Below are 143170 nucleotides of genomic sequence, written 5' to 3'. Positions count from 1 at the left end.
TAAAATATTTAAACTATTTATACATGCCATTATGAGTTTGTGTGTATCAGTTACAACTGCATGCTGAAACTATTTAATACTACAAAAGATTTCAAAGCTATGTTTTTAATGCCAAGGCTACATATCAGCCAACCAAGTCCAGGCGTAACTTTTCCAGAAAAAAGGTTTACAGGTGACCAACTATGTCTAAAATAGTTTTTGGACCTTGGCCAACTCAACTTGGAGCTCTCTAGAGTGTTTCCAGTAAGTAGGAAAGATTTGCCAAAGGGCTGCATTATACAGCTGTAACTATTTCCCTGCAACCTTGGCAGCAGCCTAGATTTTCTTGGGATATCCCACTACTCCAGAACTCAATTTCAATACACACCATTGAGGCAGCTTCATTCCTAATTTGCACTGTAATGAGACGGCTTTTTCTTGCAACCAGCAAGCTAAACAATGGGAATACTCCAGACAGTATTCCTAAACAACTAATCTAGTTTTTATAAAGCCACTTGCTTCCTGGTTATGCAATGAAGTTCACTGTCTCAGATTTCAAATACTGCCCCCCAAGAGCCAGCAATAGTCATTATCCTTGTGACATGAAGATACTGAATACTGTATCTATCAGTACTTGTATACTATCCTACTGCTATTACTAGAAATTCATTTTTCCAGTCTATGTTTTTCAATACCATTCTCTACATTTTTTCCCAAATGCTTTCCTGCTCCTTCCAGGTACAACCTGTATCACAGTCTTCTGAATCATCTCCCTTCTACACATCTCTACATTCTTAATTCAAACCTCAAAATCCATCTTAGCCTTGTCTACTGCTATTTCTAAACAGATTCTTTATCCTTTTATTTGTTTGCATTCAAAACAAATTGCAAACAAATGCTGTTAAAGCATTCAGTTTCTCAGTGTCTCCTGTTTGCCCTATCTCTCCAACAGATTGCCTGTGCTCATATAAACCAGAAATTACTGTGGACCATAGGAGTGTAATGACAACCATCTTGCATACAAAACAGAAAGACTTCCATCTGCTTAACTAGAAGCAGGATATAATCAGCAAGCTAGTGTAATTCATATATGAAGATAATTCCATCTGTAGCAAAGCATCTATGACTTCTTGACTGCTGCCTTTGAGAATGAGAAGCAGTGATTTGTCACATTTTTGACAGTATATCCAACAAACTACCCTAGAAACATTTATTTTTTAAGACATGCCACTTGTGAAGAGAAGCCATACAAAAACCAAACGTTATCTGAATGGCTCTCAAATTGTGTGCATGTTCATAGTAACTTTTCTACAAATTTGACTCTTCTCCAAACCAACTGCTTAATATTACATTAGCAAGCACCTTTGCCAGTTTTTCAGGGATAAGTTCTTCTTTCGGTCCTCCAATTTCTTCATCATCATCATCTTTCTTCTTTTTCTGATTCCTCTGTTGCTTCTCTTTCTCAGCATTCTTCTTCTCCTCCTCCAGCTGTGCTTTCTTCTGAGCTCTTCTCTGCTTATTTCGTAGCTTTTTTAGCTCCTTGTCAGACATATTTGCTGTAAACAAGCAAAGGACAAAACACAGACTATATTGACTTCTAATATTATCCCGTCTCAATCAGTTGTCAGTTACTGTATTTATTTTAAAATCATATTTACTAACTAGTAAGGCTGCCATTGCATTTGTAAGAGTTTGTTTACTAGCAATACAAAAATTTGACAGTCTATGCTACTGCTTCACAATTCACAAATTCCTTTGTGAAATCAGGGCAATAGAAATTAGAACAATAGTATAGCAAGCTGAAGGCAGGACCAAGTAATTACTGCATGACTTCACAAATGTAGTGTCAGGAGTAAAAATATACACCAATACACACTGATTTACTCCTTAGGCATTATACAACAGGAAAGATATGTTTAATGTAGTGGTTAAATGGTTTAACAAAAATAAGGTGAAACAGTCATTTTGAGCATAGGCAGTTCCAGTTTTGCTTTTAATGCCCAGTTTTGCTTTTAACACCCTACAGATGTTTTACATTTGATTCACATTCAGATCATCCCTCTCTTAAAGTATGGAGAATTAATTTAAAAAGCATCAAAAATCAGCCATGAGAAATTCTATTACATTTCCACTTTTCTTAATTTGAACCTGAAGCTACACAAATGGACTGAGATGGTAAATCTTAAAACTTGACAAATTCCTCTTGGGGGATTCAGCCGCCTCTATTCATACCACTTGAGGTGCCCCAGTCCATAACCACTTAAATTGTTCTTCAATCAGAAAATGGACATAGAAAAGAAAATAAAGGATTTAAACATTATTTTTGCATCAATAGCAAAAGATGACACGATTTATGTGGCAATTAGTCAAACTTCTGCATACTGATAAAATGCTTAGAAAGAGTCACTCCAAGCACACCTGCTTTGGTCTGTTTCTTCATGGATCAATCACCATGAGAATTCCATGTTTTCTCAGGTATTTTCATAAAAACAACATGATTTTACCCAAGAAATTCTGTAATTGCTAGAAATATGTTTATGACCACCAACACAAAAATACAGCTGTTTAATACCTAGATAAACAAAAATATGTATTAGTTTAACTTTCACTACACTAATCTTGCAGGCCAAGTTAAAATTTGCCCACTTTTAGTTGCAAAAAAAACCTTTACTTTGGGGATCTGTCAACTGTAAGACTACTAGATCTTCGTAAAATATTCACTAACTAGAGAAACTGCATATACAATAAATCCTGAGGGTGAAATACCTGTATCAGCCTCGTGTTCTTTATTTTCATCTGTTAGGGGATTATCATGAAGCTTCAAATATATCTCTATGGCAATTTGTGCGGCCTTGAAGTAAAACGGATGCTGTCGAAGTACATCTTCTAGTTTTAACAAGTCCACATAAGACCTAAGCGTAATCTTCCTCATACAGTAAGTGTGGAAGTCAAACTGGTCATCTGTGATTTCTACAAAATGCTAACACAACAGGACATTATTTAGCAAGCATCCGCAATTGGAAATAAACCTTCATTTATTTATATGCATTTTCCAAAAAATGTATGGAATAATTTACTAAAAGACTGCTGTTTGACAAGTAACTCATGTTTCAAAAAATTAATGTGCAACTGAAACAAAATAAAATTAAGTCATAGTAAAAAGCACAGAAGTTATCTTAGGTCAGAACCAAGATTCACCCAATCCACAACCTCTTTAATAGTAACCACCCTCTGACAATTTGCAGTTTAGGGGAAAAGATTCTGCCCTTGTTGTTATATTTAAATAGTACTTGAAACTTTTTCTTCTATGAACTTGTCTAGCTTTTTAGTTTATACCTTTAACTTCCATAAAATACTGTGGAAACAAATTCCACCCTTTAATCACATGTGGTGTGAGAAAGTACTTCCTTTTGTTTAAGATCTGCTGCCTCATTGTCACCTGATGTCCCTTTGTTTTTGTTTGTGAAACAGTGTAAAGTCCTTCCCCTCTTCAACTTCTCCATGTGTTTATTACCACATACAACTTTTTCCTAACCTTAACTCAGTTGTTGCTTGTCAAAGCTGAGGATAAAATAGTGCGATAAGCTAATTGCACCCTCTTAATGGGGGAGTTATTCCATAGCTCATGTTTTACTAGCTCATTTTTTAAGGAGGTGACAGGAACCAAGTATGATATTCAAATGTAAACATTACCATGAATTTACACAGTGGCAGGAAAATATTTTGTTTTATTCTCTAGTCTCTTCATAATTCCCAGCATGGTTTGCTTTTTTGACTGCTACATTAACATGATGGCTTTTGCAGCACTGTCTAAAATAATTCCAAGACTTCTTTCCTGAGCGGCAATAATTCATGCGGGGCCTGTTACTACTTATGCATATGCAAAGGGTTCTTGTCCTTTCCTCCCCAACTAAGTTGTTGAACATTACGTTTCACGTGTCATTTTATCACTCAGTATTGTGAGAACCTTCTCTGCAGCCACTTTTTTTAAAATCACTTTACATTATCAGTAAATGTCCTCACTCTATTCACCCGCTTTCTCTGATCAATATATTAAACAATGGATACCATATAGAGACGGCCATGCAATCTCTGTGGTAAACACCTTTTCATGTAAAAACTGATTTTTTTGCTCCTACTCTGTTTCCCTGGCACCAATCAGCTCTTAAATCCATGAGATCACATCTTAAAGGGACTAAGCTATCTTGGAAAAAGAAAGGAAATTGAAGGATCACATCTGAAGCGTTTCTGAAATCCAGAACAGATTTTAATCAACTAGACTGCCTTAAGCATATCTGGCATCTCTAAAACATATTTAAGAGGCAATGCTGCTTCTTACAAAAGCCTTGTTGATGTTTTCGGAATACAACATATTTGTCTATCTTTACTATACCTTCGATTAATCCAATAAATAAATTAAATGTAGTGACTTAATTCCTTAGATGCCATTCTCAAAATTGTTTCTAAGTCAGCACTACATTTGCTACCCTCTTCTGGTACCCAGGGTGATTTACATTACAAGAGTAGCACTTAAGCAGTTTCCTAACCAAGTTCCTTTACAGGATTGGGGTGAACAGAATGTTTTAAATCTCCTTAAGTCCCTCCATTTGCAAAAAGGCATAGCTTTTCTAAGTACTCCCCTTTGAGCACTTCCTTTACACCTCAACTATCTTGTCCTGTTTCTGGCTCCTAGTGTGTTTGGAAAAAATTGTTTTTTTTATTTTTATTTTTTAGGAAGTTGTAAATCCAAACTTTTTTTTAGCTTACCTTATTATGGATCTGCATTTAATGTGCAAATGTTCTCTTTTCCCCTTTCTGGATAAAATTTCTACTTTAAGACATCTTTATATTTCTAATAGCTCATTTTAATCTATAGCTTTTTCTTTTTTCTAAAGGAAGAGGATCTTTTCCAGTTTTTTAAATAGGTTTTTACATTTATTCTATTAAGACACTATACTTAAAGAGACAATACCTTTTTTTTTTTTTTTTTTTTTTTTTTTAAGGCAAGGCTTGTGAGTTCAGCGATCTTCTGTTTTGGACTTGAAGTACATATACTTTTGGTTTGTACCCAAATACATGTTTTCACATACCCTGCCTAAAATAAGGACTCTTTTTGCAAATATTCTCTTCTTTCCTGCATCTTCAAAATACTTAACACAATCTCTCTTTCCAATACATATTTTACAAAGTTATTTATTATGAGAAAATATGGTGTAATCAATCCCCCAGTATTCAATAGGAAGCAAAATCTCTGCAGGAGCTGCAGGAAGAATACTTATGAGCATACTGTTCAAAAAGGAAATATATCAGCACAGTAAACTTAAGCAAGCATTTCCAGCCTAGGCAGTTTAACTAGATACATACTCTCTCAATTTCATGGCATTTCTTAAGTGCTTCTCCAAATTTATTCATTGTCTTGTAAGCTTGCGCACATTCCGTCTGAAACCACATGCACTGCATTTCATTCAAGTTCTCTACCGCTGAGGTTCCCTCCTGAAAGGAAAAACAGTGTTATCAAAAATGTATCTCACTCAGCTTGTTAACTGCTATTTCTTGCATCTCTCTCTAGTTAAAAGCACACATAAAAAGGCCATCAAAAATATTAAATTTCAAAATTGGATTCCTGCATGTTAGAAATTGCCATAATTAAGGTTATCCCTTAATATGGCCTTTTTGTGTGTTTGTACTCTGACATAATCTTTATTTATGTAGTCCCACATTTCCGCTGAAGTTTCTATTTCCTCCACCCAAACACTACCTCAAGCAAAGAACAAGATGGAATTGCTTGGTTCATTAATCGGGGTTCCAAAGTGAAGAAAATCATTCCTCTATGTTCAACTTTTTGGGAGTCAGAAATGCACAATGAATAGCCAGATGGTGACCATTTACCTGTGACATTTCCTCATCTTTAAGATAGAAAAGGCATTCATTCAATGTTTTTTTAAATTATGTACAAGTATATAATGCTGTGCAGCAAGAAGACAAATGGCAGAAAAGTTCTAACATGTGGCATGACACTGACACCTACAGGCATTTTTACTGAAACTGCCACTTGTTTCTGCCAGAAACTTGCTGATTGAGCTAAGCCTGAAAGCAACTGACAGTAGTAATAGGTTATTTCCTATGTGATCAGCACTACAGAGCAGGGGACACTGAAGCTGGTTTGCTGGCTGTAAAGGAATAGTGAGAGCAGGTAACTTCTGTTTCCACTTCAGGTTCTGGAAATCACATGGCCGAGGAGGTTTTGTGCTGTCCTCTCACCCCCACTAGAAGATCCTTTGATTCTTCCTTAACCAAGACAAAGGTGCAGACAGGTCCAAAATTCATTAGGTGTCCTTTTTAAAAATGATCCTTTTAAAGAAGGCAAGTCACAGACAAAAACCGATGCATCAAATGAAAAAGTTTGCATAACGCAAACTTTTTATGCTAGTTAACTGGTCATGGGTAAGCAGCCACAGGAGAGAGAAAAAAAAAAAAGATAAAATGTGAAGCTTCTCTTTATCACTATTAAATATGGCTTTGAGGGTTAGGTCTTGTTCATGAAAAGATGATGTCTTAGGAAATCTTTCAGCCACCAGCCGCACAAAAATTCCATTATAAGAGAAGTCTGAATATTCTAACTTAACATCATTTTGAACAAAATACGAGATATGGGCAACTTTATCAGATGTTTTAAGGGTCCTAGAGAATCAATATTGAATCCAAAGAATTATTTTTTCCAAAGTACTTATTTCTAGGAAGGGCTGTATTTTTCCTACCTAGCAAAGAGATCAAATCCAAGTTTTAATGTTGAGTTTCCACTTAAGACTATGGAATTCTGCTTAGCAAGGAGTAACTCTAACCACCTATTGTCTACTGTTAGTGAAGCAAGCAACCATAGCTGCCCTGAAAGGGAACTTAAAGATCATAAAAGTTAGATGATAGTTAACAAGAACAAAATATTCCATGGGGGATTAGGCCTACATATTATTCAAAAGAGCTATAAATTAAACACAACCAACCCTCGTAAACTTAGAACACATTTCTTCTGCTTCTTTAATGAAGTTTGCTTTCAACATATATTTTGCACATTTGGAGTTGATAAATCTGTCTGCTGTGTCCAAAGCCTGAGCCTCATCCATCCACCTTGCAGCTTCTTTAATATTCCCAGCATGCTTAAAGAGAAAAATTTAAATTTAAGCTCAATAATTATAAACACACATATTTTATCCACTGACTGTTCAATACCATAAGTAAAATTTTTAGACTTTTCTTTTTTATAAATAGCTCTCTTTAGGAAAAGAAAAGATCTTTAAAGAAAAAAGCAAAATAATTACTTTCCCCTATTATGGAGTTACAGGTCTTTTAGCACTATAAAAATTTTCTGAAAATGCCTAACAGACACTTCGGTTAATCCCACTCTGATAAAATATGGTAGTGGATTTGAGAAATTGTTTTTGAATCTTAAAAAAAAAATTAAAAAGGGGGAGGGCATTTAAAAATATTAACTCAATTCATTAGTGTGATTATTAATGCTTAAATAAATTGTGAATTGATGATGATGCACATTTTGCAGTATACTTTTCCTTTATTCACTTAAAAATCTTCATGTGGGCTTATTCATACATAGTACAAACAAACAAACAAAAAACTCCAAATCCCACTTATCTGGAAACTCACTAAAATTCACAAAACTTTTCCATAGATTCTACATGTGTCTTGCTCAAGAAAAACTTAACACTATAATATTCATGACAAAATCATAACTGGAAAGCACAAGCAGCGGTAAAGATCTTCTGGCATAAATAAATAATAAATCTTCTGGCATAAAATAATAACTTCTGATCACTAAGAACAAGCCAAACAAACTTACCTTATAGATTTTTGCCTTCACAAGGAAGAGCTCTATCAAAGTGGGAGTACTTTCTATAGCAGCATTTATATATTCTAGAGCCAGGGATGGCTGTCCAATTTTATCATAATGTTGAGCCAAGTAGTACTGGACCCAGAGTAAAGTGGTTGGAGGTTCTTCTTTACCATCATCTGGAGGGAGAAAAATAGTGGACTTTTTTCCTCCCTGTCTGGTTTATTCAAGTAACATGGCACAAGGAAAATCCTATAAATACAGTCACTGAAGTTAACTCTGTCTCTACACTAGGCTACAGCACAAATCCTGAAGTGCTTCCAAACCCCCAGGTCCAGGTAAGCACCAAGCCCATGTTTTGCAAGACCTGAGCACCTACTGTACTCCTCCCATATCCTGATTTTAAGGGAAAGAAAATATGGGTTGATGGGTCACAGCAGGGAGTTGCGACATGTCCCAACTAGTGCCAACTAATCTGGGCAGTCAAAGGTGCAGGACTTCAGTGCATGACGTAGAGCACACATGCCCTATAGTACAGATATATCCTGATACATCTGACATCTACAAAACATTTATTCCACGAAAGTCTTGGCAGCTTTTTATTCAATATTGTTTTGGGTCAAGGGTATAGCAGGGAGTCCTGCTAAATGCAAGTAATGTACAATAACAAGGCAAACATTCCAGCACATTCAGCATTTATATGTTTTCAACCAAGAGATTTGAATATTTTTCAAACAAAACAGTCCCTTTCTATTCCAAACCTTTAAAAAGATTTTTCATCTCTACCTTTGACAAATTGTCATTTTTCACCTAAACGTATCTTTATGATACGTCTACAGGAAACACTCCTATATGCACGTCAGTGTGGAAAGTTAGAGTGCTTTGCTTGAAATCCAAAGTTCTGAAGTCTTAGAAGTTAAGTCCACTGCTTAATTATGACTATGATGCACAGCATCTTGCAGGAAAAAGGAAAAGAAAAGTGGTGTGTGGGGGGTGTGTGTGTGGCAGTCCTTCCGAAAGGTTCTGGTTTTTCAGCTTACGATATAAATTAACTTTGCAATTACATGCATTTGGCTGTTTATTTTAAGGTAGTGGAAAATTGCTTATTTGAATAGAAATTACTATCATCAAAGCAAATATTGAATTAAACTGAAATCACAGCAACCCATTTCCTTAAATCAGAAAAGCATGAATGCGTTTGAATGGCTTGGAAAAATTTAAACAGGTATTGCATAGTTATATTGTAAATTACAGCATTAAATTCAAGGGAAGAAGTTAACAGGCAACTTAGATGACAGTTTCATAAGGAAGCATCACATTAATGTTTCTGCAAAGAAGGGAAATAGCTGTTTACAATTTCAGTGAAAATGTGCTTAATAATTAGGATCAGCATAAATGACTTCATACATTAAAGTTTTTCAGGTTATCTTAACTATTACACTATTATAATCACCTTACAAAATTTTATGATCATCTTTTATTGAGATTTTATGAAGTTTTTTTTTTTTTAAAAAGAGAATTTCTGTTACAAAACAGTTGGGTAAATGACTAAAAGAAACATCATAAAACCCCCAGAGAAGAAACTATGAAGGCTAGATTCAATATACATAGAACCATACCACAGAACAAAATAGTTGTCAGCCAAAAACATGGAAAAAGGCATTTTTTAATTCTCAAAAATGAGCAAAAAAATCCCCCCAAAAAATCAAAACCAAGAAAACCTGAATATTGTACTATCATACCAAACCAGTATTAATTCCTTTTCGTTTCATATTGCGGCAAATAAACATTATTACATAAATCTCAAATTTTGTAGTTTCCTGGAGAATGATAAACTTAGGTCTTGAAATAGAACTCTTGGACTCAAACATGCAAAGAGATGATTACTCTTCTGGATCCAGCAAAACATTTAAAACAAGCGAGTGGATTTTGAGTATACATGTCGAATGGATTACAGCTGTCCAATTTTAAGCAACTGTGGTTTGGTTCTGTGTTTTCAAAAAAGAGATACAAGGGGTATCGCCATTTCTTCATTGCCCTCCAATTCCTGCCTCTGAATGGTCACATATTGCTCATACCAGGCAGTATATCCATAAAATATTGCATTCTTAGCACTCACCATTTGGGTTAAATAACCTGCAGCTTCTTAGAGAGGTTTCATAACCTACCACAAGCTCTTCTATAATTGCCACCTATATGTGCAAGACAAGACAAAAAAAAAATAAGATGGTATTTCACTTTAACTTGAACTATTTGGTGTAATCCAAACTAGCTGTTCTTGGCAAAAGACCTTTGCTATATTCTAAATTACAACACACATCTGGGAATGCACTCAATCTCACCTCTCTTTTTAACTAATTTAGAGAAAGCCTCTCTGTGTTAACACTTAAGCAGCTTATAATTAGCAAATTTTGTTTTTTTACACTTACTAACTTGGCACAAGGCTATGTCTGCTTGCATTTGATTTTTCTAGAAATACTAGGTCATAATAGACAACAGCGCTGACAGAGTAAGCACTGAAGAAAAAGGTTAGTTTCACCTTTTCAAAGCATAACAGCTATGAGAGAGCTCATGTAAAAAGCTGAACAGTTTTCCTACCTTCTCCTTGTCTTTGTATAATGACCTCAAAGTATTGAAGACTGGTGGACAACCTTTGCTGAAATTCATCCTTAGAAACTTGTCCAGACATTCCTTAAACTTTTCACCTTGAGAGGAAAAAGACCTGTTGATTTTGTTTTACCACGCATTACTTATTAATTCTAAACTGTTTATGCTGTCAAAACAATATCTAAGAAAAGAACATAAGTGTTGAACACTACCTGCTTGTCAAAAATGCACTTACCTGATAAAAAGTTTAATGGCAATCTTCTTGGAACTAGTCCTCTTGGGTATTTAGTCCAGGCCTCTTCGTAGATCTTTAGCCTCTCTAACATATTGGCTGGAATAGAAATGTACAGTTTACTTTTTCCTTCTTTTTTGGCAGAAAGTGGAGGGCGGGGGGGAAGGATATGTGAAATAATTATATCTAGCTAAAAAAAGTCAGAATATATAGCAACTAACTGCTGTGTACTTCCTAAAGAACATTAATTTGCATTTCATTTTTTGAAGTTGCACTAATAAATGATTTCAGATATTTGATGTCTGCAAGTTCTTTCAACAAGTGGTTATGACTGCATTTTTCTTATATAAAGAAAGGGGATGGATGGATGGACGGACTTCTGTCTCAATGCTGTGCTAAACTCTTGAACAAAGAGCCATTCAGGAGAACTGAACTTTTGTCCAAAAACTTGTGTTACCTACAACACAAGATTAAGATGAAAAAAAGCAAAAGAAAAATTCTAAATTAAAACTGTCTTCTAAGAAATCTTCTTCTCTAAGCCATGCACAATGAGATTACCGCATTTTTGTTGTTCTGGTTTTAAGTAAGAGACGGTAAGAACAATACATGAAATAGTTCAAGCCTTCCTTAAAAAAAGAAATACACATTGTAACTAAAACTCAGAACTTAAATGGAAACTTCTTTAAGTAGCTTTCAGTAAGTTCACCACATTTCAATACATATAAAGTTCCCTTTGTGCAGAAATGGCTTGCTTACTACAATATATCAAATCATTACCTGGTTTAAGTGCCTTTTCCAGGCCTTTGTAGTAGGCCCAGTTTTCAGGATTCCTTTCTTGCAATCCTTTGTAGACTTCAGCTGCTTCTTCAAGCCTGCCAAGCTGGAGCAGAAGTTCTCCTGTGTAAAGTCCAAGAAGTTTTAAATTAAAGAAACAAGAGAATAAAACTGTGTAATATTAATCACTCTACAGTAAAAATTAGATAATCCTCAACTTCACACAGATTCTAATTTCTTAGAAACAAATCATCACTGTGGCATCACAAACTAGCTGACAGATACGCTTTTACTTTGACAATAGATGCATCTACAATAGGTTTTCATAACTCAGCCAGCAACTCTGTAAAACTTACTTGAATATTTAATGTTAAAAGCAAGATGCACACGTTTATTCTCACTAACTGCAGTGACTGGTTACTTTAAGTGCAGTTTTTAATACAGAAGGCAATTAAAAGCAGTACATGGTATTTCATGTATATAGCATCTTGAAAATCAAATTGAAATTGCTGAGCTGCAAATAAAAGAATGGTTCTTCAGTCTGGTATTTCATAAAACTAACTTAATGTTTTAAATCAAGCTATCAATCCAATTAATGAACTCTCAAGACTGTGCAAGCACATTTGCTTTTAATCATACTTTGTTATAAGATACGATGGTTAAAAGTAAAATTCGGATCTAACGACTGTATACAGCATCTACTGCTGTTAGCAATAGAAGTAGACTATACACAAGAGGTCCTACAGTATCATTCTAGATTAAAATAGGACTTTCTTGTCCTGTTTCAATAGCAAAACGCAAAAGTCAGTGTTACCTCTCTTCCTCTCCATGCCACATAATTGCCATATATAATTTTGTAAAAAGACGTTGCTACCTACAGAGAGGCTAACTTGGGAACTACAAGCAGTATCAAATGCCAGGGAAAACATCAATAGCTCCCTCCATAATAATGACAGAAATCTGGAATATAATCCTAAATTCCTCCCCTGAGGTGGAAGTTAGCTTTGTTAATTTAAATCTAATGGTGACAAATACCAATACTATTTCCAGTGTTACTCAGTCATATTTCATTCACAATGGCTTTTGTTTGTGCATTTAAAATTCATAGACAACAGTCATTCAGTAGCAGGCTTTTCTGTAGTATGCACAATAGCTAAGCACTAACAACATCAAAAGAGCTGCGCCGAAAAAAAATTAATCCGTAGTACCCTGTTGAAAGTAACCAGACTGTGAAAAGAATACTTCTTTTCCAGTAATTTCCTCCAGCGTGTGCCAAAAAAGACCTACTATGTCTGAAAAAACAGCATCCCTACACCCATTACTATTTACATGCAAACCAAGTTATCAGTGAGTGACAGTGGTGAGTTGCCTGCAGTAATTTTCCTTGAGGAAGCACCTGCATCCACACACCTGCCACACTGTTGAAGTGGCTCAGTTCCTTGGTTCTTCTTGCAAGACCACAAGATTACTGTTAAGAGGACTAACAAGCAGGCTACAAATCTACGTGGATAATACTGTAGAGTTAAAAACCTTCTCTTTGCTTCAAGCAATCATCCAAATAGATTCTAGTGTGGGCCACTAACAGTACCTTCAATAGGTAGGAAGTTTCACAAACAGTGACAGGACAGTGCAAACATCAAGCAGGAGAGGAACATGGCACACTACTGAACAAGTGCATCTGTTAATGGAGATCCAAGAGCGAGCCTCTACCATTCTGCAGTTCTAGCTATGAAATATAATTTATATTGTTCTAATACTATAATGTTATAATATTAGTAACACATGCTTCTACTGGGTTGCCCAGCTGAAGAATCCATTTTCATGCATTTCAAAAGCGAGTATAGTTAAAAGCTTCCTACTTTGCAGAAGATGATTCTGCCCCTTCAACAAGTGGTCTCTTTGTCAGAACCACTATCAAGCCTGGAATGGGATGGGTCTGGATACACCACCCAAACAGAATTTTCAGGCAGCAACTCAGGATCTTCTGTCTGAAACGGTCAAAAGTATCAGCAGAGCACATCTGTGCTCATGCCTTATCTACCTGGGAGAGGAGTATGATAGACATAAAAGAGCTGCAAGACAGGCAGTCTTTTACCACTGAGGAATTAAATAAATCTTAAACCAAAGCAAAGATGAAATTGCAAAAGAAGGAAAAAGCCGACAGTACAGGCATTCCATTGTATACCATGCATTTAGCTGATTTGAAAAAAAATTATTAGTTTTATTTGGAGTGTCTTAGCTTATGCAAAGAACCGGTATTTCCATTATCTTTGTTATTTCTGAACCTGCACAACAGGAAAGGACTACTTTGTTTTGCTTTTCGATACACATACTTACTTGATTGTGCAAGATACAGACAGAAAGCACTACAAAGAATGCTTAAAATTCAGAAGCCTCCAAGCTCTTTTAAACAAAGTTTAGCTTCTTAAAGATAAATGATCTTGATAGTAAGGTATAAATTGACATTAAGTAACTCAGTGAACAAATACTGTATTTCTAAAATTATTTTATCTATGATATTCATTATACAGAAACATGCATGTATACAAAATAATACTACCTTCCAGAAGTAATTACCTTTAGTTTCTTCAACAGCCAATTTATCACAGATCTGCTTTTCATAGGTACAAAGATGCTCCAAAGCTTCTTTATATAGTCCTGCCTCCCGGAGGACTTGATTTTGATACAGAAGCAGTTCACTGTACTCATAGTCCACTTTATCAGGTGATGTCTGTGTAGGAAAGTAAGACACATGAGAAAGTTCATCCTTCTAGAACACACTTGGAATTTAATTAATTTGATTAAAGAAACTGCATAAAGTCTTCACATCACAAAAGAAAATAGTGTTTTCTTTTTGGCTTAAGCAGTAGTCCATACAGGAATTCCATGTTTTCCTCTTACCTGCTGCGTCTTCCTAAATTCCTCTAAGATTTTTGCTGCCATTTCATAATCTTCCAGCAGATGGTAAGCAATAGCATAACCAATCCATGATGCTCGCTGTGCAGGTCGGAGCTGAAGCAACTGGTACCTTGTTTCCTGCAAAAGAGTAGCTACTAATTTTCCTGATTCAATTCTGATGCTCTGTAGAATTCATTATGCAATACTCTGCCCTCTGTATTCAAATATTTAAAGAATGTCACTAATAGTTTCATGTATGTAGCTATATTATATATAACCAAAAGAAAGAACAAACTTTTTCTTGTACTTTCTGATTAAAAATAAATAAACCCCCACACACAATTTCCAAATGAAAAGCTTGAGGAGTCAGACTAATTTATTAAAGTACCGCATACATGCTGCTTTTCCTGTCCTACTGCTCATGAACAGAATGCCATTAAGGATTTTTGGTCTGAGCTGCAGGAACATTTACTATATACTGGTGCTTCAAATTCACTTTGGAAGTGTATTAAATCATTGCAAGTGTTTTTGGGCAAATTAAGTCATGTAAGTGCATCCCTGTTCTTTGGCCAGAGAATAATTACAACTCTAAGATGCAACAGGTTTGCTTGGAATCATGCTGTTTGAATCTGAGGGGAAAGTTGTGACTTGTTTTGCTACAGACTCTGGAAAGCATCTCCAAGTAATTTAGAATTAAGGAAAAAATACCTACTAAAAGGCTTGAACAATCAGAAACAACAACTAACAAAGAACTAAATAAAGTAAGATAGAGCAGTTTGGTCAGAATGCAGGATGATCTCAAATTTTTGTAAAATGGGAGAGGGCAGAAGGTAAAGCTAAGAAAAAGCTTACTCCAGGGCTTGAGAGTAAATATGCACTCTTCAAACTAGCGTATGAACAATCATGAATTACTGGCTTTTAAGCATGTTAACACTGAATACGTAACGTATTCTATAACCATGTGTTACTTGTATGCTTAATAATTACCTATTGGTATTCAAATTTATCCAGAAGCCATTACAACAAAAAGAACATGGAGTTTGCAAGTGAACTTTAGAATCTATGCTAAATTTTGGCATACTATATCTCAGCAAGAGATGAGTCAAACATGGAAGTGACTAAGATGAAAAAGAGTGATTACAAAATATCCTAAACCAGCAGTAAATTCACCGGGGACCTGTTTTAGCTGGTGATTCCACACTGCTCCAAGAGCAAAAATTGTTCTTGGCATACTAACATTACCCCAGGTTGAAGAGGAAATAATTGATGAAGAAACCAACTAACATGTTTTAAAAAATGCAACTTTAATGGACCAAGAAAAAAATGAAAAGATGGAAACCTGACAATAAATATTATCCAAAGTCTCTTGGATAAAATCTCAAATTTAGCAAATTTTTTTTGCAGAGAAAGGGAATACCTGCTTACATCAGCCCACATAAACTGAAAAACAGACAAGCTCTTAGGCATACAAATCTAAGTAAAGAAAAATTAATCTTGTTTTAAATAAGTCAGTGTTTGAATTATAAATCCGTAGGGTGACCACTGTCATCTTTCCCTGCATGGTTGGGCAAGAAACACAAAAAGATCATCTATCATAATTGTTTGGTCTACTCTTAAGTGAGCTGCACAGTGACCACCACAGATTCAAGATAAGGAGCGGTCTTGAGCATGAGGACAGAAGAAATATAAAAGGATATTTAGAAATTACAAACATGTGCAGCAACTAAGACAGCCTTAACCACACAAACAACTCGGCAATATGCACAGTAAACAGAAGTTGCTACTTTTTAAGAAATAAAGGTAGCAGCAAGCTAGACATCAGTTTGCAATTCAAGGAAATACAAAAAAGTTAAATACACTGAGTAGCACAGAAAGCAGCAGAAAGGTTGTATTCTTTACAGAAGCACCACAGCCATGACACTACTGCTTCATAATGGCTAGTCCATATTAAACACCTGACAGTGCAAATATGGACAAACTGACATGAATTCAAATGAAAGCAAATATAACTGGGCACTGCAGAAGCAAGCATAAAAAGAAAGAGGGTTTCAATCTAAATGACCAAACTGTGTTCAGCTTTCCTCTGAAATAAAGAGAAGAAAACAAGGTAGTAATCTAAACATTTTGAGAGTATTAAATCAAGAAAGAAGGGGAACATTCAAGAGTTCTGAACCACAGTCTTACAGCTCACAGGAAACGTAAGGAAATACTTGGAGCCAGTGGAAGCTACTGTCACTAACATCCGGGTCGGCTGGGAAGCAAAATGTGTTATCACACAGCATACTGCTTACTTTGTATTGTTACCCGCTGCTAAGAGAAGAGTGGCAGCTACTGAGTTAGAGGTTTCCATGGGTAACCAGGAGGAGGAATATATGGTAGGAAGTGGTTAAACAAAACAAAAACAAACAAACAAAAAAACCCCCAAACCACACAACACACAACTCCTTTGCCTGAATATCAGTCTTCTTCAGAACACAAGCTGGTAGCTACAGAAGCCTTTCAAAGAGTGTAATAAAAAGAGCAGGGATTATCTATAGCTGGATTTTACAGCATTAAAAGCGTCCTGTAGCAAACAATTCTGCACTGAAAAAATAAAGCCATTTAATACGCCATTAAATCTTTATATCTTACAAAAATTGGTCAGTAGTATGTCTGCCTTTACTCTCATACACTGTTGAGTAGTACATAGTTTTAATGCTTTGGGTTTCCTGATCTAACTCTGTATATTTTTTTTTTAAAGTTGTATGTAACAATTTGCAACCTTTGCTGTGATGTGAGAAACTGATAATAAATGTAGTATGTATACTTACCCTGTAACCTTCAAGATCCCTCATTTGAATCTGTAGCAGAGAAAGATCTCTCAAAATTTGAAGATTGTCTTTATCCCATTTCAGTGCATTTCTATAACATTTGATAGCTTCATCATACTTCTTGTCTGACCTCTGAAGAAGGCCATACACATGCCAACCTGGAAAACTCTGTTAAGGATACTACTGAATTTGATTAGGGAGAAAGCAGATCCAATGTAGCAGTGACACAACAGTTGGTAAAACCTCTTAAGCAGCTTATAAGCAGACAGTAACATTACAATCGTTACACTTCTTTTGTTCAGCCAAACAAAGAAACAGATTGCTAACTGAAGATATAGATCTATTCACCAGTTAGGTGCACAGGATGCATAAAATGAACTATAAATTTTACTTTTCTGTATGGGGAGGGGGATGAGAAATCAAGTAGTAGCATCTCTGAAAAGACTATCAGGCTTGCATAACACATTTTTGAATAAGGGCTTATATTCGACAGCTGAAGTGCCTGCATTTCCTGCATTTTAAGTATATGACAAGTTCTTATGAATGCCATTGCAACTACTAACATTTTTAAAGCAAACCACATGCATTTATTCTTATTTGGGCCCACCATAAATCCTGAAATTTAGAGTTACAGTTTAATGATAAAAAAATATAATGCAAGCCAGAATGATATCTGAATCAATGGTGACTGCAAGGATAGCTGCAAAACATCTGTCCTTTAGATAGTTTAGACAAAATATTCCTGTATACTAGATGTAAAATTTACAATTCTGAACTCCCAGTTTGAAGCCTACTGCTACAGAGTCTTGTTGTTATTCTATAAATCAAGTAGTTACAGAAAGAAAAAAAACAACGAATAAAAAACCAAAACATACCTCCCCACCCACACCCACAAAAAAACCCCCAAACCTTTCCCATTCATAAATGAATGCCATATTTCAAAAAGGATACAGACATGACTCTTTAAGTCATTCCTTAAGCCTCTACGCACGAGTTCATACGCTTCCTCTTTCTTCCCTAGACAGTTTAATGTTAGTCCTTTCATTGCCAAAGTTTCTAAATAACATTAGGATTAAACAAATATAAGTTATTCATTTTTATAACAGCTTTTAAGCCTAATATAACAACTTTAAATATCTGTAACTGCAATTTTAGACTCAGTACTAAGCAACATCAGGATCTGGCATTCTTCTTTTATAAAGGAAAGCTATACTTGAAGATTATTCACTTGTGTATCATACTCCACAATAAGTTCAATGTAGTATTTATATCAAAAGTACAGCAGAATTTTATTTTAAAGGTAGTAAAAATTATCTCATCTCCTCTACAGACTTTTGGAGAGAAAGAATGTTTACTATAAAAGAACATTATAACCAAACAAGCATTTATTCACAACACACTTTGAGACCGCTACACATCTATTCACACCAAACTAGCTGACAAAGAAAAAAGTTTTTTGGACAGTGGAAAGAAAGTCTCAACTCCATAGTAAAAGCAGGCTGTGAGGGACAAGCACCTTTTTCTTTTCTGCCCAAAAGCTATCCCTTCAGAAAAAGTAACAAGACCACAAAGTTAATACACACATATTGCTCAGTGCTGTTCAACCTCTCTTTTGTCTTGCGCTTTCTCCTCCACATGAGCTGAGAGCCATTTCCCCTTAATACATGTATGGATTGCTTAAATCACTTTTAAGAAACTTGCACCATGCTAAAATGAATGCATGCAGCATCATGATAAAGAATGGCAATCTATCACTATCAAATGCTGGTAAGATCTGTCTTTAAAACTGCAAATTTTATCAGCAATGAGTGTTTACCATGGTGTAGGTTTCTGGAAGCTCTTATTACTTTACCTTAAGAAAATGTATTTTAAGGGCAAATGGTTAACAAAGTGCTACAAGTATTCATAAAATTTAAAAATTATTACTCTATCCTAAAGCATATTGTAGGAAAAGACAGCGAGCAGGTGCCATTTGAAAACTCACCTCCATGTTCTGCAAACTTTGGGTTAGAAAGGATCTGTTTACAGAACTTCAGCCCATTTCTATACTGCTTATGTTCATAACACCTCTGTTGAAGAAGAACAAAATAAGTTCATTCAAAAAATGCAGAATGAAACTCTTTCCCCTGCATCCCCATGTTAAGCATTGGTGAATCTTTAAAAAATGCATTAACATTTTAACAAGTCTCTTTACTTTCCTGTAATTAAAATTCTTTCTATCATCAGATTAAACAATATATGTTAATGAGAACACAAATTTAAATGTATATCTGAAGACACATTACAACACAGCAATTTCTCAGGTAAAACATCATGGGAAGTGTAAGTGCCTAAATAGATTCAAGTTTCCTTTAACAAAAAAAAAAAAAACTTTTTAATACTGTATCTTGGTAAGCATTCAACTCACTTGAGCTCAGTTATCTTCTGCAAAAAGACCATGAGAATCTCCAAAAAACATACAGGCAAAAAAGATCAGAACTGAGTTTATACCATCTCTGAAAGCAACTTCTTATATCAGCTTGAACACCACATGCACCCTGTATGCATCCGCACTTTCAAAATTGGTATGCACTACCATTATCTTGCCACATATATACACATTTATGACGTAAAAAACCTCAAATACTACAATAACTCTACAATGCAATCCCCCCATATGAATTACTATGCAGTATACCCTGACATTTCAAAGCTTGAATCCCAGTGGTACATTCAAAAGATCACAAGTGCCAGAATCACCCATTCCTTTACGAGGCTAGAAGTGTTCACTACAGCAGGTCTGCCCATAAGCAGTGCTAACTTAAACATTTGAACCACATGAACTGAAACTGAGCTTAATTACAGACACAGCTTCAAGATCAGGATGTATATATTAAAAAAAAAAAAAAAAAAAAGCACAGAAAGATTAATTACTCTCCCATTTACAGGTGAAGTGTTTGGTAAGCAGGAGCCTGTGCACCCTCAGAAGAGTTAACCTCCTCTCTGGCAACGCAGAAAGAGCTCTCTGCAAGACAATACTCAAGTCTTGCAGGGTCAATGCTTGTAATTGCCTTTGTAATTGCCTTACAAGCCAACATGAGCAAGCGTATATTAGGTCTATAAAACTTACAATAAATTACTTCTGCAGAAAGTTTTCAGGACAACAGGTATCCACAGAATGAGAGCTAAAATGAGAAATTCAGGGTTGGCAAGTTCTGCAGGTATTCCACCATCTTCTGAACAAAATTAGCATCTAACAATTTTGTGAAACAGAATTTTGTTCAGACCAAGAACTGTTTTGATGTTATTCACCTGATTTTCCATAACATTTTGTTATGTTTGTTGCTTTTCTGGAAGTGATTTGATGACTCCTACCCAATGCTGTTTGAAATTTCTTAAGACTGAATGAACAGTGAACGAGTGAGAAACATGGCAGTGATTTTGTGACAATAATCACTCTGGCAGCATCTCCTGAACTAAGTCATCCAGGTCTGCCTAACTGAACAACTTACTGAAAATCTGCTGGAGACAGAACTGATGGTGCTCTCTGCACTTCTCTCCAGAACTGCATCACTACATTTCATTATTCGCACCCACTACTATACTTCACTTCTAGCCGGAAAAAGATTTAATATTATTTAAGGGAATAAATGGGCACTACAAGCTCAGTGTATGTTTAATAACATGCTTCACAGGGTTTGGGATTTTTTTGGTTGCCAAGAATTAAATAATTATGAATTGCTAGTGGTTTTATTGGCACAGATATTGTCCACAGTGCAGCTGACTAAATCCAAAATCTACATTGACCCAACACACATTCATTGATTAAGTCTGTCAGAGACTGGAGCTCTTTATGGACATAGAGAGGTTCCAAAACATTAGGTTCCACATACATTAGGATTATGTCACCCCTCATCAAAACATTACACAAGTGAGTAAAATAAAAGCAATTTTTATATCTTCCAATTCTTTCTCTTAACAATCTATGATGTTTTCTACAGGTGCTTCCTAAGAACAGGTACTCTATAACATGAATGGAATAGATTTCCTAAACTCTGCTACTCTGATCTGAAAAAATTAAGGAACTCTGTATAGCAGGTGTGGTGTGTTCGCTTGCTAAGTAGCTACTGAATTGCTCAAGAGTCAAAACTCTGATATCACTTGTCTTTGGTGTCACTGATTTATAATCTCCATCCTTCCAAACAGACACTGAAAACGTGAAAAAAACAACCCCATATCTACAAAGATCTTTTCATTAAGCAAGAATTTAGCAAGAGTATTTTTTTTCCAAAATTGGGAATTGGTATTGGGTCTGGTATTTTGAGCTGTTTGAAGCACTTTTTTTTTTTTTTTTAAAGTTTAAAGTCAATTTAGAATATATCTGAACTACTTTGTTCTTTCCCAATAGCGCCTACATGTTTGCATACACAAGGTGTTTAATAGTTATTATTTTACCTACAGAAAACTCCTAGAAAAAAAGTGCTGTTTTAGCATACATTACTGTTTTTACAGATCAGCAGCATGGGCTTCTACAGTTCATGTACTCAGCATGATGAAAGAATTCCACATGGTATCCTTCCTGTTAATCCAGTCTCTTCTTCACCAGTCCCTCCTGTTCTTATTTTTCCCCATAATTAGATGCCTTTGAATATACTTGATATATGTGTTCTTTGTATATCATGTAACTTCTTGAACCATTTTACTAAGATATTCATTATTACATAGATGAAAGCTCCTTCCCAGAGCAGGGTATTATTATTAACATTAAAAAATTCTTTCATCTTTTGGAATTGGGGGATACTTGGGGGGGAAGGGGGAGGGAGGGACTTGTTTGACTTAAATTCTTTCCTCCATAGATCCACAAAGGCATAAGCAAAAATACAGACAAAATTTCCTGTGAAGAGTATTGCCAATTTAAGATAGCAGAGGGAATGTCCTACAGCCTTAGGACATCATTTGTGGGTAGAAAGCTCATGGGAATACTCGTGAACAAGGTACACACATTCAAGCCTTTGCAACTTCAGGTCCTATGCTAAGTTTCCTCACAATTCGAAAAATCCCACCTTCATATCTTATAATTTAATCTTTGAGGTTTTGGGGGAAGACGCAAACCCTGCAAAAATTAGTTATTTGATAAAGTCTTCACACTCAGAATTTTACACAGCTCTGGGACATGCAACTCGTTTTTAGAGGACTAGCTAACCTTGCAAGACAGTTTCAAACTCTAAGGCAGCAGCTCCCAGAAATGTAATTCACTGGGCATGGTGAAGAACCCTGTATGCAGCTGAACAGGATCCAGTACACTGCACTCCCCAGGGTAATAAATGAGCGCTCAGAAATCTCTGCTCACACAACTGCCTCAGAGGTACAGTGGAACATGATTAGCCTGCAGGGAAAAGCATTTGCAGTATTTTGGGGAAACTATTAACAAAAAACCATTATATTGATAATACTAATTTCTGAAGCGAGTTGTTCTCTGTTTGCCTGCCGTATTTTACTACTTAAATACAAAGTTGTTTCATATACCACAGCCTTCCTTAAACAGTACCCTGATTTAAATTACATTAGAAGTTGGAGGAAAAATATATTTCTAAATTTCTCCTTTTTTATTTCATGGTGCTTACCTGAATGAGACTGTATCTTTTTGTCACACAGGTAAAGAGCTAGATTAACATCTGTTTATTTTCACAATTAATAAGGCTTGAAGTATACTGCAATACATCTTAAAATTGAATCTTTGTTCCTCTAAAAACATGAGCAGACTGACTGTGAAATGCTAGATTTGGATTTAATAAAACTGTAGAGGAATGCTTAGCAATTTACATTTACATTAGCCTCCTTTCATTATGCAAGGAGATCGGGATGTGAGAGCAGCATACAACACGAATTTTTAAAGCCAGTTTTAATCTTTTGCTTCTGTTGGTCCATTGTCTGTGCTAATCTTTAAGCAGAAGTCAAAAGGAGAAAGAAGTAATGTTATAAACACTAATTCATACACTTTAAGTCACTTAAGCAAATGGTAAGACTTTCTTAGGTTTTATCTTACTATGATACCAATGCTGCAACTTGAGTGTAAGAGTAAAGAAACACTCATCCCTGGAAGACAGACCCAAATCCTGTGGTGATTAGAACGGCATTCATAACAGAATCTTACTGATCCTAGTTTACTGATTCTGGAAGCTGGATGGCTGACAGGAGCGTAAAACTGCATAACAGTAGACGATTTTCAAGTCCTCCTAAGAGAGTTGTAGCTCAGGATTCAAAAAAAAAAAAAAAAAAGTTACATGGATGTTACGGGAGTGCTTAAAAATCGTCTATTTACCTCAACTTATCTGCTTGATGTTGCTGTTGCATTATGAAGGGTGCTGGTTATTTTTCATTTTTTTCTTCCAAAGCACAGATAGAAACACCAGCAATAAACTTCGGGGGGGGGGGGGGAAGCTATATGACTAAGTTACAATACATTATTTTCTGGATACTAAATGGAGTCATACAGCTGAAGCAAAGGCTGAAGACTCAGAAGCATCACAAACAGGGTCTCTACCCCCATACTCCACCCTGTCTCCTCCTCCCTTTGCTAAAAGGGAACCACATAAAGGGGAATAAGAATAAAATATGCTCAGAGGGAGCATTCAAAGCAGGAGGGATGCAAAGAGGAAGGAATCACCATAAGGCGCTCTCTGCCCTCCAAGACAGGATAGCAGGGCAACCACCTAGCAAGAGAAGATTAAGGTTTATGTAAAAGGAAATCTGCATAGGCATCTGGGTTTTTTTGTTTTATTTTGTTAACTCGACTAGTTATTATTTACACATTTTAGTTATTACCTGCTTTGAAGAAGCTGCCTGCTTCACTTTAATAAACCGCCGGTCACAGTTCAAGGAGAGCTTACAGGTGACAATACAATAAGATCAAGCATAGGGTTTTTTTGTTTTGTTTTGTTTTCAAATCAGTCTTACAGATTACTACCTAGGCATCCTCCCTGAACACAGAACCACCATTTGCTCCCACCTAGGTAGGTGTGAAAGCTGTAAAACCTGTTACAAAAGTGTTGCTGCCACAGGGACTAAAGAAGGTGTCTCTAGAGTAACTAAGGCACTGTCACAAGCAGAAGGGGCATTCGGGGGTTCCGCAATTTTCTTTTAAGTACAGCTGTTTGGATGATCTACTGGCTATCAACATGAAATCTTATCTCTAAACAGTTCTATTTTATGTACTCTAACAAATAGTCTTTCACCTTGAAGCTTAAGGAAAGTCAGCCAAGATGAAATATATGCTAGTAACAAGAAATAGTTACACATGGATTTTTTTCTAATAATATGAAATACTTTGCATCATAAGTTTTATAAGACAGTAAACTCACAAAGAAAATTGTAACAAGTTCTTCTACGCTAGGGGGAGGGAAAAACAACAACAACAAAAAAAACCCCTTATGAACTTGTATCCACTTAAGTCTATGGAAAAGGTTCCTATCAACACAGAGAACAACAGCTGGACTAAAAAAAATTATGTGAAACTGATCATGTACTTTCACCACCTGAAGCACTGAATGAAGAACCAAACAGTCATACCTACATATATCCCCCAAGAAAGAATCACAGTGCTCTATTTTCAGGTGTTTGGTAGATCAAGGCACATATGAGTGATTTCCTATATACAATTTTTCCACACCTTCAGGTTAATACTTTGAGTCTATTTCATTCTGTTAATGGAAACATTTCGAATTGTGTAAGTTTATGAGTTTCCTCATCCTAAGTATAGGCACAGTCTACACTTTGAGAAGGGGATGGGAGGGAAGAAATCAAATCAAGAGAGGCTTTTACTTCTTCAGAAAAGAGGAAGAGACTGTTTCAGAGGGGGTCCAACAGCATCACTCAGATTCCTCTGTCTCAGGACATGCATACACTTACCTACCTCTCCAAAAGAGGTTACAGACTAAAAAGCTTAAATAAGTGAGAGAGAAGGAAGGAACGCAGCATGTGCCATCATGGCTGGTACAAACCTTCGTGAATCTGTGGCTTGAAGGAAGAAGAGCAGGGACAGAAACATGAAAGAAAAATCTTTTAAGAAAAAGAAGACAGTAAACACTGGAAAGGGGGAAGGAAAAGAGAGTAATACAAGGAAAGATGAGTGCAAGGTAATACACAGCCTGTGCGAGAAAGCCCTTAAGGGAGTCAGTAGTTTCTTAGTAGGAGAAGGGAAAAGAACCAGTAAGAAAATCACAGAAGTAGGAATGGTGTCACTTCAAGTACTCCTAGGACATAAAGACATAGGCTTGCCAGAAGCCATGACAGTCTCCATCTGGGTAGTTTCTCTCCTCCCAGATGAATAGCTTGACATAGCTATGCCCAGCCCGTCAACCCTTAAACTGGGAAAGCTGTTGTAGAGAAGTAACATATTTCACAGTTCCAACAATTACTAAAAGAACAGAGTTGCCTCTTCTAAACCGTACCCCTGCACACGTGTATTTCCAAAGCCAGCGGCTGCTGCCTGTTCCTGATGCTCAGCAGGCAGGCACTCCAGCCATGGCTTGCGACAACATGCGCTGCAGCATGCAACAGCAGCACAACATGGAAGACCAGGCCCACTCCCTTTCCTGCCTGACTCCAGAGTCGTAAAACCTAAGCTTCCAAAAAAGTAAGGTTAATCCTAATGCTTTAAAAGAAAAGAAACTGACTCTCCATCAGCACAGCATCTCTACTAATAGATTTGCTACCCTTTAGAGCTCTTCTTTCAATAAGCTACCAGATGTTTCAGAATATCTAACAAGCTTCTCTATACATGCTGTGACCAGAATTACAGCATACTCTAAGCATACTGAGACTTTTTCATACCCTTTAACTCATTTTCTATATTCATAGTAACAAAATAGCACCTGCTTTAATACAGTTCTGTGAAGTAAATTAAGCAAAACTAAGACTTTTGGGCAGAATCAGCCTTTGGCCAGCAGGTGTCTTGTATGTATCCTTGCTCACCATGAGATACCAAGCGTGTGGAACGTCACCTCTGCATTTCTTTCTTGGTGCCTGCCATTAAGAAAGGTGGAAAGACTTCACTATTCACAGGTTACCTAGCTATCTAGCTGCTAGAGGGAGGTGGATCCCCTCCCCCCCCCCAGCCCAGTTTTCCAGTTTTGAGTCTTCCCTCTCCAGCCTACCTACTTTCTAAACTTTGTTATCAAACTTACCGCTAGCAAATAAGACTGACTTGGATTCTTAGCAATTCCACTGGTTACCTGCAAGGTTATACACAAGGCAAACTGACAGGCCATGCTACTGATTACAGTATCACTTTCAAGGACTGCTGACAATAGCACTGAGATGACTTTTATCCAGACTTAATTAAGCATTGCACTGTATATACTATATAAAAAAAATATTTTCACAAATACAGTTTAGGAATATTCCAGCAATGTTAGAAAAACCCTGGAATTTACAAAACCAGGCTCTCTAACTGTTTGCTACAGGTAAGCAGGCAGCACATTTTACCTGTCCCTCACATGTTCCCTCTCAAAGTAGAGGCATTTTAATGGTCAAGTTCATGTGTTTCCTACTAACAAGCAAGGATAAGAGTCAAGTACCGCATTTTAACATGCAAGTATGTACCTCAGCATCAAATATACAGCATATGGCAGTCCTAACTCTGCCACTACACATGAAATATTTTGGACATACTCACTTCCAGGAGCACAAATCCTTTTTATTACAAATCAGTCTTCATGTTCTGCAAAAGTTTAATAACTAAAATATAATGGCAGGAATTACTATGAGTCTTAAAAGAAGTTTCAGAGCACCGTGATCCACACTGCAGTCAGGTTTCATTCAAGTTCTGTCAGCATCCTTTTTTCAGCAAGATCTCAAAAGATCATGCTGCGTGCAACTTCAGACTTCCGATCCGAATTTAACCCAGCGTGAGCAAAGGATCACCTAGATCAAAACACAGCAGGCAGAGCGCTCCTTTCTAAGAAGGGCACTTGAGAAGATGCCTATGCCCAGCCTAGCTGATTCAAGAGTGGTTTAAATCACTCTGCAGTAGTGGAAAAAAAAGAAAAAAGTCTCACAGGAGTCCATCTAGCCTGGACTTCACACCTGATTGAACAGGTGAGAAGGGGAGCTAACAGCATCTCATGAGTGAGCTGAAGATAGCCATAAGAGAGAAACACGAAGGAGAAGCTACCTTTTCTCTTCTTATATGGAAGCATGCAAAAAATTAAGCTTTTCCTCAAGAATAAGTATCAAACCACAGAACTGCAGAAGGTACCATCTGCTTCCCAACTCTGTCAAATGGCGCACCAGAGCACCATGGACTGCTTTCTTTGCATCCTCACCTGGACCCAGCATACCTGGGTATAAGAAAAGTTCAACATAACATCTTTGGATGGTGGTGGGGGGCAGGGCAAGAGGATACAGCAAACCCAAACGCGTGGGATGGGATCACATTCCCAAACATTACGCTCTTTGAACTGAAAGAGTAACAAAACAATAGTGTGCAATTTCTACCAGAAAGACAGAATTTTACAAAAAACTTTATAAAGAACTTTTAACTGTTTTCTCATCCAGGAAAATATGTAACTGTAGAAGACAAGGAAGTAAGACACATTTTTAATTCCAGTATCTGCAGATTAATTAAATCAAAACTAACGCAAACTCTAACACTTAAAAATACAGTGAAAGTAACCCAAAAAGAAAGTAACCAAGAAATCACTTTTCAGTGGCAGTTACTCCAGCAAAGCAAGCAACCTAATTTATTCAATGCTATGATGGACTAGCCAAAAAGTAAGTTTTTCTTCACTAAACTAGAACCAAAATTGGATTCAGTCCCAACAACCAACCTTAAATTCTTATTGCTAGTCCACTGATACTCAACCTCTCTTCTTCAGCAGCTCACACAGCCTATAAGTGTCCTCATAAGAGGCAATGTATTACAGTTTATTCCTCATCATATACCAGAGTTATCAAGTAGTAAAACCAATATGCACATATGCAAAGGTAGATTTCTACTTGCATCTGAAAGGTCCCCAGGAGAAAGCATGATGAGGAGTCGGCTGCCCTGCTAGAACAGTTCAGGGATTTCGCTCTCTGCTACCCTCTTTCCTGAGGGCCTCTCAGGCTTGAGCAGAAGTAAGGCAGGCAAACCCTTTCAATTGTGGCAATAGGGGTCCCTTGGGGGACTCCACAATTTCTCCCAGTAGTGGCCACAAACATGTACACTTGTAGCAGCACATGGCCAGGTTGGCAGCTGCAATACAGCAAGGGCTTTTGCAGCAGAATGGCTTTAACATACTTTGCCTTAGCATTGGCTAAGGTGTGCATTTAAGTTGCATCATATGTACGTTTAGCACTCAGACGCCATTTACTTCTGCTAGCACAGTTCAGATGCAGCAACTTAAGAGACTAGTAAGTCCAGTCACTGTGCAGCTCAAGGGGGTTTTGTGACACAGTTACTCTTGCTCCAGCTAGACTAGATCAGATCAAGTCACCATGGTGCACTAATTCAAGCCAAATGTAGTAAAGAAGATTCTGAAAGCTAGAAGCATTAAGAGTAACTACTCACCATGAGCAAGTGGGTCCTTTGAGCACTGACCATATCAAACAGCTCAACAGCTCTAGGCAAGTGCTTCCACCACACTGATCCCAGTTTCATGACAAATGCAAGATGTATAAACCAGACAACTGAAAAACTAGACAAACCTAGCAGAGATGCATTTTTACTGAAAAAACTGAGACAAACTTGTATAATTTTTTTACTATCAAACTAAAACCAGATTTCCTCTGTGTTTGCTGTACAGTTTTGATGAACAGAACTTTTATATAGCAAACAGCTTCAGCAATTGCAATTGCCTAGTTTAAGGGACTATGAAATCCTCTTCCTGCAGTCTGCCTTACTTTGCGATAGTGATTGATACTTCATAACTAGCATTCCTTGGTAGAAAATATCAGAGGAACAGAAAAGGTTTGAGGTGAAATTAGTTAGGGAAAAGATAAGAAACAAAGTGGATCTTTCCATTTAATACAGGCGCAGGAAAATTCTATGCTTTTGAATTGGTCTTTTATTTCTATAATTGATAAAATCAGCTAGGAACAGCTGCTGACAAAAGCTCTCCTGGAAGCAAAACTAGAAATCCTTACTCACTGAAGAAAGACACTTGCTGAAAAATCCATTATTCAACATCAATTCTGTTGGCTACTACTCATTTATTTAATCTCCCCTCCTTAGGAAAACTATGATGTGGCTGCATGCCATCTAAGATCAGCTGACTTCTGTCCAATACCCTAGAACCCTTATATGTTCAGGCTTTGGGTCTGAATTTAGCATGAAACTGAGACAGTATCTCACAAAAGATCCAGTATGGACAGGATACATACTGTTTTTAACGATAATCTGAAACTGTTAAGCAAATCAATTCAAATTCCAAGGTATAGCAAGAAACAAAACAAAAAAGCTAAAGAAGCCTATACAACAGGTTGTTCTGGGCTTACTTGGACATTTCAAACCATTTCTGTATCCCAACGGGGCCTGCGACATATGCTGAGGTTACTGTCATTTTCTACCTAAGCATTATGTCCAGAGTACTCTTTACCCTTAACTCTGAGGTATGAGAGATGTTGTTTTACAGCATTTAGCCATTGCAAAATATTCAAATGCGGTTATTAAGATAAGAAAGGTTGTTCTTCAACATTACAAGGTTTGCTAGCTTGACTGTGTGATCTCATGAAAGCAGACAGATATCCTTAAAACTGATCAGTGAGATCTGTTACAAGACTAGCAATGAATAATTGTTCATTTTCTCTAAATCCCCTATCAGCAAAATCAGAAAACACTTTTATCACCACTCTTAGTAAAAGCTGCAGTGACACAGTGCTGCTGCGGACTAGAGATTTAAACCTGCGATGCCCAGACAGTGCAATCAGCAAAAATTCATAAAAAAAAGAAAAAAGAAAAAAAAAAAAGGAGCAAAAGTGACTCGATCAAATTTAACCAAAATAAAGGGCAGTACCAATTGACACCATATACTATATAAAATGGATCAAGTCCATTTCCCCAAATAAGATTAGTTTCAGATTATCACCCAAAAAAAGCTTTGGGTTCAGCTTCTATAACCATAACAACGTAAGACTGGCTATGATCTTACAACCATTAAGAAATCAGGTTAAAAGCGTTTCTACTGATGGATCTTTTTTTCCCTCAGAACTGAAACAGTTAAGGAACAAAATTATGCTGTTCATAAGAAATTTAAAGCAGGAAATCTTGTTTGCACAATTTCTGACACCCTTAATGATGAAAAATGGCCTAAATTGGTGAAGAAGCATTAGTAATAGTAGTATTACTCAAGTAATACCTTAATAATATTCCAGAGTCTCAAACAGTAATTCATTTCTTTAGTAAGTTTGGGAAGCACCTCTGAAAAAATAGGAATTAGTAAGACACACTGCATCTGCCTAAAGCAGAAGGTCTGTACTTTAATGCCATCTAAGACAATTTTTTCTCCTGTGAGCAGGAAAGCTAAGCGGGGTATTCCTTCCGGCAAAGGAAAAGCAAGTGATTGACATCTCAGCAGCCAAGATACTGGAGAAACCTTGTTAACAATTCCTTGTTTCAGATGATATGTAGTGAAACTGCAGAGGTGAACACACTTGACTGCATTTGCATTATTGTACAGTAATGATGATCACATAAGAAATGCACTAATTTATCAGGTTACTGATAAAAGTGAAATTCTAGAAATCAGTTTTTAATCTGGGATCAAGATCACTTAAAAGGAAATCCCAAGTCTGCCACCTCAGCAACCCTTAAAGTCAGCCTCTAAACTTTTATGAGGCAAAGTGTACGCTACTTTTAAAAGACAGACTGTGCTGGTGAAAGTCTTAGTGGAGGAGAAGCACAGGTCTGTCTAGTTTGTAAGTGGAGGGACAGGGAGCAGATTCCGGAATGAAGGAACAGGAAGACTGCCCAGCAGGAGGGACTTGGCATATTTACAGCAGAGCCACTGAGGAGACGCTGTTCAACAGGCTTTTTTATGTCTTTAGGAAGTTCATACATCTTTTAGTAGAATCCACATGCACTTATCAAAGTCAAAATAAGGAGGAGGAAAAACAGTTCAAAGATAAACAGGCTCAAGCATAGCAGCATTATCATGAGAAATGACCAACTGGAAGTGAAACCCAAATCCTCCCTCATTTACAACAGACACCTTGATTATTGCAATGCCCCACTGGAGGCCACGGGTTCTGGCCATGCCTAATCAAACCCTCCTAGCACATAAGGCAATTGATACTAGGATGAAAGATGTATGGCTCTCCAGACATTAGGAAGACCACATAAAATCACCAATGCTGAACAAACTAGGAAGCACTGACCTGTATACAATATGCAGCATATACATATACAACACTAGACCAGCGTGGCATTTTACATCTTAAGTAAGCTACTTCTACAAAATGTAGTAGGGTTATGAATCACTAAGAAACTACTTAAATCAGACCTGAATACACTTCATGCCTCACCTGAGGTGTTTGTTCACATTATAAATATAACGTTTCACTTATTAAGTACTTGGAATTTCCCTCTCCCCTTGCTCCCAAACTGTAGTCAGCTAGTGGCTAGGCCTACCAGCAACTGCGAGAAGCATTTGCACCACATCTCGTTCTGCCAGAATGCCATGAGCCCAAGGACCATATCCTCTGCTGCTTAAAGGAGCTGAACAATTCTTCCACATAACATCTGGCACATGCCATACCCTTTGTATTTAATGCTTCTTCAATACATTTTCAACATATCTAACATCCATATCCAAACAAAAGTTAATTTAATATTGTCAATGGAATCTGCGAAATAAAGTTTAACATATTTGATAAATCATATCTGACCAGATACAGTTGTAGAATAATTTGGCAGAATGCCAGTAATATTCACCAGTTTTCATTGACAAAATTCAGTCAATCCTACTTCCTACATCTACTAATTTCACCTTTGCTGATAAGAGGGAAAAACTGGAGCAAACTGCTTTTTCCATTACTTTATAGTGCTTTCAGCCTTCTGGGTACCAAAAGGTCTATTTTTTTATTCCTTCCTTAACTCCTGTGTCTGTTGTTCTACCCTCTTCTTTACCTTCACCTGAATTGTTCTCGAGTAGTCTCTGTGCTGCTTAGAGACTTTTTGTGTCCAAAAGGATGACGTGGACTCAGTTCATTTTAAATGTTTAAAAGCATCAGAAGCAAGTAGGGGAAATTGTGGAGATCCACTTTTTCTTCTGAATTCCACAGAATCATTGAGCAGCAGCAGGAGAAGCACAGCAATATCTACCTGCAGACTTAACAGTAAGTAGTGAAAACCTGGTCACATGTGTATATTTTCGGAAACAATATAAACTAGACACTTTCTTCTTAATGAAAGCGCAAGTTTAAGCAAAAAAAGTGATAGCTAATGCCGTGACTGTTTTCTTATACAAGCTAATCATACAGATTCTTTTCTCTTTGCACTACAGGAACACCAAACTGTGAAATGCCATTCAAATGGCAGAATTTTCCTATTAGAACCTCCACATACCTATAAAATGACTAGGAGAGATTAGTCTAGTTAGTGTGTTGCAACAAACAAAGGCAAAGTGCACACATTCATGAACTCAGAATTTGTCAGTTAAGTGGAAACGCTGGTTTGCAATGAAATTTATACACAAAAGAAATTTACCAATCACTTAAGATTTTTACTATAAAACAAACAACCCTCCCCCCCCCCGAAGACTAGTTATAGCCTTTCACTACTAAAAGGTAAAGTCCACCTCAGGCTGGGCCAGCCAAAAAAAATGAGGCCTCAGGCTTAGGCCTCAAGTTAATGAACACAAAAGAAATTTTTTATATATATATTTTATTCTATACTTCACTTACAAAAATAAAAAGCTGCTTACCTACTTAACTCCTGTGTTTACTATTGCCGTGAAAATTAGAAGTCAAATGATTTTATATTTCTGTAAACAGTTTGTGTATTAGTAGTTACCTATTTGAATGGTAATGCATCTTCTGAATGCTACTTGGGCTGGTTCGCAAAGCATCTGCTGAAATAATTTCATCCAGGCATGCTCAACAGGACAACTCCTTGGGTCTGCCCAGGCCAGGAGACAGCATGAGCTGACCTAAGGCCAGCCAACCAAACCACCCTTCCTTGGCCGGCACAGGCTAAGTGGTCTCATCAGTGAGCCAGCTGCCCAGGGAGACTCAGGCTCTCCTTCAGTCAGGCTGGCCTTACTGCTGTTCAGCCACCTGTGGGCCAAAGGAAGAGGTGCAGAGGATAAATGAAGGATTACGGTCTCCTGAAAATGAGGGGTAGATGAGAAAAGGCTGCAGGAAGAGACAGGAAGAGTGAGATGGAGTGAAGGTGCTGAAGAAATATGGAAGCAATGTTTCTTTGGGCTTGCACTGATAAATGGGACTTTGTAAAAGATGGCTTATTAATTCATGGCAGGCATGTAATCAAAACTTTACAAAGTAAGGTCATTATCTATAATAAGGCAGACACTAGGTCATTAGCCAAACTGTCAGCATGATGAAAACTGACTTCAAGCCTTTTCTATTTGCCACACATTACAAAGGCACCTAATCAAAGGGCAGTCTTAATATTAGACTGTATGTCACAGGCTCATCCCTGCAAGATGCAAGAAAACATCAAAACACCTGAATAACATTTTGGCTTACCCAGTACCTGAAATCTTTGTATTTTCATTAAAGATTTTCAGTTAAAAAGAGGACAAAACAAAAATTGCTTTAGTCTACAAAAATCAGCTTGGACTGGGGCAGACCTTCATCTTTTCTCACTTGGACTAAATTGTAAAGTTTTATTCAACTTATATGTATGTATTACGCCAGCATTTTCCCCAAAAGCTCTTACTCGTCTCTTGTTCCTGCCCTCCACACAAATAACCAAGCAACCATGCACTGAGCACAGAAAAAAAATAAGTTAAATGCAGATGGGCTCCTTTGATTCAGTTCATTTTGTAACTACACAAGTCATTCTCAACGCAAAGGAAGTGAGTAAACAAGCAACAAGATTATTACCTTCCCAGCTCATAATACACCAAAGATTACGTGCTTAGAACAAGGCTAACTCCCAGGCAGGACTGAATCTTTCAAAGCAGAAGCAAGCTGTACAGTTCATTCTGTCTGTTCTTCAACCTTAACTGAAGTTGTGTGTCTCATGATGAGATGTCTCTACATATTTATAGGGATTTCTAGTTCCACAGAATTATTTCACTTTCATGGAATATTTTGAAAAAAAAAAAGAAATGACAGTCAGATTACGCAAATGCCACTTAAAGAACAGAAGTTTACAGAGCAGTAACTGCACTGTTGTTTTTTGTTTTTTTTTCAAAAGGACCACAGTACTCATTCCGATTTCTGGAAGGATGCAACAGAGTACTCTAACCCTCTTTAAAAACAAACATAAACTTTTTAGACAAAAAAAGTCTTTTTTGAGAGAGAGAACAATATAGTGCTTGACAGAGATAAAAGAATCTTCTAAATAAAGTCACAGAAACCTGTCACTAACATAGGTTATCATTTTCCATTCACTCCAACTCCTTAGAAACACAAACGTCCCGCAACAGCAGATCAAAGCTGAAACAGGTTTCTTAAGATATAAGTTGAGCTATGCACTTTTTTGTGGTATTTTGATGGTGAAATATCTTAGTTTAACTCCAAAAACTAGGTTTATTGTCTAATTTCTAGCACAGATTGTTTCAGTCACATATGCTGGTTGCTGCCCAGAAAAAATGAATATGGGTCTTCTAACAAGAATTAGTTACTAAGTTAAACTTTGAAAAGACTCAAAAGCCTTCACCATTCTTCGCTTCCTCCTCTGAAAGCAGTCTTCTCCACTGACAAACAAATCTGATTACTGTCTAAGGCAAAAACCCGAGTTAACCAAAAAGCGACAAGGGTTCAGAAAAGCTAGCGTAGATAACGAATGAATGAATGAAGTGGCCGCGGGGGTATTTTTCAAGAAGCTGCTCACCAGCCTCCTTGAGCCCGGCGCCTGCGAGCTCTCGAGGGAGCCTCGCACGCATCGCCGGGGAGGCCGCGGGAGCCGCCGCCCGGGGCAGCCTCCCGGCCCGGCTTCGCCGCCCCCGCGGCGCAGCCCGGCGCCGGGCACCGGCTCGGCCCGCCCGCCGCGGAGCAGCCCGGCGCCGGGCACCGGCTCGGCCCGCCCGCCGCGGAGAAGGGGCCGCAAAACTTCCCCCGGGGGTTCCGCCCGCCGCCGCGAAGGCCGGGCCCGGCGGCCCGCGGGGCGGATGACAGGCGCCCCTCCGCCCGGCCTGCCGCGGCCGCCGGCGGGGGTGCGGCGGGGTCCGCGGCGGCGAGGCCGAGGCCGCGGCGGTGCCGCCACCCCGGGGCCCGAGCGGGGGCCGGGGCCGCCTCCCGCCCCGCGGCGGCCGAGCCCGCGGCCTCCCGTGCCGTCACTCACCAGGATGCGCTTGAAGAGCGCGTTCTCCTTGGGCGGCAGGCTCACCGACGGCATCGTCCCGCCGCGCCCGCTCCCGCCGCTGGCTCCGGCGCCGCCGAGAGGCTCTGGGGGGGGTGGGCGGGCTGCGTCCCGTTCCCGCTGCTCGGTCGCCGCTGCCGGGAGCCTCCCCACCGGAGTCTGGCCGCCGCCGCCGCCGCCGCGGCCTCCCCACCCCCCCCTCCCGCCCGCCCGCCCTCCGCGCTCGCGCCGGCCCGGCCCCTCCCGGCCGCCGTACGCGCGCCGGGCTCCCCCCTGCCCCGCGCCGAGTCCCAGGCGGCGGTTCACGTGGTAACTGAGCAGGCCGGAGAGAGGCGCCGCCAAAATGGCCACCGCCGAGTGCTTCCCCAGCCGGGTCACAGCGCCCCGCGCGCATGCGCCGCGACCCCGCCGCCGCCGCCCCTCCCTGCCCGCGCCCCGTGCAACGGATGCCGGGCGGGGCCGCGCCGGGGCGTCGGCTCCCGTCACCCGAGTTTCGTGTTTTCGACTTGGAAAGCTTGGGGAGCCGCCTGGAGGGCGCGCTGCGCACGAGAGGGCCTCGTGCCTCCGTCTGCACTCAGTCAGGTGCTTTCACTTCGAGCTTTAGTCTACCCAGCGTGGCAATTTATAGTCCTAAGGAATATAACACTTTCTTAGGTGCTTTTAATTTATACACACGCTTAAGAAAGTGGTGAGTAATTACCACTGGGGGCAGATGATAAGTGTAACACCATGCTTTTCAGCAGTTCTGCCTACGCCCACAGTTGTGACACTGCTCTTCCTGTAACATCATCCCAGTCTCGCAGAACCAGTTTTATGCACAAATAGGACAAGTGGCCCACCCTTCCAGCCCTGTGGCAACGGGATGATTTGTAGACTAGTCAACTCTTGCTCTCTGAGAGCCACACACTTTGTTCTCTCCTTTTTCCTTCCTGGAACTGGAGCTGTGCAGATCATAACAAATGCTACACATGTAGCTGTACAAGCAATTAAATAGCGTGTAGTGTCAGCATTTTCTGTTATAAGCAAATGCAATTATGGGTGAGATGATCTGTCTTTAGCAAGAGCCACGCAGTCTGACTGCGTTCTCCTGTGTGAGGTGGATGTCCCACCTACCAGTCCGTCAGACCTTTCACCACACGCGGCATCATAAGCACCAAAAAAGGTCCCAAGTGCAGATCCCGGCTCGTGGATTTGAGTGCTGGGGCTTGGCCGCCAAGGCCCCTTCGCGGGAAAACCACAGAAGTAAAGGAGCAGTCCACCCGCTCACGGTGCTGAGGGGAGATGCAGCACGGGCAGCTTGTGGGGCGGGAGCTGATAAATACCCACACGGGCCATTTGGCTTGGAGAAGGGACGGGGTCGGGAAGGTGTGGCGAGGGGATGGAGAGGGCCCTGGCTGCCCGGGCGAGGTGGTTTGCGCGCGGCCGTTGGCGGCTGGCCGTTGGCGGCGCCCCCTTGCCGCCGCCCCCTTGCCGCTAGGCGGCGCTGCACCCCCCCGGCGCGGGGCGGGGCGGGGCGGAGCGGACAAGATGGCGGCGCCGCTGCGGCGGGGCAAGGGGCTGCGGCTGGCGGTCGGGGCCCTGGGGTTCGGTGAGCGGCGGGAGCGGAGCGGGGCGGGGCCCGGCCCGGCCCGGCCCGGCCCGCCGTGGCGTTTAGGTGGGCAGGGTGGGCGGTGTGGGGCTGGAGAGCCCGTTTTGGCCGTGTTTGAGGTCCGTTCTCTGCTGGCGCTGCGGGAGCGTTGCGTTCAGGCGGGCTGCGGCGGCCTGCTGGGGACTTTAATTAATTTAATTTCATTTAATCCAAGCCAATAAATCTTCCTATGTGTTTGAAGTGAAGGGCTCCTTCTCCGGGAGTGGGGGGGACGCCCCGGGGGGCCAGGGCCAGGGCCGAGAGCTTTCGGCGCGGGGCAGCAAGCGGGAATGAGAGCCCGATGCAGTAGAATGTGGTGTGTTGGGTTGTCAGAGGGAAGGGAAAGGGCGTTTCTCTGACCTGTGCTACACCGCCTGCTTTCCCTGTCCGCTCTCTCGTTCCCTGGGCTCTGGGAGTGGATGCTGCCCTGTATCTAGAAAGGGGTGAGCTATAACAATGTTACAGAGGTCACTTATACAATAGAGAGTAATAAAGATAATAGGAGTTGTTTAATTTTTTTCCCCTAATTGTATGAGTGTCAGTGATTGACTTGGCAGTCAAAACCTGAAAAATACTCACCTTTGAAAATTTCTGTCTTTTTAGTTTTGACTCGTTCTGCATTTGTTGCAAGAAAACCTAATTATGACCGTCCAAACTGGTTTGGAGTTGGCTTGGCTTTTAGCACCACTGCTGCCCTGTGGGTTCTAGTAAGTGTCTGTACTTTGTTTTGCTAAACTTAACTATTCCCAGATGGTAGTGATTTGAAGGCAAGACTACAATCTGCTTGCATGTGGTCTATAACAGGTGTCAAGATTGAAGCAGGTATGTTGACTAGTTACATTTCCCCAAGTCTGTGCTTTGATTTTCTTTATAAAATTCAGCAACTTGCTAAGCTCCTCTCTGTTGCAAACTTCAAAAGAGACACCACCTAGGAATTAATTCCTCAAGTCCCTTGGCTTAAGGAATGTTGTTTCCCCAGCTGGTCCTTAAAAAAAAAACAAAAACACACACACAGGAAGACCTAGGCATATGCTAGGGATGGTATGCCTTAGTAAAGTTGTGTTTATTGGACTTTTTTTTCTTGTTTTTTTTATCGTATTCAATTGATTAAGACCCCCTTTTCTTGAGCAAAATCCATATTTAAGATGTTCCCTGTTTCAGAGAACTCATAAGCTTGATAAAGCAAGCAGGATGATGTAGTAACTCTCTTGAGGAAATGTTATGCAGGATAATCAGCAGTCATAGGACCAAATCAGTTTCCAGTGTGGAGTGGATTCCCTATGTTCCCCCCCATTCTTGGGGAGCTTTTTTTCCCCCTTTCTGTCAATCACTAGCCAGCCTGAAATGTTTCTGAGCAAGGTGTGAAAAAATGCCTCACTGGACAATTATAATTATTCTTTATTGTCCCAATTCCCAATAATTACATGTTAGCTTACATTCTGATGCTAGGAATTTTATATTCTGTAGAACTTGTTTTGTACTCTGTTCCAGCTGTATAATCTATAGCTCTTCAACATATATTGCTATTTAATAGCTTTTCAAGCAGCATAATGAAGATGTAACGGAATATGAAAGAAGACAAAAAGAGAGACACCATAAATGTACAGGATGTTCATAGTAAGTATACAAATATAGATGCTACTGATAAACACAAATTCTGCAGATCTTTGACTTTTGTTATCAATCAAGATTTTGAGAACTGACTTTTCTTCTTCCCTTGTTATTTTCTTTAATACTTTACCTCTCAGCTTTTGCCATTCTGCTAACTCATTTCCAGTTCTAAAGAAGCATAATAACTGTGCTTCTTTATAAGGTGACTGATTTATATGTATTATATATCCATTTTTGTGCGTCTTCACTGCCAGCTTTTTGTCTTGCACACTAAGACTTACTGAACATGTAGCATATCTTCTACGGTGTCTAAAATAAATTTAGGTCCTAAAGAGAATGCCTTGTAAGTGCTTTAATGGCAAGGAAATCAAGGTCCTTAAAAATAGTCGGTCTTTCTCCTTCTTTTTCATTTCCCTTTTTATTTTTTTATTTTTTTGTTAACACATCTACATGGAAAGCATTTTCCTCAGTTTCACTTTTGTATTACATGTAAGAATGACATAAAGTCAATGCCTGCAGGCTTATATTGTAATGGAAATCAGATGTGGTTATTGTCCTTCTCACCATAAGAAACAATTGTTTTTCTGCCAGCTAAAAATCCTGATGGGATTATGGCCTCAGAGCAATTAATATGCCACTTTAAAGAAACACCTACCCGCAGCCCTATAGATTTTTCTGTATTAGTTTATTTCCACCATAATTATCCCTGTTAAAAATGCAAATGTTAAAATATAAGTAATATCTATATATTATTAAATATGTATCCCATACTTGTGTTATATTTATAACTGCTATAATATGTTGTGAGAACTTTCCAACCAACTTCATTGTATATTTTATTTTTCTTGTCACTGACAATTTTTTTCCTCTTTCTTAGGTTGAACATACACTGTAAGAAGTAACAGGATCATTCATTGTGTTTTGCAAATAAATGAGCATAACACAAGTACAAAGTATCTAAATATTTATCTGTTCATACATTTCATACAACTATGAAATAAATGTTAAAAACTCTGGAAGGAACTTGTGAGACTACTTGCTTGCCATGTTTATTTCAGTCTTCAAGTATTCAGAAAGTGTTTTCATATGGCATTTAATTGTTTCATAGTTTTGAAAGTAGTTTTGGAGGGTATATTACAGAATGCAGTTAAACTAGACATGAGTTCAGAAGACATTCAGCAAATATTCCTGAAGTCCTTAAGCCCCTCTCCCACCCATGTTTAGTTGCTGAATTTACAAAATAAACCATAAACAAATAAAATAATGGAGTTTTTTGGAAAACTAACAAAACTGTAATCTGTATAATTGCCAGGATGTGCATTTGCTACTTCACACATCAAAGAGGAAACTTTCAACTCAGTCTTGACTAGATTTTTCAAAGCTTGAGCTAGTGACTTGAGGAGCTGCCATAATTCAAGTTACTCATCTGCTTGCAAGCTTGATCTAGTTCCTGGAGTCCTTCAGTTCTTTGTGCTGCTCTGGATTAATTTTTCCTAGAGCAGAAGTAAAGCTTCTTTGTCAGAGATAGACAACCTTTGAATTCCGTGTGTGTTGGGGGGGGGGGTTAATTATTTTTTCCTTGCCCCTAAGTTTTCTTTGCTTTTGCTACTGCATGCAAACTTGAAACATATTCTGTAGTTTCAAAAGTTAGGATGAAGGCATAATGCAGGGCCCTGCACAGGGATAGTGTGTATGCCATGGGGAACGGAGAGGCAGGAGCAAGCCTAGCCAGAGGAGATGCTGGCCTTCGCATGTCTGCATTTTGGGAATGGTTCCCTGTTCTGAAATACCTTGGCGACTTCAGCTGTGAGACCTCACGGCCAACGTCAATCATTTAATGTCAGCATTCCTCCTGCCTCCTTCTGAAGGGTGCTGCTTTCAGCTTCACCTCAGTTGAGTGAATCAAGGTCAATCAAGGTCAAAGCACAAAAAAGGGGACAGCGGTGACCAGCAGAAGGTGGTGTTGCACTATCAGCGAGGGAGCTTCAAAGCTATGTGGAGAGAAAGGACAAGTAGCAGGGGGCAACTGTCTAATTATGTGGGAGAGGAGAAAGGCAGCTGCCAGCGCTGATCCTGAAATGCTGCTGGCCATGACTTTGACAGCTAACGGCATTCTACAGCCTCGACCAACTTCCTTCCTCTAGTGTTTTACCTCCCCAATATTTAAGTCTTTTTTCCTAATGTTCAAACTAAATGACCATTGCTGTAGGTTTAGCTGATTTCTTCTGACCTTGTTCCAGGAATCTCTGGAGAACAAACAGTTGTTAAGAACTTTTTATTTTAGCAAGACAGTAATTATGTTCCTCCTCATCTTCTCTCCCCCCCACCCCAATAGCTGCAATTCCTTGAATCTTTCCTAGTATTGGGGGTTTTGTTAATTTTAAATAATTCCTGCTATTCCATTCTATATGAGCATTCACCGCCCCAAACTGCGTTTAATTTTTCAGTGTTTTCATCAGTGCTGACTGGAAGAACAATTTTTTTTGATGTTGTTAATGCATTCCGGCAGTCGCCGGGCCCCCGCGGCGGGAGAGGCCCGGGGGGGGCGGGAGGGGGCACCTGCCAGGGGGCGGGGCGAGCGAGCGCCCCGCCCCCTCGGCGGGGGCATCGGTGTCTGGCGCGGCAGCCGCAGCCCTGCAGCGCCGGCAGCCTGTGGGCACCGTGCTCTGCCGCGCCGCTCCTCTCCGCAGCGTCCCGCCGCCGCCATGTACCTCTGCCGGGCCGCCTCGCAGGCGCTGGCCGCTCGCCTGAGCAGGGCTCCGTCCGCTGCGAGCCGCCTGAAGCAGCGGGGTAGGTGGAGGCCGGCGGGGGGCTGCGTGGGGCGCGCGAAGGGCGGTGGCGGCGGCGGTGGGGGCAGCCCCGGCCTCGGGGCGCGGGGCGGCAGGTGCGGCGGGCGCGCGCCGCGGCCGTTGGCGGCGGCCGTTGGGGGCTGCGGGGGGTGCGGCGCCCCTCCGCGCGGCAGCGGCGCGGCGAGCCGGGTACGTGCCGCCGGTCGGCTCCGTCGCCGTTAGGCGGCAGCTGGCCGGCTGCCTTTCAGCCTCAGCGCCGCTCCTCCGGTGGGCCGGCAGCTCCGCGGGAAGGGTCTGTTCTCCGCCGGCACTGCGCCCTGCGGCTCGCTCTCTGGAGAGGCGGCTCAGGCGAGGTCTTGCCCTTCCCCTCCCTCTCGATGAAAATAGATTTTGTAGTAATTATAGATGTAAATTCCCCTGCCCCGAAACTAGGGAGCTCATCGTTTTCTTCCCTTCTACCCCGGGGAGGGGTGGTGGTGGGGGGAAGGGTGGATAATCGATACAGTGGTTTCATCTGTAGTCTCTTAACACTGTGGCTTGCTTTCTGGGGAAGGCGGTGTGAATCAGCGGGGTGTGTTGCAGCCATGGCTTTTGCCGCATCGCGAATTGTGTAACCAGTAGCGAAAACCTTCCAGCCGTGCTGGGTGCCTGTGGGCTCACTGAGCCCTGTCGTACCTATAACGTACAACCTTCAATAGTAGACTATTGATGAGAAACCACAGCAGCATTGTGTATATAAATGTTAGAAGACCAATTAGGATGTCTAAACATTGAAGAAGAGTCTGAAAAGTACATCATGAGACAGAGGATGCTAAATGTAATCTGGCACACGATAGCAATAGTTTGAGACTATTTCTGCAGCTGCTGACTGCAATGCTTGGAGCCATTTTATGTTTAATGAGAGCCCCTTCCATGAGATATTTCTCATATGAGCTACTCATCCAGGATGAAGCTATGAAATTCAGCTGAAAGCTTTGGTGATGAACAGAATTACATATATTTATTATTCCTGGGTCTTTTTTTGAGATGTACTGTAGAATTCTAAGGGTCTTTCAAGTACCAAAATCACAGAAATGATGAACAAAAATAAACAGCGAACACTGCTATCATAGTGAAATAAGTACTCAGTTGGTGATAAAACTGTGTATGCCTGCCTGCCTGCCCTGTTGGCCAGTATTTGAGGTTATGGGTTTTAGCAGGTTTTAAGGTCAGCAGTCTATTTGGGAATGAAGGAATGTGAATTCAAAGGGAAAGGCCTTCTCTTAAAGTGTTCTGCTGTTAAACTGAAAGGGATCTGTTACCTCTGATGACCTTGATGGCAGCAGGATTGCATAGGACAGGTACTTTTACGTGTCCTTAGGTAGGACATGTCTATGTAGACTAAATCCACTACTTGGAAGCTGATAGGCAGGCAGTGTAGCTCACAGAAAATCTTTGGGCAGCCTCAGCCTTTTATCTCATTTAGTTAGGCACCACGCCTTGTCATACTCAGTTGTGCAAAATGCCATGATAAACCGTACCTTCCAATTCTGCTTCAGCTTTATGTTTAAATCATCTCTCCCCATAAAAAGAAAGAAATATAGCTTAGATCCCATAATTCTATTTTGTGATCGTATTTTAGCAGCACTCTTCCTTAATATCAATGGTTTTCGTAGCGCCTCTTCGGCAGATGTCGTCTGGGAGTGTTCCTGGCTCTTCTGGAGAGAACATGATTTACTATCTCCTGGCTGGTGTTGCTGCTTTTGGTGGTTTATATTATGTAAGTGTTTGGAAGTAGATCTGTTTGTGCTTTCCGAGTTGACTTGATTTAAAGTGTGTTCTGCGTTAAAGAATATGGTGAAGGTGTAAATTGCATCAATGTAATGTAGATGATATAGCATATAATTAAATACAGTCTAAAGTACAAAACTATAAGAAGTCAAAAATAAGTTCAGAGAGCTAGTGAAACTGAATGTCTATTGCTTGTTTATTTTACTGTTACACTGATGCATAGGGCTGTTGTAGTTTTCAGTGGAAAACATACTTAAGACTGTGAAATGAGTGTGTCTAGAGATGGAGTAAGGCTTCTACCTCCAACCCTTTGCTTTTTCTTGTCAGCTGCAAACATTAAACACATATCAAAGTAGGTAAGACACGCGTGAAATAAGATGCATCTGAACCCAGAAGGGGAAGAATATGAACCCGTTTGGTTGGGGCACAAAGAAAAAGATAAGATTAATTATTAGAAAAGCATGTTCAAATTCTGCAAGCATCTATTTTTTTCTGACTTTTCTTTAATCATTTTCTTCCTCACATCTAAATATGTCAGACTTTGTGCTTCATGTCCCTAAAGCCTCCATTTTGTAGCTTCCTTTCCCTCCACAATTTGAGATAGTGACTAGCACATCCCAAAGAGATATGTTTTCCTTTCCCACAAAATAATCCTCTTAAATGATAAGTAGCTTCTACTTGTTCAAAATCTTTCTAAGGTAGAGCTGTGTGATTGCATATCTAAAAGAATAATAAATTCTACTGCTGTCGCTTTTTTATTACCTTACCTTTTAAAAATATCTTGTCCTTACTTATCTTTTTAAATATTCTGTTCCATTCCCAAAACACTGCAGTGTTTTGTGAAAGCTGTACATTATCTTGTATTTTACTTTCTAACAATGGAGAAATATAGAATGTATGAATATGTTAGTATAACAATTTTTTTTTGCCTTGTTTGTATTGATTTGATATGCCTTTCAAGACAGGCAATGGCACTTGTTGAAAGTGCATAGGTTTTTGTTTTTTGAGTTTTTTTTTTCCTTCTCTCCTTCATGTAACCTAGTAGCTGTAGGGATGTAGCAATAAATTTAGATATATTGTTTCCTTTCAGGCCTACAGAACAGTCAGTTCATCGCGCAGCAAGTATATTGAACATATGAATATTCTTCATGAGAGAGCTGAGGAGCACAAAAAGAAACATCTGTCGCACAAGGGTGAGTTGAGCTCTTTTCTCTCCTCCTCCCCCCCCCCCCCCCCAAGGTGCATATGGATCTGGAGCAGGCTTCTAGCTTAGCTAATCAGGCCTAAACAGTGTCATCCGTTGTCCCTTGACTGCGAGTAAAGGTTGTACAGTGTTCTATTAGAACAGATTTTGGAGAGGAATTTAATGTTGAGGCAGTGAATCTGTCCTGTGATCAAACTACAGGAGTCTCTTTGGATGAAAAGAGTTAATATGTGAACCATTAATTGTATATTGGGCATCATCATTCGATGACTGAAAGCTTAATGAAACTTGACTAAATGCATAATGCTGTCAAAATCAGTTTTGTCCTTTTGTTTGTTTGTGGCGGCAGATTATATCTTTCTCTCAGCCAACAGTCTGGCTCCAGGCCATGTGTCATCAGGGAATGCATTTGTTCAATCACAGTACGTTGAGCTAGGAAAAAATATATATATATTGATATATGATAATATTTAAAATATTGTAAAATAAAAGCCATTTCTAGTTCCACAGCTTTGGCTTTGTCATTTTTATGTTACAATATTGTTGTCTAATAAGCAGGCACCATCTAAATATGACAATTCCTTCCTTACTATTTCTTGCTTAAATAATTAGACCAAGTTAGATCAAATACTTGTGATGGAATGTTGTTTGTGTCTACCTCAATTAGTGTTACAATGAACTTAATCTAAAAGATAGAAGTTTAGCAAGCATGGTCTTGCTACGAAAAGCAATTAAAAATGGTGTGGTAAGAATCTCACGCTCTCTCTCTCTTGCTCTTGCTCTCTCTCCCTCTCCATATATATATCTATATAGAGAGAGATATATATACACATTTAGTTCTTATAAAATCTTTGTTTAAAAATGAAGCCATAGCACTTGAAGCTGCTCCATATTTATTTAATGTATTTGCGTGCATGCAAAGAATAGATTTGAATAGAAAGTGCTGTGTTTTAAAATTCCTTTTCAGTGTGAGAACGTGCTTTAAATTTTCTGCCTCTAAAATTATATCTTTTGAAGTTGTTAGTCTTCTTGAATGAAGTTACAAAATGTATGCTTTAGTTTTAAAGCTTTAAAATTAAAGATAGTAAAGCCTAAAATGGCAAAATACCTTTATTTCTCTTCTCTTTATTAGCTGAAAACAATGCAAGTTTTAAATTTCCTCTCTGGATACCAAGAATTTGACCAGGTTTTAACTGCCATCCTTCCTTGTCCCTGAAACAAAAAAATTTAGCAGGACTTCTGAAAATTTAGGCATCCTTTGATACGATATGCTGTTTTCCCTTCATAAATTATGAAAACACAACCTGTCATCCCCTTACCTCCCCCCCCCCCCAAACATTTATTGGAACCAAAGCAGATAGGTGTTCCTAGTGACCTAGTGTTCAGCTGTTCAGAGAAGAAATGTTGGCTACTAAAGCATACTCAGAAGAACACAGTAGCTGTAAAAGGAGTAGACGAACCTTCCAAGGCACACAAAATCATGTTGTTATATTCCTCTTTTTTTCTTAGGGTTCACTACTACAAGGTACTGAGAATTTTAACCCTAGTCTACCAAAATGTTTGAGTGGAATATCAGCAAAGTCAGCGGCACTGTTTACACCCTGAAAGCTATACCTATATTGCAAATGACTGGGGTAAGAAAACTCAGGGCTTTGTAAATTATTTCATTGTGACTTCAAGTACTCTCCAGACATCCCATAATTTGATGCCTTGTGCAACTTAATAACTTGCTCGCAGAAATGTCACAATCAATGACAGATGAGTGCTGCCTCCCTTATTATGGGTAGTAAGAAGTCTAGAATACTTCTAGTATTACAAGTATTATTCAATATTAGACTCCTGACTAAATTTTCAACCCAAAGTTTTTGATTGGATGTTTGAACTAATTCCATACAACAATACAAATCTACTGTTGAATCAGCTTTAACATACTTTTTCCTACGGGCTTTCTTTTTTAATCCTTCATCATTCCCAACTCTGTGCTCCCAAAAGAGGTTTCTGCTCCTGTTTTTCCTATGGAATCCTCTACATGCTTTCTGAAAAGCCTTAACATCTGTCTTCCTCTTCCCCCCCACCCCCCCCCCGAACTCCTTGCATAATCATATTTTTGTGTGTATCTTGTTGCACGCTGTTACTATAGTATTGCTTTTCCCAGAAGTGCCACTGCAGCTTCTTTCTCCTCACATTCATTAGATTCAGTTAGTTGTTATACTTTTTTTCACAGCAAGCATTGCTGCTAAGTGATAAAAGTCCTGTTCCAAAAGTAATCTAACATTTTTTTTAACTTCACATAAAATCAAACTTCAAAATAAGCTATTAAACATAGTGCTGGTAACAGTATGAAATGGTGGATAAAAAACCAGCATGTCAAACAGCACATTTGTGGCATATTTGCTGTATGTATAGTGGTAAGGTGGAGAAAACCTTATGGTTTTCTGGAAGAACTTATGCTTACAGTTGGGGAGCAGTTGATGAGAGGGAGACTCATCTGAATGAATTTCAAGACTCAACAGTGTTTGCCCCTACTCTCCCACCAATTCCTCGTTCTGAGAAAATTCTCCACTTGAGTACAAAACCAAAATGTTTGTTATAAAAAAAACTGCATGTAACAAACGAGGCAGCCAAGATAAACAATCAAATGCTATTCCAGGTTTGCTTGTTTATTAGTGGGTTGAAATAGTATTTAAAAAGATGAGATGGTTTAGAAAAAGATGTAAGAGCAAATTTTCTGTAGCTCTTCTTAATGGAAAGCTACTCTCAAATGTAGGAATAGATTTTTAAAAAGCCCCTGGAAGAAACCTGACTAGAAGTAGCAGTAGGAAACCTGGGACATCATTTGAACTGTAAAATGATGTTTGCCTCACAGAATATTTTACTTGCTTATTTGGCAAATAGTGCAGATACTGAGTTATGTGTCTTTCATTCTCACGGGTCTCCTTTAAACTTGTTCCTGATTGCCTCCTTTTTTAGCAATGATTTTTCTTTTTAACTTTGTGAAGCTGATTCAATCTTTCTAATCATTACTTTGCTTTTACACTTTCCAGACTAAAATACAAGGGAAATCTCTTTCCAAACCTGAGGAAGTTAAATACAAAGGACAGTTGTTCACGCGTACCTTGCAGCCTACCTTGGGATGACTTTATGCCTTCTATTGTAAAACTCCGTACTTGTGAGACTTTAAAGAAATATTTATGTTTGCAAGGCCAAACCATATTGAGCTACTACTGAATCTGCTCTGTGGAAGGCAATTCTGAGATTGAGAAGCTGGCTGTTCTGAATGAATGCACTCTATATTTGACTGTCCAATAAAATGTACTGAATGTTGAGCTTGGCTATTAGTCTGTTCTTTGTGTAATCAGTTTAGCTTTTTGAAAGATAGCTTTCTCTTAAAGGGACATGGTCAGGTTGCTTAATATAATCTGTTGTTTTTCCTGATCAATGAGTAGACTTGTGTTTGTGCCATGAACTGGCATAAGAAAACCGACAAGTAAAATGATCAGTTGTTAAACAGATCTAGAAGAATAAAATAAATTCTGACTATGTCTTTTTAAGCTTCTTTTTTTCCCTTTTTCTATTCTTGCTTAGTTTGCAACTGTATTTCAAACTTTATTTCCTGTTCTGTTTTTCACCTGGTGAGTTGGGTCTAGTGGTAAACTCTCAATGAACACTTGCTATATTACCTCCTCTTGTTTAACTTGGTGCATGTTTGCATGGTGTTTGTGCATGTCTTCTCTCTTGCTTTGTGCTGTTAGTTTTTAATGATTTGTCTCAGCTGAGTTTGAAGTAATGCATGCTTGTAAAACACTGTTTTTTTCAGATTCTATAGAGTCTTACCCACAGCAGGGTAGGCAGTTCTTCAAGAGAAAGCTGGGATTTGCGAAAAGAAAATGATCAGTCATAAGTGGTCATACTTCTAGTGAAGCTAACTCTGGCTGTTTAAAACTTACCATTTATTTTCTTATTTATGCATCTAATTTCAATATGGTTATCCTATTTGTTTATTCTGCTCCACAGATTTTATATTTCTTACCTGAGTACTGTGGCTCTTACTGGATGTCTGTCCTGCAGTCAGGAGTGTGATCACAGTGCACTCAATCTAGCTCTAAAGCAAGCAAGGTGAATAGGGCAGCGTAGAGCTAAGAGGAGGCACAAAACCCATTCAAGAAACGAATTGTGTGTTGGGCTCTGCGTTGTTGGAGTTATCGCCAGCCAAGTTAGCCATTTTGAAAACAGCTTATGTATTACCTGAGAACTGAAGTCACACCATGCACTGCAGTGCACTTAAGCTGTGAACCTGACTGATAATGAGCTACATAAAAGCTTTTAAGTATGACAGCAAATGTCTTATTCCACATGTGATAACCTCACTGCTGAGCACAAATGGGACAGGAATCCTGTTCCCATGAAGTCCATGTGTGCTGTTGCTGCCCCTTTCGGTAAAGTGGGTTTGGAGAGACACTTAACATGGTCCCTATCACTCCCCCACCCCACACCTTACAGTCACATGCTTTATGCAACACTATTTCTGTTACTACAGTAAAGCAGTTGTAAAACTCAGTAATTAAGAATATGGTTTCCTGATCTTGTAAACATCTCTTTTGGTGCTACATTAGGTGAGATGGGTGGATTAACTCCTGATTTCTTGCCTTTGTTCCTGACCCCAAAGCTTAGCTTTTCATTTTTAATTGAAGTGATGATGGTAAAAAGCAGTTGGTGAATTTGTTGCATGCAAGCACTTTACGCTTTCTTTATTGTATTAAATAAATCCTTAAAAGGTGATGAAGAGGAGACAGCTGAAGTCACTGAAGCAGAGACAGCCACAGAAGAGACTGATACAGTAACTGCTGCTGGACCTGCAGCACAGGATGAGAGTTCTGGGGTATCCTCAGAAACTGGAGGGGAGAGCAGCTTACCAGCTGCAGATGTACCCGCTGCTGTGGAGGGAGCACAGCAGGAAGCTGCTGCTAATTCAGAAGCTGCTACAGTGCAAGGTTATCTTATGAATGCAGTTTGTGTGTGTGTGCTGTGAGTTTTTAAACCACTGCTTCTTGCTACAGAATGTTGAGAACAAACATCAGCATTCCTAAGGGGGTTTTCCTGCAGTGAAAATTAATTTAGGTGTTACCTCGACATATCATGAGTGTATGGTAACAATAACTTTCAAGAAAGTTCATTAAATCTGTGCCTCTAAGTGTGCTGCCTGTGGTACCAGCATTATTTTCTAAGACTAGTAGAATGAAAAGTTTATTTTACTACCACATTCTATGTCTCTTTCAAGATTTTATGTTCAAGTGAGCATAAAACACTTGCTCCAGCCATCTGGTTCATAAGGGTCTGTTAAGGAATCTAAATGCTGTATTTTGCTATTCCTAAGACATTTCACAGTAGCTCATGTAGCTGTTCCATTAATGTAAGATCAGTAAAGTCTTGCATATCAACCAAAATATCACTATATCATCAGTGATAAAGAAACATCAGGTTAAAATTTTCAATGTTTAATAGAACATCAAGTTGGTATTAAATACTTAGGTCAATAAGAGACTACATATCAAGTATTCTGAGCAGTCACCTTGTTTGAAATATTTTGGTTTACCCTACCTTTTTAAAATCACAATAATACAAATGCTAAAACTATCCAAAAGTTACATAAATAATAGGATTATAATTTAACTTGATTTTTAGCAATCAAATTTATTTATTGCTAAACTGCAGCTATAGACAAATCACTTATCCTTTTACCTTTAGCTAAACCAATCAAAAGTTGAAAGGGATGCACATAAAGCAATTATAATTTTTTAGCAGATAGGAAAGTAATATTTGCATCTGGCATCTTCAGTTAAAGTTGCAAGCCCTTGATGAAAGAGAAACTTCACTATAATTCTTGCTTTGGAAAGGAAGACTTCAGTGTGACTAGCAAGTATGATTTTCAGCTTGTCTTAAACATGGAGTCTTTACTACACACCTATTTTTGACCTCATTTGAGAAAACATCCTCTCACGTATATGTACATTTATCTCCTAAATGCAAGTCAAACTTTCTTGATGCTGAGATTAAAAATATTTTGACTGCTAGACTTTATGTGGTTATCATAGCACCTTGAAAGGTATTAGCAGATACTGTTCTATTTGTTCTTCCAGAATTGTTTCCTCCTCTTTTTCCTTGGGGACTTTTTATTGAGCAACTGATGCATCTTGATTGCTTTTTAACAAATGAACTTGGGAGATAGTGCTGTGTTTCAAATGACACACTTCTGTGAAGGTTCTAGATATGAATGGGATTTCAGCTCATGTGTGAATAGTTCCTGTGCTCATCTACAAAAGAATTGATTATAAATAATGTATTTTAAAACAATATTTGGTCCAATGTGTTAAATGTAATACAGCTAATAGAAAAGTATGAATAAATATTTGTAAATATCTTTATGTAAACAGCAATAATCACTACAAGAGAATAGTTTAAAAATACTGAGTCTTTAAAGATCTCCATTTCTATAGAATATTCAGATTATCTTAAAAAAAAGAGAGAGAGAGGAAGGAAGTAGCCCTGTATGTGTTAGAATTAGCAAATCAGAGATGTAAAGACATATAAGATGTTTTTAAATGTCTTGGAGTATTTACCCCTGTCACTCTACAGAGCAATTGCAAAGTTTCAGTTTAAAGAAGTGGACATTTGCTTGTAGCAAGAAGTGGCTGAATATTCCTTTCATAATGCTTATCTAAGGATATTTATTATTTGCTTGATATTGTAGTATCTTGCATATGATAAATGTTCTTGTCACTCTCCTGAAGATGAGGAAGCTAAGGCTCTTGAATCTTTCTTGAGAAACATTGTGTTTAAATGGACTAAGTCTCAGGGTCTAATTCTAGATGTGGTGACTTTGTGTAGTTAGTGGTATTTCATGAGAGCAAACACGTGCCTTTCAACTATTAGTTACTGTTGGTATTGACTGGAAGTGGATGTGGTGAATAGATGTTACTGATTTCCTAGGTCTTTTTTCCCCTGGCAATGTAGCTATGGAAAAACTCTTCTGTTACTTGGGTATTTAAAAGGGATTCTGAGGGCTTTTTCAGGCTTCCTCTATCAAGTCTTGCTACAGAGGTTATTCTTTGCTATGTGGTAAGGTTGGCAGAAGTGAACCTGTGGGGGATAAAATTTTTGAGAAACGTTTACATATTGTTTCAGCCATCTTTCTTCCAACCTCTAATCGGGATGTTACGTATTAGTCAAAACATTTCATATCAAACAGCAGAAACTGAACTTCATCTCAGTAACTGCTAGACTCTAATGGAAGGGAATGTGCTGACCAGCGTAATGTTGCCTGTTCTCTTTGGCATTGCTGGGATGTTATAACTGGATTCTGAGATCATGTTTTTGTGCTACTTGTATCTAGTCTTTCCTGCCACAGGTCACTGATAAAGACTGTTTTAAATAATTGCTCTTAATTGTTGTACTTAAATCAAGGGTGAGCTGCATAAATCTCATAAGAGTTCACATGATGTTCCTCTGCCAGGGCTAAGTTGTGCTAAAACTGCCATGTAACCTGAATCCTGCCATGGGAGGGTACAAGTCAGCAGAGGCTCATGTCACCAGGTCACCTTAAAATTAATCTGCATGTCTAATCTAGGTCCACACTGCAGTGAAACAACAAGACTCCTGAAGCATTTGTTCCTCAAGTCTCCAAGGAATTGATATATGCCTATGGCTTTTGACCACATGTAGCTTTTAACAAGCAGCATGTGATCTCATGCACACAAACTTAAACTAGCATCCCAGGCTTTAAAGCTATGTGAAAGATACAGTTTCCATTGACATAATACTTAAAATAAAAGATGGTGTTTTGACTCAAAAGTCTATGACCTCTATGTATCAATACTAGTCAGAGTGTTTACCTGCAGTAAACAGCTTTTTGTGTTTAAAAAACATATATTTTTATAATCTTTAAAATCATTCTGGAAATACCCTGCTATTCTGTATTTAACCAATTTCATCGTTTATTGTATTCTCTCCATTTAGAGAAAAATTTTCTGTACACCTACTGAGGTAGGGAAGTGTTTTCTCCTAGAGCTGACAAGGGAAATGCAGGCTTACTCTGACAAGGATACTTATTTAAATAACTTACTAGTTTTGTTGATAGCTTGATGCTACTTCTGCAGGTGAAGGTGCAAGTATTCTCCTCATTGCCATTAAACTTTTGATTATGCAAATTAAGATTGTTTCTTTCTATCTGTAAGGCTTTCTGAAGTACATTTGGAAATGTAAGCAATCCGACTAATGGACATTCATCTCCAGCTTCAGCATATATATATATGTGTATAAACAAATAATGTGTGTATATGTACATGTTCAAACAAACAAAAAAAAAAAACCCTGGGTGTAGGTACTTAATATTTAATCAGAGTAATTGCAATTTTAGGAAGTTAATTACAACTTTAGCTAGCTGGAATTTTATCCTTGCCTCGATTTAAAGAACTTATCCTCCACTGGTATTTGAAATTCTGGGAAATGCTGTTGCCAAAAAGGTATTGTTACTCTGCTCTCATGGTTTTAGCTTCCTCTAAATGCAGTTTTCTGTACTTTATCAGTTGAGCTATTGCAGTCGCTCTTAGTCACTGCCTGATGCTGGTGTAAGTTTCATGCTATCTGCTTTTTAGTGTACACTGTGTTTGCGGACTATAAATTATGATTAATTAGTCCTGAGATAGAATAGATGCTATGAAATGCACAGATTGGTGACATACTATTTGCATTAAGCCTTGTTGTTGCATTAGTAACTGTTTTAGTTTTTGGATTGATGCTGTAAACTTTTCTCCAGCTCTAGTATTGAGGTTTGAGGTTTTGATATTATCAGCTGGAATAGCAAAAGCAATTATCCCAAGGCCGTGCTTTCTCAGACTTCTGACTTCTGTAACAGCACACTGTTGGGTGTAGTTTTTTTTTCTAATTTTGCAAATATTGAATGATGTGGACTCAGTTTAGTATTTCAAACACTCTTCTTCCATGACTGAATTTAGGGAGGTTGAGTAACTAGGTTTGGGGAGGATTAGTGTGTGAATGTGCCAGTGTTTTCCATGTTAAGCTTTGAATGGCATTGTAATGCCAGTTGTCTGCATCCTAGAGAAAGGAATATAGGCTGCACTGGACAGGAGTTGCTGCTTTCTGTAGAGAACTTTTGCTGACTCTGGCGTAGTGATGCCAAACAGACAAAAATGCCCCATGTGATCAGTGTATATTATTTGTGCTTGGTATGTTACTAAACTCTGTGTGAGTATTCACATGCTTTCTAATTTATACTGGGACAATGGGAGTGTTTTGAGGACTGCTGAAAAGTCCTCAGAGTTACTTGTACCTGCTGATACTTATTCAGTCTTTCAGAATTGAGTTGCGCAGTAGAATAAATGCATTCTTCTAATCATATTTGGTTTTCTGAGATGTAGGAAGGAGGAAGACATGTTCAACCTGGAATTCTTTACAACCTCAGATGTTGGGGTAAGATGCAGAATGGTTGGGGCTGGTCAGACCTTCTTATTCACGATTATACCACTTGTTTACAGTTTGACTTTGGGCAAGTGACTACACTATTTTTTTTTTTTCCTCCTCAAAACCTTTGTCTTTGCCTGTATAGATCAGAAGCTTCTCTTAACAGGTCTATTTGCCATTTTCATACATACAAAGCCATTGCATTAAACAGATCTCTAGATGTAGATTGGTGCAACACAAGGCAAGCATAGACTGAAGGAAAGTATTCACATCATCTGACTATATTTATGCCTGATTACTGACTATAATAAAGGTCTTCTATTCTGAATCTCCTTTTAGAGGAATCTTTTTTTCACTGATTATAGTATTCTAGCTAGCTAAATTAGGCTTCTAGAAAGCAGAATTATGTGAATATTATTTTACTGGGGAAATATTCATATCTGTGGAAATTGTTGGCTGTTTTTTCTTCACGTTTATCCCTTTCTTCGTTTGTCCCTCTGGCCGTGATTTTTGTTTTCTATCCCCCTGATTGCCATATGTTGGCCACTGCTCTCTTATCTTTCTCCTGGCTTTTCCTTCATAAAACCAAGCTTGTAGATGAGCTGTTATAGTGTAAAGAAACACAAAGTTTTTGTAGAAAGAATGTGAACAAAATTTAGAAAAGGCCTCTGTAAAAGATTTATGAGTATCTGAAGACATAAGCTGGTAGATAGGAGAGACTATTCAGTTTTGATCACCTTATCTGAAAAGAGAATTTTACAGCATGTACTGATACTTTTGCATGCACTGATGTTATTACTATATGAGGAAAAAAATCCAGTAAAATGGAAAAAGGCTAGCACTTCCCAGCTAAGAGTGCAAACAAATAAATGTGGGAAAGTGGTTATACAGAATAATTACATTTGAATCAACTGTCTTTCTATTTTGCTATTGTAGAACAAGGGTACAAGTAACTACATTAAAAAAATTAAAACTGATGAAATGACAAAGTGAATAATGTGTAAGTGACTAATTGGTGAGCGACAACTTACTTTGACTCAACCTAAACTTGTTAGCATTTACTTCACATTAAAAGTTAGTACCTGTGTTCTTAGGAAAAGTTTAAAAAATGCAACATGCAGAAATACTGCATCTGTTAGAGATACTGTCACAACATTGCAGATATACTGCAATATTTACAGAGATAATACTGCAATATTTAGAGAATGGCAACACTGACTTCTTTCTGTTCTCCTGTAGTGGCAGTGCATACAAGAAGAATGATGGGATTCTTATATTAATTTTTGGCTAGTGTTTCTCATTGCAGAGGGAAATGTCTTTTTCCCCAAAACAACATGGTGACATTTGCTCCTGTGAAAAGTATCCAAGTGAGTAAGACTTGGCACATTGTTTCATATGAAAAGTGCTATAGAAAATGCCCATCTTAAATGTAAAATTTTGTTAGAACTTTTGAAAGATTTCATAAATCAGGTTATTAGAGCATTTTCATATATGTGTTTGTATTAACTTGCACTAGTTTTCCTAGTGATCTATTCTAATCAATGAATAGGTGTTTGTTGAAAAGACGCAATGTGGATTGTTTCTCATTTCTGTGAAACTTAGGAGGCCTGCAGCCTGGATGCTTTAACACAGTAACAACTTTGTAACAAATATAAAATGACCTACTTGATATTTTGCAATACCTCATATAATTTCCTTCTGGATTAACATACTATGTACATTATATAATATGGGATATGCACATAGGCCTTATTGTGAACATTACAGACATCTCTCTGAAGCTTTTTTTAATCATCCATTGCAGAATAAGCTCATTTGTAGTGAGTCTTCTAGTCATTAGTGTGAACTAATGAGGCTTTTTTAGGAACTGGTGACCTATATTAGACATGAGTAGCTTGTGAGATGTTTGCTTGAATAGAGGTGTTTCTTTCCTGCTGTTTAGAAAAACATTTTATTTTTAAGAACGTGCCTCATAACCCTGTGGTTTAGGCTTTCAGATGGACTTCATGTTTATTTTTATCTGTGTTACTTATTGGTGGCTTGCAAAAAGAAAAAGCTAGCATATCTTCATAGTGGCAGAAATGATTAGGAATCTTTCTCTGTTCCTCAGTTTCCCAAAGATCTTTGGATCTGAGTCTCTAGTTCAGGTTAACCTAAGGAATAGCTGAAATGCCAAGGGGAGAAAACACTTTCCTGATATTAATAGGCTATAGTGAGCTATTATTAAGTAGAGAAGGCTGAGACTGAATACATTTCCATCCAACAACAGATCAGAATCACAGAATCGCTGAGGTTGGAAGGGACCTCTGAAGATCATCTAGTCCAACCCCCCTGTTCAAGCAGGGTCACCTAGAGCACATTGCACAGGATTGCATCCAGGCGTGTTTTGAATATCTCCAGAGAAGGAGACTCCACCACCTCTCGGGGCAACCTGTTCCAGTGCTCTGTCACCCTCACAGTGAAAAAGTATTTCCTCATGTTCAGATGGAAGTGTCTGTGTTTCAGTTTGTGCCCGTTGCCTCGCGTCCTGTCGCTCGGCACCACTGAAAAGAGTCTGGTCCCATCCTCTTGACACCCTCCCTTCAGATACTTGTACACGTTGATAAGATCTCCTCTCAGCCTTCTCTTCTCCAGGCTAAACAGGCCCAGCTCTCTCAGTCTTTCCTCATAAGAGAGATGCTCCAGTCCCCTAATCATCTTTGTGGCCCTTCGCTGGACTTGCTCCAGTAGTGCCACATCCCTCTTGTACTGGGGAGCCCAGAACTGGACGCAGTACTCCAGATGGGGCCTCACCAGGGCTGAATAGAGGGGGAGAATCACCTCCCTCGACCTGCTGGCAACACTCTTCCTGATACACCCCAGCATACCATTGGCCTTCTTGGCCACTAGGGCACATTGCTGCCTCATGCTTAACTTGGTGTCCACCAGCACTCCCAGGTCCTTCTCCGCAGAGCTGCTTTCCAGCAGGTCAACCCCCAACCTGTACTGGTGCAGGGGGTTATTCCTCCCCAGGTGCAGGACCCTGCACTTGCCTTTGTTGAACTTCATGAGGTTCCTCTCTGCCCACCTCTCCAGCCTGTCCAGGTCTCTCTGAATGGCAGCACAGCCCTCTGGTGTATCAGCCACTCCTCCCAGTTTTGTATCGTTGGCAAACTTGCTGAGGGTGCACTCTGTCCCTTCATCCAGGTCATTGATGAAGAAGTTGAACAAGACTGGACCCAGTACTGACTCCTGGGGGACACCGCTAGCTACAGGCCTCCAACTAGACTCTGCGCCGCTGATCACAACTCTGAGCTCTGCCATTCAGCCAGTTCTCAATCCACCTCACTGTCCACTCATCCAGCCCACGCTTCCTGAGCTTGTCTATGAGGATGTTATGGGAGACAGTGTCAAAAGCCTTGCTGAAGTCAAGGTAGACAACATCCACTGCTCTCCCCTCATCTACCCAGCCAGTCATTCCATCATAGAAGGCTATCAGATTGGTTAAGCATGATTTCCCCTTGGTGAAGCCATGCTGACTACTCCTGATCGCTTTCTTGTCCTCCACATGCTTGGAGATGGCCTCCAGGATGAGCTGCTCCATCACCTTTCCAGGGATGGAGGTGAGGCTGACTGGCCTGTAGTTCCCTGGGTCCTCCTTCTTGCCCTTTTTGAAGACTGGGGTGACATTGGCTTTCTTCCAGTCTTCAGGCACCTCTCCTGTTCTCCATGACCTTTCAAAGATGATGGAGAGTGGCTTAGCAATAATGTCCGCCAGCTCCCTCAGCACTCGTGGGTGCATCCCATCCGGGCCCATGGATTTGTGGGTGTCAAGTTTGCTTAAATGATCTCTAACCCGATCATCCTCCACCAAGGGAAAGTCTTCCTTTCTCCAGACTTTCTCTCTTGCCTCCAGGATCTGGGGTTCCTGAGGGCTGGCCTGAGCAGTAAAGACTGAAGCAAAGGCAGCATTCAGTAACTCTGCCTTCTCTGCATCCTTCGTCACCAGGGCACCCACCCCGTTCAGCAAAGGGCCCACATTTTCCCTAGTCTTCCTCTTGCTACTGATGTTTTTGAAGATGGTTGGACCTGGGCCTCTGAAGCCGCCTCCCGAAGGGTGCCGTTTCACAAACAATTTCTTGAGCAGGGTTGGCTCCAGCAGTTGCCAAGCCGCTAGTTCCTGTCCTGTGCACCAGAAGTTTGTGCAGCTCCTCAGTGAACCAGGTCAAGGAACTGATCTGACTGAAAAATAATTAGTGTTTTTCTAGATTATTGTCAGTTCTGTGATTCAGTTCAGCATGTAGTTGCAGAAATATTTGTGCTGCTGTATTGCACAGAGACAGCAACAAAGAGCAGTGGCAGCAGCGTAAGCCAGTGCTTTTTCTGGTGGTTGAACAATAGCCTGTACAAAATCCAAAGTACTGAGGAGAGTAGAAGGATTTTAGGAAAACACAATGGCCAGTGCCACAAATGAACATAGGTGTGATGTTCATCGATGTTCCTCCAGTACACTTAGGAGTACTATTACTGGGGTAAGGCCTGTACCCCTGATTTAGACACTTCTACAACGTCTAGGAAGAGGTAAATGGCTACGGAAGTCACAAGTTGGTGTGCAAATCACAGTCTAAGCCTGGGGGCTTAACTTTAGCCCATAAAAAAGCCTGAGCAGAGGGGTTTCTCTTTTCTTGTCTGAAGTTTGAGTGCTGAATTTGCAGTGTGACAGATGCCTACGTTGGTTTCTGTTTAACCAGGCAGTAGGTTTTTCTTTGAAGCCAAGCATTTGTGTTAAATATTGTTCCTTTCCAAAGAGATTGTTACCTGGGTGGAGTAAGATAACCATGTCAAGTGTTCACTGAATAAAAGGCTATTGAGTAGGGAAAGCACATTTGAAGTAGTCCTGAGGGACGACAGTGCTTGGGTTGTTCCTAGTGATACACCCTGAGCTTGTGCTCTCTTCTGGTCAATGAATCCTGAAGTACTCGATGACTTTATAGGGGAGTATGCACAGGTTTGCATGTTTTGTCCCAAACTAACCTGGTGATTATTATTTCCGCTCTTATTACTGAAGTAGGAGATGTGGGTTTGAGCCTCTCTAAATGGAGGAGGTTGTTGAGTGCAGGTCTGCCATCCCATGGTGGCAACTCAGCTTCTGATGTACTGAGTGGGGAAAAAAACAGGGAGGGGACCTCTACTGTCACCACTACCACATGTTTTACAAGATCCATTCTTTAAGGAACTTTTTTTTCTCTTCCCTTTCCTTTAAATAAGAAGGTATGATGGAACCGTAATATGTTAAATTGGTCTGAACGGGAATCACAGTTTCTTCCTGCTACTGTTGTGCTCTCTGCTGAACTTGATCTAAGAGAACCAGGTACTCCAGCCTTGTGTGCTCTTATTCTGCAATCTCTCATAAGTACATTCTTCAATTAATATTAAAACATGACAGAATTTGACTTTCTTTAAGTGGATTCTTCTCCACTGTCATTTTTGATTAGCAGTTCTTTAAACTATGAAAAGCTTCCTTTTTATCTTTCTTTTTTTTTTCTTTTCCCCTCTTCTCCAACTCTGAGAGTCTCTGGAGAGAACCTTTTCAGGCTGGGGAGATTATATAAGCAAAAGTATCATGTTCTAGTTTTCTTTAAAAAAAAAAAAAAGGCTGTAAATGAAATATTGTCTCTTTTTTCACAATTATCTATTTTTTTTTCCCTTTGGAATTACTGTGTGATGTTGGCTGTGTTATAGATAGCTTAAAATATCAAGGCCATTTTTGTATTCCAGCTTTTGTTCATGTGTATTCTATGGCTCCAGGCAGATGCCTTTTGTATTATGCTGGGCAACTTGTATTATTTTAGCTTAATAAAGCCAAATTTTTCTGCAAAGAATTTTTTGAAAAGTAATTGAACATGACGTTCTGCATTAGAGATACCAGACTCATGTTGACTGCTTAAAAAAAAAAAGCTTGTGAAATGAAAGATGGTGCACTCAGTGAAATGATTCACCTCAGAAAAGTACATTTTTACATCTAAAAAAAGGGGGGGGAAATCCATGCCTGTTCAGATTTTTTGTTTGTTTTTAACTTAAACAACAGTTTCTGTTGAAATGAATCAAAGGATCAGAATCAAAATATGATAGTTTTAAATATATTAGAAGGGAAATGCAAAACTAGGGTGAAGCATTTATAGGCTCTACTCCTAAGAAGGCTGTGGTTATTCTTTTGGTCTTATTAAGAAACTTTCATCTTGGTTTAAAAAAAAAAACCCAAAAAAACAAAAAAAACCTCTCCCAGAGCAGGAAAAGAAATGCATATACTTTTCTTTTAAAATCAGGAACACCTTTCTTTTTCATGTGTTGTATTTAAGAAAAATGTACTTACAAAACCACTTTAGAAAGGGGAAAGCTTAAACTTTTCTAAGATATAAAAATATAATAAACAAGTTCATTATAATAAACAAGCCAGATTACATAATTGTGCCTGCTGGCCATTCATATTGGTCTGTCTATAAATTGGATCACTAGGTGTTAAAAAAAAAAAACAAAGTGTCAACACAAAACCTCTCCAAACAAAACATTCTGATCCAGTACTGAATTGACTGGCCAAAGTGGCAAAAAATTTTTGTAGGATTAAAATTCTGAATTACAAGAGCTTTTTTTCTTTGATCATTTCCCCTTATTTTAATGCTGCTGTATATGATGCAGTTTCCTTTATTTTTAGGTATTAAGAGAAAGATGTATTTCTTTCATAAGCTAAAGTGCTTCATCTGCGTGAGGAAGGAGAGAGGTGGTTCTTTCCTTTTTATACTCATTCCCTTTCTATATGTAAAAGATTTGTTGTTTTCTTATCAATTAACTGCTGACTATCTGCTATCTTAGAGGAAATTTGAAGAGCCAAACTTCCTGTGAATATGGCTGATTTTTTGAAGTACTGCTTTAAGGTTTGAAGCAGTCACTTAAATTAGCACTGAGGGAACTTCTTTGTTGTAATGAAGGAAGATATCTTGCTTCCAGCACAGTCCAGACTTGGCTGAACAGAAGACTAAAACTTTTCACTTCTGACTTGTTTGCTCACTTCTCTTGACAGTGCTGACAGGTTACTGTATGAAACCTGCCTGTTTCATCTGACCTTATCTGGTGTCTCTAATCTTGCATATACTATTGTTTTCTTTAGGAATTCTGAGTAATCTCAAATTATCTGTACACAGTTTACAATTATTAGCTTGCTCCATTAGCACCTTTCACACTTGGTGTTGGTATGAAACACAACTTGGTAAATTCAGCTTTATGATCACTGAACTCTCAAACCTGGCAACAGCTCCTGTGTAGAAGTACTATCAGAAACATTACCTCATAGAAAAATTATTGTAAAAATCAAGTTCTTTAACAGATTTCAGAACCACTTATTATGATCAGGACCCACATTTGTTCCATACCTCCCTTTCATCTGCCTGCTTCATGACCACCCTCTAGCCTACCGTTCCCAATGAGTAGTTGATGACTGCCAGTCCAAGTCAATTCAATTTTTGACTAGAGCTCTGAGTCCCAAGTGAACTTCCAGGCTGATTCCAAGTAAATTGCCCCTCTGCAATGTTTTAAAGCTTTTTAAAGATGACTTACAGCATCTTCCTCCAGTCCTTTCCAAGTAGTAGGATCTTCATTCTGAAAGTCAATACGTTCCCCCCCCATTATTACCTGGAACAAAGATTCTTGACAATTATTTAGGTCATGCAAGTCCCTGCTTATCATGCTTCTGTGTCCTGCTGGAAGGATGCTGAGCTCACTAATACTCAGACAACTCAAATGAAAATCATAACAATGCGGAGATGCGATTCATCTGGAATGTTTTCTGTTCTGTTGTGACTGCACAGAAATAGGAAAGCCTGCTCTGTCTATGCTGCAATTGTAGCCTTTTTAAGAGTAAAACTTGTGTCTTTAAGGTCTGCAGAAATGATCAGTTTATTTAGGGAGCAGCTCTTGTTCGCTGAAATGGCAGGGATACAGTTTTGTGAAACTTAACATTTCTAGGTGGATCTAAAGGTCAGTATAGTGCCAATAAGCTACTGGAATGTCCTAATGCTACTGCCTTATAGAAAAAACAAAACCACCAAAAAAACCCTCTGATTTCCTTTTGTCTGTAGAATTAATTTCCTTTTTTCTATTTACTCAGTAATAGCTCAAAACAGGTGTGTTTTCACAACATAAATGGTTTGGTGTTGTGTTCGGTAGCAAGTGTAGTATGCTACTACCCAATCATATTCTGTTTCTGAGCCTGCGGAAATTGTAAGGAGCTGGCATAAAGTCAGAAAATGGGTCACAGACATCACTGTGCAAGGAATACAAGGACTTCTGAATTTCAAAGTGGTCAGCTCTCAGATACCAACATGGAATCAGTTAAGTGTCTTAACTTCTCTATGATTTATTTTGAAAAAATAAAGCTTAGCTTTTTTAGAATTTAAATTAACAAAAGTTAAAAGTGATTTCAATTACATCATCTGCTAATTCCTATAGAATTTCATGACAGGCTTATTAGTAACTTAAAAAAAAAAAAAAGAACAAATAGAGTAAAATCATTCTTCCTAGCATTATGGAAAATGAGCCATCACTGTACTTGGCACAGATTAAAATCCCCCTAATGAAGTAGGGTGTAACTGCTGTATTTTACATAGAACAAGTAAGAGAGGTTAAATAGGACTGAAAAAATATGAAATACATGCAGACTAAAAAAAAAAAAAAAGCACTGAGTTGTTTAGAAGTTCAACTGACTTTCAGAATGGGATTAAATTTAACAGGTAGGGAAGCAAAAAGGAGAAATTCCTGAACTTTGTAATGCTTGCCCTACTATCTGGTTAATAGGGGAGGCAGGTTTGATGGACCCTGACACAGTCCCCTCTCTGTGATTTGCATTAGACATTGTCACAGTCACGATTCTGAAAGAGGTGTCTGACTTGTTTCAGGTAATCATTAATCTTGTGTTGCCTGGGATCAAAGGAATTCCCCAGAACAGAGAGAAATGTATTTACATTGTGAACGGAATATAGACCACTTGTTCCAAGACCAAGCTGCATACAAACCACCAAAAAATACCCAGAGTTGTATGACAGATTAATGTTCAAAATAGTTTTCATGTTCCTGGACTGGTACAACAATAGGCTCAGGATACCTGAACAGTGGTAGGTCTGAAAAGTGGTAGTTGTTCAGTATGGACTTGAGAAGAAGCAAAGTAAAGTGTGAATTTCATTAAAATTCAGTCACTTGTATCAATTTTTGATGAATTGTGCATACCACAAAGCAGTTAATACTATGGATACAGAAATGTGTCCAAGTTTTTTTTTTTTTTTTTTTTTTCTGGATGAAGTTAACTGTAACTTTTACTTGAGCCAAAAAGCCATGCAAAGAGCCCTCCTGATGTATATGCTATAGTGCATTTTTAACTATAAGGAACAAGTGTGACACTTTTCCTTTCTAAACAGGAACAGTAACTGAAATGTAATAGAAGACCACACAGAGGGGCATATTGCCTCCCCCCCCCCACCCCGATAGCTAATTCTAGCAATACTAAGAAGCTCATATCTTGTTTAGTGTTTAATAGTTTTCCATACATGTACTGGTAAAACCTTAATGAAGTGATATGCAACCTCTAATTTCATACATTGTCAAAAAAGCTGTAGTTGTAAAGACAGCAACATAATTACAAAATGAGCAATTCTTATTGTTATGATGCTCTGCTCAAAGCACCAGGTGACATTTAGGTAGCTTACTGCAGTTGCAATAGGCTGAAAAACAGTGCCAAAATGATCTGTATAGGACAGTCTGAATCCTTCTTAGAGATAATGCATTATGAAATGGATAATGACCCAGTGTGAGCTGCCACATCTGACACTGCAGTGAACAAGTGCGTTCTCATCACAAGCTATTTCCAGCTTTCTCCTCTTGAAAAGAGCAGATGAGTTGTGGCAGAGGAAAGGTTGTTCTTATGAAATTCTACCTGCGTGTGCTCAAAGCACAGACATGAAAGCCACCTGAGAATTTTTTAAAAATGAACGTACTAGCTAGAGTTTTCTGTGGGCAGCCAGGGACAATTATTCATATGTACACACCAAGGTTTTAAAAAATTGCCATGTGAATTGCAACAAGCTCCTTGTCATTTTAGGGAATGACAACTACTCTGCACAGACCTTGATGGATAAACTGTGAGCAATCCATATTTTGTTGCAGCAGGTTGCCTTTCTGATACGTAAGCAGAACACTTCAGGCTGGAGATTTTTATTAAAAAATAAAACAGCAGAAAAACGCATGTTGCTCACTTAGTTGTTTACTGATCTGCTTTTATTAAAGCAAAAGAAATTGAAACAGTGAAACATGACACTAAATAAAAATTAACAAGACAAAATACTATAAGCCAGAAAGCAAAGTATTTGTAATATGAACTGAATGTTTGATATTACAAATTTAAAACCAGCAGCTAGTCCTCACAGCAAATATGTTGCATTGCATCAAGTGATGCTAACTATAAAATATATAATGTTCTGAATTTTAAATGCACTATTTTTTAGTGTAGTTGTTCCCTATAATGACAAAAGTATCAATTCCTGAATTTTTCTGTTTCTTCAAAATTCAGTGAGTATTCTGCTAAATAAAGTTAAATAGTTAATGTTCAGAATATGCCATAGTTAATTATCTGCAAGCTGATATTTGAAAAAAACATGGGATACTAACTTTTCAGTGCTCCTGTTTACTGTACTTATTGCACTTCCAATGAAACTGTTTAGTTAACTATTTAATATACAAGTATCTTGGTATGGGACACAGTCTGTAACAACAGAGTCCCTGTACAACTTATCTTGCAGAGCAGTTAAGATATGCGATGATGCTGAGGCTTCTAACAGAAAGGTTAGAAGAATATGGTAAGAGAGATTTTACTCAAGTAACATTTAAAATGTAACTGCTGGTTGATGTGTTCAGTCCTCCTGCAGCGTGTATATGTAAATGGTTGAACAAGTAGACAGAGTACAGACCTCTTACACAAATAAATTACTTCATCCTTAATGAGTATTGAAAGAAGGCTGGCTGGAAGTCTTGCTGTGCTGGATCACAGCCTGGTCCCTCAGCCCAACGTTAGGACATTTCTACAACAAAACTGCTCATGACATCTTTCCAAAAATATGGGAAGATATACATCATGTATCTTACGGTATTGATCAGATTAGGCTTATTTCCACTGAAATGTTAACATTTATATTCTGCACATCATTAATTTGACAGAAATCAGAAAATAAAATGAGGGTATCTAAGGGAATACATGCTTTAGAGAATATATACCTCTAGCTAAACACAGTGGAAGAGCTGCTGTTTACAGTTTTCTGCCACAGGGCTAGGAAGAGTCAGATACTAGCCACTGCTTTCCCTGGAATTCCACTTGCAAACTTTTGTTTGCATGCTAAAATGTAATCACCTCGTAGCTCTTGTTGCCTTCAATTACTTGAGTCCAGTCTGTATGCTAAGCAAGTATGTCATACCTGGTGAGCCTTGAGTGCTCTCCCGCATTTGTGCTGATGAATGGAGAGCAAAGACAAGACAATTATCTCTCTAATTTGATTCATAGAAACTGTGGTTGAAGGCTTGGATGTTGCAGTTTCTTCTGTCCATGAGGAAAACTTAGACAGTGTCAAAGAAGGAGTAGCCTCAGCAGCTCAAGAGATGTCTGACGCAGCTGCAAGGGACCAGGACGCTGATGCTGAGGGGCCTGGGCAAACTTCAGAAGGTGCACAGCATAGCTGGGTCTGAAATGTTTTGCTTCTGAAAAAAACTAATGGCTATTTGCACTGGACTAGCTGCAAGAGCATCTAGGACACATTAAGTGACACTATGTCTGCTAATGATGACTGTGTTTGGCATCTTAGTGTCTTTTGTGAGTAGAAAATTTATTTTTGAAATTATTTGCCGTACTTCAGAAATAGGTATTACTAAGCTGGACCAGTGGGGCACTTTGAGCTCAGTGCTCTGCTGTCTAGCTAAGTGGTTAGATGTAAAATTCATTAAAAAAAGGAATTCTACTTTTGGTGCATGTGATGTAACATACTTTTTTTTTAGGCTTGTTTAATTTGAAGGATAGATTTTTTCCTTGATTACATTCCTATAAAGACAAATATAGAACACGTGATATTTATAAACCTTACAATGCTTCAATGTAGCTATAAATGACCCTTTCTTATAATGCTGTTGAAGATGTACAATAAAATGTGTGTTAAAAATCATCACAGTGGAGATTTTCAAAGCAGTTCAGAAGTTGCACTAAACTCCATTAAAATTAGAAATAAGAAGGTTAAAAGGAAAATGTCTGCATCCCTAATATTACTTTGAAAATCTTTTCCCTTCAGCCCAAAGGATTTGTCTTATTCATAGTTGAATAAGTCATCTCCTTTGTTCTGTAGTTATACTCTACTGAACAAGAGAAATGTTTCTCATTGGTATTTTGTCTCCATTTTCAGTTTCCATGGAAGGGACAACAGCTGAGGATGCTGCAAAGGAATCCTAAGGTATGCAGCACAATTCCAGTGTGAGCTTGCCTGCAATTCACCTTTCTCTTTTTCTCAGCTAGTGGCAGTTGCAGCATGTGGAAAGTCTGCAGGTGCATTCTGACAGTGAACCTCTATTTCCACCCCCAACAAGTATACTGTAAAAAGAACTTAACTGAAGTGTTTCTTACTGTTTAGGAATCATTGTTGGCACCTTTTAGAGGTAAGAGAGCAAATAGATATCACTGTGATATCAATTGTTGCACTGGGTATTTACTTATGGCCTTATTTTAGTCTCCTTTTAGTCTAATTGGATTAGGACCCAAGAGTTGTGAGAAATCTAGTTTTCTTCTGTGCAACCAGTGTTCTTTGGACATCAATTTAAATGATACAAATATTGGGGTTTTGGATTATTACCTTATCTAAGTGAACTCTTCTCTTGTCATCCTGAGTGTAAACAGTGAAGTTGTAACCTTCCGACCTGTTAAAGACATTTTGCAAGAGTAGTCTCCTTGCACTTTTAGTTTGCGCTAATGAAAAATATTGAATACAATGTTGTTATTGGGCCTCATCCCTCAGGGTGTGCCTCCTGAAGTATGCCACTAACTACTTGACTAGTTGTTGTAGTCAGTGGGATTAAGGTATGTTTACGTTGCTCAGTTGGCTTCATTAGTTTTCCAGAATAAAATATTTTGTCCAAGTTTTGTGTTCCACATGACTCTGCTTTCCAAAATGGACTGTAAGATGGTGACAGAAACCTATGGGAAAAAAAGGTAGGCTGAAATATGAACATGAACCTTGGTAGAAAAGATAGTAACTAAAACAGAAACAACTGAAAGTTATGCAAATAAACCTCCCAGGTCAGGATTCTCCAAATTACTTTTGCTCCCAGTCAACAATTTGTATATCACCTTTTGGAGCACCAACACAAGAGTAGAAGGAAATGAAGCAAAGTTATTTTTCATTGTACCCTGGAAATGTATGTACTAAATACACTTAGAACATAACAAAGTTGTGCGAGTTCTTCTCAAGTTCATATTTGCTTATTCCATCATCCTGTGCAATATAAAATAACAATGCCTTTATATTCATGTGATAAAAGGTAAATATTATGCTTAACTTCATCAAGAAATCAACCAAATATCTTGGGTCGGTCTTTCATGTTGTTTTAGCACTCAAAACTAATCAAAAAAATCCAAACCCCAAACCCCCCCCAAATTGTAAAATAATTTACAGAATGCTTGTGTAAGATGTGTTTCTCTACCAAATAGAATTGCTGTGTTTTCCTGGAAATAGTGACGTGAAGGGGAACACGTGTTTAATGAATGTGGGTGGGATGTGCCGAAGAGCTGCAGGAGCTGGTTTTGCTCCAGGAGAAAACCAAGAGCACCTGAGAGTATCACAGTGGCAAACCAAATTACCAAGAAATTGTCTCCACCCTGGGACGCACAAATGCAGTGCTATAGTGAAAGTAATAGAACTTATGAGGTCTTCCTTTTTTTTTTTTTTTTATTTTCTATAAATATTTTGCAGCCCTGAAATTGTTGCATTGTTATCCCAGATTTTGATTTGGATGGCAAATAATCCAGTTTCATTAATGAAGGCAGAGATAGTAACTGAAAAGGGGGTGGGAGGGAAGGAGGGAAGGCAAGCTGTTATGGGACCCCTTTTAGGAAACAAACTGAAAATAAGGGAAAGAAATGACTCTCTTTTTTGCTAGAATATGGGTGCCCAGAATGACTGCTTAGATTGTTCGGGTTCTTTTCTTCAAAAAATGACTTTTTATGAATATAGCATCACAAGGCTACAGAAAGTGTCCCTTCATGAGCTCAGATTCAATCTTGCTGGAAAAAAAAATGTTTTTAAAGCATTTTACTTCTCAGTGCTGCAAGATTGCTGCTGGATTGAAAGCCAGGCAGACTTTTTCTGATTTGCAAGTCACCAGCTACAATGCCGTCTCCAGTTAGAAGAGAGCTAATTATTTTTCAGTATATATTTAATATATACTAAGGGTATATACTTGGGGCTGGGTCTTAACTTTCAGTTTGCATTAAAACAAATTATACATTTTGAAGAATTCAAAGGAAAAAATCAAAAGAATTTTGATGATATGAGAAAAATAGTATCCAGTTTACTTTAAAAAAAATTAATTATTCAGTGAAGGGCTAGAAGTAGGAGTAATGGATGAAATCTCAGATGAAGCCTTGAAGTGATGCTGTTAGCATCTCTGAGTAAGCATATACTATTGTTCCACTCTCTTCTAGAGTACAGCAATCCCTCTATGTGTGGCTGCTGGCCGTGAATTCACATCGCTGTGAAGCTACTTACATCAGTAATCCCAGCAAACCCAATTGGTTTACCTCACACTTAAAGTTAATCAAGTAACTATTTGTAGAAATAAGGCTTAGTGGGATTTGTTCAACATGCAGAGGAATTCATTAATACCTTAGCATCACAGCTGAAGATGAGGGACTCCTTGAAATTCTGTTTTGTTGGTGGTAGCACAGCAAGCTTTTACAAGCCATCAGATAAGTATGATTTACACAGATATAGTGATCATATGGTATAATACATTTAGTTTACAACCTGCAGTCAAAAATACAGTGTGCTTTGGATGTCTGCAGCTTTCGTGATACATCACAAAAAAGTCGTGATGTCTCGAGTCTGTTGCTAAACATCATTTACTCTTGCTTTCTCTAAAACAGTCTTTTTTCTTTTTCCCAGTGAGCAGCACTGAAGCCTTTGAAAAGTTTAATGGAAATATTTGGGCAATCAACCAGCTGATTCCTGTGTGAAACCTTATACTCTGCCTTGGAGACATGAAACAAATTGTGTAGTTTGTCATACCCCACACTGCTTATTAGGATGAGTATTCATTACTGAAACAGACAACCTAACACGATTTAAGTTGGTTAGAGTGACGCTTCTGTAATTAACCTCTCTGTTTTAGAAAGGAGCATCCAGTAATAAATGTCAAAGCACCAGCTGGCATGTAATAAATACATGTACTAAGAGAAGCAGTAGACTTAACCGAATCTGTGTCACAGAAACTCGTTCTAGTAGTTATCTGCATTTATGCCTTACCTTTTGTCCAAACTCTGCTGCATAATTATAACATTGTACCATTCCATGCTAAATTTTTAGAAGAAAGTTTTACTATGCTAAAATCTTATTAAAATTACCTGTTAGTCTAAAATCTTATTAAAATTACCTGTTATTTTTAAATGGGGTCATGGGGGAAAATAACAACCTGTTTTGAATTTGCAACAACAAGTTTTAACAACAAGTTTTGAATTTGCAATAATAACCATAGGACATTTGACTGTACAAAATCTAATTTTCCTCTTGCACAAACATTTTAGATATTATCCTTCCTTGCACAGTTGTACCCAGGAGTAAACTTTTTAAAAGTTTAAAGCAGTCTCCTGCTTTGAGGACATAAACGTTTTTGCAAGTAGTAGCAATAGATACCTTATAGCAAATTAGGGAAAGCGTGAAAATCAAAATAATGCAGGTTGAAGTTATCATTAGTGGTTGGGAGTGGTGGGCTCCGTTTCCACCAAACCTTATTGCCCTTGCAAAAAGTCTTTCTGTGTTGTTCTGTCTTAGCAGGGACATGCAGTGCTGGCATAACAAAGTGGAGGTTTGAGAGGACTGTTACACAAATTGTGTGTGATACAGGCTATGGTAAAGCTCCTCACTGTGAGCCTGGAGGTGGCCAGCAAAATCCCCATTAAAGACTATGGCATAGGTGTTCAAATGCACAAAACTTTTTAAAAGCTAGTGAAAAACCTATAGCCTTGGAAACCTGGAACAAGATGTTACTTGTCAAAATTTTCTCTCCCAGAGAGCGGCATGAAACAGCTCAGGCAGAGTTTGAGAAATGTGGCCTTTTATTCTGTTTTTCAAAATGTGTAACCAGAAAATATTCTTGTCTTGTTAGTATTATCTTAATAATAAATAATCTATAATGAATAACTGGTCTGTATGACACTGTTGTCTTGAACCTCTCGTATTACAGGTATGTGCATGTATGTGCATGTACATGCACACACGTGCACATCCACTATAAAATTTTCTGTTGAGATTCCCCACCAGCTAAAAAGCATTACAGCCATCCTGAAACGGTGATAATTCTAATTCAGATGTGAAACAAGGCATATCATATACAATTTATTTAGAAACTGTGAATTATAAGGTATAACTGACTGCTTTTTCTTCAAACAGAACCTTGGAAAAATGTCAAAAAAAAAAAAAAAGTACCATGTTATAACATTCCTACCCATTGCACAAAGAAATGTATTGTCCTCCCCCCATCATAAAGCAAGCTATAATAGTGTGTCAATGAAAATACAGTCTATTGTTCCTGCACCTGCTTATGAATAACTAGAATAATGCAGAGGCAAAATCAGGCTCCTGAGCTTCAGGAAGCAATACCATAGCCTTCTACTTAAAGGATAAAGCCACTGTGATTAAAAGCACTGGTTGTAGACAAAGCTACTGGAATAAAAGTCTTAAATTGATATTTTGTTGGATGAGAGTCTATTTATCTGGTAGATTAAACGTCCTATGCTCTGCATACTCTTAAATGCACTGATTCTTATTTCCTTTTTTTCAGTTATTTCCAACGATAAATCTTTCTACTTTTAGTTTCTACAGCTGGCAGTAGGGTTTCTGAAATTGTAGGCCTTGCTGAATGCCCCTTTCTCTCTGGAGCTGCCCTGGTATAATGACAAGATATATTGGCCCTCAAGAACTGGTGCCTGAAGAATTGAGACTCGACCTACAGTGCAGTTTCTAGAGGCTTTTTATCTCTGTTTTCAAAAAAATTAATAGCACTAGTATAACCTGTACAGATGCTTCAGGTCAGAGAGCCTCTTAAAAGGAAAGATATACTGCTTCTGAAAGCCCCAGGAGCTAGGAATGTGTTATAAACTCTTGCTGTGACGCCATGTAGCACAATGTTGTCTGCTGCAGCACTAGACTATCCTAGATTGAGCGGCAGAGCTATTTTGCAGTGTGTAGAGTGGTGCTCTGCAAAAGAAATAGCCAATTACCGCATGCAAAATGCCTTGTCGCTTGATCAGAAATTCTTTGTCTCACTGCTTTAGGTGGTCCCTGGCCCTCATTGAGAACTTTTATCAGTTATGTTAGTGTGAAGTCTAATTGCCACATAGATTAATTTTCTATGTCCGGCACCCTGAGAAAGGGGAATTTTTGACCTGCTACACAAAAAAATGAAATGAGCATTGGCTTATTAAGGAGAATGGGAAATTACAGCAGAGAACAGACACTCTGGGGAGATGGCAAGAATAAACGAGATAGGAAAAAAGTTTGTGCTTGAGAATATACTTCAGGGCTCAGAATAAAACCTGAGATTCCTGAGTTTCACTGCACTTCTGTAAGTAGCAGCTATCTATGAAACCCGCTGGCGAAGTGTTTCACCTCCCTCTAGTGCTAGTTCACATGAAGGATGACAACCTATTTACTGTTAGCAGCGGTCCATGGAGCTAAAATGCTACAGGCAGATTAAGTCAATTTAAAAGGTGCAGTTTTACTCTTGGCCTATTGATGTCAATATAGAATTTCAGTTTTGCTTTCATTTGCTTCTTAAAAACATAGGACATGACTCACACAATTATTTAAAAAGACCATTAAAACTGCAAGTCAGCATTCAAGACTTGGAAAATCTGAGAATGAAATATATTGACCAAGATTTCTTGTGCCTATGCTGCAATCAAATACTAATTTTTTGGTTTCCTGAACCCCCCCCCCCAAAAAAAAAACAAAACAAAACAACAACAACAAAACCACACAAGCTTTGAGGTTGTGCTTTTTTCCTACCTGCTGGTCTCTCTCCTTTCCCTTCCCTCATACTTGGCCAGCCCCAAGTTCTGTTTTACCAGGGAGCAGGGAGGGCTCCAAGATGCAAAGTTCCTACCAGCTGGCTGATGATCAAGGAGATCAGTAGTTTATTTTGTTATGTTTGGCAACAGGTGGTCAATGCAAGTATATAGCCCAGCTGAGTACTGGTTGGGCAATCACAATCAGCTATTGCAGGTGCTGCTTGCTCTCTGCTGATGATTAGGGCTGGAAGACTGAGCCAGTGGCACATGGGGAGATCTTAGTGGCCACAGGTATATATGGGGTGGAGGGAGATACACAGTGACAAAGGGTGTTTTCTCCTCAAGGATGTAGGAGCAAGTGTCACTTGGTGTGCTGCCTGTGGGTTAACTCATTTCTGTTGAACAGCTGCTCTGTTCTGGGGCCAACTCAGGCCTTTGCAAGAAAAGTAATTCCTCTTTGAAAAACTTGCTGATTTGTCTGCTGCAGAAAATGGGAGGTTTGCAGGCTTATGGAAGTAAAGATCATTGCAAAGTTAAAGCCATAGGATGTCATCCTGGGTGACTGGTAATTCCTCCTTTCTGGTGTTTGCTCCTTTGTTTGGGGTGCTGAGTGAGAGGTCACCTCCCCCAGCTTTACTGGGGTGGGGAGAAGGATGAAAACTAGAGGCTTCTGTACTGGAATCATTCATGTTTGCTGTTTGAACTACAGGTATTTGAACAGCTTGTTGAAACTGCTTGATTTGCTTAATGGTTTAGCAATCCATAAACTCAGGCTCCATGTTCTCCACTTATTGACTCTTCACCAAATGCAAGTGATGCCTGTAGCATGCTCTGAAAGGCTGAAAGCAACTGATGTTCAACAGCTTGTGTATAGCAAAAAAATCGTGGACTCCTGTGGAAGATAGGACTCTTCTTCCTGTGGGCTGTTAATAACTTGTACCAGCTCCATGTGCAGATTCAGTGTCATTTAATTACCTACAAATCTTGTTTGTATAGTGATAAACAGTTTCCTTTTTTTAAACCTTCATGACTTAATTGCCTCTCAGAAGATGTATGTGTTTGAGCTCTGCTCTTGCCCTAGGAAAGGTGTTACGCACTGCTGCAGTTCCTGTGCTTCAGCACAGGAAGGTCAGTCATCTATACGTTGTCTTTCCAATTCAGCATTGACTGCAGCATGCAAGTCAATTGAATTCAAGGGGAAAATATGGAGAATAAGTGGAAGATGAAAGAGTAATATGTACTGAGATCGCAATTCCCCTCTCTCTTTCCCTCTCAGCAATTAAACTAAATTCCACACGTCTGTGTAGAGTTTATGGATGGCCCTCCCATAATGTGATTTATTTATTTATTTATTTTTCCTGGCATCTTTCTTCCTGCACTAGGCTATTTTCTTTCTCAGTAGTAACAGGGAAGTGTTATTCTCCAGTGAGGGCTAATCGAGAATAATTAACCAGTGGCCAACATGCACTTACATTATCAAACAGAAGAGGGCACTAAATCAAAGGCAGTATGATTACTAAAACCTAGAACAGAGAAAGGATCCACATTCCCAAAACCTGGAGCTGAACAATGCAGGAAGAAATGAATAATGTATTTTTTTCCCCCACTGATTGGCTTGATTTTTTTTTTTTTTGAAGCTTAATTGTGGTTTGGAGAAAATCCAGATAATACAGATCCTTTTCATTCTGTTGTTATAGCAAGCGACTAATTTCCAATGCAAACTATTTGGCGGCTGTTATAGCAAGAGAGGAGCCAAACCTGGACTAACTGTTCGAGGCTTGGCAGTTCTTGACAATGGGAATACAATGAGGCTGGATTTGAATGTCTTTGTTTCAGTTTAAATGATTAATGAAGTCTTACAAAATCAAAATCACTGCAGTCTTGCCCCTTTTCACTGATTTAATACTATCAGAAGTAGGGGGAGGTTACACAAAGTATTTAACCCTGGCTGTAAACAAAGAGACAAGTACTCTGAAGTGTTTGAGGTTGTTGCTTAAATCCCTTTATTAGAAAATCTTCGAGTTTAATTTTTGTCACCTGCTTTCCAGCATATCTATTCTCAGAATCTTGTCTTCTATACTAATTTTAAGATATTTTCACTCAGGCACCATCTGTATGAAGACACTTACTAATTGCAGAGCTTGGACATTCATAAATGAAAAGTAGTCTCCAATGCTGAAATAATGTGCTGTGAAAGAACAACTTGTTTTTGAGGACAAATTTTACTTCCATTTTTCTTTAAAGGAATATAGTTGAAAACAAACTAAATAGACTAACATAAGGACTTTCTTTTATGCATTAAGAACTTTCTTTTTGCAAAACACCACACTCTTTCCAAAGGGTTTCCCTGTAGCAAAAGAGTCCCTTCTGAGCATTCTGTCTTCTGCTATGTCTAAATTAAAATTGATTCACCATGTGTATCTCTGGTGTTTTTGAGTGAAAATGTGCTAGGATAAAGTCCTCTCATTCTGACTTGGATTCTTTAAAGTATAGCAACTGTGCCAGAAACAAACTGCTGCATCCTCCCCTTCCTTGCATCAGTGTAATTCCTTCTCTCTTAAAAGCAACCCAAATTCAGTCAAGGGCAAAATTGTGCTCCTAACAGGCTTGTTTCAGCATTGCATTACTTTCATGCTCTAATCATGTAACTCCCATGAAATCAGTGGTGTTACACCCCTACAGCACTGAGGATCTGGATCAGGCTTCCCAGGGTTACCTTAATTTACAAGAAAAGTAGCACTGCAATTTTAAGGGAAGGGGTGTGTGTGTGTTTCCCCCCGCCTCACCCCCTTCCACTTACTTATATGTCACTAAGGGGAATTATATAGGAGACAGAACGAGCTCAGAAAAGACAAGGATTAGCCTTGCAAGTAAAAGGACATTTAATTTAATGTAAAATGTAAACTGTTTCAGCAGCCTACAGCATGAATAAAATTATGGGGTAGATAGGAATGTAAATAATTTGGGGTTAAGCTGACACTAGTCATAGGTCTTGCTAACACAGAAACCTTTAAGTGTGATAAACCTTGCACTTTGAGGAAACAACAAATCTCAAAACTGGTCATAAATCTGTAGGATCTGGAATTCTTCACACACGTAACTCTTTCCTAATCTTTCTATTTATGCCTGGCAACTAGAAACATGTGAAACATATCAAATCTGTAGACTTCAAATTAGGTCCCCTATTTCTGCAAAAATAATGCCAGAAGCTGGTGAGTCTTGCTTGAGCATGCCAGGTTAAGCTGATCACTGGTCTGGGGCCAGCAAGGCTCTTCCTCTCTGCCCTGCAGGCAGGGGTGGCTGTGGCAGAGAGAGGGGCTGCCTACCCCAACAAGTGCAAACACTGATCTGCTTTTTAGGACCAGCTGGTCGCTTGACCAGTGCCTAGGTTTATAATCAAATTGTGACATGGTATGCATCTGAGACAAAGCAGCACATCCATTAGGAGAAAATTCAGGTGCCTTTCAAGCACTTTCACCATGTGTCCCACAGCCCCATTTTGCCTTTAGCCATATAAAAAGCAAACTTTTCCATAATGCTTGGTTTCCTATGGATTCATGGTCTATATACATCTTCCCTTGTTGTCTTCCTCTCTGCAATCCCACCTGTAGCCCCTGCGGTCCCTGTGACCCTTTTGCTGCTGCACAATGAGGCCTTCCTCATGCCTTCTGGTCCCATAGTGCCACCAGTTTTCCACTACACTCCTACCCCTGCCCCCAGATACCACAAATGCCTTCCTTTTGTGAGGAGTCAGCTAGCTAAGAAACAGCATTGCTGTGGCTGGTACAGAGCTACACGCATGATGACATATCAGGTGGCTGCTGTGGGTTGGAGTTGAAATAGCTGCTTTTTCTGGTGGGTCACTGGTGTAGGGCTCTCTCCTCTGCATGTGCTTCCCTGAAGCTTGGAGGAACTTCATATCTCTGATATCTCTATTCTTTTATAAAATGGAGCTGAAATTGGAAAATAATTTCAAAAGGAAAGGAAAGACAGAGAGATGGACAGACGCACAGAGAGCTAGATCTCATGAAGCTTGTTTCCTTAGGCTAAAATGTAGCTTATTTTAGTGATATTGGAATATTGGACAGCAAAAATTGGATGTTTTTCTACAACTCTATAAGCATATTACGGAGTCTATTGAAAGTTCAAGTAAAAACCCCAAACAGTGAAAACAAAAAAAGTTTCCATTTTCATTTTAGAAATGATTGACACTTTTTATTGTTGCTAGATTGCATCATTATTGCTCTATCTCCAGAGTTTTCATGAAATAGTCTGTATGTCCTGTAAGTCTATCCTAAGAAGAGAAAAAAGTAATTACACCTGTAGAATTACTGCTACTTCATTAATAATGATTTACAGAATGGTCTGACTGACAGAAGGGTCGTGGGACCTTAACTCCCTCATTTTTTTTAGGTCATTTCTGGGTCATTTCTTCTGGGTCATACTTCTGGGTCTGAATCAGTATAATTTTCCCCTTTCATCTGAATGACCAAGGGCAGTAAGCTCAGCATATAGAATTAGATAGCCTACAATCTTTTGAGGATCAGTGTTTAAAAAGCAATGCGGACCACAGCTTTCTATATGCAAAAGGGGCAGAGCAGCATCTGTTGAACTACTGACCCCATGTTATTGCACAGCAATATCCCAGCAGTAGCAGTTTTGAATTGACTGCAGATCTACCTCATGAGTGGGTAAAAATGGCCATCATTCTTTTTTTGGGATAGTTGCATCATTTATATAACTTCAAAAATACTTCAGTTGAACTGATGCAAACCCTTTAGCTGCCCTTCTTTTTTTTCTCTTTGAGGTTTAATATTTTTCAGCTTAGCTTTCCAAGTAACTTAAGATAAACTAAAAAGAGGTGTTCTTAAGAGAAATACAGTTTTCCATATGAACAGTTAGTCTGGTTTTGTTTAAAAAAAAAAAAAAAAGCAAGCTGTTCTGATTATCTCCAATCTGTGCAGACAAGCACAGGTCTCTGTAGTTGGAGAGCACTCAGTGAGGTGCTGCTGTGCTGTCACTGAAAACGGCCACACAGCTCAGCTCATTAGAAGACAGGGTGAGAAATGGAAGTCTTGTACATAAACTAGAATAGGGGAGGCAGAAACATCTTTACCTTGGCATCCAAACTGAGTGTGGAGTGAAAGTGAGTAAAACAGAGGACTGACTGTGCCAGATGGTGAGAGAACAAACATCAGCATTACAGAAGATCATTTAAATGGCCGCCTCTGGAGCACCTCTAAGCTGTGGGACCAGCCTAGTGACTCCATGAAGGAGCTACAGAGAGGGTTTGGTTTATGTGGGCTTTTGTTTGATTGACGATGGGCCTGTGTTTTGAAAAGAGAAGGTGTCTGCTGTTGTTCTCCATGAAGAGGACCATAGCAAGAGGTTTTCTTCTTTTTTTGAATGTTAATTTGGACCCAAGCAAAGAAAAAAAAGAACTAAAAGAGTGAAAAGTCAAGTCAAGACTAATTAAGTACCAGAGATGAAGCTGAGAGCAGTTAATTCTGCCAGACTGCAGAAGAACTCTATCAATGGCTCAGACTCCCAACCAGCTACTCTTCATTCCTGTCTATGATAAGGCAATTTCTGTTAGGCACCCTCTAATCTTTTCCTCCCTATATACTACCATTTTCTCAAATCAAGCTTTTCTTTGCTATAAGTAGGCTTCATTTATTTTATATTTTCAGCACCGTCTCTGATCTAACTCCAAGCCCTGTGATATGGGAACTTCAGTCATCCATTGTCTATGGGATTTTAATTCTACATCCTTGTTGACACAGTTTGCATGCCTATCTTTTAAAACATTAAAATACTTATGTACAAGCAATACTTATATACTTTGATGTACAAGCTTTAATATGTTAATGTACAAGCATTGGAAAGTATTCTATAATTTCTAGCAGCAATCTGGACTCTAGCTAACAAAAGTTAAGCTTTTTTCCACATAGTGTTTGATATTTCTTTTTAAAGATAGACAAAAGATCTGGCACTGATGTGCCTTATCTTTTAAAGAGCAGACAGAGAACTGAAATTTGATATTGCTTAATGTATTCTTAGGAAATTCTGTAATTATCAACACCCAAGTGCATGCCTTATTAAAAGTCTGGTGGGCTTAATGTGTGGTAGGACCTCAGGTTTGCTAAGACAACATGTATACTGTAAAGTGACTGCTAAGTTTATGCCTTGACCACTTGACCACTTAAGTAAGAGGCTGCATTATAGATGGTGCTGCTAGTCCCATCTATTATTAATACTGCTTGACACAGTCTGGAAGGAAAGACTCTCTAATGCTTCCATGCTGCAGGGCACTGACCTGATATTTGTAGGGCTGGCTTTATTGTCGGGGAAATGTTTGTGCCATACACAGGGAAAATAACTGCCAAACCATGTACCTTGGAAGATGGGTAATTTGTACATAACCTGTAAAAGGAGGTCATGTTCTAAGGCCTAAAGACATTTGAAAGATCTTATTTCCTTAGGAAAGGAAGCTGATGCCCCAAAGATGCAAGGGAAAGAAATAGCCTGTTCAAATGCTTCAGGAATGGTAGTCAGACCTGTTAGACTAAGGGGTGGCAACATGCATAAGGCAGAAACTGAGGACTGGAAATTAGACTTGGTGAAGATGAGCAGGAGTGTCAAGGGAGTGTTAGACATGAGTGGTGAGGTGGAAACTGAGATGAGGCAGAGGTGTGCTTTTGTAGGCTGCCGAAGGTGAGGAGCACGTGCAGGTGACGGTGTGATGAGTGAACTGCTGTTCAGCGCTGAGGGCTCCTGCAAGAAAGGGAGCACGTCAGATTTTTGCAAGGCACAGGCACAAGGGGGCCCAACTCAGTTTGCGCAGGGCACCGTTGGTCCAGTGCTCCTTACTGTTGAGCAAGCACCTTCGCAATGTTAAAGTCTCCCAGTCAATGTGTGTTGTGTCTGCAAAGAAAGCGTTATGCCTCCTGTTGTGCTAAGGCTCTTCTCTTTATTACTGGGCCATGGAAAGAAGGGTATTTATAACAGTTAAAGCCCACATGTAAAGGGGGGCATGAATGCTATCCTAAACCTCTCAGACCAGCGTAGATGGAGACAGTTACTCTTGATAGGTACTTCTTTGTGAGCAGACTGTGAGAGTAACAAGTATCTTCCGGGTGACAGGCAGAGGCCTGCCTGCAAGGGAGCCCCACAGGCCTTTGGGGGGCGTGTTTCCTTCCCCTCCCCCCCCAGCCTCATTCCCCACACAGACCCAACTGATTTATTTCAGCTGTTAGGAATGCTGCATGCGATAATTAACACGAAGGCCCGACACACCCCTCCGCTATGGCATGAGGGAGCGAGCGCAGCCCCTCACCGCCACCTCGCCCCCAACGGCCACCAGAGCCGCGCGCCGAGGACAACGACTCCGCTCGCGCACGCGCCGGGCGGCCGCGCATGCCCACAGCGCCCCCGCGCGCCCGGCGGCGCGAGCATGTGCGGAGGGGGCGGCGCGCGGCGCGGCGCGGCGGGGGGGCCGGGCCGGGTCGGGCAGGTTGCGCCGCGCACCCGCCCCGCCCCTCCCCTCCCGCCGCGGGACGGCCCTGCCTCTGCCCGGGCGGCGCCCGCCGCCTGCCGCCGCCGCTGGGCCGGGGCGGGCACGGCACGGCACGGCACGCGGCCTGGGCGCGCGGGCACGGTAAGGGCGCTGACAGGCGGGCGGGCGGGCGGCGGGGCCGCCCCGCACTTTCGGTTTCGTGCGCGGCGCCGGGCGGCGGCCGTTGGGCTCCCCCTCCCCCCCCCCCCCCTCCCGCGGCGGCGGCGGCGGCGGCGGGCGGCTCCCGGCCGCTGTCAGTGTAAACACGGCCCCGCGGCCTGCCGGGCCGGGCCGGGGCCGGGGCCGGGGCCGCCGCGGGACAGCGCCTTGTTTACGCGGGCGAAGATGGCAGCCCGGCGCGCTGGTCGGCGCTGTCACGCGTGTGCCCGCCTGGGCTGCGCTGGCGGCGGGCGACCCCCGCGGGGCCGGGGCCGGGGCCGGGGCCGCCGCTGTCCTGCCGCCCGCTGCCGCGGTGCTCCGGCTTTCGCCGCGCCCGCGGTGGAGCGCTGGGAAGCCTGGCGTGTTTTTAATCCCGTCCGGCTGCCGCTGCGAAGTATCGGACTTTGTTAATTCTGGTGTCTGTGTCTGTCTGCTGCCTTCTTGGGTACGATCTTATGCCTTTTTTTTTTTTCCCCCCACATTTAAATAATTCAGTTCTTCATTCTGCTTATTCCCTCCTTTATGGCGAGTCACTGTCAGGTTCCTTATGACTTTTCTTTTAACCGTTTCATCTCTTCCGCAAAGACTGTTAAAGCTTACCCATTATTGGGTTAAAACCAGCAATTTGTGAGGAGGCTTTCATATCTGCTGAGTTCACCTCTTGTCGTGCTCTACAGTTGTCTTTATTCTGTGTGTGCTGATAATTATTCTCCTTTACTGCAATTTAGTCAGAAAGCTGTTTGGCACTTTCTGAATAGCGTATGTGCATCAAACTTTGAGAGCTTCCCAATTAGTCAAGACAAATAGCATGAAATGAAGGTAAGCCCAAGGGTATGAGTATAAGCGTTAGAGAATTCTCAAGACTAAAAAATAATATCCTAACAATAAAGTTTCAAAGCAATTTTGGACCCCTTGATATCAACATCTGTTATAAAAATAAGTTGAAAACTCCTATATCATTGCTTGAGATGGGATGTAATAAAGTCATTTATTATACTGAGTAATACAGAAGAGAAAGATCTGGCTCTGTGATTGTTACCACAAAAATTAACTTCATTTCAAGGATCTTAAATTAAATGTAAAAATATAAAACTGGCTGTAATGGGTCTGATTCAAAGTCCTCTTCCTCCCTCTTTCCCTGCTCCATCTCTGATAGTGGACAGTGCCAGTTGCTTTCAGAAAGATTTGGGGAACAGGATGTGTACATTGCATGATACCTCTTTTAGCATACTCTTTCCATCTCAGATTTCAGAATATCTGGTTTAGAAGGTCCTTAAACTTCAGCCTGTGTATGCATCTTTGTGTTTAATAGTCGTTGAAGCCATTGAGGGGCTTTACCTTCATTAAGTTGTCTAATTTAAATTTTCCAATTTATACTTTTGACCTCAAAAGCATTCTATGAAAATGAGTTACATAGTTTAATTGTGTGCTACTTCCTTTTGTTTGTTTTTAAACCTGCATCCTCACCATTTTATTTCATCTGTCTCTGACTCTTTTTATTATGTAAAATGATGAATAATTGCTCCCTGCTCTGGCTTGTGGGGGAGTGGAAATGGATGTTAAGGACCAACAATTGACATGGTGGAAAGAGCTGCGCTGGTAAGAAGTAGGGGGGTGCCTATGAGACTTCTGCCAGAGGGAAGACAAGGTTTCAGGCAATCTTTACATCAGGAGCATTGGGAAGGGGGGCCTACTGATAGGGTGAAATACGGGGAGATCCAGAAGAATGTCACTGAAGACATGAAGCTTCTTGCAAAAAGTTAATAGTTTGTAAGTGATTATAAGCTTGTGTGTTTTGGGGCTCATCAGCTTTAGCTACTTGAGGTTTCAGAACCAACTTTGGATGTTTGGGTTGTCTAATTAAATGTGTGGAAGCAGTTCCTGCAGTTTTTTCTGAGGTTTCTGCTAGTATTGGTGTCTAGTTACTGGACTGGATACATCATTAATCTGAGTCAATGTAATAATTCCTCTGCATTCAGTGGTAGAATTATTGTCTAATTATATGGAAACTGCTGGTGTCTGATGTATGTTGTGGTCAGGACTACTTGCCTTGAGCATTCTTGACTTTGATTTCTTTCCCTATAACATTTAGTGATTGGTATCATTTGAAGTGTTATAAATTGCATGGATTATCTGTCTTGTTTTTCTGAAGTTGGAGATGCAAAGATTTTTCTTTATATCATCTTTTTGAGCAGACCCAGTGATTATTGGGCTATTTACTAGTTTAAATCTTTTTGCTCCAAGTCAGTTCTTGCAGTAACTTAATTTTTTAGTTTGTAGACTTGTTCTGAGTGTCACAAAAATGATTTGGTACTTATAAAAAAGTTATTTGAAATTTGCTTTTGCAAAATGCCAGTGTGACTCAGTTAGCCAGGGCTGGAATATTTTTGGGGAAAATGTCTTACGAAAGAACTTTCCGTGGGTGTAAAGTTGTTTTTACAGAGCATGCTGTAGTTTATATGCATCAGAGTGATAGTGGCATATATACTGGTATACTTAAGGTGCTGCCTATGAAAGAGGACCTTTGCATCCTTAGGAAATCTTGTTACAGTTAAGGGGATTCTGCAGTGATCTTGGCTGGTGTATGTGTGACCAATTTCATTCTTCAGCTGACTTCCTTAACTTCTTTGATTAAACCGAATGAAGGGTACTTTGAAAAAAGTTGCATAGGATGCTACTGCCAGCTGCAGTCCTGCTCTTGCAGTTGCATTTATGTAGGTATCCACATAAATCCATCCCCAGGATTTTGTATGCCAACTGTATAAAAGGGGACATTGTTCTAAGTACTCTTAAGTTCTTCTGACTGCTGCGGGAGCAGCTGCCTCTGAGGGCTGCTGCCCAGTTCTGGGCATTCTTCTTGTTTTCATGTGTGGGTACATGTATGTGCATTTTTTTCTTTTCTTTTTTTTTTTTCTTTATCCCTTTCAGGCTTTGATTTTTTGCTTATAGTTTATATAAAACTCTACTAAAGCTACTTACAGATATATATTTAGAGTTTTGTTTTGATGCCGATCTTAAATAACTGAGTCTGGCCTACTAAATGTTACACTCTCTTCCATCCTTTTCACACTGTTTCTTGAATTATTATTTTTCTAATTCTGTTGAGCTGCATGTTAGGTGCTCTGTTAACTTGATAGGTGGCTGTGCACAGAGGGATTTACTTAAGGTTCTGTTTTTTGTGTGACCACTGTGTATTGGTCACAGTTGTGAATTGCAGTGTTTTTAACCTTCTCTGGTAATTGCTGAAAATATAATAGGGCTGTTTGGTTTTCTTGTGGGCAGATACTTTGATACATAATGTATGTCACATAAATATAGTCTTAAATATGTGAATAAACTGTTTAGTTTATTCACCTGTAGCCCCTGAAAACCTGTATGCTGTAACTAGTTTTCTTGGCAAATGAAAACAGTGTCAAAGACTTGAGCTTTTTTTGTGTCTTTGGCGCAGTAAACAGTCAGAGACTTCTTGCTGTTCAGTCAAAGTACATGGCTTCAAGACTGATTTCTGGTTTTGTTTTTTTTGAGGGTGGGAGCACCTAGACTTATTTTGTGACTTCTGTTTTACCACAAGATATGTATGTATAAATATTAATGGATGATGTTGTGAAAAATTCCTGCTATAAAGGCTATTTTAAGGGTTTCAGAGCTAGTTTCTCTTTGCATTTTCCAGCACCAGGAAGAACAGGAGTGGTTGTCAGATCTATACTAAAATGATTTCATCTTTTTCTGGAAACATTAATTTTTTTTTTCTCTGATGTTATTCCGTGTTTAGCTTTCATGTGAACACTGTCTAGAGAGTAATTAAGGTTTTTTTTTTTTTTTTTTGGACTGTTCTGCTGTAATTCAGAAATAGCCATACCTTGAACCAACTTCTATGCTGGCTAATTGTGTAACAAGGGAGAACTTGATTTCTTACAAACTTGAATCTTCTCTTATTTTAAGAATCTGAGTAGCTGTCTTCTGGCCTGTTTGTCACATTTAGCCTTGGGAAACGTGAATCTTGGAACTGATCCTTGAAAGTGGCTAGGCAGTCTTTCCCTTTTACAGAAGTCAGATTAGTCGGTGAATTGCTAGGGAGAAGAGGAGAAAGAGGGGGAATAGATTCAGTATCCTACTGAAACTCAAGGGAGAAGTGAAAAGTATTCTACAAGGACATACTGCTTAATGACCGTGAAGAGGTCAAAAACTTAGCTTGTTCATTCACGAAGGGATGCATCTGTGAGAATCTAACATACTCTCAGATGTGTGGGTGGTTTTTTTTTTTGTTTGTTTGTTTTTTTGTTTTAACTTTAGAACTGCTAAACCAGAATGAAATATTGGCCAGCCTGACTGGAGCTCTTCACTTCCCATTTGCTGGCTGGTGGGCTTGTCTTTTTTTTGTTTGCCTTTTTTTTTTTTTTTTAATTCAGTCTTTTTAACCTGTCAGGTTTTTGAAAAGGTTGCTGAATGGCAAGACTGTTAGTATGAAGTTTAGATCCTGCTGTGTAAAGGGCCTTTTATTTGTTCCTTGCCTGGACTGTTCTGTGCCATCAAGTCTAAAGATACTAAAGATATCATTCCTTTAGTGAATCCAAAGATTTAGTGTCTTATTGATTCTCCTGTATATTTTTTTTCCTGTGAGGGTCATACTCATTATGAATTTCTGTTGGAACTGGAAAATGAGGATTATCTAACAGCATTTATATTTCTGTGTTGTCCTAACTTCTCTTCTGTAGGGACTTGGTGATTCATGTATAGATAAATTGGTATAGAAGTAATCTAAACTTCTTGTAGAATATGCATTTTTTAACATAATCTAATTTACTACACCAAGTTAAGTGTTTTCAGTTGCCATAACCTGGCAGCTGTTTAGCCACCTGTGTGGAATTGTAGTACATTCAGTATGAATATACAGTATACATGGTTTGTTGTATGATTGTTTGTATTAATATACTGCTTAAGAACCAAATTGGGTTTGTGGTATTCTTAAGCTATGCTGAGGTACTACCTGAACCACTGTATGTTCTTGCATAGATGCAGGCCTGAGTCACAGAAAAAATGTTTTAAATTGATTGAAGGTTATCTTCCCAAATTAAAATACAATTTCCATCCTGTAGACTCCACTTTTGGGTTATGACTGTATGGGGGCATTTTTAATGTGGATGGACATGGAAGAGGAGAAAAGTCTGATTCTAATAAATATGATTTCTTTTTCCCCTGGCTGATTGGTTTAGTGTATTCCTATACAGCCATTTTCCTGCTTTATGCATTTCTGAATTTTTATGACTTTTGAAATAATGTAGGAATCGATTGCCAGGTAAGGAATAGGCTTCTTATGCTAAAAGCCTGGAGGGAGATGTGTATGGCTCCAAGGATGCTTGTTGGAGACTTTCCAGTTTGAATCTTCTTTAGGGAGGGGAGGAAGTCTGTGCTTTCTTTTTATCAAGGAAAAGACTGATTATCAAAATTTACTGCTAACTGTGTAATGAAATAATGGAGGAAAAAAAAGTTATATTGTGTTGGGATTTTTAGTAGTGTTGCAAGTGAAACATTTTGAGGCACGAATCAAATTTTCATTTTCATCACAAGTTGACTGCCTACCTAAGTGAAAATTTCAGTTTTCTTTCTAAATTACATATATTTTTCTCTCTATTAGATATATTTTTGCTTAATTCTGCTGTTATTGTGACAGTGATTTAAAGGTGATCTCCTTTATTTTTATTTCAAAGACATTAGAATCAGTTGCATAGAAAGTTGCTATCAGAATTTATTCTGCTTTCTGTGTGCAAGCTGAAAAATGTGAACAGCTTGTTCTGTGGTGTTGGTCTGAGTCTGGGTTTTGTTTGGCTGTTGTTTATTTTTTTAATTATTACTATTATTATATTTTTTTGTAGTAACCTGCCACGGTGTGGCTACTGACATTTTGCACTAAATTAGTATGATAACACACATGAGACTTTTCTGAACACATCCTGCGTGCATGTGTGCACGCACACACACACACACAGTGCTGAGGGACATGAAACTTTGTAAACAGTTCTTATGTAGTATAGTTTTATTGACTTTGTTGCTTTGGAGTTGACACCTAATTTTGAGAACAGTGTTAGTCGGATTTATTAGCGTATCCAAGCTATTGCGCATATAAAGATTCCATGTCCAGAGGAAACCCTGTTACTGTTAATGGAACTCTGCATAAGTCTGAGATAGCTTATCCCTATGCGAGATTAATTTAATTTAAGCTGGCTGCCCACTATTGAAAAGCAGATTTATTTAGTTTACCAGTTGGGTATTAATTATAAGTTTTTTTTTTTTCTTTAGTAGCTGTGTTGGAAGATCCTTTGCACACAGCAAAATCTAGAACATATTGTACTACTTCATTTTCCTGCAGATCTCTGATTGTGCTAGCTTTCTCAATAGATGGGTTTTATTAAAAAATACTGGGTTAAATTCTGACTTCTGTTATAATGCATTGATCTCAGTGGAGTTACTTGAAAGGGTAATTGGTATCAGATCGGGTTCTTATGTCTCATGTGGAATATGTGCTTTCTGTTTTACTACTAAGAAGCCAAACTTTGCATCTTGAAGTAGTAAACCACTCCTGACAAACCAGGGTTTATGAGCACTGATTATTTGTCCCTTGGAAAGACAGGATATGAACAATAATATTTGTATGACGTAAATAAAACAGCAGTTATTTAGAAACAAAGCTCTGTTGTTAATCTAGTTTGAAAAAATTCACAAGAATGGAGGTTATGTATCTTTATAAGCTCAATGAATCCATGGTATACTCAACTTAAACCAGTATGATGTGGAACTACTTTTTTTGGACTCAAACATTTTCCCTATAGAAAAAGGGGTGAGACTGCTATGATGCTTTTTATTTCCAAGAAAGCTGTAAATAAGAAGGTGTGTGTTTGTGAGGTATATGTTATTATGTATGCATTGCTAAGGTGGTATGTGTGAAAGCTTTATTTATATTATGACACTAGTGGAATAAGGAAAAGGATAACTTTTTAAAAGCCTCCTAATTAATAGGAGAAAAGTTGACTCAAACTAACTCAAATGTGTATATGTCTGAGAAGTGAATTTGACTTCAGTGAGAAATTCATGTTCTTGGACAATGGAAACTATCTAAATGTGTTATGTGTTTTTAAGATAATGTATCAAATTTAACAAATTGCAAAGAACCAAAATGAAATTTTATTATCTTGGTATTAAAGGCTGGTGTGAGATTTGTGGTTTATGGCAGTATTTGTTGTTAACTTAGGAAGGTCACATTCTGTCACATCTGTTGTGCTCACTGATGCCCTCTTTTGATACAGAAAATGTAGCACAGAGCAGCTTTCTTGAAAGCTGAAAGACTTTTGGGTGTAAACTGTGTAAATAACTTAAAATTATTTTGTGTTTCAGCCACCTCTGCCTAGCTGTTTAAGAGAAGTGGATTGTGAATTTGAGCCTTTAACTTCAGGCTGTCCCCGTTACTGTCTTTGGAACAGATAACAGCTCTCAAAGCCTCTGCAGGGAATGCACCATGACATCAGCAATGGTTGACACTGGCGGCCCTGGCTTGGAGTTCGACAACAATGCAATAAAAAATCAGGAGGTTAGAAAAATAAATAGAATTTATTTATCAATAAACTTAATAGCTTTTGTCTTAATTTGAAAGAAAAAGTCACTTTAAACTTACTGTATAAAATGGGCTAGAAATTATTGTGTGGGGAGGAGAAGAGTAGCCCATTTATCAAGTTTTTTTATTAGAATCTTTATTATTACAGAGAGGTGGAAGTAATAGGTTTTGAAGTCTGCAACTGTAGACTGGGTTTACAAAATTAAATTCTGTATCAAGTATGTCTTTAAAGTAAAGCTCTCAAATGTGTCTTGAGGTAGCATGAGATGAACAAAACCATAGAAGGGCCTTTTTCAAAGTGCTACTTAATGTTTGTATTTTGCATTATTAACAAAGAAAAATACTACTCTCCTGTAGCTTGTAGTAAATTGAATCTGTCAGGGTTCTACTTCTGCAGCACTTTAACAGATTAAATATGCTGTTACAAAAATTTTGATCTTTAAATAAGTAGAGATAGACATATGGGCTTTGAAGTAGCTATTTCTTTTGTGATGGCTTATGTACTTAATCCAAAACTTGAGTGTTTGTAAGATGCAGGGGTCAGATGTAGGTACATTGCTTGCATTACGTTGATTACATTTCATAGAGTAGAGGGAGAAGAATACTTTACATAGCTGAATGCCTTAACTAGAAGATTTGTTCTTTCCAATACCTTAAAACTGTCTGATGCTTTAAATTGAGTGTTTAAAGCCAGAAAAATATCTTTGGGATTCAGGAAAGTTCTTTTGGTAGATGATAAGATATCCCTTTTTTTTTTTTAAATTATTTTTTAACTCTTGCTTTAGGAGAAGAAAATTTCTTTTAAAATATTCTAAATTATTATTATTATTCCATAAAATATGTAAGAAAATAAAAGGAAAGATTGATTTAGATTTCAACAGTGCAAAATTTAGAGCTTTTTTTCTTTCCATAGGAAAATGAGCCAGTCTCTGAATTCCCAGCAGTGATTGTGGAGCCAGTTCCTAGTGCCAGACTAGAACAGGGTTACGCTGCTCAGGTCCTGGTTTATGATGACGAGACTTACCTGATGCAAGATGTAGCAGAGGAACAAGAAATTGAGACTGAAACTGTGGAAACAGGTAGACTTACTTTAATGTTTTTCCATGAGGGTTTCTGCACCACTTACTCTTAGAACCCCCTGAGGAACGTGACTTTATATTTACCCACAAGGTAGAGATCCTGACCTGGGATCACATCTATTCCCACTAAAGCTAGCTTTTCTTAGCTTTGGTGGCAACAGGTTTGGGGCCCTGGCAGGGAAAAATGTCACCTTAGGTTTAGGGTGCTGCATTGCAACACCTGTATGCCCTCATGAGCAGGGGGATCTTTGTTTATGTACTTATTCCTATATATGCAGGGGGTTAACTAGACATCTAAACATAGAGTTTTTGAAAATCAGATGAGCCAGGAAGCTGGTTAGAATTTAGTTTTACAATGTGTCTGAGCCAAATAACCGTGGGGCCGCTGTCAGTATGGACTGTGCTGTTCTGCTTACCTTATCTTCCAGCTCTTTCCTCCTCCTTTCCCCATGAGCATACTATCCCTTGCTATGTGTTCCTGCCTTTTTGGTCTGAGAGGTTTTATTGCTGATTTAGTGGCAGGCCTTTGTGGCTGAGGGAATGGAATTGGACTGTCCTTTTATGGGCATAAAGCCCAAAGGGATGGAGTCAACTGAGCTGTATGGTAAAATCACAACTTACAAATGAAATGTGGCAGAAAGGCGTAGAACTTAGGTGTTGAAGCAGTTAACCCAGTTAGAAATAAGTGTGCATTTTTCTGATCACCTCTCTCCAAATTATATTATTGTGAGTTTTGAACTTTCTGGTGAAGACCAAAGTCTGTTTAAATTGTCTTAAGAGACAAAAACTTTGCTCCCATGGGGCCCAAAGGGCCCAAATGACATCTGACTGCCAGGCTGCTGCTGTGCTGCCATTCCCATTGTCCGTCCTGCCTGCTCTCTTGTGCTACTTCTCATGCTTGTTGTACTTTTTTTTAACCATTTCAGTATGCTAATTTTGAGGGCGGGAAGCCAGAGAAACCCTCAACTGTTCAGTATTTTTGTTGGGTTAACTTTCTACTGGGTTATCGAGCTGATATGGCTCAGCAAAGGACCTGATGAGTGAGATTGAGAATATGTAGACCTGCAGCCAAAGGGAGGACAGGTTCTCTTGGGAACTCAGTAGTAAAGTGGTGAGACCACTTGACTAGAACACAGATCGCTTATGTTTGTATCCCAGGGCTGCCTAATCCTTCATAGGAATTCAAATTCATGATGTCAAGCATGCAAAAAAGCCCGACAGACTCTTCTTTTCTCTCAACTGTTTGACTTCGTAGCACAGTAAATACCTGGTCTGCGTTCCCATAAGATCAGGTGGGTTTAAGTTCAAGTTTCTCCCTAAACAGTGGGTGCAATTGTTTACATATTGTAGTGAATCTGGATTTTAATCCCCTTGGTCACTTCATGAAAAATCATGTGCATCAACTTTGTAAGGCGTACACAAACCAATAGTTCAAGTTTTTGGAGAACACTTGCAATTCCAGTTTACTAAAATGTGTTTTGAATTAAATAAGCTAACTAAGAGTTCAGCAAAAGTCATGTAAAGGAAAAAATATGAAATGTGTATTTTCTCTTTTTTATAATTATGGTAGTAAAACTTTTAAGGTAAGTGAGAAGTGAGAGTATTCTTCCCAAGAAGTTGAGTTTTATGAATTCAACTTTGTTTGAAAACTGTAGCACTCGTGCTTTGAAGACTGTTGCATTGAAAGGTGTCAGTTTTTAAACATCAAATATACTGTTTCTTATGAGTAAGATTTTGATAGTTTAATGACTAACAGAACAACTGTCTTAGGATAAAGAGCTAAGGCAAATGAACTCTGTATTTTTTAAGGTGTCACTTTTGGCCACAATAACTAGGTAGAAACTACAATTACAAAACTGTAGTTCTTTTATAGGAATCTTTTTTTTAAGCTATTGCTCAGAGAAGGAAATGTGACTGCTTATAAGTCTTGATATTTGAAAATGCACTCTTAAAAATTATAAGCCAGTTTATATGCTATACTTAATATTGTGAATTTGGGGCAGGGTGGGTTAAGAGATGTCTTGACTGTAGATAGAATTTCCTAAAAATTTTGTGGTAACATTCACTTTATGTTCTTAAAAATTTAGTATAGTAACATTTCAAATGTTTGCAAAATTTTATTATGTTTAAAACTTTGTTTTAATAGTTTTGTTATAAAAACTTTGATGAAAGATGATCTGTACTCAAAAGCCAAATTACAGGAATGTAGATGAGGAATCTAATTTAATGAAGATTTTTTAGAAACCATTAATGAACATTAGGATTTGTGATTCCGAAAGGTCTGCGGGGAAAGATGCAATCTCCCATTGCACATCTTTTCCTATACAAATAACAATTAAAAGATAAGAGTATAGTATGTATGCTATTAATCCAGTGCAGTTTTCATGCTGTAATTTTACACTACAGTGAATGATAGTTCTGCACAGAATCTGTAGCTACTATAGATAAAAGATGTGCTTGGGTTAGACTGCTCTGATGGAGGCAGTCTTTTGGGAGCATGTGTTTTGACCAAGAAGTTTTTGTACTACCAAGAGTCTTTCTGAATTAATTGCTCCTACAGAGAGGTAAAACTGGTGGAGAGGGAGTATAAAGGCCCCAGGAAGCATTAACTTCGGTGGTGTGCTACTCTTAGCAATGAGCTGCAGAAGTGTGAATTGAAGTGTATTTTTTAATTTCTTTTTGTAATTAAAAAGAAAAGATACTGGGCTCTGAGTAGGAAGCAATTTGGTGTTGGAGAGGTGGTGAAAGAAACTATAGTAAATGCTAATCAGAAAGCAGACTAAAAGAGAAACAGGAAGTGCACTAAGTTATTTTTGAAGGAAATGCTGTATAATAATGGTCATTTAAAGAGCCTTTTAAGAAGCTTATTTTAAGATGCTTATTTAAGATGCTCACTTTAAGAAGTACATGCCTTAATTAGGCTAGTGGAATCCTATTTTAGATACATGCAACAAACTGATTTCTGTGTATGTTAGAAAAAGAAATTCTATTGTTATATTGGTCTCTCTCAGCTGACTTGTACTTCATAAGTGACAGAATAAAATTTTTTGTGTTGCTTGATAAATATATAGCTCTTACACCAAGAAGGAGGAGAATTAATACCTTTTGTAGGTACAGACTCCATAGATAGTATTGTAAATACTAAAAATACATCATAAAGAATTATTGTCAGTATTTGAAATGACACATATTCTCATATCATAATACAGGTAGAGTGTCTCTACCATGTGTCAGGCCATGGACCTGATTTTTTTTTCTTCTTGTGACAACCTATTTGCGATTCCACTGATTACTTGTTTACATGCTTTATAACTTTTACAAAATATGTATTCTAAGAGCCCTGAGCTACTTTACAACTAATCTAATTTTGTGTAATGTAGTAAAATGCAACATTTCTAGCCTTCAGAGATAGGGGTCGGTACCCTTTGTGATAAACATAATGGGCCAACTGATCTGGTAAAAATTTACTTATGACATTGAAGAGCTGATTTGTACTGTGCTTTGAATGGTTCTATTTGTAGTTTGGTGTTCTGTGATTGGATTTGAGTCTGTGTGCATTGCAAGGACTGTGTCAGTGCAGATTCAAGGGCAGAATCAGGGCCTATGATGTAGTTTTGTACTAAAACAGCATTCATATTTAAAAACTTCTCATGTTTTTGAAATCCTGATTCAAATAAAATGTGCTAATAATCATTATAAATAACCATATCTATAAATAGTGATAGAATTTTTAGTTAATTCTAATAGAGTATGCTTTTTACTTACAAGAATCCTTCCAGGCTGTCCCCCACTAATCTATCCCGATTCATTAATTGGGGATTATTGAATATAATTTATTTATTAACTATAGAAGTAGAACTGGAGATTCTTTTTCAACAAACAAAGTCTTAACAGATCAAGTTAGTTTTCCATTCCATTTCAAAAAAAGCTTCCTGTATGCTTGGAGTAGAAAAAAATCCTTACAAAGGAGTTTCCTAGGAAAAATGAAATGTAAGAATTTGATCTTTTCAGGTGTCCATATGATGTTCTCAGTGGAAGCAAACAGTGCCTCTTGTAATGTTTTAAAGGCAAAGTATAAGTGTTAGATTGAAATAGTGTTTACACTTCTTTTCCTATCTGTATGATATCATTCTTACGAGTGATACTTTCAGGCTACTGGAGACTGAGTTACTCTCTTAAAATTTTACTGCAACACTGATTATGTTTGTATTGTAAATAATTCATCCCTCTAATTGGTTTGTGATATCCAAATTTTGTCAGCTTCCATTTCCAGAGTAGTTATCTGTTCTCAAAGTGGTTAGCCCTCCAATTTTAGGCTTTATTCAGCAAAACCTTTGTAGCTCACATAACAGCAGAATCTGCTGCCTTTGTAGAAGCAACCACCAAAATTAACCGTTGGTATAGTTCTGTTTGCCTGTCATGACACACAATCCTTAATATTGGTGCATATGTTGGCTACTCCAATTTTTGGATTTATCGTTCATGCCATGCTGAAGGTACGCTTGCGATCTGCTGGTCTTCCACATAGTTGATGCCTAGTCTTTTAGTCAAACAAGGCAAGAGATGAGTATTTAAGAAGTAGAATAATGCTATTTTAAAAATGTCACAAGTTATCTGGAGCTACATCATTAAAATTGATTAGTACTTTCTGAACTTCCTTCATGCTGATTTTAAGCTGCTGCAACAGTGCTACTTTTCTTCTCTGTTTTCTCATACCTGATAAATATTCAAAACCAGTGTTGTGTTGTTGCACACTAGACAGCTAAATGTTGTTATGAGTACAGTAAACTTAGTCCCTCCGAGAAGTACACCAAAAACTGTGCTGACAGTATATACCCTGCTTTAATTGCTTCAATGAATCTTACTTCTCATATCAATAGTATTTTTCCCTTAATTTTTTTATTAATCATCAAAACAGCAAGTACAGGTTTGGGATTTTTTTTCACAACATTAAGATCAAAGAAGAGGAAACAAAACTACTGCTTTAGAGAAGTTGAAATATCATTCAACTTGTGAACTGTCACCACATTTTTGAATTTTATGTTCCATCAGAAATCCTCCCTGTGGTGCAAGCTGAAAGTCTGTTTTAATTCTAAAAATGTTATTGCCACAGGGAGGTAGAAGACCTGCATGAAAAAATGGGGATCTGAAAATGAGCCCCTCCAGGATTACGATCTGATGGAAAAATATTGAACTACAAAGACAACAATGCTGGTATGTTTGTCTATAATCTCTTAAATTTTTTTCCACCAGTTGAAACTATCATGTAAACTGATAGTCATCCTTAAGGAGGGAGGAGGTGAATAAACAATGAGTTGAGACTTAACTCCTTCCTTAGTTTAAACAAATGCATGAGAAGAAAGTATATTTAAGGCAAATTTTCTTTTACAGACAAAATTTTACTACTTACACTACTACCACTGTGAGAACCAGTCTTGTACATCTGCTTAAAAGTTTTTAGTTATTACCTGTTCGTGTTTTGCTTTTATATACCTTCTTTTATTATAATTGAAATTGCTTTCTTTTGACTTTTATCTGAACTTGGGCCTGTGAACTCTTTTGCTTATCTAAGATAAGTTTGCATCAGTTGTTAAGTATTGTATACTTCCAATTCAATATTAGTTCTGGTTAAAACCTTACATTTGATTATGGCATGTGTACGTAGGGAATAAACAAAGCAGTGTTATCCTTCATTCTGTCCAGACATTATTTGATTAAACTGCCTCTTACAAAAAAATGAGTGAACATCTGGTGTACGTTTTGGTAGTGCTGACGTATCCCATTGATTGAACTTCATTTCCTGACACTGACAGCTTGATAGCAGTTTTAAAAGTGGAGAGCAGGTTGCTGTGGAACACTGTGCTGACTAGAAACAAGAGTCTGGGTGTTCCATACACTTATTTAAACGTTCAGCTTAAGCTGGCTCCACTTTCATCAAAGAAATAGTATGAAGCCAGTTTGCTAGATGAAAGAAAAACAGATAAAACTGTGGCAGAAGCATGGAGTACTTGCCCTAGTATGAGAATTAGATGGCTCTAACACATTCATGGGTTAAGAATTTGTCCTTTGGATGTGAATTAACTGTATCTTTGACACCGTGCTGCAACTGCACTGATGCTAGTTCTCACTCAGCCAAGATATCCGTTGCATTTTTATAAGTTAAATATTGATGATAATGAAACAAAATGATCCCCCTCCAATTGCATATGCTACTGCTACACCACTCAGAGCAGTTATGCTAAGGGTATGTACATCTGTTCAGTAACATTCTTAATTCAGAAAGAGAATTCAACTGCAACTTAAATTTTGTCATCTTTGCTGGCTTGTAACCACAGGTGTTTCCTTTTCTGAGAAATTAAGAGAGTCTGTGCAGGTGGTCTATTAATGATGATTTTACCTAACAAACAGCCTGGCTGTGGTGTCCCAGTTCTTTCTAGATTTCAGGTTTCTGCTTTGCTGCTTTCAGTGTAACATTTGTGCTGAAAGAACATTGCAAGACTAAGTACTTAGTAATAAAAGCTAATTTAACATACATTTTTTCAGGCATAACTCTTCTTTTTTGTGGCTGTTGCGAAGCTAATTGAATGCCTTGCCAGTATGGAACATTATGGGTTAGACCTTAATTGGACAGACTTGCAGTCTTCTTTCAGCTCCCAAATCCAGTTCCAACTGGCAGTGGGCCAGCGGCAGGGAAATGGCAGTATGTTGCTATGAAGAGTCAGGAACAGCTTTTTACTAATGTAAGTTGAAATATATTTTAGTTTGTATCTTGAAGTTAGAATGCAGTGTAGCCTGCCATCAAAGCCACGTTGGTTTGACTGCACAGGAGTTAGTAGTCTTTGGTGATCAAAAACTTGCGACAAACTTGTAAGTAATAATTGATTTTTTAAAGGCAAACTGCATGTTAAGACTGTAGCTGTGGTTGACAAATGCTAGGATCACAGTAAAGCTTTGTGTATTTATAAGGACTAAACTTCCTGCTCAAAGATTCTGTGCACTTATAGAATAGGCATGTGTTGATATCACAAAAGAAGTCTTGAGGAGTTGAGTATTTTTGCTGTTCAAGACCTAACATCTACAACTGTGTTTTAGTTACAGGTCAGTCTGTTACCAGTCTCAAATACTGTAAGGAAGATCAGATAATATGCTCTAGAAATACCTGATTTATAATAGTATGCTAGACTATCTTGAAGTTGAAGACTTAATTATAAGGTAGGGAAGTAGATATAGATATATTTTTTTGAGACAGCTAAGTCTTTCTTATTCTGCATTCACAAGTAATAATGCTGACATTTAGATGCCTGCTATTTATTCTGAATAGCTCCTTTCCTCAGAACACATTTGCTTTTCTATGTGGAATCACTAATTGCCATAGGAATAGTGACACCAGGAGACTGAGTCTCTTTAAAGATGTAGATTGTGACAGACTTGTGGCTTTGGTATTATTAGACTTTATATGGTGTGGTCAAGAAGATAATCTTATGGCCGCGGCCACCCTTTCCCCAGTTCTTCCAGTTTTTCCCCTGGTTCTGTCATGGACACTTTGTGCTCAGTTTGTTTTTACTTTTGCAATTTCCTACTGTAGAATCTGCAGTAGATGCAAATGATTATGCTGATGTACTGATACAAGAGACTGCTGCATCCTCTTGGGCATTTTTGGAATATAGCTGTTAAAAAATGCTTCTTTGTATTTTTACCCTTGCAATGCAGTAATAATTTTCAACAGTGTGATAGCCTGCTGTTGGGGACAGCAACTGTTTCCATAATTCCTAGGTGTGAATTTCTTCAGGATCCTGGGGAAAACTGAGTTTTCTGTAACTATTTAAAGTTTGTAAATGACTTCTGTGCTCAGGACAGGACATCCCTGGAATTCTGAAGTTACTTGAAACTTTTTTGGTGTTCTAACATGGTCCCTCTGTCATTTCATCTTTTGCAGTTTTTCATGCTTGTAAACTTTCATGTGACTGCAGATACCCTTTAGCAGAGTTATCTGCATTTGCCTACTTAAATGAAGTCAAACCAATTGCCTGTGTAACAATAGCTGCTTTATGATACTTGCCTTTTCCGAGGGTAGCTTTGTCATACAAAAATATACCTGGAATCCTCTATGGCTAAAAATAATAAAATACACATTTTCTGGTTCAGGGTTTTCTGTCAGTGATGGGCAGCAAAGGAAAAAAGTGCCATTGGAAAGTTTTACTTTTAGGTTCTGGAGTTGCAAGGCCTGTGAAATAGCTCTCCAAGGAAAACTAAAATCTGTTACCAGAGAGTAAGTTTTCAAGGCATTTGTCAGAATAATTTTGGGAGAGGAAACTTTGTTTAGGAAACTGTGGGAGAGGGACCTGACCATTCCTCTGTTGCCACTGAGTGCCGCATCAGTCTTGAATGCAGTGAAGAAAATATCAAAACTCTTTACTTTGACATGAAACTATACTGACTTTTCCAAATTTCAGCAGTCTTGTGCATGCTTTTAATCTTTCCTCAGTATTTCTCAGTGTGTGTTGCCCTTTAAACTGGAATAAATAAATATCATCTTTATTTAAAAGTGCCTCAACAAAAATTCTTTGAGGCTTTTTTTTCTGATTTACAAAGGATTGTTCAAGGAGGTGCCTAAGATACTTGATGATTCCATTCCCACTTACTATCCAAATCTGCTGAAATCTTCCCCTTTTTCATATTCTGAATTTCTGCTTCAGCTGTCTTGCATGCAGTTAATCACATCCTGCTTCCTTTCTTGGGTTGTCTTTTACTTTTTTGGAATAATCAGTATGAATTTTAATGGGTGCATGTTTCAAAGAAAAAGTGAAACTTATTTCCTTTAATTTGAACAAAGTTTTCCATGTTTCTTATCAAGAGGGGGAACCTTATCCCATATGAGTTGGTAAATAGTCTGCCCCAGTGCCTATCCATGTAGGGGGACGTAATCTAGTCAGGTGTTTCTTTTGTCCGACTTCCTTGGCTACCAAAGACTCTGAAGTGCACAGGGTCTTTGCCAACTAAAAAATGCACTTGCTTGGTATTGTCTTGAAATTATGTACAGCCTGTCACTTAATACATTCATGTGTGTCAAAAGCATAGTTTTGAATGGTGGCTTTCCTGCATAATAGAACTCTTTTTTTTTTTTTCTCCAGTTAGTAAGTTCAGCATGTGATGAGCATGTAGGTCTACCTGAAAGAAGTCCAGCTGTCTTGCCAGATGAGTCTCTGTATAGCCTAACACTTAAAAAAAAGACAGTAGGCTAATAAATATATTCCTGCCTGACAATGAAAAACTTGCTGTTCAGGGATTGTTCTGTTTCTATATATTTTTTTCTACTTTTTTTTCATCACACAGAGAAACATAAGTTAATTTGCAATTTCATGTGGTCCTATTACATTATACTAAATCCTCCTTGGCTCTTTGGGTCTTCCCCCACTCTTTTTAAAGTCAGTATTGTAGCCCTCTTTACTAGCCTTCTCTGTCAAAAAGGAGGCTTTAAAAGGGAGATTTAAAAAGTTAAGCGCACCTTTACTTTCTTCCCTATTGACTATGTTTTTTTCCTGAAATAGTAAGATTTTATTAGCATTACAAATCAATTAGTGTTCAGCATAAAATAGTGGAAATCATACAGTTCAAACACATGGAACTGCAGAACTTCTGGGGAAGACCATATTTCTACTTAAAGATAGTGTAATATGCTTTAATACTGTACTTTGACAATACTTGTGTAATAAGTTGGCTATAGGTCAAAATATGATCATTCCACAGATGTATTGCAGTTGTTTAGATTACAATCTTTAAAGTGCATAGGCCTGAACTTTTTTCAACTTACTGGAATCCTTTGGGAGTCCAGTGATGATACACTCTGATCAGACAGAGTGAAGAATTATGATAATGCATGCAGCTGGTCTAGTCCATTCCATGCAAACTGGCAAACATAAGGGCTCTGCTAGCAATAGTAAATTAATACCAGTTAGGAAAGTGATTATTAAACTGCAGCTTGACATTTCATACTTTTTTAATAATTTCAGACACACACTGGTCAAAAATCACACACACAAACCACTTGAAAACAGTTATTCAGAGAGTCCACATATTTTAGGGAAAACTTCAGTCTTCTTGCAGGGGATAAAGGGAACAACTTGGATATGAGTCAAAGGCTTGATGTTGGCAGCTGTGGAAGTTGCAGTCAGTAACCTCCTCACTGAATTACATGCCTAAGAATAAGGCAACTAACTATGAATGCATCTTTTGCAGAGTACAGGCATACCTCGGAGATATTGCGGGTTTGGTTCCAGACCACTGCAATAAAGCGAATATTGCAATATAGCAAATATTGCAATAAAGCGAGTCACATAACTTTTATAATGCACTGAGAAACCAAAAAATTAATGTTTACACCATACTGTAGTCTATCAAGTGTGCAATAGCATTATGTCTAAAAAACCAATGTACATACCTTAATTAGAAAGTACTTTATTGCTAAAAAATGCTAATCATCATCTGAGCCTTCAGCAAGCTGTAATCTTTTTGCTGATGGAGGGTGTTGCCTTGGTGTTGATGGCTGATGACTGATTGGGGTGGTGGTTGCTGAAGGTTGGGGTGGCTGTGGCAAGTTCTTAAAATAAGACAGCAATGAAGTTCACCACATTGATTGACTCTTCCTTTCACGAAGGATTTCTCTGTAGCACGCGATGCTGTTTGATAGCATTTTACCCACAATAGAATTTCTTTCAAAATTGGAGTCAATCCTCTTAAACCCTGCTGCTGCTTTATCAGCTAAGTTTATGTAATATTCTAAATCCTTTGTTGTCATTTCAACAATGTTTGTAGCATCTTCACCAGGAGTCAATTCCATCTCAAGAAACCACTTTCTTTGCTCATCTATAAGAAGCAACTCCTCATCCATTAAAGTTTTATCATGAGATGGCAGCAATTCAGTCACATCTTCAGGCTCCACTTCTAATTCTAGTTCTCTTGTTGTTTCCACCACATCTGCAGTTACTTCCTCCACTGAAGTCTTGAACCCCTCAAAGGCAGCCATGAGGGCTGGAATCAGCTTCTTCCAAACTCCTGTTAATGTTAATTATTTTGACCTCCTCTCATGAATCACAAATGTTCTTAATGGGATCTAGAATGGTGAATCCTTTCCAGAAGGTGTTCAATTTTGCCCAGATCCATCAGAGGAATCACTATCTATGGTGCAGCTATAGCCTTACGAAATGTATTTCTTAAATAATAAGACTTTAAAGTCGAAATTGCTCCTTGATCCATGGGCTAAAGAATGGATGTTGTGTTAGCAGGCATGAAAGCAGCATTAATCTCGTTGTACATCTCCATCAGAGCTCTTGGGTGACCAGGTGCATTGTCAATGAGAGTAATATTTTGAAAAGAATCTTTTTTTCTGCGCACCAGGTCTCAACAGTGGGCTCAAAATATTCAGTAAACCATGTTGTAAACAGATGGGCTGTCCTCCAGGCTCTGTTGTTCCATTTATGGAGCACAGGCAGAGTAGATTGAGCATAATTCTTAAGGGCCCGAGGATTTTCAGACTGGTAAATGAGCACTGGCTTCAGATTAAAGTCACCAGCTGCATTAGCCCCTAACAAAGAGAGTCAGCCTGTCCTTTGAAGCCAGGCATTGGCTTCTCCTCTCTAGCTATGAAAGTCCTAGATAGCATCTTCTTCCAATATAAGGCTGTTTTGTCTACATTGAAAATCTGTTGTTTAGTGTAGCCACCTTCATCACTTCTCTTAGCTAGATCTTCTGGATAACTTGCTGCAGCTTCTACATCAGCACTTGCTGCTTCACCTTGCACTTTTATGTTATGGAGACGGCTTCTTTCCTGAAACCTCATGAACCAGCCTCTGCTAGCTTCAAACTTTTCTTCTGCAGCTTCCTCACCTCCCTCAGCCTTCGTAGAATTGAAGGGAGTTAGGGCCTTGCTCTGGATGAGGCTTTGGCTTAAGGGACTGTTATGGCCGGTTTGATCTTCTATCCAGACCACTAAAACTTTCTCCATATCAGCAATGAGGCTGTTTTGCTTTCTTATCATTGGTGTGTTCACTGCAGTAGCACTTTGAATTTCCTTCAAGACCTTTTCCTTTGCATTCACAACTTGGCTCACTGTTTGGCGCAAGAGGCCGAGCTTTCGGCCCGTCTTGGCTTTCGCCATGCCTTCCTCACTAAGCTTCATCATTTCTAGCTTTTGATTTCAAGTGAGAGATGTGCGACTCTTCTTTTCACTTGAACACTTAGAGGCCATTGTAGGGTTATTAATTGCCCTAATTTCAATATTGCTGTGTCTCAGAGAACAGGGAGGCCCGAGGAGAGGGAGAGAGATGGGGGAACGGCTGGTCGGTGGAGCAGTCGGAACATGCACAACATTTATTAAGTTCGCTGTCTTATAAGGGTGTGGTTCATGGTGCCCCAAAACAATTCCAGTAGTAACATCGAAGATCACTGGTCACAGATCACCATAACAGATATAATAATAATGAAAAAGTTTGAAATAGTGTGAGAATTACCAAAATGTGACACAGAGACATGAAGTGAGTGCATGCTATTGGAAAAATGGTGCCAACAGACTGGCTTGACACAGGGTTGCCACAAGCCTTCAATCTGTAAAAAAAAAAAAAAAAAAAAAAAAAAAAAAAAAAAAAAAAAACCCGCAATATCTGTGAAGTGCAATAAAGCGAAGCACAATAAAATGAGGCATGCCTGTACAGTAGTGTGAACTCATATTGACACAGGCCCAGATCTTCAAAGGTGTTTAGTGTTTCCATGCACTCTTTGATCTGGACCTACACTGCCAAACCATTTTTGACTGTATTTTACTTCTGTGGACTTAACTGCTCGAAGTGTGGGTAAATGTTCATGCGCAAGAATAATTCTGATTGTTAACAACAGCGGGCACACAAGACTAACAGTGACACAATACATATTAGTTATTTTAGTACTGGGTATGTAAGGTGAATCTACAGCGTTGTTTTCCCCCAACTTTACTCTGTGAGGCTTCCATTTCAAATTGAGGAATTTTTCTTTTTTCTCTTTATTTTAATAAAGGACTATGATGTTTTATTGTGGATTTAAAATTTGCCTGTTGAAAATGCCTTTGCTTGTCCTTGGGCTTGTCTCCACTAGAAGAATTTCTGCTGGAGAATACAGCAGAGTCCCCTAGTGGAAACAGGCTGACAGGAGGAATTCTCCCAACATCCCCATTCCACCTCTCTGAATAGCATAAGCTGACAGGAGCACTCTGCTGTTGGCAGAGCTGTATCTACATGAGAGTCTTTTGCCATCACAGCTGGCTGCAGAGTGCCTTTTTTGTCCATGCTCCTGGCTGCAAGCAGCTCTGCTGGCAAAACTTTAGCACAGACCTAGCCTTAAATATCGTAGCTTGAATGTGAAAATGAACACTCTCCCTTGCATGTCTCGTTCATTATCTGATGAGATAATGAACAAATGTTATTCCTTATAGCGAGGAATGAGTGAATGAAGTCTACAAAATGCCTGAGTTTTATTAAAGTGTATATAAATATTGTCATTAAGTTGTTGCTAAAATGCTTGAATTGCAGTGGGATTAGGATCTGTCAAAAGTCTTTGATGGCACTGAGTTTGCTGGTTAGCAGTGATTTATCCTGAATGCTATTTTGTGATTTCTATGCTGGGGGGAAATGCTTCTAATTATTACTTCTCTAGATCCTAGGACCACTAAAATTGGGAGCGGGAGAGAGACTCCTCATTATCAGATTGGTGCACCTTTGGTGCCCTTACTCCATTGCCATGTGGTGTGCTGACGGTGCCGTGCGTGGGGGAATCTCCCTGTTTGAACAAAAAGAGGCTGCTTGATCCATCTAATGCGCAGGATGGTTTAAAACCACGGGTCACGCCGGGTGTCTGTGGCGATAACGGAGGACTTTGCGCGCGTGGTCTCCGTGCACAGCTCCGTCGATGATTTGCTTTGCAAGCGCCGTGTGCGTGCAGCCGCGTTCAGCCTCAACGCGAGCAGCGCGGCACTGGCGCTGTGAGCCCGGGAGCGGTGCCATCCCGGGGCCGGCGGCTGCGGGCGGCTGCTGCCGGCCCGGGAGCCTCAGTGACTGCCGCAGGCTGCCCTCGGGCGGCGAAGCGGCACGGGAATAACCGTGTATCTGAAGACAGCAGTCACTTTCCCCCCGCCCCCCTTCAGCCCCGGTGGGGCTGGGGGCGAGGAGGCCGCGGGCCCCTCGCTCCTGCGGAAAGGCGGCCGGCGGTCGCGGCCCCGCGGCGGCGGCCGCGCTTTCCTGCCAACTTCCCGGCGCTGCGGGGGGGCGGCGGCGGCGGCGGCCCGCGGGCGGCCCCGCGCGGTGGCGGCGGCGGCGGCGCGGCACTTCCTGTCTGGGGCCGGCGGCGGAAGGAGCGCGCGCGCCGCCCCGCAGGAAGCGCTCCCGCCGCCGCCGCGCCGTGGCGGTGCCGCCGCCCGCCCCCCGCTGCCGCCCCGCGGGAGCGCGCCCGCCGCGCCGCCGCCCGCCCGCCCGCCCGCCCCCGCGGCAGCGCGGCGCGCTCCCGCCGCTCAATGTGAAGCCGCTCCGGCCGCGTAAACATGGCGACCTCCCTGCATGAGGGGCCCACGAACCAGCTCGACCTGCTCATCCGCGCCGGTAAGCCGCGCCGCGCCGCACCGCCGGCACCAGGCACCGGCCGCGCGCGCCTCCGGCACCGGGCACCGGCCGCGCGCGCCTCGCTGCGGCGGCGGCAGCGGGCCGGGAAGTAACGGAGGGCGATCAGGAAGTGATCGCCGCCGGCGCGGCGGGGCCCGGAGCCGGGCACGGGCGCGGGCACCTGCCCCGGCGGCGCGGGAAGTTGCGGCGGGGCGGGCGGTGGAGTTTGCGGGCGCGGAACCAGGAAGTGCGCGCGGCGGCGGCGGCGGCTCTCCGCCCGCCCCGTCCCTCCTTCCGCTGCCGCCGCCACGCTGCCTGCGCGGGCCGGCCCCCACCGCCGCGCCGGGGCGCTGCACCCCCCCCGCGTCCCCCCCCCCCCCCCCCCGCGTGCCCTTTTAAACTCCCCGGTGGCGGCGGGGGGCGGAGCCGCGGCGGGGCCGCGACCCACGTGTGCGGCGGGGGGGGCGGTGCGGCGCGGCGCGGCTCCCCCTCCCCCACCCGCGCGCCGTGGCGGAAGCGCCGCGCTCCCCGGGGGCAGCGGGCGCGGGGGAGTGACGGGCGCCGCGCGCCAATCAGCGGGCGCCGCCGGCGGGAGCCGGAGCGCGGCGGGGCGGGGGGCGGGGCGGCGCCGGGCGGCGGCCAATGGGCGCGCGGCGGGCGGGCGGCGGGGCGCGGGCGCGGCGCTGCCAGCGGCGCGTAAACACGGAAGCGGCGGCGGCGCGGCGGCGCCCCACGTGGGCGGGACGGACGGGCCGCCGCCGCGCCGCACCGGGCGGCGGGGCAGCGCTCCGCGGGGGGGGACCTCTCGGGCTCCCGCGTCGCCTGGGAGCTCGTTACATGTCCTCAGCATCACCCAAAATGTATCTGTGCTCTTTGGATTAAGTATATAGTTTCTAAGTGGGGAAGACGGATGGTGCTTACTGGGTTTTCTCTAAGCGCAGCGTTTCCCTGGTGTGATTATTAACAACGTTGCACTGCTCTCAAGCACAAGGAGATACAACATTAAAATCTGGAGTCCTGCACAAAAACCTTATCAGCTGTGATTTTTTGTCTCTGCGACATGAGTCTCTCCTTTTTTTTAAGTGGTCCTTGGAATCATATGTGGAAAAACAGTGTAGAGCATTAAAGGTAGTGAGTTGTATGCCTAGTGTCTGCAGGCTAATAAATTGAATGTATGCTTTAGTTTTGGTTTTGTATTATATTTAACGACGACATGGTATTAGATTTATATGAGTGTAAATATGTGCTAAATGTAAGTGCTCTATCGTTTGCCAGTATATTAAGATATTGCCATTTAAAAAGGGGGGGCCATATTGCCTAAAGTTTGTGATGGCTTATTTAATATGGAAAAAATTGCTTTTTAAACAAAGCAATGTAGAAATGTTATGCTCCAGAACTGAAAAAGTATAGCATGTCATAAGCATTCAATATTCTTCTATGAGTAATGAAAAAGATAGTTTAACTTTGTCAGTAGAACTGATTCTCTACACAAAAAAATGTTCAACTGAAATCTCTGATTTCTGTATGTCTCATTACTGCAGGAGGTTTCAGTCAGTCAGTTTTTGCTTTTGATTGTCAGTGGATAGAGAACTTTTAAGTAGTTGGTTATTGTCTCAGCAGTTTCTTAAGTTGCTCCAACTAGATTGCTTGTGGTCATCTGAGCTAACCCTTAGATAAATAAGAACTGACCTTTGTATTGCTCTTTCTAATGTCCTTAGCCTAGCTAACTTAATGCTGTTTTCTTTTCTTTTGATATTTGCATTGCAGTGTGGGATATGCATACCTACACACATCTAGTATTCCCATCATCACACTATCAGGACACCATATCTGTTTACTTATGTATGTATGTATGTAGATGGTATTGTGTGGGTTTAAGAGAGGAATCCTTTATCCTAAGGGATTGCACTAAATATGCCTTGTTTCTTCCTATATCTCGTGGCCTCAATGTTGAGAAAACCTCAGAGTGTTTGATAGCTGTGGGAGGAAAGCTGAGGCAAAGTTGTTCCCACTTAAGGTTATCCTAATTCCTGGTTGTAAGAGCAACTCTTATGTGACTTTAAAAAGATAGGCTTTTAAAAAATAAAAAAAAAATCTCTCAATATTGGCCTGATAATGTACAGCACACTGGGAAGCAGGTATTTTAAGATGACTGCTCTTGTCTTTATTATCAGTTGCTGGTATGCAGTGGATTATTTATCATCTTTACATTCCCTTCAGCTGAAAATCTTTGGAACTAGCAAAGCCTAACGAGGGAGTTCAAAATATTCACGAAATCAAGGAATTGCCCTTCAGTTGCTGAACAAATGTCTGCCATAAAACAATCAGTTGGCTAAAAATATCCCCTTCTCCAGTGACATAGTGTGTATAGAAAGATTATGGGTATTACATGTAGTGGCAATTAAAATATGACTTAAGCACTGGTACTGCCTTACGCTACTGTTTATTGCGGTCTTTAAAATGCTGAGATAAAACAAGCATGTGAACACCAATAAACTTTAATGAAGTGTGTTAGAGTATATGTAGTTACTCTTGACTGAGTTCCATGCTTGGAATTGTGAATTCTTCATTACAGTATTGCTCTAGTTGCCTGATAGTATTAAAGGATAAGCTATTGTAAATCAGGTGCTACAGTTGAGTGTTGACCTTGTAAATGCAGACAGTGATAGCTCTTCAGATAAAGATAGGGGGCTGTACTGCAGTTTCAAAAAGTAACACTGAAAATTTCAGTCCATTTTTTTCTCTCTCTTATGGCTTGCTTTAGTTCATTTTGTTACTCTTCTTTCAGTTAAAACTAGGAGCATTGTTACAAAATTGATACATTGCCAGTATTCTGTTCTGTAATGCTAAAGTACAGCCCTGTCAGACTTAATTACCAAGTTTGGTATTTTGTAACAGCTGTTGAGGGCCTTGAATAATCTGTACACACTATTTGTTTAGAAAGATGGAAGTGGGGCTAGAAGACATTAGGTCAACACTGAAGAGAGACATCAGCTAGCCTAGTTAACTGTTTTTTAGAAGTTAAAATTATTTTATTTTCCAGTGGAAATACAATTTTTTATAAGAGGATCCTTAATTTTCTGCACAAAAGAGATCAGAAAGCTTAAGAGTTTTTATAAACCGTTTTAAGAAATGCCAGAGAATCAGATTGCTTCATAAAAGGAGCAAGATGAAATTTTGGGGTTAAAAGACCCAAAAGGGTAAAAGTGGTCATGTTAGCTCTGGATTGGTAACTGTGTATGACGAGAACTGAAGCTTACTGAAGTCTGGAAAACTTAACCATCGTCTAGTAAACTACTTTGCTTGTTTTGGGCAAGTGGTAGTTCTTCCTAAAATGAGCCTGTAAGGTAAGAGAGTTAAATCTGAAGTTGTTTACTCAAGCAATACAGTTTTTAGTTTTGGGAGTCTTTTATGTGTGCTCAGTGGTATCATGGTTTATAGTATAAATGTAATAGAAAATTTCTGAATCAGACATTTTTGGAGTAACGGGTGATAAATATTATTCCTTGGTTAAAGTTTTTTTAAAACTATGCTTGAGTATCACAACCTTGGATATGTAGAGAGAGGATTAAGATTGCTGTGATGATACGTGCTTGTACAGTGAAAGGCACTGCATAGCAAAGACCATTCAGTGATTTCCAGTCTTTTGATTGGAGTTGGCTTTTTTTCATTGAGGACCTCTGCTCATTTGGTTTGCCTTCTTCCCCTGTCATTATCTTGGAAAGCACTACAAACTGTCATGATACAAGTACAGTTTAATTAATGTTACTTCTTTATCTAATTGATGATACTTCCTTATCAAGTCATCTTCAAGAACAGCCTACTGGTTTTTGCTTGTCCATCCGCTGTCTCAGAGAACACTTCCAGCTTGTTACCCCTTTTCATCTTCAGGATCTTTTTCTAGCTCTGTTTTTTCACCAGTATATACACCTTGTGAATGAACACTTTGACTTGCTGTGCTCCATTGCTTAGACATTTTCTAGAGTGGCAAAATGACATTTTATGTAAGATTTTGTATTGAGGGGTGAATTTACACTTTTCTTTCCCAAATATGTTGGGGCAATAATGTTGCCGCAGAACAACTGAAAACTATTGCAATGCTCGCTGGGTATGCTAATGCTTCTAAGACCAAAACCATGGAATGGCTACAGAGAGGACGTAGCTAGTTGGGAAGACTTCAAACTTGACAGCTACTCATTTTAGTAAGTATTTAATAGATGTCTTTCTGGAAGCATTAGGTTAGTTTGTTAACTGTCGTGATAGACAGACAGCATGTGTTTTGTTCCAGCCGAAGCAAACGTGTTGCTATTTTTTTTTCTTTCATGTGTTTTAAATGGCGATTTTAGTGGGGTCCGAAGTATAAAATGTTGAAAAAGCATCTGTGGAGTTGGTATTTACATGTCAGAAAGTATTTGAAGAATAGGTAATTATATTTTTATCGGAGGTGGTATGGTTGCCTCGGTCAGAGATCAAGTGGCTCCTGTGCGTGCTTGCTCCACTGGAATGGAGTTGCAGCCTTCCCCTCTGCTGCCAGGGAGTTGCGTCTCCTTTCAGACTGCTCTGGCTTCTAGTCAGGACAGCATAATATTGGAAAGATACAAAGCTGACTTTAAACCATCATTTTGTCTTCTTTCTGTGTATATGCAGAACATGATATTGTCAAAGAAACAAACTAACTAGTTATTTCCAAAATGGTAACCAGCAGAAGCAAAATTGAAAATCGTACTGCCCTTCATTAAGGAGGGTGAGGGCGAAAATCTTTGCTAACCCACTTTAAATCTTTTTTATACTGCAGTTCAATAATGTGCTTAATGCTGACTTAGAATTTCTGATTCCAGTATTGATGTAGAAGTGATATATTTATAATGGCAAACTGAATATCGTTTCCGTATTCTGATGATCAGTGGAAAGTTTTAGGTGGTAGATGAGGGGAAACTTTGTCAGCAACTTTTGTGCAACTGAAGCTCCTCTTTATAAAGAAAAATGTTTAGGCGGAGGGTTTGCTGCAAGACTGCTGACTTCAGTGGAGGTGTTGTGTGCCTGGCTCGGCCCGGCCCCAAACGGGGACGGGGGCAGTGCCCTGGAGCTGCAGGTGGGGCAGGGGCTCTTGGGGGCCCAAGGCTCTACTACCGAGTGCCACCGCTTGTCTGGGAAGGGAGCCTGGAGCAGGGACCCTCTCTTTTAGCGTGATTTTCCATGCTTTGGTAGGCTTTCATTTCTCCCCGCTGCTGCAGGGAGGCGGTGGTGGAATGTCAGCGCTATTGGGCGTCTCCTGTCCCCCAACATAAAGCCCCGAAATGGTGTCCGGGGACAGCGCTGGGGCAGAAACCTCAGCAGCCCGCTGGTGGGCAGCTTGGCTGTTTCAGCCAAACATTTCATTCACCCAGGATTTTGCATTTGTGTGTCTTCTTGATTTTGTTTGCTTTTGGCTTCAGGTTTGTGTGTTTAGTTTACTGGCTGGTAGGTTTTTAGTAAGTTTTTAATCCTTGCTTTTCAACAGTATTAAATAGGAATATGGTAGACACTTTTCCCCCTGTGTATCTGCATCTCTCTTGTGTTTTCTTATGGCAAAACTAATGCCAGTAGTATTTTTTCTACTTTTCACTAAAGAAATGTCAAATTGTTTCTTAGACGTTTTCAGTAACAGGATAGATGCCTTGAAGTTCCCGTAGAAAATTATACTGAATCCTCTTTAGTTCACTGACGCTGGAGATAGGTGACCCTGCTTACGCTAAAGATAGATTTACTCAGATGTTGGCTGCCTTGCTGGAACTGTTCAGCTTTGAGCAGATTGCCATAAATGGAAAGAGCAACTGGAGAGAGCCGGAGTACCTTAGTGAGAGTGTGGATGATGTGCAACAGGTGTTCCTGGAGTCGCCAGTTTTACAAACCTTTTCAAGGGTGAGGACTGTAGAGTTGGCCTTGAATAGGATTATAGTTTTAATTGAAAATTTGGATTTTTTTTTTCGTGCTCCTGCTGTGTACAAGTTGCTGTGATCTGCCCTCTATAAATATTTAAATGTGTTCTTTTCTCAAGGTTATTTTTAATTACTTTTGATTAATAACTTAGTTTTCTTAAACTTTCAGAACTTAAAAAAATCCAGAAAATTTTACCTTCTTTCCTCAGCTATTGCTTAAAAAATTTCTGCATAGTGTGGTATATGCTTTGCGTTTTGTTTTTAACAAACAAGCCTGCTAAACCCAACTTGCAGATATATTTAATGTCAGGAAATGAAACTGGATATATCTGTTTTGCAAACTAATCTTGTATTTATATTTTTCTATCCAACTAGACTGAAAATCTGAAGAGAGGTGACCTTAATTTTTAGCCATCTTCTTTATAATCTGGTTTGTTCTTGTTAAATTGAAGGCAGAAGACAAGTCCCCAAAGTATGCTTCCATAAGCTCTTGATCACCTAATAGAAGTGGGGAGCTTGTTTGCGAACCAGAAGTTTAGTCTGAGAAGTGGTAGTGTTGGTTCTGCTTGTGTCATGTCTGTCTTAAATGTCCCTGTTGACAGGAAGATACAAAGGTGTAAAGACACCAGTCAATTTGGGGGTCTTGGTGTTTAAGATTGAATAGTGCTGTTGTACAGAAGTATCTGTGGACTTTGTTATATAAATAATCTGGTCTCATTATATTTTGTATTATTTTACAGTGGAAGCATCAGTCCATGGAAGTAATGTGCACTGCACAGATAAGACAATTGAAGCTGCAGAGGCCTTGCTTCATATGGAGTCTCCTACCTGCCTGAGAGATGCCAGGAGTCCTGGTATGTCAAGCACAGTTCCTGCTCCTTAAGCAGTTTCTCCCTCCACCAGTTTGTGCAAGTGAATGAGAAACCTGCTTGTGTATAGAGCTGTATGTGATTTAAAACATTTGCTTGATTATTCCAAAACTACTGATTTGTTTGAGTTTTATGTGATTTCCTCATCCTGTAACAAGCATACTTCAGATGATTTCATTTCTCGGAGAGAGGTTATTGGATATAGGTACTTGAACAATTACACATTTGAAATGGACTTGTTATTTTACATTGATAAAACAAGCAGTTATTTTAAGGGTAAAATTTCTAACCTTTTTTCTATTTTAGAGAGAATATCTAAATGCACTATATTGCAAAGTATTATCAGTTTAAAAAAATGAAAGTTAATATTGATGATTCCTTTAACTTGCTGTTCCTTTCGAAGTTACTTAATTTATGTTGGTTAAAATAATGGTCAAACTGTAACTTGAAAGCTACGAAATAGGAAATGGAGGTTGAAGTGGATCCAGTCAGTCATTTGCTCATTTAGGATCAGAGATTGAACTCGCTTAATTTAAAATTGAGTTTAATTCTAAAGAATATTGCTCTGAGATACCCCATGTGTGCATGTTTTGGGGTGTGGATTGATTTTCTAGGTGACAGGTTGTTAGTACTGAATCTTGCTATACTATTTAGGATGCTTTGTTTAAAATGATTTCATGTAAGCATGATAAAATAGGTAGAAACTTAGAAATTTCGTCATATACTCTTCTCTGCTTCCTCCCCCCCCCCCCCCCCCTTCCCCAACATAGTGGAAGTGTTTGTCCCTCCTTGTGTGTCAACCCCAGAATTTATCCACGCTGCCATGAGACCTGATGTGATCACAGAAACTGTGGTGGAGGTATCAACGGAGGAATCAGAACCGATGGATGCATCTCCTGTTCCGACATCCCCTGATACCCATGAACCAATGAAAAAGAAAAAAGGTATATGTAGCTCTTTGTAGCAGCAATCTCAAAAACTATTTCTAATGTGCCCTGCTGCAGATGGTGTGCTTGATACTGGTGCAGATAGGTTAGATTGTCTGATTTTTCTACTCCTATAGTAATGCAGAGTAATTGAACTCTGAAATGTGAGTCTTTAGAAAATGAGTGTGCGACAAAAAAGAGAGAAAATGATAAGCAGGAGGATGCAGTTCACTGAGCCATGAAGGAAAAAGGTTTTATTTTTTTTGTTTTTATTAAGAAAGATTTAGGGAGTGGAGGGAAGGTAAAGAAGGATTCAAAGAGGATGTGTGGGTAAATAAATGTTTGTTCCCTGAAATATGAATATATTTGGAGAAAGGGTGATCTCAGAGATTTTTTTGAGAAAAAGGCAGAATTTCATCCTGCCTTTGGACATTTGGATCTTGCTAATAGGTATCGACAGTTATTCCTGAATCATCCTATGTCTTGCATTCAATTTCAAATATTTCAAATGCTAGAAGTCCAGGCCACTATGAGAAGAAATAATATCTGCTGAGAACATCTGAAATTATGTAGGGTGTAAGAACTGTAATATGTGTATGATCAGAGGTGCTTCACTGAATGGTGTTTGTGATGGGACACTGGAATTACAGCATGAAACGCCAAACCTCTTCTCTTCTTTGGGCCAAAGTTCTCAGCTTATGTTGTTTTCTAAGATGCTGCCGCCAGACTTGTGATAGCATCTCCATACTGATTTTATTAACTAACAGTTTTCTGCAGTGAATATATTTTGTAGAATGTTCTTACTGCTGCAGCCTTGAGGAGAAAAGTCATTTTGTGAAAGCCAGTTCTACAATGAATTCTGCATATGCCACAGTAATTATATTTCAATTACTTTATTACTATCCAGTAGCAAATGAAAAATCAAATCTAGAATACTCTGCATATTACACCTTCATTGCCAAAATGTCAGATTTACTAAACTTAAGCTGTGTTCTTTAAGCTGCCTTTGCCAGCTCGCAGGATTACAGGGCAAAGGGGTTTGGTGTGTGTATGTGCACGCACGTGCTGATTACTCAAATGGGTTGGGTGGCTGTTAGTGGAAAGAGGCTTGAATAACCTTGAGGCAGTCAACAGTGATTGTGCGTGCTTTGGGTTTTTATGCTTATGGAATGTCTCTTCCTTCCTTCTTTCAGTTTTTTCAGCTTTGTAGCCCCGTTTCCCCTATGTATTTGATAATTTAGCTGTTGCCTCCTGTGAAGTAACTAAGCAAGCTGTGGTGCCCACAGTGGTATTTTTAGGACAGGAGCTTGAAAGTACTACAGGAAATCCCTGCTTTTGCCTAGGGGGTTGCTGGCACGTTCTTACAGCACTCTAAAAATGTCTAAAGTCCTAGTGCCCCAGCTGACAGACACCCTTGAGGGAGGACTTCAGTGTCAGCAGTTTTTTTTTTTTTGGAGGGGGGAATTCAGTAGTATTGGAGTAGTGTTTATCACAGTGTTTTTCTCTGGATACCACTAAACAGCCAGTGATACTCCATCAATGTGTGACTCTTGTGGTTACTCTGCTTTCAGTGAAGCTTTTGAATAGTAGATATTCACTGTGAGCTATAACTCCATTTTCTCGCTGCAATTCATAATTAATCTGCACCTTTGTAAATGTTAACTTACAGACCCATAAATCAGTTTACAAAATAAATAGAATATCTTCCTGGTAAGAGAGGTATCTTATTTGTCTGATCGGCATGTTTTGCAGGACAAACTATTCAGAACAGTGTTTGAGTTATAAGTGTTTAGCAGCCAAATAAGATTGCTGTTAAAGGCTGGCAGCAGATGAAGTTTCTCTCTGGTCTAGCAGTTTTTTTTACAGGCACCAATATAATTCACATAACCCTACAATATTGTTTTATTAGAGCTTCCAAACATGCAAAGATGGAGTATTTACTTGTAATTTAGAAAAAAAAATAGCAAAGTGGTGATAAAACAGTATAAATCTATTAAAATTAGATTTAAAATGGACACACATAAAGATGGATATGCAGACCTGGATACCCGGACAACTGTAGCTCTACTGCAAATGACATTAGGCAAGAACATCATGATGGAAAAATTTTAGTGGCTGTGGCCATACGCTGGATTAAACTCTTTGTTTATTTTTCCACTATTTGGTCATTACTGGGCAGGTTATGTTACAGGGCTATGCTCAGCAAGTTCTGAAATTTCATGAAGGCTATTTTGTATGTAGTTTTTTCCCATTACAGAGGGTCCAAATGCCTGCTTTTTAAGTGTAGAAAGTCATTCAGCATAGTTTTGGAACCATAACTTTAGTCTTCATAATTAATGACTGTTAAAGTTCAGTATTTAATGAAGGGCATTGTTCAACAGGCAGAATTAGTGCTCTTATGCCTGAGACAGGAGACTTAAATCGTTGTTGTTTTCCTTTAACTGCGAGCAGGAGCCTGGACTGTTTACAGTCTGCTGCCGCTGGGTGCAATCCTCTTCCCGGCTTGGGCCTGTTTACCTTGAGGTCACCGAAGTGTAAAGGATCAAGAAGCCGCAGGTCCTGCCGGGAGAGGGTTTCCCTGGCACAGGCCCTCGCGCAGCTCGGAGGCTGCCCTGGGGAGTCTCCCTCCTAAGCCGCCTTGCAGGAGGGCAGCAGGCAGGTGGGAGCCGCGCCAGGCGGGCAGGAGGCCCGCGGCGGGCAGGAGGCATGTGGCAGCCCTGGCAGCACGCTGGGGGCCGGGTGAGCCTGCGCTCGGCGGGCAGCCGGGCTGAAATGAGCGGGTGCAGTGTTTGTGGTTAGCTTTAAGTGATACTTAGGTTTACATCACATAAAGGAGTGTTTGATGCAATGGCCATCCCAGAATGGTTTCTACCTTGAAAAACGTATTTGTGCTTGTTACTTGTTTCATAATGAAAGGATGATGATCCTGTCAGTAGGGTATGTTCGCAAGGGGGCGCATGACTAGTTTTTTATTTTTTTAAAGACTTTTTTATATACATGCAGAAGAGTACAGTTTGGGTTGTAAATTTTCTTAGGAAAACTGATGCTTAGATTAATACATATGTATTAGAATATCAAAAGAAAACAGAAAGAGTAGTACATTTCGTAGTAAAACAGACACTGGAGTGAAAGCATGCAAATATGTAGAAGTCTTACTTCATATGTTTGGCGATTGCCTCACCTAACCTTAACTCATCTGCTTAAGAAATAAGCAAACAAATGATGAATTACATTGAATATATAGTAGTAGTAATCTAGGAATTTAAATTTATCCATACCCTTAGCAAGGAAATGGCAAAAAAAAAAAAGTATGATCTGCTTCTTTCAGGGAAGTCAAACTGTAAAATACTTTTATTCTGTGTATGTTTAATAGTTTTTCCATTTTCTTTTTATGTGCAGCTGGCCGTAAACCAAAGACCCAACAATCAGCTATTTCCGATGGGTCTCCGGATCTAGGTATAAAGAAGAAACCTAGAGAAGGCAAAGGAATATTTTTCTCTTTATTGAGTCTTTAAGATTATGCAGTGTATTTATATTGTATATGTTACTGGAAAAATACAGATCTTGGAAAGGTTGGTGGTTGAGTTCCCACTGACTTTGTCACAGTTTTAATTTTATTCCAAGTCTTCAAACCTGGTTGTACAGGATGTAGCACAAGGTTGTGTGCTACCACTCCATAAGTGCCCAATAATACACTCCGCAGTTAGTAAGCTTTCTGCATTTTCTTTTTCGTTTAATTTATGTTTATTGGCTCATGCTGTCTCTTGTGGTGCATGTTAGCTTGTTGCTAGATACGTAATTTGTTAAGCTGCCACTGAAAGGCCTGTTGTCAAGTAAAAGCAGCTTATAAGCATTTTTAATGGTGGTGGTTGAAAACATGTTTCCTTAATTGATTCACAAACTTCGGTGGGAATATGCTGCTTAACTAATAGATTCAGTTTGGCATAAGAGGAAAAACAAATGTTGATATGCTGCCTTAGTGGTTGAGTGAGAGGCTTTGTGCGGGAGGACTATACTTTCCTAAAGTTTCTTCTGATGAATAGTGAGTCCTTTTTTGGTCTCCAGGCCCCTGCCCTTCACCCAGCAGACAGCCCAGAGCTTGCAAACCTTCGCTCACAGGCTGCCTTTGAAGCGGAGTACAGTGTATCAGCTCTTCCCCTGGTTGTGGATGAAGAACATGGATCTCTTTTCCCCTTACTGCACAAAAAGCTGTTTGGTGATGTTGCTACATCTAGGAGAGACAAAGTTGTAGTGACTTTTAGGAGCAGCATAATGGCTGAGGGAGTGTGCAGTTGTCAGCCTGAGCACTACTATTTTGGGATTCATTTGAAAGCAAGACCTCTGCTGTTTACATAATTTCTTATCTGGGTATAGCTCCTGAGCCATCATATTTGTGTGTAGGCCAAGGAAGAATGAGACTGATGTTGTGCAGATGTTAGCTTATGAAAACGAATACAAAAAGTAACTATAAACTTCTCTGCTTCTTCAGTTTGGGGTGTAGCAGTGGACCTTAATGATGATCACAGATCTCTGCACCTGGTGTGCTTAAAAATACTTCTTGTTTGATTTTCTTTTGTTTTTTTTTCAGTATTCTTAAAGGCTTCTTAGCCTTCTTTCTAACTGATATCATGATTACAGCTTGCCGTTATCTGAAGAGTACTTGTGAAGTGTCCTAGTTCCTAGTCTGCTGCACCATAATTTTTAAAAAGGAGGTCTACGTTTCTCTCTTCCAGTTTTTGTCTCTATTAGCAATTTCTCTCTGTAGCTGTTTGTTTTATGAGGTAGGGGATGTTACTGACTTTTTTAAACTTCTGCTGGCCATTTTAGTGATCTGCTTATGTCTCTTGTCCGTGCAAGGTATCTTGTTACATATTTTATACTACAACTGTCATAAAGTAGATTTTTTTTCCCTTAACGTAAGCTAACTTAGTGTCCTACAAAATGTTTTATAACTGGATTTTTTTTTGTTACTTATTTTAAAAATTACTTGCAAATATAAGCTACTTTACGTGCAGCATCTTTTTGGAAAAAGCAGAACCTGTTCCTAGAACTCAGTACTATCAGTGGAGTTAAGTCATGGGGGAGAGAGATGAGAGCTGATTGTGTACAGCTGGGAAGGGGATTGCTCTTTGTCCTTGTGGATACTCATTCCCAGGTGCATCCCTGATACTTTCTGGTGCAAAGTAAAGCAGCTGTATATCTGATTTAGTTGGTCCCTTGAGTTCTTTATATAGGAGGAACTGAAGAGGTATTATTATTATTAAGTGGGATAGAATTACTATTATTGCTTCCAGCACAGAGGAATAGCAGTTTAGGCTTGGTTTCTCTTTCTGTATTTTTTTTTTTCTGCTTTGCTTAAATACTCTTTTTAAAGTAGAGGCAGATAGCATATAGCTGCCGGGGATTTTCCCTTTAGTTGGAGGGAGCAAAGTTGGCCTTAAGCCTCTCCACAAAGATGCTGGTACCAGTGTGACAGATCATTGACACACACAGTACCTTGTATCATTCACATGCCTTCTGGCCATTAATTCTTCTATTTTGAGACTGCTGCTAACTTTCTTAAATAGCTGGCAGTTGTAATGATCAGCTAACCACAAAAAATTTATTTCCATATGCAAAATCTACTCTGTATTGAAGCTAAGATAGTCAATAATCATGTCTAGCTCCGCAGTGCCAGCTTACAGCATCAGTTAGCTTGAGACCTTTCAGAGAGGAGATGACGATTGTATGTAATTAAAGAAGACTTCTGTCTTCCTAGCAAGCTGCAATACATGTTTATGTCTACCAGACTGGACTTTCTAATGCTTAACGGTGGCATAAATGTAAACCCGTTCATATAATATGTTTTATAACCATGTCTTTCTCTTCCTCAGGTGTCTGTATGCTTGGATTCATTGAATTAGGAAAGTGTGTGTTTTAGGAGAAAGGATTTAAAAAATGATTCAAAATTGTGTTAAGCATTTCTAAAATCGGCTCTGTGTTAAATGCATGGTAGCTACAGCTGGCACAGCAGCATAGCAGTAGTATCATTGGGTCTTCTGGCATGGTATGTGGTTTCTGAGTCGTTTGGCTATTCCACACTTCTCCTGTGGAAAAAAGCTGTTATTTGGGTCAGTGTAAACTATGAGGGAAAAGGAAGAACTGTTGAGTCAGTGGGCACTGTTCCTGCAGAAAAATGAAGCACTTTAGGGAATGGTTTCTTTTGAAGTTCCTGTTCACTTCCTGATGCTGAAGTTCACTTTTATTTCTGCAAACCTACAGCATTTGGCAGTGAATCCAGAAATTCTATTTCTGAGGAGCTAGAGGAAAAAAACACTGGATTAATTCCAAGGAATACTCTGCAAATTAATATTTTTTCTGTGGTAAATGTCTTACTGATCTGAGAACTTACTAGTCTTTTTGTTATGTGCAGTTATGAGAAGTTGTAACACTTAACATGCAACAAACAGTAAGTTGAGCTATTTTGACTTGAGAAATGAAATGAGAAAAATGATTTTAAAAAGTTGCAAGAGTATATTTTGTCAAAATTATTCTTTCCTTCCCTAAGATACAGAGCTGAGATTATCTAGGATGATTCCAAGATTCCTGGGTTTTCTTGACTATTTCCTTATATAGATCAAATTCAAATGTCTCTGAAAACCACTGGAAGCTGGATTTTTGGCAGCTCTTGGATTGGTACCTACTGTTTATTGGACCACTTGGTAAAATACATTTGTTCTCTCTATATGAGATGGTCTTCCGGAAGGTGGAAACCCCAACTTTTCTCTTTTGAGGCTTTTCAAGGACAGCTGACTTCTTGGAGTCTGTGACAGTTGTCTTTAACCTGTCTTAACATATTTTTAATTGTCTTCATTGTGGCATAACAAATGCTATGCTGGGCCACCAAATCTCAGGAATTAATGATCCTTTTACACTTTTTTTTTTTCTTTTTTTATTTAGCCCTCAGCATCCAATGGGCTTTGGAAGCATGGTCAAGTGAAGAACTGGGAGTAATATTTTGAGGTTATATTAACTCTTGTAGCTCTGTCTCGGTTCTTCCTTCTCAGATCCCTTTAGGAATCCTTTCCAATGGTACAAATTGGAATGCAGTGTGTGTTTTTTTGTTTTTTTTTTCTCCTGCATCTCTACCCCTTTTCCTAGATGCAAATGGTATAACCAGAGTCCAGACAACCCTCCCTGTTTTGTTTCATGCCATCCTGATATTCATCATCATAAATCTCATCTTGGGACTCCCCTGGTGGAAATGGTACACCTCTGGAGTATCTCAGAAGCACTTTTAATTCTTCTCTAGGCAGCCTTCATTCTGTGCTGTACCTCCCTAATTACAGAGAGGTCTTTGGCATTTCTACTGTATGAACACTTGCAGGATGTAACTGGAATGGCTTGGCACCTAGGAGGGTGTTGGTCACTCTGCGACATATATTTGAGAAGGGTCAGAACAGGGGGTGTCACTAAAAAGTGTGAGAGTCTGATGCTGATGTCCCATCGAAGTAAGCAGGAGGTTATGGTACAGTGCAAGGACCCTTAACACAGTTTGAGATGGTTAGTTATTGAAGGTACTATGTATTATTAAAATATTTATAGCCCCCTGTCCTTCACCATCATAAAATGCACTGGCATTTCAATTCCCTGTTAAGAGAACATGAGAAAAACTTTCTGAGCTCCTCTCTTCCTGTCCCTGCTAAGGAGCTGTAGGTTGTAGTGACTTGGTACTCCCTTCCGTACTTTATTTCAGGAACTGAGAGTGGGCGCTGGACTGAAGGGGCTCCTGTGCTGTACAGCAGAATGCTTGGGTTATCTTCTTTTGGAATGTAAATATTTATGGAAGCTTTACTAAACTTATCAGAATGAATGAAAACTTGCCAGTTATTTTACATACCATCCTCTGTGTAACATTTGCTTGTAATATAGGTCATTCAGAGTTACCTATATACGGAGAGTTTACTGGTAGTAAAAGTGGATTTCTAATATCTAAATGCTTTCTAATTGTTAGGAAATACAACATACTTATGGGAATTTCTTCTGGACCTTCTCCAGGACAAAAATACTTGTCCTCGTTATATTAAATGGACTCAGCGAGAGAAGGGCATCTTTAAGCTTGTGGACTCAAAAGCTGTCTCCAAACTATGGGGAAAACACAAAAACAAACCTGACATGAACTATGAGACTATGGGAAGAGCCCTGAGGTAAACTCCATTAATACTTAAATTGTCTATTGTAATTTAAAGTATAATTCTTAATTTTGCCTATAGATCTAAGAAAATTTCTGAGATTTTTAAAAAAATTTTGTATACTTGCTGACTTGGCTGTTTGAGGCATCAGTCTTGCAGTTCCTGTTGCTTTTTATGTTATCAGTTAATTTGCTGTTTAAAATTTCAAGTGCGTATTTGAAAAGGTCAGGTTTTTTTTCAGCTAGATCCTTGAAATACTTTGCCAATATGTTCTTACAGCTTCTTTCCATGACTTTTCATATCGTAGGTATTACTGTGGTTACTTCAGATTTTCTTGTTAGCATAGAAAGAGTTATTCTTTAAAAACTATCACTGTGTCAGTTACTACTTATTTGTACTTTCTTTGCAGATACTACTATCAAAGAGGAATCCTTGCAAAAGTTGAGGGACAGAGGCTTGTATATCAGTTTAAGGAGATGCCGAAAAACATAGTTGTCATAGATGATGACAAAAGTGAATCTTGCAATGAAGATTTGTCAATGCCTACAGATGAAAAGTCATTGGAGAGAGTGTCATTATCCGCAGAAAACCTTTTAAAAGCTGCAACCTCTGCACGTGGAGGAAAAAATTCCTCTCAGTTAAGCTGTACCAGAACAGAAAAAGCAGTCACCAGAGTTGTGAACATTGCCTCACCAGTGCATGATACATCATCATCTCGTCCCTCAACTACCACTACTACTGTCCCAGCAACAACAGCTCCCAGGTTGGTATTACTGTAGCTTGGGCTTGTCATTTGCTGATTTTTTTGGTTAGGAAGCTGTCTTTTAGTTTCTGGTTTTATACTTTAAAAGTTGGAAGTCTTTATTGATTTGCAAGCAGCAATGTAACATGGTAGAATACTGTGAAAGTCTAGTGTCTGAGACTAGAGCCAGTTGTCTGTCAGTGTGCTTGCCCTCAAGCATATTTTAAAATTATGTGGAGGGGAAGAGAGAGATATGAATGCTGCTAAACTTTTGAGCTACAATTGCTAGATGCACAAAAAGGTAATTTTTTTTAAACAGCCCATTAAAAATCTGTAAATTCTATATTTGTCTGTCTGTATTTTCAGCCCTAATGATGCCATGTGTTTTGGCTTAAATAAACACTTATTTATTTATTTATTTATTTTGCAGGACTGTACGTGTGGCAATGCAAGTGCCTGTTGTAATGACCTCTCTGGGACAGAAAATTTCAACCGTGGCAGTGCAGTCAGTAAATGCAGGGTCACCGTTAATAAGCAACACAAGTCCAACAACAGCAACAACTCCAAAGGTAGTAATCCAGACAATCCCTACTGTGATGCCATCCTCTGCTGAAAACGGAGACAAAATCACAATGCAGCCTGCCAAAATCATTACTATCCCTGCCACACAACTTACACAGTGTCAGTTGCAAACAAAAACGGGCCTGACTGGGTCAGGGAGTATTAACATTGTTGGAACGCCCTTGGCTGTTAGAGCACTAACCCCCATGTCTATAGCTCATGGGACACCAGTAATGAGACTATCGGTGCCTGCTCAGCAGGCATCTAGCCAGACTCCTCCCAGGGTTATTAGTGCAGTTATAAAAAGTCCAGAAGTTAAATCAGACACAGCAGCTTTAAAACAGGAACGTGAAGTGAAAACACTGCAGCTTGTACAAGAAGAGAAGCCAGCAGATGGAAGCAAGACTGTGACCCATGTTGTAGTAGTTAGTACGCCCTCAGCCATTGCCCTTCCTGTAACAATGAAAACAGAAGGAATCATAACGTGTGAGAAATGAAGAATAAGTCACTTCCGGCATGGACTTCTAGACTGTTATTGTTTTGAGTATACTGACATAATTTGGGGGAGGGAAGGGGATGTGATCACCAAGTCAAAAAGGAGAGTTTTGAAATGTTAATAAACATGCATATGTTGAAGACTTACTGGAAAAAAAAATTATTTTCCCATGTTTCAGTGAGATTTGAACCACATTGATATACTGACAGAAACTGCCTCTTCCAGTTGGGAAACAGCTGAACCTGTGGAGAAGGAAAGTTAGAGGGACTGAAAAGGGACCAAACAGTTCACTACGTTACCAAGTTACACTAAGATCTGGAACACTAAAAGAGTTGTGTGAGATATTTTGCCTTGGTTTAATTTTCGGGGGGAGAGGAAAGTCTCATTGTTACAAATGGCAAATTTGATGCATTTTATATGCATACCAGCAATTACTACTGTGTGCCCACAGTACTCAACTGGTGCTATGTGAAAAACTCTTGCTACTAGGTATTCTAGAATGTGAAATAAAGGAGAAGATTAAAGAGCTTCTAAAAGAAGACAGAGACCTAGAGGGATTTTTGTATCATACAGCTTAAGCAGATTTAAAATGAAAGCCTTAGACTGATTTTCAGTTATCTTTCTTGAAATAAGCTAATGGCTTGTTTGTGTAAAGCTTTTTTATTAAAACAGATTTTTTAAAAATCTTGTACCTAGCACAGTATTGTTATAGAATTACATGTAACATATTTTGTATGGTAGTTAAAGTCTGTCTAAATTTCTTAATTGTGGACAAAATAGCAGCAGGCTTTTGGCCTTTTGCTATAACATGCCTGTGTCTCTCACTTAGCCTTGACATCTGTGCATACATTTCAGTTTCAGCTCTACTCTTGTCACTTGAAAGGTCACACCCAGCATGAACTTTTGTCAGGTAGTTTTAAACCTGTAAATTTTTTTAGTTGAAGTTAAGAGGGAAGTACCAGTGTTCAGAATGAACTATAATAGTTTGTATATTCAACATTTGAAGTATATTCTATTTTGTTGTACTCTTGTTTCAAAGTGTATTCAAGTAGGTTTTACTGAAATATAGAAATGAAATTTAATTGTTTGGTCTGTTTTTTTCCCCCCCCCATTTCAACCTGTTAACCTACTTTTCTGCGGCTTTGAAATCTTCCAGACGTTCAGCCTAAGATAGCTGATATACTGTGGAAATTCGGAACTTCTCACTACTCCGAATGTCTGACTCCAACTCTTCCACACAGTATGCTGAAATATTTACCATTGAAGTATCTGAGCAGCTTGCAGTAGTTGGTGAGGTAACTTCTGACAAGGGTCTAGTTCTCTTAGCCTTTTTTCAGGATGATGAACATTCACAGTGTTCTTGTCCTGAGGCTATTCACATGAGTGCTTGTGGAGAGACTTGAGTAGCTTGAGAAGTTGCTGCCCCCCAGCTGAGAGGTGATAACTTTGCATGCACTCCCAATGTTTTCTTTAATGCAAAGAAAACCAGGTTTGCTGGTTTAATAAGAACTTGAGCTATGTGAACTAGTTAGTTGTCCTCCAGCTACACCTTAGTTTCTTAAGGCTGCACTGCAAAGACAAGGTGGAAATAAACAGACTTGCCTACTCTAGTGTACTATTCTCTCTGGCTTTCTGATAGAGGCGGGTAGAAAATACCGGTAGGTAGAAGCTCTGAAAAAAGGAGAAATATTGAGTTACGCTGCTGGTCCTTTATCATTGACATTTCCAGCTGTTAAAACTTTGGATTCAGCACAGATGCATGATCTTGGGTAGATGTTAATTTCTGATTGGAGTAAGTGTCTAAATAGATTTTCTATTTATAGTTGCACTTAAGTTACTTCAGGGTGAAGTGAGGGTGAGAACACACAGTATACTAATTTCTCCATAGTTACAGTCCATGTGCAAGAGCTTGCCTTAGATGCAGGGTAGCTTACCCTGTTTTCGTGGAGATCCCCAGACGGTATTACAGCAATCACTACAAAAGCAGCACATTGGTTTGCGAGGACCCAGATACCCCGTGGCACCCCCAGTTCTTCGCAAGATGTTCTGGAAATTCTTTGGAGGAAGAACTCTCAGGTAATCTTGAAGTAATTCAAGTCTAAATGACCATTTAAGTACTTCATGCCTGGTGGAACAGTTTCGACAGAAATCTGGAACCGAGATCTTAAGTAATGATAATGGAGGCCAAAATTAAGCACTTGTACTGAAGTAAATTTTTTCCTTTTAACTATCATATTGAAAAGTGAGTTACCTGCAGAGTCTTAGCAGTAAGCCTCATTCTTCCCTTCAAATGGTAAGAAAGGTGGGAAGAGCTCCATACAGCCAAGTCAGCATGTGAGGAACTTTAAATGTCTTTTGGAAAAAAGATTCCTTTTTATACTTGCCAAGCAGGGAGGAGGAGTTTAAGAACAAATGAATGCACAAGCTGCAGCAGGAAAAAAACATCTGGTGTAGAAGCTAGGAATCCTTTCTATCAGCAGTTAACCTAAAGAAGCAAAGGTTCTTACAGATGAACTGTGATTCTGGACCTGGGAGAAGATGACAAATACTCCTTCACAGGAGGAAATGTTGGAGAAGGAAGAGGATTTGTGTTACCAAAAAAGAGGTAGGAAAAAAAGGGGGGGAGGATGAGGGGGAAGACATGGGCAACAGGTTGACTGACTCAGTAGTTTGTGAGGCAGCTGTTCTGGAGAAAAGGAAATGGATCTGTGTGAAGAGAGGCAGGCAGGCAATCCGTGCTGTGGAGGTAGAACAGATTGGAGCAAGAAGATAAAAAGAAAAAAGTAAAAGCATTTTTAAACCCACGCGTATAAGTCTTTTCTGTAAGACATCCTTTTCCAAATGGCTGTTACTTGATCAAATATGAAAGAGGCTGTATCTTAGAGCAGGAAACGTATATCTCTGGAGTATTTGTAGTTAAGACCTTTCCCACACCTAATTTAGATACACTGGAAGTCTAGTGTGGGCAAGGTTATCTTCCTGGAAATAGATAAGGATCTACAGCTGATGACCTTCTCTTAAGTTAGAGCCGGGACTTCATGTAGTGGCAAACATGAGTGGAATGGAGGTACACATCTCTGCTCCTTGTGAGGCTGGCAGCCCATGGCCGAGCTCTGAGATGCTGCTGTTACTGCCCGTACTGTATCCTGCTGCAGAAGCAGCAATGGTCCTGTGGCTCTCTCCGCTGGCCACACGGCGAGTGGCACATGTACAGGCTGCCAGAGGACATTCATCAGAAACACATTAAGTGCCATGAGAATCTCAGTTGACATGGGGTTGCTAACTGAAGTGGAAATGGTACTTGCCAAGTTTTGATCAGCAAAGTCCCCTTTCTGTTATGTAGGTTTCTAGGTATGCCCCTGCACTTCCCATTCTTAAATTTAGCTGCTAGTTATAAATACAGACAGGCTTCAGTCACAATCAGGTATTGATTTCAGTATCTGCTTAAGCAGGGCTCAGCTCTTCAGCATCTCTGTGTGTGTGGTTCCTGTGAGCTCCTCTGAGATGAGTTACTCTTCAGAAGTGGCGTGTAAGGTAGGTGACAATCCATACTTCTGAGAGGAGGCAATCTCTCACTGAGGATTTCTCCAGTTAAATTTCAGAAGAGAAAAATTCCTACCTGTAACTACAATTCTTAGGTCATTTTATAGGTCCCTGCAAGCTTGTTCTTCAACATGCTGCCTTGTGCCAATGTAGTTAATTGCTGCTTGGCAAGGAATGTTTTTACTGGTGGTGCTGGAGGATGTGACCTCAGGAAGAGGGAGCTTTGGTCAGCTTTGTAAAATCTGAAAGATACAAAGGGGCAGTAACAGAAACAGCAAAGGTTAGTGTCTAGCTATATTGCTAGACTTCTGCAATCTCTTTGAAAAATCTATTCCTTTGTCCATGTGTAAAAGCGGGACTAACATCTATTGCTGGTGGATTGTGTAGAAGTCTCCAGGCTTAACTCATCCTTGGCAAGTAATAACTTTTCTAGACGTGTGAGTGGAGCAGAGCTCTAGTGTGGAGTGAGCATGCTTTATACAGAAGGCATTAAGACATAGATTGCCATGGTACCACTGATTTTGCATAAATAAATATGAATATATAAAACTTTTTTTTTTTTTTTAAATCATCCCTGTCTTATGTTGTAAGCAGGGACATGATATGGCTGTGTAACCCACAGGAGAGAATCTAACTATGAATGGCAACTCGGAATAAAAAATCTGAGTACCAGATTTTCTGGGTTGAGGCAAGAACACTGGTCTAAAAGTTGAAAGGGAATCCCATCCCTGAGACAGTTATTTTTGTTACTCTCCCTCATATTGGTAAAGTCTATCTTGCTGTGCAAGTCTGTGTATTGCTGTGCAAATGTTTGTATTTTTTGGCAAATATTATTGCTAGCATCTCACACTTAGCATTAAGGTGAGAGGTTCTGTGCCTTGACACAACTCAAGAACTGATTTGGGTGAAGCATGCTGCTGGGAAGGCTTAGATCTTGGGGTCTTCCACTAAATGATCTCATCAACTTTTGGGCTTTGGAGAATTACATCATCTGAGCTGATGAGGGATCAGTGAGCCAGAGGCAGGCAGATAGTTGATGAGAAGCAAGAGAGTGGAGAGCTGCCTGAAGCCTCAGTTCTTACCATGACACGTGCAGCAGGGATCTCAGTTAAGCATGAAGATTGTCACAGCCAGAACAAGCTAAATTCAATTTCTGCCTCATAGAGACAGTTCAAATAGGAGGTATTAAGATTATTAAGTGGGAAAGATCTGAGTGACAGTATCTGCTTCTGATCTAATGGTACTCCAAGGGAGAAAATATTTTCATGAGCTTGCAGCAGCTTCTACCTTTCAGCAAATCAAGTAAGTAAGTGGGTCATTTTTTCCTTCGGCTAGCTTGAGCGTGAGGGAGAAGTGTCACTGCTAAAGCTAATGCAGCTTTTATTCAAGATTAGAGCAAAGGATCTGTTGAGATCTTTTTAGCCTTAGTGTGCTTATGGGGCAGACAGCCACAAGAAGAGCTTTGAAGACATTTTTATTGTAAGAGTCATACTGCCACATAGGAAAAAAAAAAGCTTCCTGCTTCTTCCTAAGAAAATGATTATTTACTAATAATTATAGCAAGCAGAAGCATTTCACTGCTGCAGGCCTCTTGCAGAATAAAAACAAAGCAAGGGCAATATTTCACTTAAGCTTTCCAAAAGAGTAAGTCTACAAAATGTATTTTATAGCAAGAGCAGAAATAAAAGGCTGGAACTGACTGGGAAGTTATCAGTTATTTGCTGTGACTTGTGTGCCTTTAAACTATTAAAATACAGCAGGATTTTCACTCCTGTGCTCTAGCAGGGACATGTGATTTCCTGAGTATAATACTATTAAGAGTTGTCCTGGGATGAGAAGATACCCCAGGCTCTTCACATTTCTCCTCCCCCCTCCCTGCCTTCAAAATTGTCCTTTAAGGATATGAAGCAGTAGAAATTGAATATCAGGTATCCTGAGTGAAATAAGAATTTCAGCCCTTTTTCACTTGAGAAACACTCTGGAGTGATGGCAATGTCATAGAAATCATGCTGTATGCCTGCAATTTGGTTTCTTTCCCATGAGAGTTAGTGTTGAAAGCAAGGGTCTGAGCAAAGTGGTGTAAGAAAGAATCTTCCAGATACCAAATATCACCACTCTGTGGGGGTGATGGGGGGAGTCTTTTAGGTGCTTTAGTCTGGCTTCTGCTGGCTTATTAGTAAACAAAGTTTATCATAATCAGTGCCCTGGCAGATATGAAACAGCAGCACATTAATGAACACCCCTGGGTATCCTTAGGAAAATAGAGCTGCTTTACACAAGTAAAGGGGAAAGTAAGGCCTTTTTTTTTTTTTTTTTAAAATAACTCTGAGTACCCAATATTATCATGGGCTTCTACCACAACTGTAATTTCTTCTGGCAGCTGCCAAAAGGGATAAATGTTAGCTCTAGTTTCTGGTGTGACTTTTTGTGGTAGATGAGCAAGTAGTTGACTTATTAAAGGTAACATACAGGTCTACATTGCAGTGCTGCTTTTAGAAGTGGTTTGGTAGAGATGCCTAGATACCTTAATTAAAAGGCAATTTTATTAGTCCTCCTCCTTCTAAAGGCCTTTGAGAGAGGTCTTAACAGTGGACTTAACCTAAAGCAGCACTGCATTTCATCCCTCAGCAAGCAATTGTGAACACTGAGTGCTATGAGAAGGGAGTTGTCTTGATCTAGCCAGTATGAAAAAGCTTATGACAGGGATGCTCAAAGGTCTGCCATCCTGTGGAGCAATAGGAATTTTTGGCTTCCAGAGACAGAATAAAAATTTGCTCTTTCTGAAGGCACAGCTGAAGGAGGCCCCATGTGGTAGTACTTAATGCCACATTTGTCTGGTAGAAATATTTAGCCAGGAAGTCAGGCCCCCTTGGTTGTGAAAACCTTTCTGTCTGGAGAATTTTAAATCCCTATTTGCTAGAGGAGCCCTGCATCCCAGGGAGAGGGGCCTGAGCTCCTCTGCTTGGAGCAGGCCATCACCTCTCCCTGCTGAGAGGAGGAACCTGTGCAAAGAGCACTCCAGCTGCACAGCACAGCACTTCACTCACTTTTGCCTGAAAGGGGTGGGGGAACTTGGGACTTCCAGCTGCCAGACTGTCTTTCACCTACCAACACAAATACAGCAACATATAGGTGACATAAAGCATGTACCACTATCACTTTTTTCCTCTTCAAACTGTGTTTTCCAAAGAAGTGAAAAATACAGGGACCAGCTCCGGTAAGTATGCTCCAGCAGCCCCCTCAGGGAGGAATACCTACATGCTGGGGTATAATTTGGGGATGGATTTGGACCTGGTTTGTAGCTCCAAGCAACTGTTGGCAAGAGGAATACTTACACAGTAAATTAAAGTCTAGGCTTCATCTTCAGCTGTTGGAGAAAGCAGCTTAGCTTCTCTAAAGGTAATGCCTTTCCCTGCAGGTATATGGAAATCTGGGCATACAAGTTAGAGGGGAAAAAAAAAAAAAAAAAAAAAACTTTGCCATGAAAGAAAAGCAGCCATGACAACTTGATAAAAGACGAGGGCTGGTGGGGGGGGGGGGTGAGAGAAAGGTCTGAAATGGGTAGTTTACTAGTGTTATCACCCCTAATTTGAGGCTAAATCAGTCACTAGTTGAGACAGATTAACTATTTAGGAAATGGAAATAAAACAAACAGCAGTAGAGACATTACTTTCTTTTAAAAGAGACTTTTATTAATAAACACCTGGGAACACTTAGTAACTATGGGCCTCACCTTATATGGAAGTACTGCGTTATTTGCTCTGCCTCGTCTTCCCCAACTGTCCAACATCAGCCCTACTCCAACTACTGTCTCTTCCCTCCTCTCCCTTCCGCTCTCCTGCATAGTGCCATGTTACCATCCATATATCCAAGGCCCATGTCATGGCAAAGACCCCTTATGTTGCTTATGCAACCCCTCTATGCACAAGTCACTCTACTAACAGCTCTGGGGTAGCCTCAGTGCTTTGTCAGAGGACCTGTGTGTGCTCCCAAACAGCTGCTGTATGATTTCAAGTCAGATACAGGATCACCAACTTCTCTCAATAAATTAATGAGATCTAACAGGTTCCAGTGTAGCATTAGATTCCAAAGATAAATAAAGTTTTACAACATGAAGATCGGCCCTTTTACTGAAACAGGAAGGCTGACAAGACTACAAATTCAAACCATTCAGAAAAGTAAGACTTGAAGCAGACAAGAAAGTTCTCCCTGGTTAGGTATGTCCACTGAAGGGAAGTACAGAACAAGATACCAGTTACTGTGTATACTAGACTAGACACATGCACATTCTTCTGGAAATGTGAGGATATTACTATACGATGTACTATAGTGAGCCTCCATTTTCTCACTCACTCTTACTGGAGGTGGCCTTCCTCATATTGTGCTTTGGGAAACTATTATCCATTCATTTTTAATGAAATTTTATCTTGAGTCACTTAAAAATAATGAGGAGACAATGCTAGTATGAGCTTAGATTTGTTCATGTCTAAAATACATTAACCTTTCTTCATATTGCAAAAGATAAAAAGAACAAACAACTTACCAAGTACTCAAGCCTCATTCCCTTTGGTGCTTGCACAAGCTTAACATGAAATAAATAAAATTAGCATGCTGTCAGGGCAAGTTGTTTTACGTACACAAGTGACTTAAATACTGAGAGCCTCCGCATTCATTAGAGGATTAAAGCCTTAGACACAGGGGTTAGTGAAAGGAGAAACTACTTTTCCTTCCAACTTTCAAACCCTGATACAGCAAGCACACACACAAGAACACTAACTCCTCCTTTCTTCCTCCTGTGGAGGCTTCAGATTAACAAGCTCTGAATGGCAAGTGTAATTCCAAACAAGTACCTGAAAAAAAGTGTTTAGTCAACAGTATTTCCTCATCCTTAAATAGTTTCCAGCTTCAAAAGTTTTCTTTAAAATAAAGTGGTGAATTAAGACACTGCAATACCAGGTGGCATTCCAACCAATTATAACAATCTGTCAGGGTCTTGATTAAAGCTAAAGTCACACACCAAGGACAGGTGATCTGAAGGGTAATTGAACGATGGCAGCCTGTTGGGCCCAATTTGCTCTTCAGTCAGCAAGCCCAGAGCTGAGTTCACATTCAAGGCATGTTGCGAATACCAGATGTAATCCAGCGTGTGCCGGCACTCTCCTGAAGGCCGGATCTTCCAGGTGGTGTACGGCGGCTCTGACTGCCCATCAGGGCTCAGCAGCTTGTACGCACTGTTTAAGTTGAGGCTGGAGTTAGAAAATTCTTTGTAGACTTCCTCAGTTGGCTCCGCATTGAAGTCTCCGCAGATTATCAGAGGGATCTTTGCTCCTTGGGTAATATTCTTCAGGTTCTGGAGAAGATCACAGCCTTGTGCAGACCGAAACCTCTCCCAGCCAGTACGAGCTTTCAGGTGAGTGACAGCAATGCAGAACAGTCTTCCAGTTTCATAGCACTTCAGCGTTTGAGCTATGGCCACTTGGTTGGTTTTCAGCTTCATTGCAGTTAACCGAATATTAGCACTGTTTATGAGCTCAAAGCGGTCTTTGAGGAAAAACAAGGCGCAGCCATCCGGCCCATTGTTCTGCTCCACATCTAGGCACGGGGACCATGGCTTCGGGAAGAAAGTACACTGATAGCCCAGCCGGCTGAGGAGTGGCTCAAAGGTGTCAAAGTAGTGGTCGACTTCTTGCAAGCACAAGATATCTGGTTTGTAGGCGAGGATTTCCTCCAGGATGAGGCACTTCCTTTCTTCCCATTTCAGAGCTTCCATGGGGCACTGAACAAAGTTGTCTTTGCCTTCTCCAAGAGCTGAAATTGGTGGTGGGTGGAAGGGGGAGAGAAAAAGAGAAGGTATCAGTAGCTAAAACAAGCTGTCTTCCTCCAGGTTTCGCAGATGCCAGAGGCACAGCTCTGCTCTGAGCAGCCAACAGCTGCTTGAAGCCTAGCACTGCTGCTGGTGCCACAGTTTCCAGTGCTCGGAGCACATGGGAATGAGCTGGCTGCTCTGTTGCTGCCACTGCAGGTTTGTGCCATCCCGAAACGCCTGCTCCAAAACACTGCTACTGCCAGAACAGCCCCACTCCATCACCAAGTTTTATTCCACACAGTCATGAGAGACTAACAGCACTGTGTTCATCCCCTTTTTCCACAGGGCAGGAAGTTATAATGGGAAGCAACATAAGCCTTTAGCAACACACTTTGCTTTCTCTGTGAAGCATGTGTACATCAGTTTACATGCAGGGGATGGGATCTGCAGGAATAACTGCCGATTTTAAGGCTGCTCGGGTTAGCCAAAGAGAACCCATTTTCAGAACAGTGAAGTCCTTCCAAAAAAAGTTAAATTCCTTTTACAAATACATGTTTAATTAGACCCCTTCTCTCTTTCCAAAAGTCACTACACTTTGGCAAGTCCTTCCCCATGTGGTTGCCACAGCTTAACTAAGAAGAAACACAGTATTATAAGAGTGACTTAACCACAGAATGTTATGACAGTCCCTAAGTGGGGGGATTTTCCCCCCAAAGAGATTAAGGTGAGGCTGTTGCATAAGTCAACTTTCAGTCCTGACTGTAGGTCTTAGAGCCAGTAACAATTATTTTGAAGTGTAAAGAATTAAGAATTTCCACAACAGATCTGAATGGTTGAACAGGTCACCAATAAGTTATGGGAAAACATGAACAGAGAAGCTTTAAAAAGAATTAGGGCAAGCCTATTTTCTGTGGGTTAACACCTATCTAGAAGTGATGGGTGCCAGCTTTGTGGGTATACCATGTTCAGCTACAACAGGGATTCAGAGCTACATTTGGCTTCATAGCTGTAAGAAGAGACCTTTTTCCTTTCCTGTGCAATGGAAGGAAAGTCACTATTTCAAGTGCGAAAAAAGGTTTCCCCCACCCCAACCGCAAGGTTATGAATTGAGCTCGTAGGCAGCTCCCACCTTGGGCAAGGATGTTCCACTGCATGACCCTAATGGGCCGGTGGCTACTGGCAGCGCTCGCCTTCAGGTCCACAAAGTCCCGCTGAAACCGGGGTGGGCGCTTCTGCAGGACCATCTGGCATTCCTCCAGTAGGTCCTTGGGGTCGATGGGGTCCAGCTGCGCTGGGTCAGGCTGCCCCAAGCAGTCCCGGTGCTGGGGCACAGCGCTGCTGCTCAGCGTCTTGGCGAGCGCGCTGTAGAGCCGGCTGCTGCTGTTTCCCATGGAACAGCCTGCAGAGGAAAAATTGCCATTAGAAACGTCCACCCCGACTTCTCCCAGCACTTACACGCCTTACAGGGAGCTCACTGCAGCGCGAGCAATTCACAGCTCAGTGCAGGAGCTCCTGCCCAAGTGGGAGATGCAATGACCCGGATGCAGAGATGGGATTAATTCGGTCCAGTCTCATCACAGCATTTTGCTTATTAGCAGACACGGCTAGCCTCTGCAGCATAGAAACGGCCTTGTTTAAGACATCATGCAGGTTTTTTTTCCTGAGAGCAAAGAAATCTTTCATCCAGAGTGGCAGGGCTGCAATTATTTTCTACAATGCATGCAGAAGTTAGAATAAAGTGTACTTTTTCCCCCCCTCTTCTCACTAAGGAGGGCCCAGCAGGTAAATGAACACTGCCTGCCCATCATTTCACAAGCAGCATTTGCCTTTACCAGAGACAGCCCTTAGGCTTAGGTGCTGGGCTGCGCTGTTTGAGATGACTACAGGCTATGGGCCTTCAGAGCAGCCAAGCAAGCAGGATGACTCATTCCCTCAGGTTAATATTTAATAGCAATCTCCTGTTAGAAGTTAACTTGCCCTTAAAGCAGCCACACCTCCACAAGAGCTGAGCAGCCAGATGTTTCCATGGGCTTAGAGGGCCCCTGCCCTCGCTCACCTCAGCCGCCTTGCTTGCCTGCAAGCACAAGCTTTCCCACCGCATGCGCAACCCCAGCTCGGTCGCCTGCAGCACAGCCCCGCAGCACTGGGGCGCTCCCCGGGCCCCTGCAGGCGAGCAGCTGCAGCCCCTTCCCCCTGGCAGGAGGTGGCCACCACGAACGCCCTGGGACACCCGGCACCACAGAGCTCCTCACGTCCCCACCGCTACCTCGTGCTCCGGCCATGCCTTCAGCACATCCCAGGGGAGGACCTCGGCCACCCAGTGCCCCAGCAGCCAGGTCCAGCTGCATCCTGCAGCACAGAGGGAGCCTTTGCAAGGAGGCCGCCTCGCCACACTTCGCTCTGCCCAGGCAACTTGAACACAAACCAAGTCTTCAGGCAAGTATGGGCAGGAAAACCACTGCCTGTGCCGAGCAACTTGCACAAGAGACAGCTCTGACAGGGCTTTGTTGTTGTTATAATTTATTTACCCTGAATGCTTTTTCCTAAGGTAAGCTTGAGCAAAAAAACTTGAGTGTTTGCACTGCTGCGGCCCACAGCAACTTAAGCAAGCCTATTTGTACCTTTGCAGCACGTCAGAGTGGAAGAGCCTGTCTCTTTGCACACATGTCTCAAGCCAGACTTAAGGTCCTTTGCAGCACACTTGCACATTTGGCCTGTACTAGCTCAGACTACAGCATTATCAGTCATGAGAGCTGGTGAGAGATACGGGATAGTGACAGATTTGCCTAGAGGGGAGGATGAAAGTCCTAACAGTTCAATAAACATACTTAGAAGGACAGAAAAAGAAAAGAAAACCTGCAGCTGGAGACTGTCATATCCTCACCTTTAGGAGAACAGGTGCTTTTAAAGCCTTTATTTGGAATATTTTGGTTAAAAATATATATATTTCAGTATTTAAGATGTGTAAGCCAGTGGAATAGTGCCTTTAAATCAATCTAAGGAAGTCTTAAATCAGGAATTCAAATGGAACATAGGAAGTCTCTTCCCTTCCCCCCAGTCTCCATTCACTAGTTAAAATACAAGAAGTTTCTCAAAATGAAATGCGAGCTTGGGCTCACAAGCATGAATATCTTTCTAGGAGACACCATTTAAAGCATTTCAGTTCTTGAAAGCTTTGGCAGTTTTAGAGTATTGTCAAGAAGCCACGCATGGCTGAAGTAGAAGAAATGCCTGTTTTAGTCAGGAAAATGGGCCCAAACACTTAGATCCTCAAACAGGACCCCGCGCAGCTGCCAGGGCAGGGAGGCCGAGCAGAGGCACGCTCTGTACCGATTACGTAGGTGACGGCTGCTGGTTACGTAAAGGGCAGGTTTACACAGCCCCAGAGGAGCAGGGCAGCCATGCAGGGCACCCCCCCCCTTCACTCCCCCCGACAAATCAATAGAGCTTAATGAAGCCACAGGGAGCTCCTCGCCTGTTTTGGGGGGTTGTGACAGCCCCTAGTTAAATGCTGCATCTTCAGAGAAGTAACAAGCTGCTTTCTGCTATCCCAAGGATCCCTCGGTGGCTGAGCCAGGAGAGCACCCAGCCCTTCACCCCTGCCCGGCTCCCCCCGGCCATGGAGGGCAGCTCCATCCCCCAGCATGGAGTCGTCACCCTCCCTCCTGGGGCAGGACCTTCCCCACAGCATCTGCCAGGCTGGGGGCAAACAAGGCTCACGCTAGGCTCTGAAGGACAAATAGAGAAGAGCATGGGAAGTTTTCTGCTCCAAAAAGCTATTAGCAAGAGCTTAGGCTGTTTATTAATTCGCCTGAACCAAAGGGGGGGGGAAAGGGAGGAACTTTGGAAGGAACAAGCTAGGTGCAATGAAACTGAAAGCCAAAAGCCCACCTTAAAGCTCTAAGCAGCTTAGATGTGTTACAGGACAAACATCTACACATCTAAGCTCAGCCATGCACCTGCTAACCTCTGAACAAGGCCACAGTATTGTCCAAACCCCATCTTCCCTCAAGCCACACAGGGCTTCCCCAAGCACAGGGTTGCTGGCACTTTAAGGAGAGTCAGGCATAACCTAGCCTGCCCCAAGCGTGCTAGTCCAGCTGTAGCAGGGATCAGATGGCTTTTAAAGCTGGTAGCGCTTCATGCAGGAAAAAAAAAAAAAGAGCTTCTCGTCTTTCAAGAGATCCCTGGGAAGGCTGGGTGAAAGAGCACCAGTGCTATAGATCAGATGCTCTCTGGCTGGTGATGGGCAGAGTCCTTTGGCCAACAGGGACTCCTGCAAGAAGACTCACTTAAGATGACTGATGAGCTGCATTAGCTCCCCCCAACACCCTCCCACCACCCCAAAACCACCACAAGGGCGGAATTTTCCTGCAGAAGAGGGGGCAGACCAGGGACCTGAATGAACTCCAAAAGGTAATGATCGTCTGTTACTCCTGCAATGTTAACCTTGCCTGTGGCAGCGAGGAAAGCACAAGGCCTGAAATCCTTACAATTCAAGTTAACTGACCTGCAGCTTCCTGGGGGTAAGGGCTATTGCCCGCGCTGTGGCAGAGCACCCTCCTGAGCTGGCAGTTTGGCGCTCAGTGGTGAGCCTCTCTCTTGGTGCAATGTTGCAACATGGAACACCAGCTTGGCTATTACCTCCAATCATTCAAGGTACTGAAAAGACAAAAGCCTTCCCCTCAGCAAGGGTGGTGTCTCAGCATGGCAGGTAGGAGCGGGGGAAGAAATTAAACTATTCATTAACCTTCCAAGAAGTAGGGTGTAAAGTTCAAGGTTTCTTGTTTCATCCAGCAGTAGCATGGGAAAGAAACTTCTAGGATCTCTGTCAACAAGCAGTCATGGACTTCATTTTAAGGACTTTGTTTCAGAGAAAAGTGCTGCAGTGTGCAGGCAGGCTCGATGGCTAGAGAGGCATCTGGGCCAGAGCCCTTTTGAGTAAAGCAACCAGCACTCTGTTTTACTTTCCTTTAATCTCCTAGTGGTGTTTTCAGCTGACAGCCCCCACCTGATTCACTGCAGGGATTTTACTGCAAGGAGAGAGGCTCTGCCATGTTTGCAGCCTGGTTTGCGGTTGCATCAGTTGCCCTGGTCCGAGGAGGTCTGCAGCAGCAGAACATGCTCTCCTTGCAGCTACAGCTCGTGAAGCAGCTTGGCACACAGCATCCCCATGTGAGAAATACTACACTACATGCTATCATACTACATATACAGCTTTGTTTTGGCCAACAGCAGGGTTATGGCTCCAGAGCATCTGCATAAAAAGCAGCAGTTGCTACTGCTTAGAGTTCAAGTCCCAGTTTTGGCACCTAGGCCAGTTTTCAAAGCACAGGGGAGTTAAGAACCTCGTAACAGGATTCAAAGAGCTGTCATGCCAAGGGAGGTGCTGCCTAGTCAACACTGGAAAGAGGAGGGAGTCTCAAATCCTGCCCCTGAATAATACACAGACTCAGTACTTGGCACAAGCTCTGGAAACCCTTTTCCTCATGAGTGCTTGAATCATGAGCTTGACTTTGCCAGCTACCAGCACTCAGACACATATGCTCTTCTTCCCTGTAGCTCTGTGAAGCTTCGATCTTTCTGCATCCTGGCCTGGCTTCAACAGGAAGCCTGGAAGCACCCTGCCCCAGGCTGTCTTGTGCAGTGGTGCCTGGAGATCTGTCCTGCAACAGCAGCAATAAGGACTGAACACCCCTCTCCCTCCCCCAGCTGAGGACAGCAGAGACAAATCACTTCTCCCACATGCCAGGTAAGTGCTTTAGCTTCAGATGTCACATAAAGGGTAGTAGCCTCTGTACCACCCCCTCCATCAGCAGCAGCCTGGGACAGAGGCAGCCAGAGCAACAGTCTTAACCGGCAATCTCTCCTCTGGGTGCATTTTTAGCCAGAGCTGAGCTGCTTGTGGGCAAACACAGCTTAAGGCTGTATCTGAACAGTAGACTTGGCTGGAGCGTCACAGCTCTGCTCTGAACCTGTGCTTTAGGTCAGTGGGGAGAGGGGAGGGAGCGCGGTGCATGTCAGGGTATCATCCTGATGTGGACTCTCGTCAGAGTCTGCATCCAAGGACATGTGGGACCTTGAATGCTTTCCAGCTCCCAGACTGGGCATGAAGAGGACAGCCATTGATACCTAATGGTCCAGGCAAACAGGAGCCTAGCAGTTTAGCACTGCCAACATTGCCACACCAGTAGAAAAAGAACATTATGAATCAAGTGCATCATACACAAGTTGCAACACTGGAAGAGAAGAGCTGTTAAACTAGTCAATCCAGTATATTTTTGGCCATGGAATAAAGATACTGAACCATTCAACCACTTGAGAAGTTATATACTAAGTATTTTGCTTTATTCAAAGAAGCCAATCTGTAAGTCAGGAGCAATTCAGCCCTATCACATAACTAATGCTGGCAGAAGGGAACCATTGTAGAGACAATAATGCACCACAAGCATGTTGTCTGGCAGCCTCTCTCATAAGCCAGCACTTTGTCATTTCATTCTTGAATGCCACTTGTTCATACTCTGCGAGCAAAAGCCAAAGCCACTTCCTTAAAATAAAAGTATCAGTTCAATTACTCAAGTACCACTTAGGCTTTACATCTGCATGGAAAAACTGCTTGTACGAGAACAATTACACACATTATTATTGGATAATTTAGAGATAAGAAAACAGCTGTGAAACAGCATTTTGAATGAAACATGCAGTCCTTAGTGGTCTGCTTAATTAAAACAACTGTTTCTTTAATCTCATAGTAGTAATTCACACTAGAAAAAGCTTCATTTCCATTCCAGACACCTCAGCTCAATTTTTGTAATTCCTCCCCTCTGTCTCTCCCTGGACTAAAGCTGCTAGTATTTCTGAAGCAGCCTCTCTGTCTACATCAAATCTGTGCCTGTTGTTCCAGAAATGACACTGGGCCAAAGCTGTTCTGAACAGGAATCTCACATCACTGCTTTCATCACTGATTTCACAAGGAACTCCTAAAAAATTGGGTCAATTCTTTGGATGAGGTCTAAAAAATTCTGCATCTCTATCGCACACCTTCAGCTGCTTTCAGTAACTGGTTTGGCTAATGCACCAGCTACACATAAGGAGCCAGGCCAGACTCGAGCAGATTCCCTGCACAGTTGCCAGCAGGCAGTTCTTCCACAGCAGCCATAACTAGGGAGCATCACCCTGCTGGTCCCCCCTACCCAGGGATGGGGGAAGCTGTAGCAGCCACCCCACCTCCATCTGCAGGAGCCCCCAGAGCATCAGCTCCTCCTCAGGAGCCACCAGCAGGCTGCTGCCACTTCGCCTCCTGTGTTCGCAGATCGATGTGCAAACGTCTCCCTGGACCCCATTCATCCCTCAGCGCAAACTTTCTCGTCACCGTTCACCAGGCAGCAGCCTCCTCGGGGCTGCCATTCCCAGCGGTGTGCCTCCACCAGGGTCAGGCTGGGTCACCCGCCGCCACGCTGATGCAACCTGCGGCTCTGCGGTCGGCACCGCCTCGCAAGTCCTGCCTGTACCCACCGACACATCCGCACGCCCGGAGCCCCGCTGCAATCGCACAGGGGCGGCCACGCGCTTCCTCCCCTAAAGCGGCTGCTCCTGGAGGGAAAACTGACTCCAAAAAAACAACGAGCCCCCGCCAGCACGGCGAGCGCCCCTCCGGATACGCGGAGCGAGCAGGAGGAAGAGGAGAAGGAGGAGGAAGGCTGCCGAGAGGGAGCCGAGCTTGTGAGCAAGCCGAGGCTCCCGGCTCCCCGATCTGGGGCCGCTCTCGGCTTCCCCCGAAAGGCCTGGCCGGGGGGCGGCACCCCCCCTCCCTCCGGGCCCCGCTCCCGTCCCCCCGGCCGCGGCACCCACCTGCGCGGGGGGCCGCCCCCGGGGCGCGGCGGCCGCCCGCTCCCGCTCCCCTTCCCGCGGCGGGCGGCGGCGGGGCTCGGCGGGCGGCGGCGGGGCCCCGCCGCAGCAGCAGCGAGGGCGGCGCGGCGGAGGCGCAGCAGAGGCCGGGCAGGGCGGCGCAGAGGCAGCGCGCGGGGCTCTGGTACATGCTCCCGCCGGGACGGGACGGGACGCAGCGGGGCGGGCGGCGGCGGCAGCAGCAGCGGCAGCTCCCCGGCCCGCGCCGTCGCGGCGCTTTTAGGGCTGGGCTCCACGTCCGGCACCGACCAACCGGCGCGGGGGGGCGCGGGGCGGAGCGCGGGGCGGCGCGGGGCGGCGCGGGGGGCGCGGGGCGGGGGCGGCGCGGCGGCGCAGGAGATAGCCCCGGGGGCCCCGCCGGCTCCCGCCGCGGCGCGCGGGACCGGTCCGCGGCGGGGCCGGGGGGAGCGCGGCGGGGCCGGTCCCCCCGCGGCGGCGGCGGAGTGGGCTCGCCCGGCGGAGGTTTCCCACCGCGACGTCACAGAGGGAGCGTTCTGTTCTCACGGACGTCACGCCCCCCCCCCCCCCCGGCCACCACCCCCGCGAGGGGGGTGGGGATGCGCGTAGCCTGCTCGGGGCGAGCAGGCGCCGCTTTACACTTTTGGGTGCCCAAAACGCGGCAGGGCGGGTCGCGCCGTGGCCCCCGCGGGGACCTCGTGGCCTCCGCCGGCACAGAGGGGGGCTGCTGCGGGCCCACCGCACGGCTGCGCCGCGGCAGGGGAGCAGCCGGAGTTTGTCACCCGAAATTCAGGCGACAGCTGCAGCTGGCCAGGGTGTGTGCTGCGCTCTCCCTCCCCGGGCCTGACTTCTCTGGAAATACTGTGGATTCTGCAGATTGTGGTTCATGGAACATGGATACCTCCTGGGAGAAATGCTGCCTAGGGAAATAAACGGGGTGGGCAGCATCTTACCAGACCTGTGCCTCCTTAAACATTCATAGGCTAGACCCTGTTTTCAGCCAACTTTCCCTCCTCAAGAATATTAGATCGCAACAGCCCCTCCCTGAATTTTGTTGCTTATGTGCTGATGTCGGGGTGTTTCCTTCCAGCTCATTGCCTGCTCAGGTCACGCTGGTGCAAGATGGCCTGGGAAAGGAAAGGCAGAAGAGCCTGTCTAAGCTAGAGAGAAACGTGGGCCAGATCCTGTCACTGACAAGAAGTAAAGTTCTGGAGCAGATCTTAACTTTGCTCCTTTTCTTTGCACTGTCAGGATAAATTACATGCAGGCCATCTTTACAGATGGCTGCGCAAATTATTTCTAAGCTTCCAGGGAAGGAGATTTCATGACTTCTATGTCTATGTTTCACAAAATCTATTTTTATTATTATACGCAAATGCAAGCACACCACACATTACATGTGAAAGGGAATTTTCACATTTCTGTGGGCTAAACTGGTCTTCCTGGGCCTTCCAGGGGTGGAACTGAACGCAGGGTGTCATTAGAAAGGCTTGACTCTTCTTTTTCCAGTGGGCTGATGCTCTGATGTAATGAGATATTTGACTTTTCAGGATAATTCAGGTACTTATCTTTCCTAACCATATCAGCTTACTCTTTTTTCCCCCAGCATAGCAAGGTGGCTGGATCGTATCCTGGTTCTGGGAGACATGAAGAGCAGTTGATCATTGGGCATGTCATTACAAGTTTTTAATCTACTCAAAGACTGTTTGTCATGGGCATCTTGGTCCTTCTTTTTTTTTCCCTCCAGAAGAAACTCCTTTGCTTCAGATCATGTTTTCTAAATCTCTTTTATTGCTTTGTCCTGGAGCCTCTGCTATTTGCTTACACCTGCCCAGAAGTGAGGTGCCCCATGACTCACAACAAACCAGAAGGACCTGGTATGGTGGTGCACTTTCCATCTGTGTCCTGCAAATAATACCCCTGCTGACTCATTCCACTATGAATTAGCCTTTTTTTTTTCTTTTGAAACTGTGTCATGTTACTCTATTCCAGTCACAGTCCTTTGTATTCGCCAGGTCCCTTGTTGCTGCCCAAGCAGTTCTGATTTTCAGGATGCTATAATTCTCTTGGTTCTTCTTTCCTCTTTTTGGAGGGAGACCACACTTTTTACGTACTATTTGCTATTGGTTCAGAGATTGCGAGGAAGAGGTATGAGTTAGTTCAGCTTTTTCTCTGTCCACTCGTGTTGCTTCCCTGCTTCATGCTTTTCTGTGTCTCCCTCTGATTTCCAGAGCTATTTTGATGCCTTCTTCTGATGTATTCTTCTGATGCTTTGAACCCTACTGGTTGCGACTCATTTCAGTTGTAAGCCACCCTGATTTTATCCCTAAATGCTTGTGCTAATCCATTATTCTCATCTGTACATGTATCTCTCTTTGTTCCTCATTTCCCTTTTGGTTATCAAATCATAAGCAATGGTAGTCTCATGAGCTCTCTACTGCCAGCGCTTTTCTCTCTGCACTGCTTTTCTAGTAAAAGAGAGGGCAAATTGAGACATGTATACAGAGGTTGCAGTGTCAAACCTGGATCCTAGAGTTAGGTGCCTAAACTTATACCTGGCCACCTAAACATATACCCCTCTCTGAGCAAGCCGTTTCACACTCCATTGACTGCTTGAATGATTTAAAATGAAGATAATTAAAGAGCAAGAAAGATAATTAAACAACAATTCTCCACAACTGTTTTAATGTAGGTAATTAGTGCCCTGCTTACTTCTTCAGTGATGTTTTCTGTAGAATGAATAGTCTGCTGTCAAATGCATGTTCTTAATAGAGATGAACCGAGTCTGGTAGTATATGGGAGAAGCAGCAAGAGAGCAGTGGCAGGAAGGGCTCCAGCTCAGCTTTTTCTGATTTCAGATGCTTTGCAGAGGCCACTTGTTTCTCCTTCCCCGTCTACCCTTTGCTCTTCTCTGACCCATATCCCCTGTTTGGTCCACTGCGCTTTAAATCTGCGCGTTAGAGGCTAAGGTTTGATATTGTTGCGCAATATTGTGAATCCTAATTCCTTGCTAACTGGACTCCGAGCCTGACTGGGCTTGTTTGCTCTTCAGTCTAGGAACCCTTCTTGGACTGGCAAACTCTTGACTAAGAGTTTATTTCCATACCTGTTGGGTGTGGTCATTTGTAATCTGCTTTTTTCTTCCCTTTCTAGAATGGCAGACACTTCTTGAAGGAAAGACTTGTTAGTGATTCAGGTAATTCGTGAGTGAGCATAATGGCACCTCTGTTTCTGACTGAATTTGAAATAGCAAATTTATAACATCAGTGGGCTTTGAGATAGGTAATTCAATTTTTGTTGCATTGACATTACTGTCCTGTTCAGGAAATGATTGAAATGAGCCAGCTGGACTGATCTCCTAAACTCCTCTCCGTCAGCTCTGCATTGTCAGGCTGTCAGTAGCCATGCGTCCGAGTACATCTTGGCCCGATGGTCTCTTCATTCCCCTCTTCTTCTGCCTCTCCTGCTCCATGGAAAGCTTCTGCCCCACAGCTGTGGGCTGGTGGCTGATCCTCCCTGTCGCAGCTCCTTGCCTGCTGCTCCAGCACGTTTCACTGAGCCCTCCGGCTGCTAACTGCCCACCAGCTCCTGGGCAGCTCACTCACGAGAGCTCAGTTTTCATCACATAACTAAAGGCTGGGAGGTTTAATATGTTTATTACTCAGTGTATTAACCTCATGGATTGAGTAGCTGGGTATAGGCCAAACCACCTCCGTATATAATCCGTGAGGAGGAGGTGGAAGGGGAAGGAAAGACGGCAGGTTTCCTGTTTTCCCTTTGTACTGATTGTGCTATGCTGTGCCATTTTTGGCTTTTTTGTCTTTCCTAAGCCATGTGTGAATGAACCAGCATGACTGTAATGAAGATGTTTTTCAAAGAAACCAAAGTTACTTATCATGCATCAAGCTGTTTTCCACACCTACCACTCTGTCCCCTAGATTTGGGAAGAATGGTGATTTAGCTCCAAAAAATGAATCAGTGTTTGGCTGGAATCTCTAGGGCTGAATTAAAAGTCCCAGTAGTTTGCCATGGCAAATAAAATCCTTCTGCAAATAGACAAAAGTGGAATTAATTTGGGGAACATGTGACTTAGTTTTCCGAAGAAACTCACTTTTCCCTTCTTTATCTCAGCTGTCCAGGCACAACTGGCTAATGTTTCCACTAGCTAGAAACAAGGAGCAAGAGAGAGAAGGGGTTCAGGCCACTGTAGACTGTGTGAAACGCTTTTTTCTTAACTTTTTGGCTTGTTCTTACGCTGGAGATAGCGATACTTTGAGCATCTTTCTTAGTAGACATATTGCTAATACTTTTCCGATGTCATGTAGATCCCAGGCCAAGCGGAATGATGCTACTGATTAAAAAATGCATATGACTAATTTTTTCCAGCACGTAGTAAGATCAGTGATCTCCACAAACTCCATTTTCTTGGGATTAATAACAAACTGAGGTTAATGATCCTTCCGCCTCCTTGATCAGGCAGCTCCTCCCAACTGGTCATCAGTTTGTCAGGAAATGACTTGTACCACATTTCTTACTGCTGCGCTAACAAGTCTGTTCCTGCCAACATTTTAATCTTGAAAGAGCATGATCTGAAAGGAAAAAGAAACTGCATGCTGTTCCTGTGATCCTGGAGGCGATAGACAGTAATCACTGAAGTATTGTAAAAAGTTGGTTAACAGGAAAAAAAAAGAAAAAGTGGCCGCTGGTTCAGGGCAGGTGGCTGCGACCGCTGCGGTGTCCGACTTCACGGTGCGCCGGTCCTACCCGCTGGGCCATCCCGGGAGCGAAGCAGCTGCCAGGCTGGTGCCTCCCTGCCGGGGCTCTGCGCCGGGCACCCTCCACCCTGCCGTCT

At 40.6% G+C, this 143170-nt stretch overlaps 5 protein-coding genes across 8 annotated transcripts in view; 3 read left to right on the top strand and 2 right to left on the bottom strand.

The window, feature by feature from the left end:
• Positions 1-35666, bottom strand: part of NAA15 (N-alpha-acetyltransferase 15, NatA auxiliary subunit) — a 42019-nt gene extending 6353 nt beyond the window's left edge. The window contains exons 1-16 of one of the 4 annotated variants that reach the window (XM_067297741.1): positions 35574-35634; positions 33114-33376; positions 19128-19212; positions 18095-18199; positions 17144-17301; positions 14337-14471; positions 14013-14166; positions 11439-11558; positions 10665-10760; positions 10421-10527; positions 9942-10014; positions 7832-8001; positions 6981-7133; positions 5344-5472; positions 2746-2959; positions 1342-1535 (exon numbers count right to left, since the gene is read on the bottom strand). In XM_067297741.1, the coding sequence (XP_067153842.1) occupies positions 1342-1535; positions 2746-2959; positions 5344-5472; positions 6981-7133; positions 7832-8001; positions 9942-10014; positions 10421-10527; positions 10665-10760; positions 11439-11558; positions 14013-14166; positions 14337-14471; positions 17144-17301; positions 18095-18188 (1797 nt within the window). In that variant the 5' untranslated portion in view covers positions 18189-18199; positions 19128-19212; positions 33114-33376; positions 35574-35634. Of the gene's footprint in view, positions 1-1341; positions 1536-2745; positions 2960-5343; positions 5473-6980; positions 7134-7831; positions 8002-9941; positions 10015-10420; positions 10528-10664; positions 10761-11438; positions 11559-14012; positions 14167-14336; positions 14472-17143; positions 17302-18094; positions 18200-19127; positions 19213-20252; positions 20276-33113; positions 33377-34168; positions 34342-35573 lie in introns of those variants that run through there. The other 3 variants (XM_067297742.1, XM_067297740.1, XM_067297743.1) reach the window with 3 other exon arrangements.
• A 1438-nt stretch (positions 35667-37104) lies between these two features.
• NDUFC1 (NADH:ubiquinone oxidoreductase subunit C1) lies at positions 37105-38836 on the top strand. The gene is made up of 3 exons (XM_067297748.1): positions 37105-37179; positions 37822-37925; positions 38753-38836. The coding sequence occupies exons 1-3, from the start codon at positions 37119-37121 to the stop codon at positions 38834-38836; spliced, it is 249 nt and encodes an 82-aa protein (XP_067153849.1). The 5' UTR covers positions 37105-37118.
• Positions 38837-41481: 2645 nt separating this feature from the next.
• Positions 41482-65826, top strand: MGARP (mitochondria localized glutamic acid rich protein). The gene is made up of 5 exons (XM_067297027.1): positions 41482-41619; positions 43274-43377; positions 44479-44581; positions 49368-49583; positions 65645-65826. The coding sequence occupies exons 1-5, from the start codon at positions 41535-41537 to the stop codon at positions 65824-65826; spliced, it is 690 nt and encodes a 229-aa protein (XP_067153128.1). The 5' UTR covers positions 41482-41534.
• Positions 65827-80044: 14218 nt separating this feature from the next.
• On the top strand, positions 80045-122185 carry ELF2 (E74 like ETS transcription factor 2). Its single transcript, XM_067297739.1, has 9 exons — positions 80045-80060; positions 87593-87699; positions 88637-88802; positions 110079-110192; positions 110978-111151; positions 114533-114622; positions 119130-119319; positions 119714-120067; positions 120477-122185. Exons 2-9 carry the CDS (start codon positions 87628-87630, stop codon positions 121102-121104), a joined length of 1788 nt encoding a protein of 595 aa, XP_067153840.1. The 5' UTR covers positions 80045-80060; positions 87593-87627; the 3' UTR covers positions 121105-122185.
• Positions 122186-128339: 6154 nt separating this feature from the next.
• Positions 128340-138552, bottom strand: NOCT (nocturnin). The gene is made up of 3 exons (XM_067297105.1): positions 138304-138552; positions 131582-131851; positions 128340-130454 (listed from the first exon to the last, which is right to left on the bottom strand). The coding sequence occupies exons 1-3, from the start codon at positions 138488-138490 to the stop codon at positions 129619-129621; spliced, it is 1293 nt and encodes a 430-aa protein (XP_067153206.1). The 5' UTR covers positions 138491-138552; the 3' UTR covers positions 128340-129618.
• Between the last annotated feature and the right edge of the window lie 4618 nt (positions 138553-143170).

Source organism: Apteryx mantelli, chromosome 5 (genome assembly GCF_036417845.1).
Source record: "Apteryx mantelli isolate bAptMan1 chromosome 5, bAptMan1.hap1, whole genome shotgun sequence".
NCBI lineage: Eukaryota > Metazoa > Chordata > Aves > Apterygiformes > Apterygidae > Apteryx > Apteryx mantelli.
Note: the sequence above shows the minus strand (reverse complement) of the source record. Positions and strands in the feature narration are given on the sequence as shown.

Excerpts from the sequence above, each read along its gene's own strand:
- NDUFC1 (XM_067297748.1), top strand. The coding sequence starts at position 37,119 with ATGGCGGCGCCGCTGCGGCGGGGCAAGGGGCTGCGGCTGGCGGTCGGG. Across the intron at positions 37,180-37,821 it reads GGTCGGGGCCCTGGGGTTCG|TTTTGACTCGTTCTGCATTT; the intron begins GTGAGCGGCGGG and ends CTGTCTTTTTAG. Across the intron at positions 37,926-38,752 it reads CTGCTGCCCTGTGGGTTCTA|CTTTTCAAGCAGCATAATGA; the intron begins GTAAGTGTCTGT and ends GCTATTTAATAG.
- NOCT (XM_067297105.1), bottom strand. The coding sequence starts at position 138,490 with ATGTACCAGAGCCCCGCGCGCTGCCTCTGCGCCGCCCTGCCCGGCCTC. Across the intron at positions 131,852-138,303 it reads GGGGGCGGCCCCCCGCGCAG|GCTGTTCCATGGGAAACAGC; the intron begins GTGGGTGCCGCG and ends TTTCCTCTGCAG. Across the intron at positions 130,455-131,581 it reads GTGGAACATCCTTGCCCAAG|CTCTTGGAGAAGGCAAAGAC; the intron begins GTGGGAGCTGCC and ends CACCAATTTCAG.
- MGARP (XM_067297027.1), top strand. The coding sequence starts at position 41,535 with ATGTACCTCTGCCGGGCCGCCTCGCAGGCGCTGGCCGCTCGCCTGAGC. Across the intron at positions 43,378-44,478 it reads CTTTTGGTGGTTTATATTAT|GCCTACAGAACAGTCAGTTC; the intron begins GTAAGTGTTTGG and ends GTTTCCTTTCAG. Across the intron at positions 44,582-49,367 it reads GAAACATCTGTCGCACAAGG|GTGATGAAGAGGAGACAGCT; the intron begins GTGAGTTGAGCT and ends AATCCTTAAAAG.
- ELF2 (XM_067297739.1), top strand. The coding sequence starts at position 87,628 with ATGACATCAGCAATGGTTGACACTGGCGGCCCTGGCTTGGAGTTCGAC. Across the intron at positions 87,700-88,636 it reads ATGCAATAAAAAATCAGGAG|GAAAATGAGCCAGTCTCTGA; the intron begins GTTAGAAAAATA and ends TTCTTTCCATAG. Across the intron at positions 120,068-120,476 it reads CCAGCAACAACAGCTCCCAG|GACTGTACGTGTGGCAATGC; the intron begins GTTGGTATTACT and ends TTTATTTTGCAG.